Source organism: Erpetoichthys calabaricus, chromosome 2 (assembly GCF_900747795.2).
Source record: "Erpetoichthys calabaricus chromosome 2, fErpCal1.3, whole genome shotgun sequence".
NCBI classification, from domain to species: domain Eukaryota; kingdom Metazoa; phylum Chordata; class Cladistia; order Polypteriformes; family Polypteridae; genus Erpetoichthys; species Erpetoichthys calabaricus.
In genome coordinates, this window is record NC_041395.2 from 153196972 (window position 1) to 153318867 (window position 121896).

At 38.4% G+C, this 121896-nt stretch overlaps 2 protein-coding genes across 11 annotated transcripts; both read left to right on the forward strand.

Moving 5' to 3' along the window:
• The first annotated feature begins 71074 nt into the window (after positions 1-71074).
• On the forward strand, positions 71075-72581 carry LOC127526711 (probable G-protein coupled receptor 148). Its single transcript, XM_051923033.1, has one exon. The coding sequence runs from the start codon at positions 71470-71472 to the stop codon at positions 72328-72330; it is 861 nt and encodes a 286-aa protein (XP_051778993.1). The 5' UTR covers positions 71075-71469; the 3' UTR covers positions 72331-72581.
• A 9790-nt stretch (positions 72582-82371) lies between these two features.
• Positions 82372-120268, forward strand: zbtb38 (zinc finger and BTB domain containing 38). 10 transcript variants are annotated; one of them, XM_051923017.1, is made up of 2 exons: positions 82372-82575; positions 115753-120268. In XM_051923017.1, exon 2 carries the CDS (start codon positions 115753-115755, stop codon positions 119785-119787), a length of 4035 nt encoding a protein of 1344 aa, XP_051778977.1. In that variant the 5' UTR covers positions 82372-82575; the 3' UTR covers positions 119788-120268. The 10 variants fall into 10 exon arrangements, with proteins under 10 accessions (XP_051778977.1, XP_028650499.2, XP_051778975.1 ...); XM_028794666.2 differs by having other exon boundaries at positions 82372-82556; XM_051923015.1 differs by lacking the exon at positions 82372-82575 and adding an exon at positions 83906-83994.
• The last annotated feature ends 1628 nt before the right edge of the window (positions 120269-121896 follow it).

Sequence of the window (121896 nt, forward strand, 5' to 3'; positions counted from 1 at the left end):
ACAATCTTCTTCCGTAGCGCTACATAGCATTATGTCATCTACATACTGTATCAATGTACTACCTCTGTCCGGCCAAAAGCCTTCTAAATTTTGGGCAAGAGCTTGTCCATATACACAAGGGGCTTCAGTGTATCCCTGAGGCATGACGGTCCATGTCCAACGGCGGTTTTGGAAAGTAAAAGCAAACCAAAATTGAGAATCAGGGTGTACAGGGATAGAAAAGAAAGCATTAGCTAGGTCAATAACGGAGAAGTACCGAGCGGAAGGAGGGATAGTAGAGAGGATAGTGGAAGGATTAGGGACGATAGGGGCCCTAGGGAAGATGGCAGAATTTACTTGTTGCAAGTCTTGTATGAAACGCCATGAACCGTCAGCCTTTTTTACAGGTAGAATGGGGGAATTGACTGAAGAGTATTCAATTGGAATAATGGCACCGCGTTTGACGAGATCGGAATGTACGGCGGAGATGCCAGCCTCTGCTTCCGGAGACAGAGGATATTGGGCACGGTGCGGGCGGAAGGAGGATTTCGGGTGGATCACCAGAGGCTCACAATGGGCTATCCTTCCATAATCATTCTTTCCCTGGGACCATAGTGAATCAGGGAGCATAGAGAGCCAAGAAGGGAAAGTGGTTTGCAATGAACAAGCAAAAGAGGAAGGACGGCACAAAGCGCGATGTACTAAAAAATCAGTTTGAAGCACCACTTTAGTTATTAAACGGTCAGGAGTATCAAAAATACCTGGAGCAACTTGTAACCAGTCTGTTCTTTTAAGGCATTTTTCTACCCATGGTCCTATTTCCCCCCATTTAACAGTGCGTGATTTAGCTAAGGAAATATGAGGCACTGAGCCGCCAAGATAAAATATATGTTGTTAGCATGTAAGATGAACAGAAGCAGCTGCCTTTGTGGATGAAATAAAAACACAGGAGATGTGAAGGGTTTCGGGGCGAGTACCAGAAGTAAGGAAAGATTCTAGCCAGGGGGTGTCTACTTCTATAGGGAAGTATTGGGCAGTACAGTGTAAAATGTCAGGGGCCTGTAAATTGGGAAAGAGACAAGGGGAAAAAGAGTGTAGGGCTTTGAGGAGAATGGTGTGTGGGGAAATATTTAAAGTCCAAGCTGCAAAAGAGGGTTTGGGGTAAGGGGCAATTTGACACAACAACTTGGGGGTAGAACAGAAAAAACCTTTGTCAGTCATAGAAATAGAAAGAGAAAGTTTTGTCATGAGATCTCTTCCTAAAAGGTTAACTGGACAGAGCTGATTTAAAAGAAAACGATGCAGTAAGGTATGTCCGCCAGGACGTGACTGGACTTGAAGAGGTTTTGATACTTGGAGAAGGTGAGGTTGTCCAGAAGCAGTAAGCACAGTAACAGTCTCGTTCGAGGCAGGGACCTTTGCCAGCAAGAGGGTACCAGTGTCGATTAAGAAAATAGTCTCAGTGCCATCAACGAACAATGTCAGTAAAGGATCAGTCTCTGAATTATGGGTGAGCAAAGGTAGTTGAAAAGAGTGGCTGGAGGTCCCTGCGTTTTCCTATGGCCAGTATTGTTGGTCAGGGGTGTCAGAAAAAACAGGTGGAATAGGGGGAGGCGGGGGCTGTTGCTGTCTGTGAGGGCACTCCCGACGAAAATGTCCAGTTTCACCACAGGCGTAGCAAGAGTAGGAATTAACATTGGGATTAAAGGGAGAGGGAATAAAAGGATTAGTATTGTGGTCAACAGGAGGAGCTCCAAAACCACCTCGTCCTCTTCTTCGTCCTCGTCCCCTTCCTCTAAGGCCATATCCTCGGCCTCGGTCAGGAGTATTCCTGGTATAATAGTTCATCTGTGCTGCCAATAATTTGGCATGAGAGTCCGATTCCTTCTGCTTAGTTTGTTTTTCGGCATGTTCAGCATGTCGTTTGACTTCATCAAACGCGGCACTTTCCCACCCAATACAGGAAGTGCGGACCTTGTTTTGTATATCAAGGCGCAAACCGGAAACAAAAGGTGGAACTGCAGCTCGGGTGCGGTCATCAACATTTTCCAAGCCCGAGTGATTAGCCATAAGGTCTTGAATCCTATGTGCCCATTCATCAACCGTCTCGTCTCTCTTTTGTTTTGCAGCAGAAATAAGGGACCAGTCCGTTCCTTTTTTATATTTTTCTGCAATATTTTGTCTCAACGCCTCCCATTGTGGGTTAAATTCGCCTTCTCCACCAATCCCCTGTCCTCGAGTTAAAGCTGGGTTCCATACCCATGGAACATCATTGCGGACACCCTTGCAAACAGTGGCCCATGTGGTCCCAAGCTTTCGACGAAGTACCTGGGTCCATTCAGCAGCGTTAGGCTTATACATGCTATCTAACTGATCAAGTTGTTCAACAAATTTTAGTCCTCCTACTTCCTTTGGATCTGGAAGTGCATTCACGACATCCTTTAGTTCTTGGATGTCCCAATTCCGATTTATCATAACTGTTGTGGGATTTTGGGGTCTGGCTGGATGGGCAGGGTTATAATGGGGATTGGGAACTTCTATTAAAGGGCAAGTAAGTAAAGGTGAAGGATTTGGAGAGAAAAAAGTTGGAGCTGGTTTGTGAGTGGAGGTTTGACTTCAAGTGCGTTGGGAGACGGGGGTTTGTCTAGTACGGGGTGGGTCATCACGATGGGTAGAGGGGTCATAGTGATCTGTGCCTGGGGGATCATCGGGGGAAGCTTCTGCCAGTTGTAGTGCAGGGGGGGCAGTCGGAATGGGGGATAGAGGAGGGGATAATGGAGGTGCCTGAGGTTTCTACTGAGGAGAGGAACAAATAATAGGATAATGGGGGTCTTTATTTGGATTATTCTTCCTTTTCCTCCCGTCTGCCTGTGGTTCAGTGCCTGTCTGAACTTTCTGTAATGTAATTAGTAATTCCTCTTTCTCCTTTTTAGCCTTTCCCTCATTTGCCCGCAACAATTCATTCAGTTTCTGTACTGCTTCTAAATTTCTGTCTTTTATTACTAATTCCCATCTATCGAACATATCCATTCGATACGGTCCACTATTATAACAACCCTGCTTATTCCTACACAGGATCTTCCTAGCTTCCTGTATTTCACTTGCATCTCCTGTCCCCTCTATTGGCCAACGCCCACCACTCTGTCTATTCCATTTCCTACATGCCTTCTTGAAATCTAAACCTGTCTTCTTTTCTATAAATTTCCTAGGAGACCCATTTTTACGGGGCGTCTGTAGATCCTTCCAAAAATAATTCTTCCAGCATTAATGATTTTGATCCCCCTGTGCGGCGATTAACAGGCTTACTGTTATAAGTTCCCATTATGTCCCCTTGCTCTTCCCGGGTCCTGTATTGAATTTTCCAACTATATACTGATTCGTCTAATCCCTTGTACGTATGAATCAGCGAGGTATTAAGTGTGCCACTCACTATTCCCTTACTGTTCCCTTCTTTAGTCCCAAGGGGAGACACCCAACTATCGGTCCTGTCCCAGTTCCCAGGAGAACACGGTATTCCTATTAGTATGTAGATTTATTTATTCCGTCCTAACAGCAATCCTGCAATCTGTGCTCTTTTTCTGTTTATGTTTCCATATATATATATATACCACCCCGTTACTCGTCCCGTTAGCCTGTCCGCTCACATCCCCGGATTCCAGCTCAGGTGACTTCGTGTCCGATTCGGTTCAGCAGAATACTACATCAATACGTCCAGCCGAGTCTAGGATATGGGTGAGGCCAGTATCCTTTCGTATGCGTCAAACTGCTTGGGTCAAGTCTCCATCACCTTAAGCAACCCGCTGAGATATGAATATGACTAGACGGTCAACAGGAAACTCGCCCTCCCGTAATTTAGAAAATAAAAAAATGTTCGGAAATTCCCCGGTGCTTACCCCAGCCTGGAAGTGTGCAAGCTCTGTCTGGAAATCCGTTCAGTCACCGTGGATGTAGCAAAGAGGAGACCAGGGGCTCCTCACGCAAGAACTCTTTCAGGACAGGGCAGTCCTAACTTTTGCCGGAGCTGCATGCTCTGCTGCCGGAGTACTCAAGTTGATGGCAGTCCGCTGGTAAGACAGATCACTGAAATGGTCTCGCTGGAGGAGTCGACCAGCTGTCTCTTGCCCCACGTCCGGGCGCCAAAAAACTGTGGACACTTTTTGTGACTGAAGACAGAGAAGAAAATTAAAATTAGTAAAAACCTTTTATTGATACATACCAGGCAAAGGTAAAATGACAGAGAAATACAGTCCTAGGACACCGCACTTCATCTGCCTCGAGCGCAGATATCCTTGCTCTTTTATAGCTTTCTAGTCTCCTGATCGTAGACCACGTAAGCAATAAAAATAGCGTCCTGACTCATTTTGTATTATTCCAATTGGTAAAGTCTTTACCCTAAAGGTACATTTTCTTGTCACACACATCATTGAAAGAAAACTTCCAGAAAGTATATATGCTTTTTGTCACGTACGCAAAACACAAACAAGTTTGATCATTCTGTCCTATTTTCTGTACTTACACACATACATTTTGTTCAATTACATCATTTTATGTTTTTACATGGTCTACTCATCGAGTCCTATGATCCACATATGCAGCTGAATGCAGTTTGGTTGATCAGAAGCTGGTTAGGGGTTGCCCCGTGATGCAGTTTCCTCTCCGTTTGTTTTTGTTCTCACACTGTTCTTCAGCTGCAATGGACTGGCACCCTGCCCAGAGTTTGTTCCTGCCTTGTGCTCTATGCTAGCTGGGATAGGCTCCAGCACCCCCATGACCTTGGTCTGGTTTAGGCAGGTTAGAAAATGACATTACATCAGTCTCCTCCATTTGCTGGCTGACAGTTGGACTACTGGCCCCTTCTGTATTTTTTTATTTTAAACATCAACATTTACCGTTGTCTGCGATGGAATAGTGGGTGTATGGTTGACATCTTGAAGGAGGGTATTTCAATGGCTTTTCTTTTTCTGTTGATATTAACAAGCCATGATATTTAATGTTTATGTCAAGATTGATTTGGGAGTCCAACTTGTTCTAATGTGAATAAGGCTGAGTGTAAGCATATGTGTACACTGAAACTCAAAACAAGTTTTGTTGGGGCTATTAAGATGATCCATTAAGGGCCCTAGTTTGGAAAAAAATGGATATAAAAACAGATCTGGGTTTCTTCTTTCTGGTTATTCCTTAGTCACTCAGTGATCTTTATCCTAACTGAGGATGGGTTGGTTGTATGAGCTTAAGTATCAGTGTTGCTATAGGCACAGAGTCTAGGCCCCTGCCAAAATTAAAACCGGGCTCAGAAAATTAATTAAAGAGTCATCACCAGATAATTTTTTATCAGTTTTTTATTGAACATTAATATAATAAATTATACAAGATACACAGCGCCAAAGATAAATTAGGCCTATACCTTCACATTTCCCACCACATTCCCCAAACTCATCCTCAATTCAAGTGTAAGACCTTGCTTGTTGACTTTTGCTTCAATCCATTTCTAAATGAAAGATCAAGTCTTGCTTTAGGTTAAGATATATGTTTTATTACCAACATTATACAGTATCTGAATCAGGTGGGCATAACCAGATATTGTTTGTCTTAATCAGTTCTTGAGTTTTGATTTTGCACTGTGGAAAGCAGTAGCAGTAGCAGACAGGTTAGATTTCTTTTCAGTCCTTTAAATTCGGTTTGTAGTTTGAATGTTATACATTTGAGAAAACAAAGAACTTGAACTGCGTGGGAAACAACTGATAGAAGGCTAACATGGAGCAATATGTGAATACTTGAAGCACTTGTGATTCAGTGTCCATTAATGCTATCACATGTATAGAGTACACTGAAATTCTGAGCTGCTGCCTGACCAACATTCAGCCAATGTAATGTCTTACTCACTAAAAATCAACCTTCATAAAAGTTGGTTAATTGAAAGTCCACCTTTCACACTATTTGGACCGGAACAAGCAACCTTTAACATGTGTTCTGTTTGCTGTATGGCAGTAGCACAAGGAATGAATAGGTAGCATTATGATAAAATATTCAAGGCATTAGCCCTGAACTTGAAAAGACATAGAAGAGCTACAAAATCACAAACAGCATGGTCTAACATCAGATTTATTGGGTTAGAGAAAAAACACAACACAAGCCAGAGTTAAACCTTCCAGCACTCCTTGCATAAAGTCACTTCAGTAGACATTGGTCAATAGACAGACAGAAAGAACTTTACAAAAGCTCAGCCCCAACCCCTCTCTCCGGGGGCGCGCTTCACGCTTGCCACTTCGCGTCTCTGCCGCTCGCGTTGTGAAAGGAGATGCGGACGAATCAGCTGCTGGCTTGCCGCCGCTGCTACTGAGCTGCGTGATCTGCATGTCACGCTGTGCGTCATTCACTTAAAAGCCTGTACAGCAGCTGCTGCTACCGCACTGCATGTTCTGCATGTTGCGCTGTGCAACGATCATTTAAAAGCCTGTACAGCAGCTGCTTGTGACGTGCTGCATAATCTGCATGTCGTGCTGTGCAACGATCATTTAAAAGCCTGTACAGCAGTTGTCCTTTTGTCTCACTTCCTTGTCTCCCGGGACGTTAAAGTGTCTCCGAGAAATTGTTTGTAAGTAGGGCATAATGTGCAACTAGTCTCGTGGGACTTCAAAGTGCCTCCCCGAGATGATCACGTCTTGACCCAAAATTTTTTCATATAATATATATATATATATATATATATATATATATACACACACACACACACTATTGTCTGAACACACACCAAAATGACCAAAAAGAACTAAAATTTAAAAAGAAAGAAAACTTCTGACAGTCACAGTGAGGCATTATACAGGCATATTGCTGTTAGTATAAAGGAGCCCCCTGTAGCATTATTTGACTAGCTTCTGCATTTCATGCTTTACAATGAAGACAGGCCTACAAAAGTGAGTTGTGTTTTCAGAAATAGCACAGACAGTTTTTTGGGATAAAATATGTCAAGAAGCTATTGAGAGGGGAAAATGTAAGGTATGATGAGCTTGTGGCTAATATTAGAAGTATATGGTGGAAACTGTGGTCATTTAAAGTTGAAGTAGGATGTCAGTTAAGACACTCTGGAGAACATTAGGGAAGCTGAGGTGTTTCATTCAAGAGATAATAGTAGCCACAGAAAAGCCTTACTCTGGTTCAAATATAGATGGGATTAACCAGTATGGTTGCCAGATGTAAGCAGTGAATGATCACCACTGCTGTCCTGCTATCCTGAAGAGATGATGGGTTATGGGATGGAAATTGTGATGGAGAGGGCAAACAGATTGTCCTTATTTCTTGGTAATGTCTTTCATTTGCAGAAAAATTTTCCCAGTCTTCTCAAATACTCTCCCTTTTACACTCTAGAGTATGCACCTGATTTACTTTCTTATATGACAGAATAATGCCAGATTTTAGTTAAACACAAGCCAGCTGCCTGTTTTTATGCAGTAAAATCAATAAATACTTTTTGATGCTCCTCCAGTACTGTGTTTACTATAAGCTTTAGCTTGAGAAACAATAAGTTAATTTAATTTTCTGCCAATGAAAATGTAATTATTTTCTTCCTTTAGTACAAATAGCAGCAATTACCCTTTATGTCCATTCATTCCTCAGGCTTTTCCATAATCCTAGTGTATCTTCCATATTGAAATGAATGCAGAGATGCATCAGTTGTTTCATTGTTAAAGTTCATCACAATTTATGTTTTTTTGAAACCCATTCGTTTTACAGCTTACCAATGGATGGAATATCTTTCCACTAATGTTTCTTCCTATAATAACTAGTTACGAGTAAGGCTTTGTGAAGGCTACATCCTACTAATCAGGACTGTATTAAAAATTAAAAGATTTATAGCAGATGGCATGAGAACACACTGCCTCAAGGATCATACTCCTTGAATTCAAAGCCTGTGCCAAGTTATTGTCTGTGTGGAGGCTGAATGTTTGTCTTGTGCTTGCATGGGTTTTCTGCTGGGTACTCTGTTTTTTTTCCCATATTGCCAAGGACACGCAAGTTAAGATAGTTGGTGACTCTAAAAGTGGGCCCAGTGTGGGTGTGTGCCCTGTGATGCTGGGTTGTTGTCTACTTTGTTTTCAATGCTGCCAAGATAGACTCGGGTTTTCCATAATCCTAAATTAGACTAAGTGGTGTTATGAATGTAAATATATTTGATGCATTGCATACATTATGTCTTTAACTGTTCCTTTAAGTCAAAGAAATACAAAATCTAAAAGTGAATTAAATCTCCCTTTCTTTCTTTTTTCCATTTTCAGGACTTCACCATGTTGGCAAGTCAGTATCTAACACGGGGTAGGAAGCCAGTCCAGTCCAGTCCAGTCTACTAAGAGTAAGTATTGATTATATTGTAATTTTCATAATCATTTCTTGCATTGGTCTTAGAAGTGCAATAAAATACACTTAATGTGTATTTTTAGGTTAAAAATCACTTTATGTAATCATCAATGTACATAATTAAAGAAGTGATGCTGTTTGCTAAAATTAAAGGCTAACTGCATCTTAGAAAACATTTTTACATTCAATTGTTCTGGTTGAGAAATCCTTGTTTAGAGTTAACTATGCAATTATTTTCATTTTTAAATATTTGCCAACATTCTTTTACAGTCACTAAAACATGAAGGTTTATAAGATAAACTTTTAAAGGGATACAAAACTTTTAAAGGGATACAAAGAAGAGTTGTTTGATTGATAGTATAAAACAAAACAGACAAAATTAGTGTATTAAAACTTTAACACATTAAAGAACACCAATAACATTAAAATAACAAAAATAAAATACTTTTGTAAATTGGTTTGTGAAAGCATCAGAGCAAGGCTTTCAGAAGTGTATTTGATAACTTTTCCCTGGACTGCCATGCTTGTTTTCAAAACAAAACAGTTTCCGATTTATAGGTTGGAAACTCAAGTGTCCATCTTGCAGAAAAAGAAAAAGAAAAAGAAAATACTATACTTGCAAATAAATAAATAAAAGTCAATTTTGTTGCAAAACTTGCCTGGACAACCTGGAAGGTCAAACTAAGGAAAGGACTCTTACCCAGTTCATCCACAGAAAGAGCCTTCAGGGCCAAGTTCTCTATGGCGTGTCTCCTGTTTTTACTTTCTTTTTCATGGTTTGTGGCAAAGACTGCAATTGATGTCTCATGAAAAAAATTAGCACAATTAAATGAATGGAAAAACCAGAATAGCTAAATCCAACTAACCAGAGCTTGACTCATTACTGTTATGTGCTAACAGACCTCTGACATCTTTGCATAAATATAGTTGATGCGCAGCCCATTGTGGTGGTGATGCTATTTATACTTCTATTCATACATTAGTGCCATGCTAGAAGAACAAGATTCATTTACTTTATTTAGTAAATGGAATTTCTTGAAATGTAAACATGCAGCAAAATTAATTTGTTTTTATCCTTTTAATAGACACTTTGATCCAAATTTGGCTTGCAATTCACTAGTGTCTAAAGATTTTAAGCGTGCAAAACATATACGCCAGTCATGAAGGGGCAGCACAAATTAGGTAGAACAACAAAGATAAAACAAACATTAAATCTCAACATCTAATACATTTGCATACCAAGTAGTATTACCAGTTAAAGATCTATGGACAAGTACTATAGTGTACATTAGAGATGTCGTGTTGTTAGGCCTATTGAGTCTAATAACAGTTCAAGAACTGAGTTTCCATTCCTTTTTGAATGCTAGAGATGAATTCAGCACTTCCCATTGTAAAAGGGAGGCCAGTCTATCAATGTATGGCTGAGAATTGAGGAGAAGTAGATTTTGCTAATTTGAAGTTAGAGCCAGTAGAGACTAACCCAACAAAACTGATTTGTACAAAAGGCTGGATAGTGGCATGGAACTTCACAAAGACCAATTTCCTGGAAACCTACAAAACAAAATTAGAATTTAGCTAAAAAAAGATCCAAAAAAGTGTAACTTGACAAATGAACTGAATTGAATACAGAAAACCAAGTGGACTGCTACACTGTGGATGAGTAGAAGTAGTAAGATGGCACAACCTGGAAGTCTTTCACAAAAGGGGTCACAGCAGTCTGACTAAGGATGATCAGCTCTAAGACTAAGACTTCTGTTGAAGAGGAGGTCAAGATTTTACAGCTAAAGAACCTGGAAGAATAGCTCACTGACACTGTCTGTTTGGTAATGAGGGGATTCCTTGTAGGTTTGGCATCAGCTACCAGATATTTTTAACTCTCTGTTACCCTTCCTATGCTCCTGCATATCCTGTTTGCAGACCCTGCTATCTGTACTGTATATGTATTGAAGAAGAGTTACTGAAAATTGTCTGCTTTTCCCCTGAAGCCTTACTGCTGCTACATATGTGGTCTCCCCCGAAATTATGGGACCACACCCAAAACAGTGTGAATATTTGACTAGAAATGTTTAAAATAACAGAATATGTTAGCATAACTCAGTACTACTGACTACATAACAAAATGAGCATATATATTAAAGTGTAATGAACTGAAGTTTCAGTTGTCCATGGCCAAAAACATAAAAGATTCATTCCATTCCAAATATGATAAATGACTGAAGCACTGTCTTCTGTCCTGTGCAGCTTTTATGCTGCTCTTTGCCCTTCAAACCAGCTCACACATGCTGCTTTTACACTATGCAAATACCTTAGGGAGTGGCGTTAGAACGTACATTAAAAGATTTTACATAAAAGTAGAAAATGACATGTTAGAAATTAAACAAGACAGACTTAACCTTTACCATGTAACTCTATATCATTTGAAATCTAAGTGACACTTGTTGCAGAACCAGTCTGTATTTTATGTTCTTGTTCAAAGTATTGTCACAACAAAAGTTCATATTTGAATACTTGCACTCATTGATCATGAACCTTAATACGATCATGGCATGTCTCCCAAGCTGTGTTTTTACATATTTTTATGGAGAGAGTTAATCAGATCTACAGTCTCCAAAAGATATTCTGGGTAATAAACAGGGTTATAAACCAGGAATTAGGCCACAGCAATGTTAAGCTGTAAACTGTTCTTGCTGATGTTGGCATTAGCCCTCTTATATTCCAGTAAAATGAAACTATTGCCTAGGACCATCTGAGTATGTTCTGAAATTTGGGAACTTTATTGAGGGATTGGCATGAATTTGAAAGGTTAAGATGCTTTCTGTTTTATCCCATGGGTGCTTAACTGAAATACTGGTACCTTGCACATTTGATTTCCAGTTCATTACCTTTAATAATAATAATAATAATAATAAATTACATTTACATAGTGCTTTTCTAACCTACTCAAAGCTTTTTACATAGACCACTTTTGCACCAGTATGCTCATCACACTTTAGCTATTAGGCCATGAAAGGGTGAGAGAGACAATTAGGCAGTTTGAGACAAGGGATGATTAGAGGCCAGAATGACCAGGCCATGGTGGTCAGTTTAGTCAAGGCATCTTGAAATACCCTAGCCATTTGAAAGATGCCCAGTAACAATTCTCATGAAAATAAAAATCTGTTTAAATTGTACATCCACATCCCCATACACAAGCAGCAGAACCACAAAGCGGCTAGCGCGTAGCGCTGACTGGGGGGTTGGCAAGCGAAGTGAGCAGGGGGCTCTGCCCCCTAGTTTCATTTAAAAAAAATAAATACATTCATTGTTTTGTTTATTGGTGCCTTATTGACGCTGTGCCATGTTTCACTTTGCTTTTCATATTAATGTATTTATCCTGATTGCAGTTTGTCTCTGAGTGAGTATCAGTGGATGATGTGGCCACCTGAAGAGCCAGAGTTGCAGTACAGGTTCTGTCAGTACCTTACCTTAACACAAACTGTACCCTTTCTTCAAAAATAATTGTTTAAAAACTAAAGGTTTCCAAGTATTATAAACTCTGATTTCAGTTTTGCTATCTTTAACAAAAGTTAATTTGATTATTTGACCCACGATTGTCCCAAATGTATCATTTCTAGTTATAAAATTTCCTAATCTTTGCCTCCTGAGAAACTAATAGCTAGAAACTCACTCTTTTTCACATGGAGAAATGCTACCTTGGGTCACAAATGGCAGCATCTATCCTATATGCATGTACTTGATTCACTGTCAATCTCACATCTTCCAGTGAGCCAAGGACATCTTCTTGTGAAAGGTGATTGCAGCTTCCCGGTACTGCAGACAATGGAGGGCAAGTAAGGCAAATGGGCAAACACTGGCTTACGGCTAAGGTACTGAAAATAGTTCATTCGTACTAATTGAAGACACCAAAAAGAGAAGAGGGATCTATCAAGCTGGAATACTGGAAGGCAAAGGGAGATTCTGCTAAATGCAGAAACTGAAAGCGAAACAACACTTATAATGCTAAATTAATAAAAAAAAAGTGACAAAAGAGGTTAACATTTGTCCTGGAATGAAGGGAAAAGGAACTGTGCTAAGTACATGATGAATACTTTTTATGTGCATTTACAATAGAGAAGATAATACAGATAATAAGTCTGAGGTTAGAAAGGTATTAAGGTGTGGTGGTAACATTAATTGCGCTGCCAAAGGTAATCATTTTCTAGCCCAGACAGTATCCTGGCAAAAGATAAAGGCTGACATTTATACACCACTCACTGATTATCTATTATAAAAAAAAAATCCAGGAAAGCAAAAGCAAAGCGACGATACGTGATCTTCTCAGAAGTTCTTGGAAGACATTTAAAAGACCCGCAAGACAACAGAGACTTGCCACGGAGCGTCTCGCGGGGACCGTAAACATGAGATTGGTGCTAAGAGATTGTCCCTGGGCCGTCTTGCGGGGACGTGGAACATGAGATTCTTGCAAGACACACCCTACTTACAAAAGATATTATATAAGAGCACACCCATCAAAAAACACTCAGTAGTGTAAAAGCACATAGTACACACATATCCTGAGCTCTCAGCACATATAAAGCGTATAAGGACAATATGGAGAATAGAGACCCAAAGGCGTTGGGGAGAAAAAAAGGCAGATAAGAGATTATGAAAGCAGTGGAATTCGAAAGGCTCAAACAAACGATGGCGCGATACACATGCAGAGAAAGGTACAGAATATGAAAGCAATAAAATTCGAAAGTATTGTAGCGTCCCAGCCAGGTTGAGACCTTTTTGGTTTTAAGTGACTGTTCGGTCTGATTGAGGGAGGGCAGACTACAGCACGGAAGACTGATAGCGGGGTATTGATTGATGCGGTTAACGGGAGCGAGACCCGGGGGAGAAGGGGTTGGAGAGGGTGCTAGAAAGTTGTGTTTGGGGTTAGGATTGTTCAAGTAAAACGTTTGTGACAATTTATCATGTCAGTCGCCACAGTATCAAAGAATATAGAAAAGATCACATTACCGCAAACAAAAGGTGATTAATCATCAGAACCAGGCGAAACTGAAAAAATCGATGTCAGAAATAAAAACAAAGAGTAGACAACAAAGTCTTTTCGCATTCGCATCATTCAATGCACAAAACGTGGATTTACACAATAATGGACCATATGCTATGAGAATCTGTGGTTCCGGAACAGTTAAAGCAACGACAAGTTAAATTTCAAAGAATACACAATTTGATCAGGTATAGTATTGATGATCACGGAGAAGCGATGCAAATTTTAACAGGCAAAAAGAAAGGTAATGTATATATTCCGCGAATAACATTAAACACCAAAGGAGATTGTGATATGCCATTCGTATTAAAATGTTTACAGTTTACCGTGAGAATAGCTTTTGCTGTAACAATCAATAAATCACAAGGACAAACATTAGAAAAAGTCGGATTATTTATTAGAGAAACAGAAACAATATTCACTCACGGCAGTTATATGTTGTTTTGTCACAATGTGTCTCCAAAAAATATTGTTTTTAATGAAGCTTTAAAGTAAAAGTGCAAATAATGAAATTAAAACAATTCCAAAGAAAAAAAAATAAAAAATTGTATATCCGATTAACCAAACACAGGGGCTGGTGAGCGAAGCGAGCAGCCCTAGTCTTCAAAAAATTACTCATGTTGGAAATATGCATTAAGCCATTCATTAACTGAACCTGCTAAATCCAGTTTTAGATTTGGGGTAGCTTAACCTTATCTTGGCAAAACTGGGCACAAGACAGAAAGCAGGCCTGAATGGGATACCAGTCCATTATGGGATACAATCACTGATTACCTCACCGAAGGTCAGCCACATTAGGCCAGGCAAAGCTTTCATTTAATCTAAAATAAATGTGTTTGAAATGTGGAAAACTGAATACTGAAAGAAAAATTCACTTGGACATGGGGAGACTATGCAAACTCCACAAAGCTCCAGACCAGATCTAGTTCATTCACAAAGAAAAACAGCAGAACACAGACCAATACCTAACTGGTTCATATCAATCAATTCTTTAACAGTGCTGAATTGTTTTAGGAATTATTCAAACAAAAGCAACATTCTAACAGATAGGCAGTATTGATTTTGGAAAGGCAGAATATATTTAACAATTTTGGAGTTTTCTTTTAACATGCTACATGAGTACAAATTACACAGTTTCACTACTGTCAGAATAAACTTGGCAAGGATTCACTTAAGAGACAGATGTTTAAGTTGGAAGCAACAGTCAATATTCCAGGGGATTATGAGTTTATGGATACAAGACTTGGTGGAGGTTAGGAAGGAGAAAGTGCATGGGAGAGACAAGAGCTCACAAAGGAGGTACATTTGCGTTCAAGTTGAGGTTTCATTATTGCTTTTCAAAATCTGTAGCAATCAGAGTGATCAACTGTGGCCAAGTCACTTCCATTCTCCTTCTCTTTTTGGCGTCCTCGGGATGGTGTTCTTTGAGATCCTTGTAGACTGGAGTTTTGTTTTCTTCTCCTCCAGATGGCCTTGGCTTAATATATTTAGTTTGGAACTTGATTTTCCTAAGACTGCCATCCAGAATGTACTGCAGAAGGGCCTAAAAAAACAGAGAGAGCAAGAGAACAAAACAGAATAACATGGCGCCAGTGAATTTGCAGTGCTCTGACTAAAAGGTTTCCATATTATTGAAATCAAAGACGTGCCAATCAAATACTTAAGAATTTTGCCATGTAGGGGGTACGCTAAATACCTTGGATGTCCTTAAAAAACATAACTTGAACCTTCTATGACCCATAAACAATCAGTACAGAAATTAACTCACTTTGGTTTCACTGTACCTGTACATAAATTGAACAAAGCTTACATACATGCCTAGAAAGCCAGAAAATTTCCAATATTTTCTTAAAAAAGATAATGAAGTTTTGTGTGACTTAAGAGGCCAAACTAAGGGAAGCTTTTTCAAACACCTGGTATTGTAAAACATACGGTATTCTGGGTAAGTCATGCAGTATTCATGCCAAAATATAGGTGAGGCCTTGTCTAGTATACTGTGTGCAGTTTTTAAATGTTCTTCTCTGATAGACTAAGAAAATGTAATATATTTTGGACAAAAAAGGCAGCAGAGCTTTTATTTTCATAATTCTATAGAATTTTCAAAAAAAAAAAAAGAATCCCCCAAGCATATTAAAATTGAGACACAAGGTACCAGTAAAGACTGAGTGATGGTCTTTAAAAGACAGTGACTATAAAAACATAGAAAGAATTAGAAAGGCATGTTGTTATTTACTTCAAAAACTGGATAAGATTCTGAGATCTGCTGGCCTTGTCCATTTTACATTGCACTCTCACACTGTCTGTACATAAACTTTAAGAGCCTTATTTTACACAGGTTCATAGTCTCAGATCATTATTTGTGCCAGGGTGGTCTTAACGCATGGGCACAATGAGCACTGGCCAGCGGCCCAAGGAACATAGGGCCCCATGATGTTTCTCATGCCGATGTATGTTTCTGTTTTGCTAAAAAAACAGGGGCCCTGGGGTACTACTTTGCCTGGGAGCCTATGATGCTCTTAAGATGACCCTGCTTGTAACAAAGAAGTTGACCAGCAATGGTGTTGAAAAAGTCCACAAGGAAAAACATTAGTGTTAGCACCTGTTAGCACCAAGTAAATTTCATGGGAAACAAAAATGAATAACACATAGACCAATTAGATAATGGTAAATGCAGAACAACACAAGACACAAGGAGTAAAAAGATCTGGCATGAACAGCCCGGCCTTACTAGACACTGAGCTGAATGAACAAATTAAAGACATGAGGCAAAAGAAATTAATGTTATCTGGACAAACTCATAATGGTGAAAGGGAGAATCGACCTGGAAAGACTATGAATAGAAATGCTCCAAAATGTGGCATGATCGGCTCAGATCTGCAAGTCAGTAACAGTGAGGCTTGAGAAAAAAAAGGCAAATGGGATGGAATGATCAGGAAGTTTTGAATTTAATTTCTAAAATGAAAACTGACTGCCTTTTCCCTAGGCCCATTCCCAAGAAAACTAGTAAAAAAGCTCAAAGGATATACTGGCAGCACCCATTCTTGCATTATCGAGAGCTCATTATTGAAGGGTGCAGTTCCTGATGTACTAAAAGTGTTGATCATTAAACCAGTAAAACCTACAGATAGACCTACATACACTTAATAATTATAGACCCATTTCAAATTTATCATGCCTTCACTGGGGACTATCATTAGAAAACATAACATTAATTTTCACTCGTACATAAAGGACACCCAGTCATACCTTTCTTTTAGACCAAATGCCACTTCTGATGCTTTTCTTAATTAATTGTGTCCATGAATTAAATTAATGGATGGATAAAATCTACTTGTCTCTGAATATAGAAAAAACTGAAATATTAATTATTGGAGGGAATGGTGCTGACCACATCATAATACTGTCACTCTTCAACTCAGATGGAATCACTATTAGTTTTACTAAATCAGACAGCAATCTAGGCATTATCTTTGACACTAGCATGTCATTTAAAACACCCATTACAAAACTATCCAAAACATGCTTGTTCCATCTTAGAAATCTTGGAAGATGAAGATGTTTTCTAAGAATGCAGGATACTGAGAAATGACTTCATGCATTTATTTCTAGTAGGATTGACTACTGGATTGTGTTATTTACTGGCTGTTCTAATTGTTCTTCATGCAGCTTTCAGTTAATTAAAAATGGTACTGCCAGAATTATTACACAAACCAGAAAATACAAACACATAACTCCAGTTCTTATAGTCCTTACACTGGCTCCCAGTTAAGTTTAGGACAGATTTTAAAATACTCCTTTTAACATATAAAGTCTTAAATGGACAAGGCCCTGCTGACTTATCTGAACTTATAACTACTTACAAACCAGAGAACACATTGTGATCTCAAGATGCCAACCTGCTTATGATTCCAAGGATTAATAAAATAACATTGGGAGGTCGAGCTTTTAGTTACAGGGCCCTGAAGCTGTGGAATGGCCTGCCTGCTACTATAAGATGTGCCCCTTTAGTTTCAGCTTTTAAATCCAGGCTGAAGACTCATAACTGCTAAACTGGAGTGGCTGATTAGCTGTGCATACTGCATTTCTATGTGTTAGTCATTTGAACAGAAATATAAGTTCAGTAATCCCCCACTCTACCGCGGTTCAGCTATCGTGGAAAAATTCAATAAGTACATCCTACCTGTAGTGTATTTTGCAGCCAATTCATAACAAGGCATATGGTTTTCAGCAGCCACTACGGTAGACAAAGAGTTTCACGTTACAGTACCCAGATGATTTCTTACAAGGCCCGTTATTGGCTGAAAGAGGAGAGTCAACCAATCAGAGCGGAATTTTCATTCTCTTAGGCTCTGACTGGCTGCTGCTAACATGGTGTAATCTCGCAAGAACAGCGAGCGTGGGTCCCCGACGAATTGTGTACCTTGCTTGTGGTCAGATTGTTGTGAGCAAACTTTTTGTGAGCTAACTTTTTTTGAGTTTTTTGTTTTGTGAGCTTTTCGTTTTGTTTCAAGCCCTACGATGGCTCCCAAGCGTCCTGCATCTTGTAAGCCTTCTGGTAGTAGTGAGCCCTAGTGCCAGAGGAAGACCTTGACCATACAGGAGAAGGTAAAACTCCTGGATGTACTTCATGAAGGAAAGCTCTACGTGGAAGTTGCTCGCCATTACAGCTTGAATGAATCGACGATGTGCTACATCAAGAAGGATGAAAAGAATATAACAACCACCGCATCACTTTCCTTTAGTCAAACAGGAAAGAGGGTGGAAACGCCTTGGAATAAAGCCATCATTAAAATGGAATCTTCGTTGGCTCTTTGGATCAATAGCTGCAGAAAGACGAAAAAAATTCCTTTGGACACAAACATCATTAGAGAGAAGGCCAGACAGCTCTATGCCACGTTCGCTGAAGGAGGTGACGACCATGCTGATGACCCCGATGCTTCCAAAGAACCTCAAGAAGAACCATCGACGATGAAATCTGCCAGCAAGGGGTGGTTCGACAGATTCCAGAAACGCTTTAATCTGAAGAATGTTTCCTTGTATGGCGAGGCTGCATCTGCGAATAAAGCAGCCACCGAGGAGTACAGGAAGGTGACATTCAAGGCAATCATCGAGGAGGGAGGTTACAAGCCAAAACAAGTGTTTAGCATGAATGAAACTGGCGTGTTTTGGAAGAGGATGCCTTCTCGTACCTTCATCATGCATGACGAAGCCTGAGCCCCTTGATTCAAAGCACACAAAGACAGATTGACTGTGATAATGTGTGGCAATGCTGCTGACCACATGATAAAGCCAGGGGTAATTTATAAGGCTAAGAACCCCAAGGCCCTGAAGAACAAGAACAAGCACCTGCTGCCAGTTTATTGGATGCATAACTCTAAGGCTTGGATTTCAAAATCCCTCACTTCTGACTGGTTCCACCAGTGTTTCATTCCAGGGAAGGAAGAAGACGAAGGCCTATCACTTGAACGTCTGGCAGTAGTTGTGAGAACAGCCAAACAACCGCAGGCAATGACAGACGATTGGGATACCGAAATGCTTCGGGCATTGCAGTTTCACAACGCCATTGAAGTCTATAAAAAACTCCTCGCCCAAAAGAAGAAGCAATGCCAGCAACTGCCTATAACGATGTTCCTTACCCCAAGAAACAAAGAAGACATGCGTATGCCTTCAGCGGAAGTTGCCATCCAGCAGCAGAAAGATACCCCTCCTAAACCACCTGAAGGTGAGCCTTCAGAAGAGCTGTAAATAATCTGCTTTGCTGTGCTATATGTACTCATCACCTACATAGGTACTTCATTGTGTACTGCACAGCTAATTCATCATCATCATTCAAGTTATGGAGTGTATCTTTACTGGTGAGTACCCATACTGAGCTTAAAATGTTTTTATTTTTACATATTCCATTACGTATACAGAGAAAGAGAGAGGTGTATATATACATTACATATTATTATTATTATGATTGTTATGTTACTCATATCTTTAGCCCGACATCCACATATCATATGTGTTTACAAAGTGTGTTTTAATAAGTTTACATGTGTTTAAAGCATGTGGGAGGGGTATTTTAAGGCTTAAACTATAAAAAAACGTGGTCTTTCTACATCGTGGATTTTCATCTATCGCTGATGGGTCTGGAATGTAACTTCTGCGATAGGCAGGGGATCACTGTAATACAATATTTATAAACTATTACAATTCTGTTTTTATTCTCAGTATTGCTCTTCAGCCAAGTTGTTCTCCTGCCTATGTAAAAGTCCTCTCAAATAAAGGAGCACTGGAATGATCAAGTAGAAGGTTTCATCAGAGTGGATGTTTTACCTTAAAATCCAGTGTAAGTACTGTTAAAATCATTTTGAAAATTCAAGTTCGTAGGACCCAGGAACAGATTAACCCAGTTTCTATTATTTTAAAGGGGAAAAATTGTCTTGGAACTCGAACAGGGTTCTGGAATGGATTAAGGTTGGATTCCAAGGTACAGTGCATTTGGAAAGTATTCACAGCACATCACTTTTTCCACATTTTGTTATGTTACAGCCTTATTCCAAAATGGATTAAATTCATTTTTTTCCTCAGAATTCTACACACAACACCCCATAATGACAACGTGAAAAAAAGTTTGAGATTTTTGCAAATTTATTAAAAATAAACAAAAATTGAGAAAGCACATGTACATAAGTATTCACAGTCTTTGCCATGAAACTCAAAATTGAGCTCAGGTGCATCCTGTTTCCCCTGATCATCCTTGAGATGTTTCTGCAGCTTAATTGGAGTCCACCTGTGGTAAATTCAGTTGATTGGACATGATTTGGAAAGGCACACACCTGTCTATATAAGGTCCCACAGTTGACAGTTCATGTCAGAGCACAAACCAAGCATGAAGTCAAAGGAATTGTCTGTAGACCTCCGAGACAGGATTGTCTCGAGGCACAAATCTCGGAAAGGTTACAGAAAAATTTCTACTGCTTTGAAGGTCCCAATGAGCACAGTGGCCTCCATCATCCGTAAGTGGAAGAAGTTTGAAACCACCAGGACTCTTCCTAGAGCTGGCAGGCCATCTAAACTGAGCGATCGGGGGAGAAGGGCCTTAGTTAGGGAGGTGACCAAGAACCCGATGGTCACTCTGTCAGAGCTCCAGAGGACCTCTGTGGAGAGAGGAGAACCTTCCAGAAGGACAACCATGTCTGCAGCAATCCACCAATCAGGCCTGTATGGTAGAGTGGCCAGACGGAAGCCACTTCTTAGTAAAAGGTACATGGCAGCCCACCTGGAGTTTGCCAAAAGGCACCTGAAGGACTTTCAGACCATGAGAAAGAAAATTTTCTGGTCTGATGAGACAAAGATTGAACTCTTTGGTGTGAATGCCAGGTGTCACGTTTGGAGGAAACCAGGCACCGCTCATCACCAGGTCAATACCATCCCTACAGTGAAGCATGGTGGTGGCAGCATCATGCTGTGGGGATGTTTTTCAGTGGCAGGGACTGGGAGACTAGTCAGGATAAAGGGAAAGATGACTGCAGCAATGTACAGAGACATCCTGGATGAAAACCTGCTCCAGAGCGCTCTTGACCTCAGACTGGGGCGACGGTTCATCTTTCAGCAGGACAACGACCCTAAGTACACAGCCAAGATATCAAAGGAGTGGCTTCAGGACAACTCTGTGAATGTCCTTGAGTGGCCCAGCCAGAGCCCAGACTTGAATCCGATTGAACATCTTTGGAGAGATCTTAAAATGGCTGTGCACCGACGCTTCCCATCCAACCTGATGGAGCTTGAGAGGTGCTCCAAAGAGGAATGGGTGAAACTGGCCAAGGATAGGTGTGCCAAGCTTGTGGCATCATATTCAAAAAGACTTGAGGCTGTAATTGCTGCCAAAGGTGCATCGACAAAGTATTGAGCAAAGGCTGTGAATACTTATGTACATGTGCTTTCTCAATTTTTTTATTTTTAATAAATTTGCAAAAATCTCAAACTTTTTTTCACGTTGTCATTATGGGGTGTTGTGTGTAGAATTCTGAGGAAAAAAATGAATTTAATCCATTTTGGAATAAGGCTGTAACATAACAAAATGTGGAAAAAGTGATGCACTGTGAATACTTTCCAGATGCACTGTACTGTATGACTGACTGACTGACTGTATAACTGTATAGTGATAATGCAATTGTTATTAAACTAGTCCATTAGATGGCAGTATTCCATTAGGATATACACAGTATATATCACTCACAAACATACAGTGGATTCAGAAAGTATTCAGAACCCTTTACTTTCTGCACACTTTATTGTGATGTAGATTGAATTTTAAATGAATAAATTTGCCACTTTTGCCCATTAATCTCCACTCAATAACCCATAATGACAAAGAGAAAACATGTTTTCAGAAAGGTTTGCAAATGTATTAAAAATCGAAAACTGAAACCTCTTGTTCATGTAAGTATTTACACCCATAATTCAGTACTTTATTAAAGCCCATTTTCCAACAACTACAGTTTATAGTCTTTCTGGCTAAGTCTCTGCAAGCTCTGCACACCTGGACGTGGGCAGTTTACCCCATTCTTCCTGGCAGAGCCACTCAAGCTCCATTAGATTGGATGGGAAGCATCTGTAAACTGCTATGCCATCTTCAGGTCTGTCCATAAATGTTCTATGGGGTGTAAGTCTGGGCTTTGGCTGGATCATTAAAGGACAGTCAGACACTGGTCCCAAAGCTGCTACAGTGTTGTCTTGGCTGATTGTTTCGGGTCACTGAAATACTGAAAGGCAAACCATAAACTCCTATCTGTATCTCACTATATTCATCCTTCCCACATTTTTGACCAATCTCCCTGTCCTTGCCACTGAGAAACACCCCCATAGCATGATGCTGCCACTGCCATGCTTCACCATAGTGTTGATATTAGGCGAGTGATGAACAGTACCTGGTGTTCACCAGGCATAGTGCTTTTAGTTCTGCCCAAAGACTTCAATTTTTGTCTCATCAGGCCAAAAAAAATTTTTCCTCATGCTCTCCAAGTCCTTTAAATGCCAAAATATACCTTTTACTCAAGAGTGACTTCCATCTAGCCACTCAACCTCATAGGCCTGATTGATGGGTGTCCTTCTGACAGGTTCTCCAGTCTCAGCAGAGGAATTCTGGAGCTTTGTAAGACTGCCCATTGAGTTCTTGGCCATTTCCCTAACCAAGGCCCTTCTTGCCCAGTTACTCAGTTTTGCTAGATGGCCAACTCTAGGAAAAGTCCTGGTGGTTCCAGACTTCTTCTACTTCACAATTATCGAGGCCACTGTGCTCCTGGGAACACTTGAAGCTTTAGGAACAGTTTTATCCACTTGCCTTGAACTCATCACAATTTTATCATTGTGATTATGAATGCATCAAAGACAACGCTACTGCTCTAAAGGTTTGAGAGGAAGATGATGCTTCTCAATAGGAAAACAAAACTGAGATTTAGGAGGTGTTATGGAGTTCTATCTGAGAAGAGACTAGAGTTTGAAATGAAGAGACCCCCCTATGTTTAATGAGTTAAAAGAAACTTTATACAGAAATGAATGAACAAGACCATGAAGTGCTGAAGTAGTCATAAATGGACTACAGAAAGTGAGCAATCATTAAAAAATATACTCTATAACTGACAACAGTGGTTAGGACAGAAGAACCACAGTCCAGTTATGCTTGATTCTCCAGCGTAAGACAAAGAAACTTCCTTTAATCTTTATTTCTTTTAGGTTTCAGTTTGTTATTGTCACATGTAGAGTTTAATTCTTACTTGCATGTGCTAATCAACACCCAACATGCCAAAGGCTTCCTGTTTTGCCATCTCCTACTTGATGGTGTCTACCAGATTTTGAATTTTGTCTCAGTCCTGCTTCCACCTTGTGATAAAGAGGACAAGCTGTTAATCAGGGCATTTAATGACAGTGATGTGCAATGTACATACTGGTTTTAGGCCTTGTTAATTGGTTTCCTTTATTTTCATCATCTACATGCTACACCGATCCCTCTCCCACTTGGACAGAGGCAGTGGTGCTGTAAGAATTATGTTTCTGGACGTCTCTAGCGCCTTCAACACCATCCAACCTCTGCTCCTCAGGGACAAGCTGGCAGAGATGGGAGTAGATTCATACCTGGTAGCATGGATTGTGAACTATCTTAAAGACAGACCTCAGCATGTGCATCTCAGGAACTGCAGGTCTGACATTGTGGTCAGCAACACAGGAGCGCCCCAGGGGACTGTACTTTCTCCGGTCCTGTTCAGCCTATATACATCAGACTTCCAATACAACTCGGAGTCCTGCCACGTGCAAAAGTTCGCTGACGACACTGCTATCGTGGGCTGCATCAGGAGTGGGCAGGAGGAGGAGTATAGGGCCCTAATCAAGGACTTTGTTAAATGGTGCAACTCAAACCACCTACAACTAAACACCAGCAAAACCGAGGAGTTGGTGGTGGATTTTAGGAGGACCAGGCCCCTCAAGGACCCTGTGACCATCAGAAGTGACTGTGTGCAGAGGGTGCAGACCTATAAATACCAGGGAGTGCAGCTGGATGATAAATTGGCATGGACTGCCAATAATGATGCTCTGTGTAAGAAAGAACAGAGCTGACTATACTTTCTTAGAAGGCTGGCGTCCTTCAACATCTGCAATAAGATGCTGCAGATGTTCTATCAGATGGTTGTGACCAGCACCCTCTTCTACGCAGTGGTGTGCTGGGGAGGCAGCATAAAGAAGAAAGACGCCTCACGACTGGACAAACAGGTGAGTAAGGCAGGCTCTATTGTAGGCATGGAGCTGGACAGTTTGACATCCGTGGCAGAGCGACGGGCACTGAGCAGGCTCCTGTCAATAATGGAGAACCCACTGCATCCACTGAACAGTATCATCTCCAGACAGAGGAGCAGCTTCAGCGACAGACTGCTGTCACTTTCCTGCTCCACTGACAGACTGAGGAGATCATTCCTCCCCCACACTATGCGACTCTTCAGTTCCACCCGGGGGGTAAACGTTAACATTATTCAAAGTTATTGTCTGTCTGTATACCTGCATTGTTATCACTAATTTAATATTGTTTTTTTTTTATCAGTATGCTGCTGCTGGAGTATGTGAATTTCCCCTTGGGATTAATAAAGTATCTATCTATCTATCTATCTATCTATCTATCTATCTATCTATCTATCTATCTATCTATCTATCTATCTATCTATCTATCTTACCCATGGTGGGTTAATCTGCTTGGATTTTGTCTCTTGCAAGCAAGCAACCACATCTTTTTGGTCTTTAATGATTTCTACTCCAAATATTGGAGGTATGAACTTCTTTAAAAATTTAATTTTTATTCTTCTTCTTCCCCTCACTCACAAGCATGCTTGAATTGGAGGTAAAACAAATAGCGGTACTGTGGTGGGACTGTGAAAACATGTGACATGAGCTCTTGATATAATCAGAAATGAAAATGACAGAAGTATGGAGGTCATCTTCTGAAATGCAGGGATAGAAAGAGTGCCAAGTGCTCTAAGATATGCAGTTTAATGAAAGCAGACAACAGGCTTGTGAGTTTGTAGACATTAGCAAAGGAGGAGAGGAAGTGAGTTAAAGAACACTGTAGATTGGGATAGAGTTAACATGATAAAACAGTTTGTCACTAGGCTACTGCCATCTGTAACCCAGGTGCTTAGCAAGTGATGAGGGCTTTGAGTAAATATAAACTAAGTATATGAACAGAGAACAGAGGAAGAACACCACCAAATAAGAAACATGGAAGAAAATAAAGGAAACCAATTAACAAGGCCACAACCAGTATGTACGTTGCACATAAAGTAAGAAATGCAAAAATGTTTTGAAGAACATTCCAAGGCTAAAAAAGAAATAACTTGGACACACTCCAAAATGACAAAGTTCTGAGTAAACCACTTGAGGATAGATTACAAGGAATGTGACCAACATGGTGAACAAGAGCCAATATTTATCTGACATGGGGAGGGAAACTAATCAAGATATGGTGTTAAACATTATGAATGTTTTTACGGCAATGTCACTAAATGAAGGTAAAGTAAAAAGTTTAATTACTGTAGTTGATTCATACCAGCTGCTGTGGCTTCTCAAATTCTACTAAAAGAAACATGGATTCCAATCATTTTAATGTATTAGCCCTAAACATATTCAAGGAAAGTAACTTGATTCCATGGAGTACAACTTAAGACAACATTCAGAATCGATACATTCTTTGGTCATGTTTTGCTTTAGGACAGCAACTGAGAACAGACTTCTTAACTGATATAACACAACAGAACTGCAGAACATGAATGTTACAGATACGAACCACTGACACTTTCAGAATCACTAGACACTATAAACTCACTTCAAAGTGGGAAAGCAACCAGCCCTGATGGCTATCAGTGGAATTTTATAAAAAAATTTAAATAAGTTAATTCCACTATTAATAGCAACAGCTATAGAAGCTGAAGACAACAAAATTCTACCTCAAACGTTTTGGCAAGCATTCATTTCCATCTTTCCTAAGAGATATAAGCACTTACTACAATGTACATCATACTGTACAGACCAATCTCACTCCTGAATAATGACGTTAAGATACTCTCCACAGTTCTAGCTAGAATGACTGAGAAAGTGCTTCCTTCTGTAATATCACAGAAGAAGACCAAACTGGATTTATTAAAGGCAGACACTTGACATCTAATCTTACACATTTGTTTAATACAGTATATTCACCCATTAAATCTAACACCCCAGAGACTGTCTTGGATGCAGAAAAAGCATTTAATATGGTTGAATGTGACTACCTATTCACCACATTGCACACATTTGGGTTTGGCCCAAACATATATGTGCATGGATCAAACTAATCTACAGTATACTAGTCTAGACACCTCAGTTCATATTAACAACATTATTTCTGACAACTTCAAACTAGAACGCAGTACTCAACAAGTAAGTCCCCTATCACCATTGCTCTTTTCAATCGCCATTGAGCCATTGGCTGTTTACTTTCAAAATGCATCAGAGAAAAAGGGGATTATCAGAGAAGAACGTGAACAGAAAATAACACTATACAGTATGCAGAATATATGGTGCAGTACTTATCTAGCCTACAAAATCCTGTGCCAGCAGTCCTAAAAGCAATAGAAGATTTTCAAAAGATATCTGGACTCAAAATAATTTTGAATAAAAGTTTGCTTTTTCCTGTGAACTCTCTACCACACATTATTAGACTAGACACTCTCCCATTTATCTTAGCAGATCAGTTTAAATAGCTGGGAGTAAATATCACAAGTACATACAAAGTTCTTTTTCAACAAAATTTTGCTGTTCACCCTCCATCTCATGTTAGCAGGGAGAATCAATACAGTTAAGATGAATATCCTTATTATTGCTTATTTCAAACCATCCCCGTATACATTAACCAATGTTTATTAAGAAATTAGATTCAATCATAACCTCATTTATTCAGAACTAGCAAAATACCCGCGCTTCGCAGCGGAGAAGTACTGTGTTAAAGAGGTTATGAAAAAAAAAGGAAACATTTTAAAAATAACGTAACATGATTGTCAATGAAAGCCCGTTTCAGTCAGTAAGTCTTATGTGTGTGTTTATGTATGTGTGTATATATATGTAGATGTGTATATGTAGATATGTATATATATGTATATGTATATAAATGTTTATGTGTGTGTGTATATTATATATATAATATATATATATAAAAGACAGCAACAGTTATAACAATGACAACACAATTACATTGACAATCATGTTACGTTATTTTTAAAATGTTTCCTTTTTTTTTCATAACCTCTTTAACACAGTACTTCTCCGCTGCGAAGCGCGGGTATTTTGCTAGTGTATATATATATATATATATATATATATATACATATATACATATACCTCGTGTCTTCTCATTAAAGTTTTATCTCGCGAATATGTTATTGCAATCCGCAGCGGGAGCGTTTCTATAAACTTAATTTAAACTTACGTTTTACACCGTGCTTTGTTTCCCTTATGAACATGCTTGTATGCTTAACTCGCTCCGTTCTCAATTGTTTAATTAATTTTTTGCTCTTCGCTGTTTGCGGGTCTTCCTCCATTTCCCCCTACTTCGTTGTTTTATCTCGCGAATATGTTATTGCAATCCTTAACGGGAGCGTTTCAATAAACTGATTGAAAATAGTTTTGCATTTACCTTTTTAGTAAAAGGCGAGCTTTTAAGCCTGAGAAATCACCCCGTAAATGCACACGTTTAATTGCACATGTGTTAATATGTATGGTTACACAGTATTAAAAGACAGTGAACAATGTCAGTTACCTTTGTTCCCGCGTTTGATAAAAGGTGAGCTTTTAAGCCTGAGAAATCACCCCGTAAATGCACACGTTTAATTGCACATGTGTTAATATGTATGCTTACACAGTATTAAAAGACAGTCAAAAATTAACGTCATTTACCTTCGTTCCCGCGTGTGACTCGTGCTGTAAATCTCTTCCTTGTTTTTAGTTCACGTGATTACGTAGGAGGCGTGATGACGCGATACGTGACTCCGCCTCCTCCATTACAGTGTATGGACAAAAAATATGTTCCAGTTATGACCATTACGCTTTGAATTTCGAAATGAAACCTGCCTAACTTTTGTAAGTAAGCTGTAAGGAATGAGCCTACCAAATTTCAGCCTTCCACCTACACGGGAAGTTGGAGAATTAGTGATGAGTCAGTCAGTGAGTGAGTCAGTCAGTCAGTCAGTGAGGGCTTTGCCTTTTATTATTATAGATTTGAAACATCCACACATCCAAAGGGCGACTCTGCAATGACCTGAGGCACAAGGGGCACGGCACTACCTTTCAATTTTATTACTGGGCGGCAAATATACAGGCTATAAAGTCTTGGGCATCGACACAAATTGATGAACATAAACAAGCCTGGTTTGCAAAAGAATTAAAATCGTGCAGTACTTCCTTATATTCCCTGATCTGTGCTCCAGTAAATACAAACTACCATCAATACACTAATATCATATTGCCCTTCATTCACTCAGAATATGGAACCAATTTAGGAAGCATTTTAAGACAGAGACGCTCTTATCTGTTGTAACACAACATCCGCTTTTTTCCACCCTCTCAAGCATGCACAGTATTTAAAGTTTGGAAAATTTCTGGGATTAAAACATTTAGAGATTTGTACATTGATAATGTTTTTGCATCCTAAGAGCAATTAAGCTTCAAAATTAACATCTCACAGCACAATTTTTCCACTACTTTCAAGCTACAAACTTTGCTAAATGGAACCTGCCCAATTTTCCTCACTTTCCACTTATATCTACTCCAGAAGAAATATTGATCAATCTTGAAGGTTCAGATAGCATCTCTACAATTTACAAAAACATTTTAAAGTTGCTTCCTTTCAAAGATCCCAGGGTACAATGGGGAAAGGATCTTTCACTTAATATTTCAGAAAAGGAATGGAAGGCAGCCATGCACAGAATATATTCTAGCTCCATATGCTCAAAACACTCAATCATTCAACTTAAAATCTTTTATCAAGTACATTTATCTCATGTAAAATTGTTCAAAATGTATCCGGGATAAGATTCAACCTGTGAATGTTGTCGTGTGGCTCCAGCCTCACTGGGTGACACGTTTTGGAAGTGTACCACATTAACAACATTCTGAACAAAAATCTTTGCATGTCTATCAGATAGCCTTGGTGTCACAATCACTCCTAATCCATTAACAGCTGTGTTTGGTGTACTTCCAAATGGGCTTAAAGTGGAGAAGGACAAATTAATCGTAATTGCCTTTACCTCACTACTAGCATGTAGACTTATCTTGCTCTACTGGAAGAATACCACCCAAGTCAGTGGATAACTGATATTCTATACTATTTGAAATTGGAAAAAATCTAATTCTCTTTCAGAGGATCTGTTCAAAACGTTTTTTAAAATATGGCAGGATCTAACCCATAACATTTTAGAATACGCTTCTATATCGGGGTAAATGGATACTGTACTCTTCTTTCCTTACTTGCTGCTTTTAAAGATTTGCTTTGTTGGGTGGCTCTCCTCTCTTTCTTTTGGGTGGCAGTTGAATTTTGTTTTGTTAAATTTGATTGACTGTATGGATTGTTATTTGCTTTTAATTAAAATCAATAACATAAAAAAAAAAAAACAAAGATGGGAGAAGTGAAAGGTGCCTCAAAATTAACGAGTCTGAGTGAAGAGAGGTTCAGACACTTGCGGATAATAAGGAAAGCACATGTAGGGAAGAGATAAATATATTGAAATTATTCTGTTACTTGTCTTTCTTTGACAGGCAGCATGGCTATGTGGCGTAGCGGGTCCGCGGTTACGAAAGATTGGTGGCTTTTAAATAATCCATTCGCTGTGTCAGTCTTCGTGGCCGCGATCATGTAGCCACGGGGAGTTGATAGAGTAATTGAGGTGAATCTTACCTGCACGTGAGGGTGCGATCGTTCTCAATTGCTTAATCGGCTTCCTGCGGTTCATGATTGAGGTGCTGTGCCCACGTAGCCGTATAAGAATGGCACGGCGCAAAGAGGAGGGGGACAGAAAGGAAAGAAGACAGAGAAACGAGAGAGAAAGAAAGGCTTGGGGAGCGACAGCAGCATTGGCGACAAAAGGAAGAGGATAAGCCAGCCAGCCAGCATAAAGAGAGAGGTCAGCGCGGTCAGGGGTCCCGGATGGAGCGAAGGATCGGTGCTCAAGGGACGGATTGTGCCCACTGAATGGAAGAGTGGGTACTATCGTGGAAGAGTCCACCCTAGGGATCTGAGGGACGACTACGAGTGCGAGAGAGAAGAGACTGGGAGACACCAATGGAGGCAGCCAAGACAGGGGTCGGTAGTGTGAGGACAGAGGCGGCTGAAGTCTCTCCCGCTGAACATGCCTTGGGTGAGCTGGACAGACTGGGAAGGAGCTGTGTTTGGCTGGTGTGATCCCAATGTCTGCAACAGGATTTTAGTCTCGTTTTAGCCTTCTTTTAAACATTTGGATTTTACGGATTATTTATTTATTGACATTTTGATACACTGCACTTTTATTTGGGCACTGTTTTGATTTGGTTTTGTTCGTTTTTGTAATAAAAGCACTTCTGCACTTTGCACCTTTCCCCTGCTTCATTGGTGTCCTCATTGTCCAGCTCATCCGGTTACATTACCAACGGTGTCAGGTTCAAGGGCTCCCAAAAGGGAAGTGGGAGCGTGAAGCAGAACTTGCATCGTCACAGGTTACTATATACATATTGCTCATAATCACAGATGCAGTTTCTGTTGTTTTGCAGCTATCCATATGCCTATTGCCTTGTTGTTTTTGTGTAGCGGCTATTTGAGTCTCAGCTATTCTTATGTTTTCACATTCCATGCTAGTTTTTTTGTGGTTCCCTCAGTACAGCTAGGTGGGGCCCATGAAAAAGTTCAAGCCGAGGCATCTCCACCCTCCAAATTCCCTGGGTTTTTGTGATGATATATGTAAGAACACTTGGGAATCTATTTTTTAATAACTATCCAGACCTGCAGTGGCACAATAATATTTTATATATACAGTAATCCCTCACTATATCGCACTTCGCCTTTCGCGGCTTCACTCCATCACGGATTTTATATGTAAGCATATTTAAATATATATCGCGGATTTTTTGCTGGTTCGCGGATTTCTGCGGACAATGGGTCTTTTAATTTCTGGTACATGCTTCCTCAGTTGGTTTGTTCAGTTGATTTCATACAAGGGACGCTATTGGCAGATGGCTGAGAAGCTACCCAACTTACTTCTCTCTCCCTCTCTCTTGCGCTGACTTTCTCTGATCCTGACGTAGGGGGATTGACCAGGGGTCTGTTCGCACACCTAGACGATATGGACGCTCGTTTAAAAATGCTGAAAGATTATCTTCACGTTGCTACCTTCTGTGCAGCTGCTTCCTGAAGCGACATGCTGCAGGGTGCTTCGCATACTTAGAAGCTCGAAGGGCACGTATTGATTTTTGATTGAAAAACAAACTCTGTCTCTCTCTCTCTCTTTCTCTGCTCCTGACGGAGGGGGTGTGAGCTGCCGCCTTCAACAGCTTTGTGCCGCGGTGCTTTGCATACTTAAAAGCCAAACAGCCCTATTGATTTGTTTGCTTTTCTCTATCTCTCTGACAGTCACTGCTCCTGACGCACACTCCTTTGAAGAGGAAGATATGTTTGCATTCTTTTAATTGTGAGACGGAACTGTCATCTCTGTCTTGTCATGGAGCACAGTTTAAACTTTTGAAAAAGAGACAAATGTTTGTTTGCAGTGTTTGAATAACGTTCCTGTCTCTCTACAACCTCCTGTGTTTCTGTGCAAATCTGTGACCCAAGCATGACAATATAAAAATAACCATATAAACATATGGTTTCTACTTCGCAGATTTTCTTATTTCGTGGGTGGCTCTGGAACGCAACCCCCGCGATGGAGGAGGGATTACTGTATTATATATATATATATATATATATAAAAACTTTCTTTCATTGAAACAGCATTAAAGATCAAAATGGCTGACAGAAATTGACAAAGCCCAGGTTTGGGAGATTTTTTTGTACACAACATTGAATGGAACAACAGTAGATGCATTGTATTGGAGCAGGATACACTGGGTGCTGCAAATGTTCAGAATAAAAAACCCACAAATCAAAGTTCTCCTACAGAGTCATCATAAACTGGTCTATGACCAATTTCTGGGTAAAGAAAAAGAAGGGTTTAACAATCAGAGTGCACATTCAAGTCCATTGTCATGTTAACAAAGGGCAGCAGCTTAAGGAATAAACTTTGTCGAACACTCGCACAAAAAATGAAGCCTAAGTTAATCTGCTCATTGAAACTGTCATGTCTACAAGAGTATGATACACAGTTCTCAGAATTTGGTGCTTCTTAACATTTTTAGGCTACTTCAGCCATTTATTTTTTGCTTTATTCTGGCTAAATCTGAAAGTGCACTTAAAGTGCAGTTTGTTCAGCACAGATGATCAAAAAATATAAACATCTTACAAAATTGCTCATAGTCAGGATCTGCTTTTGTTTTTGCTGGTTTTCAATGCAACAAACCTTCAGGCTTCTACTAATATTAAACAAATATTTCCAAACCCACCAAGTCCAAAACTCTTTCCATTTGTGATACAAATTAAATTCAATAACATCTCCTTAATCATACCAGATTCACTAAAACTGATTATATATAATAGTATATACAGTATATAACTAAAACATTATATTTATAATATAACTAAAAGTGTCCTGTGCAATTAAAATTAAAATTAAACTAAAAAAATGCAGAATGACTGTAACCAGAGTTGAAAAATAATTGTGACATTGTGATTTGTGAACATGATTTTGGTTTTAAACACTTACGTTTAGCTGCATACAATTTTTAACTAAAGAAAGCAGAAAAAAATCTTCTCAGAGAGCTGTAACAAAGTAAGGGCTGTAAATGAAGGTCAGTAAGCAGACAGGCACACTGTTCCAGTCTGACAGGAGAAGGAAGACTGGTCCTAAAGAATGTAATCCTATAGAACCTGAAAACAGCTCACTGAATGTGCTAAATTAGACCCTAATTCATACATAGTACAGGTCAAGTGGAAATTAGGGCTAAAAAAAAAAGCTTGTCAAGCAGTTCCAAGGCTAGAATCCCCTATTGGCACAGATGTGACATCGACTCTGTGCCAAGAAGAAGGCCTCCACGCTCTGCCAAAAGACAGAAATGTAATTCTCAAGGACCCCACAGAAAAAGTGTAAGACAATTGTACTGTTGCAATGGCTTCTCTTTTACTGCAATGTTTATTAGGAATGAAAGCTGCATTTTAAAACAAGTTAAATATATACTTTCTTGTGTACCATATTTCTCTTGTCTTAATATTTTCTCCACAGTTGCTGAAAGTGTTGTGTACAGGTTCAGGTATGAGATGCAATTCTAAAAAGAACACATTCCTAGGTAGAATTTGCCCCCTGTTGGACACAATGGTGACTAATTAAAATTAAACTGAATTTCCAAAAAGATATGAAATAATATGGAATAATGTGTTTGCAGTCTTGTTGTTTCACTTACATTAGTGACATGGATTAATGGCTGTGTTAAATAATGAACTAGGACTGAAGTGTGCTCCATTAGAGTGTGGTATAGCGGGTCCACGGCTTTAAAAAAAAAGGCCGGGTTTTAAATCCGTATAGCTGTGTTGCTCTCCGTGGGCGTGACTGCGGGGAGTTAATGAGGTAGTTGGAGCGAGTCGCACCTGCACTTGTGGGTGCGTTCGTTCTCAATTGCTTCATTGACTTCCTGTGGCGTGTGATTAAGGCGCTGCGGCCATGGAGGTGTGGGGAGACGGGGCTATATATACGGGTCGACATCAGAAAAGGGTGGATGGATAGATGGATCGAGGAGAAGAGGAAGAGAGAGAAAGGAGGTTAAAGGATGGGAAAAAGCAGTCCTACCAAAAGGATCTGGCCGCCTGTAAGTAGGAGACAGCACGAGCTGGGGCCCCGCGAAGGAGCATTAGGTTGTGGAGCTCTAGGGGCTAGTTCGCCCCACTGAATGTTCTATTGGAGAGGGGTAAGCAAGACAGGTGTTCTCCCGAGGGATCTGAGGAGCGACTGTGTGAGCGCGAAGGCTCATTTGTCAGCTCATCTTGGTGACATTACCGACAGTGTTAGGGTTCAGGGCTCCCAAATGCAAGATGGGAGCATGGAGCGGACCTGCATTGTCACATAGAGAACAAACAACTTCTGTTTCATAACTGCAGGCAACAGAAAAAATTGAAGTACTTGTAGTATATTGTTAAATTACTAGCTGTGTAAGCCCATGCTGTAAAAAGCCCAGTGTCCTAGAAACTATTGAAATCGTCAGAAAAAAACTGAAATGTAGATATGTCAGGTAATTGAAAGGAACAACTCTGGGCATCTCTCTCCTAGGAGGTTTCATTTTGCCGATGTGCTTGCCTCACTTCTGTATCTGCTGCTAAGTGAGTGACTCTTTCTTCGAAGGTTTTGCTTTGTTGACATGCTGGCCTCGCTTGTGTATCCTCAGAGGTGGAGCCCTTACCCCGACTCCACCTCTCACTTCCGGGCTGGACAGACACACACACTTCCACGTGTAGATATTTATATATAAGAAGTATGCTTTCTGTCCCCTGTAAATGTGTAATATTTCTACAAGATGGCTTTGTAGGTATGTACATGTTTCTCTTCTGTAGGGAGACCTATTCACAAAGCCTAACTTGATAATCAAACTGATGAAGGAATCTGTAGGAGAAGCTAAGTTTACTGAATACATGTAGCCTTCAATTAAAGACATCACTTTCATCTATCCTGAGAAACTACACAAAATAACTCAGAGTAATGACAGCCAGACTGAACTTACAACTACGACAAGAAAAGATGGAGGAGTCCACCCAGTCATCCATGGAGCTGAGCACCATCTTAAAACTGCTTTCTTCTGCTTTGAAATATAACATAAAAATAGATAAGGCTTATTAAGTGATACTGAACAAAACTGGCTACTGCAATGCTTTACAGACTGTTTGATATGGAGATTATTCGTGCCAAAATGTAATGCAACTGAACATGGTAATTACATAGTAATGTAATGCATATGTATGTAAGTGGTCCATTTAATTTTGGCACGGTTTTAGTGTGTCATAATTAAAAACATATAAACTAAATCAATGATTGTTTTTAACCTCAGCACACAATTTTTCATGTCAGTTCACAATGTAATACATTTAGTTCATGTTCATAGTTTGCATGTTACAACTAAAAGTAATGCAAACATACTGCATTTTGCTTAGCAGCCGGTCCAGGTGCATTGTACTTCAATTGAGGACTATACAATAATTATACCAAAACTGGATGTAATCAAATGACCAATCAGTATCAAAAGGTGGGGCGAAGACCATACAAAATTGGGGTTAGATGTGTTCCACTTCTAAACATTTCCCTATTCTGGCGGCAAGCATGAATTTTGTCAATACAGAGTAATTAACCGAATGGTGAGAAGTGTGTTTCAGATCTTGGTGAAAAAGCTTTACTCCTTTGTTTTCTAAATAACGTACAGGTAAAATTCCGTTACAACAAATATCTTTACAATGAAATTTTCATTACAACGAATTATTTTTATGGTCCCGACAGTTTCCCCATATGACACGAGTCTATAGAAATCTCGTTACTATGAAGTACATTCAGCAGATACTTTCATTACAATGAAGTGCCCAAAAGACCTTGAAATGCCCAAATGAATCATCCACAGAGCAGTAAGTTCTGTGGTCGCAGCTCAGTTGTGCACAACGATCCCCAAACAGAAACACTGTAGTTTTTTTTCTTTCATCAAACTTTCCTCGTACTGTTTTTTTTTTCTTGCTGTTTTTGTTTTCTGTGGTTTTCAGTGATACCTTTTGCTTATTGCTTGTCAACATTTGAAAAACATCCATTGGAATTTAACTCAATGTCACCCTCCCATAGAAACGACAGACACGAAAAAACGATAACAGTTCATATTAGAGAAAAAAAAACTGTACATTTTTGCAGCTCTCGATTGTGGCAAAAAGAAAAAAGACGTTGCTAGTGCATTCGTAATTTCACCATCCACACTGTCAACTTTCTTGAAAGACTGAGCAAAAAAAGAAGAAAAATCTTGGGTTGCAAACGTATGCAAACTGCTGCATTTGAAGACATCAAAAAGGCCGTTTTTACAGTATGTGGTTCAGTGATACTCGTTCAAGAAACATTCCTATTAATGCGGCACTCATTCAAGAAAATATGAGGTTTCTAAACTCTCTTGGGACCTCCCCCAACTGGACAACATGCCGAAGAGCGTCCTGAAGTGCGATCACCGCATCTGTGGAAGACTGTTTATATGTTGCCAGGGCAGCAACAGGCTCACAGCTCTGCTGTGGCTCTTCACCGAAGAAAACAGAAAAGATCTCGATGGGTGATGCAAGGAACATTGTAAATGCAGGGCACAGGATTACTTGGCCACTAACCTTGCCACGACCCTGCCTGACTGCTGTGTCTGTTTATAGGAGAGTGGCAGATCACGCTACAATAAATAATCCTGCTGTTCCTGTTTCAAGCTGAATAAAGCTGGTTTTGCTAAAGTATTGAGACTCAGCCTCGTGTTTTGGGATGCAAGACAGGGACTTATAGGGCAACCATGATCTTTTAGGATTTGCTTCTGTGGCGCTTCACTGAAACGCTGTGAGCATGCTGTTGCCCTGCCCCGCCAACAGACAAACAATCTTCCACAGACGCGGCAATCGCGCTTTAGGATGCACTTCAGTGTGTCGCCCCATTCACAATATGAAGAAGAAGAAAAGGATGATTCGGCTTCTGATTGATAACTGTGCTGCCCACAACATGCTTCCACATTTAGATAAGGTTCGCATTGAATTCTTCCCACCCAATTGCACAGCAGTGCTTCAGCCACTAGATTTGGGCATCATTCGCACCCTGTAAGTGTATTATCGCAAGGAAATGCTGAGAAAAAATTCTCATCAGCATAACTTGCAGACAGGAGGAGATTAGAATTAACGCGAAAGAGCTATTGAAATGATTGCAAATGCCTGGATGCAAGTTAAAGAAAGCACTATAGTCACAAATACAGAATCTCATTATTACGAAATTTTCATTACAACGAAATATTTTTTAGGGCCCTGGCAGTTTGTTGTAACAGAATTTTACCTGTATTACACTTGCCTAATATCATATTGTTCCATTCTTCTTCTTATTTTCCTGACTGCTATGTCAAGATGTTTAGTAACAGCCGGTACTGACACCCCCATCTGCAAGTATTTACAAACCATATTTAGAGGAATACAGGTGTACGGACAGCCTGGTTGATGATCTACAGGGGTCCTCAATCACAGACCTGGAGGGCCACAGTGGCTGCAGGTTTTTGTTTTAATCCGGTTGCTTAATTAAAAAGCAATTCTTGCCAGTAATTGAATTTCATGGCTTGCTAGTGCTTTAACTCTGCCATGTCAAGTCATTCTCATATCCTAGATTTTTTTTTCCATTCTAAGGATATTATCCAAATGATTTGAAGTCTAAAACAGACGAGTTATTCTCAGTCCTTCACTTTTTTCTCTTCACTTTCCTTCCAAGTATTTAATTAAACCCAATAGTGCATGATAAATACACACAGGTGCAAGCTAAATGGAGAAATGCTGGTCTCTTTTGTCATTTGCATCTTATTGCTAATTAGGAGCAATTAAACACCAAGACTACAGCTGTTTAAGACTAAAATAAGCAATAAGGGTTCAAAATCGTAACAAGAGAGACAACTATATAAATGTAATGAATTATTATTATTATTATTAAAGTGAAGCAGAAGTGTTACTTGAGCAATAAGCACTTCTTATTAAGCAATTGGGTTGGAGCAAAAACCTGCAGCCACTGTGGCCCTCCAGGACCGTGATTGAGGACCCCTGATCTACATAATCATAGGCTGCAGCTCTTTAAGACATTAGCTCTTGAATGCATTTTAAGAATGTTACTGTAGCAATTCGAAATTCTTCTCCTGTTGGTGCTTCTGTTACACTGGCCCTTTCCAGCAACCAATCGACACATAAGATCTGGGCTGGTAACTCGAAGGTTGTTGATTCGGATCCTAGCACTGACAGAATGATTGCTACTCTGTTGGGCCCTTGAGCAAAGCCCTTAACCAGAAAGCGCTCCAGGGCTGCTGTACAAAGAGCTGACCCTGTGCTCTGAAACCAAAATTCTCTGGAGAGAAAGTTGGGGTAAGTGAAAAATGACAATTTCCTAACACAAGAAACTGTATGTGGCAAATAAAGGATTAAATTAAAAAGAGAATGAAATAATCATTTACAGTACATCGATAGCTTCTACCTGTTTAATGAGACTGTGGATCTCCTATCTTCCTACTTCAGCACTGGGTGAACACACTAGTGATAGGAACGCCTCTTGCCCCAACTTTTGACGTGGATTGGTTATTTGATTATATTCAGTTTTGGTATGATTAATGTGTGATCATGCCTGCAATACATTTAAAGTAGTCGTAGAGCAAAATGCAATCAATACGTTTCATTTGCTTTTAGTTATGACACGTGACCTACAGACTTGAATTAAAATGTAATGCACTTTGAAAAGCAATCAATTGTTTGGTTTATACGGTTTTAATTATGACACTAAAAAAAGTGCCAAAGTTAAAACATGCTATGTGCACTGCATTGCAATGTAGTCAACACATTGGATTGCATTTTATTTTGGATGAATAATCCTGCATAGTTTGTATCATTGGATAACAACTCTACTGATAAATCAACTTGATTTATTCTTATTAATTAAACCTCCTCTAAAGGTCCAGAGCACTATACAATAATTACAAAAACACTGTGGGGAAAAAAACTGAAACCTAAGCACAAAACAATGATGTTGAAACAAGAAGAAACATTGTGCAATATATATATATATAAAGATTACATACAATACACAGAGTGCATTTTAACTCCAGATTCTAACAGGCCTTTGCCAACCTCTTTCTGAATGTATTCATTCTGTAGATTTGCATACATTTAATTTAAAACATACCAGAAATGATCACATCCTGGACACTAACTCATATAATTGTATATATGTATGCTCCAGCCTACATGTCCCTGAATTGGATTAAGTGGGCTTCAGAATGTACGTACAATATCTATGTACAGTAGCTTACTTGTTTTCTGCACTAACTTCTTCCCCTACCAATATCACCCTGTGTATTCATTCACTTTTGATTTGCACAATTAGAATGTAAGTGTCAACTAAATAAATAAATAATCAAATCAGCATACAGGACATATTGTGTTATATTTGTGGGAGACATTTAATCCTCTAAGTTTTTAAAAGTAACCCTCTCCTTAGATTCAGTTTCTCAAGCACTGTTTTTTCTGTAACATTTGCAATCAGCAAAATGTAGTAATACTGACCGTCTGACTGAAGATTGCACACACAATGAACATAGTCAAGCCGAACACAGGAAGAATTGCACCATATATTGTTTCTGTATAACAAAGCAGAAGTTTTTAAATGGAGGTTGCCCCAATCAGGGCTCTCTGGATAGACAAATATTTCAAAATGATCTGGAAGAAAACAGACACAGCTCACTTTATTACACTGGGAAGTACAAAAAGCTATACAATATAATACAAAACAGCATTGGTTGACACTTTATATGTAGGGCAAGCTCCTTTTTTTTTAAAATTTTTTTTTATTTTAAAGTACTTTAGTTCTGCCGTCTCACACATGGTTTCGCTGGATTTCCCTACTTGATCAAGACACTCACCAAGATATCCTATTATGTACAGTATATGCAAATATATATTCCAAAATCTGACATAATTCTGGTCCCAGGCATTTTGGATTAGGGATATTCAACCTGTATCATTAAGGCAAGAAATGGAGGCCAAAGCCTCATTCTATTAAAGTAAAATTGCCACCTGCCTAAAAATCAAGCAACCAGCAAGATCTAAAATCCAATTATCCAATGTGTGCACCCAGGATTGGGAATTGTAATTCAAAACTGGTATCGACTCCATGGAAAAATGTAGAACGTTTATCATGGCCCTTGCAGTGTTTTGTCAAGATTGCCACTGAGTGGCAGTGTGAGCTTAACTAAAGGAAAGCAAAAAGTAAGGATAAGGAGATGTAATCAGAATATAGGTTTAATAAGTCACTGTTCTCTGTTCAAATATTTTAAAATCTACTTTTCTTTTCTTCTCACATGTACAGCTAACACAAAGCCAGATTTAGTACAAGCCAGGCGAGCATTTTAAGACAAGACAAGGACAACTGCGAAATGGGCAACGTGCACTATTTTTTCATCTGTCAGAGTCAGTATGAAATTGTAGCCTCTTTGCCTTGTTTTTAATTGTATTATTCACCGAAGTGGGGGGGCCTGCACATGGAGAGAGTATAAAGCCGCCTTGGAACATTGCCCGGCACACCTTTGAAGCCAACGAACAGATGGGAGATAATGTCATCCGATCCTGAAAATCCTTCCATCGCGGAGATGAAAATGGCAGACTCTACACATCGGGCTCCCACTACCCAAAAGGTCTTGTCGTGGCTTCCTCATCTGTTATGCCGCATAAACCGTCATTAAAGAAAGCTAAGTTATTTGATTTCTTACCGCCGTATCACTAAGGGAGGGGTATCACCTATTTATATTATATTTATATAGTTTCGGGTTATGTAACATGCCGCAATTACAAAAGAACTTATTCCAACAAGGGAGGTCGTGCCCCCTGCTGGATACGGGAGGACACTAAGGAAATGTGCCGGTGTGGAGAAATGTATGAAATCAAAATTAGTTAGAGATGAAATTAATGCGGCCAGGGTTTAGAAAACAAAAAAAAAAGGTCAGCAGAGGGCTTTTTCTAATTGGAAATAAAAATAACAATGTGAGGGAGATTTAGTTAGATAGACATTAGCATTGCTGGCTTACAGCTTCAGGAAACTGGGTTCAAATCTTAGCATAACCACGATGTATGGCATTTGCACGTTCTTCATTTCACATTCCCAGGGTACTTCATCTTCTTTCCTCATGTCAAAGACCGCTGATTAGATCAACTGGTGGAATTAAATTGGCATAATTTGAGCGTGAATGTGCCTGTCGATCAACTTGTACCATTCTAGAACTGGTTCCTGCCTTGTGTCAGATATGAATCTCATAGGCTTTGGCTCCCTGCAACCTGAACAATGGATTAACATGGTTCTGTAAAGGGATGGAAACATGCTCTTAAGTTCTTTATGTGAAGCAGCATTTAACAGTTATACAGTAAGTGGCAAGAAGCAATACACATGCTGGGGATGTAACCTGGGCTCTGTGTTTATTATTTAGTTGCCAGCAATAAGGGATGTGAAAAAAAAAGCCTTGTCCATCCTTCACACCAGTGGCTGGTCTCTTATGATAAAACTATATTGTATTGTATCTTCTGGGCTATGAAGCTTGGAAACCAGAAATGGTGGAAGCTGAGGTGGGTGCAGTGTTCCTGACTGTCAAGGAAAAGGCATGTCACGATGCAACTTCAAAACTTGTCCTTGGTAACCCTGGTAAATCAGTCCATCCAAAGCGTATAACACCTTAACACTGTTGATTATATGTCAAACTGTTCTTCTGTACACTGTTATTTCGAAACCCAGGTAAACCCTGCTTCATAATCCAAGTGAATGACAGAAGAGCACATGCAGCCAGTGGCGTTACATTGTTTACTTTTACCACTGGTCCAGTGATTTCTTTGAATGCTAAAGTACAGTATGGTTTTATAGAATGCCTTTTCCTTTTCAACAGTTATGTTTATTTTTAATATATGCATTGTGTTCTCCTTGCACAGAACAAACACTTATATGTTTTTGGAGACTTTTCAGCCATAGACGGTTTATCCATGGTAATGACAAGCTTGCTGTTTATTACGGGTCAGACAACTTTGCTCTTTGCTTTTTTTAAATCACCACCCCTACTTTGAGCTCTGATTTCATGAGGCATTGGATTAGTTTATCAAAGTCACATTCAGTGAACTGTTAAGTCAAATTCATTCATGGTTATCTTCAGACGTTTAGCATATACAGTACGTCTGGCCCTGTGAGACTAATACTGCATAGACTGTGCCAACATCAAACAGTGAATTCAAACAAGATGGTTTTATTAACCAAAATCTCATCAGATTGGGAAAATTAAAGGTTGAACACTAAGTATTAAACAGAAACAATACAATCCTTGCTAACCCATTGGCTATGACAGGTGTACCAACTTCCTAACATCCTAGAGCTCTCGTCAGTTCTGTCTCTACCCACCAGCTAAGTCTCTACCATATCTCACCTCCAAATTCACTGGGTCACTGGCTGAGAGGTGCTGCTTTAATTAAACCTCACCCCTGCCCTACTCTCAGGTCAATTTCTCAGAATCACCTGTACCAAAGATCTCTAAATAAAGAGCCAGGTACTCTTATAAGATCCCATATGCCTGTCCTCCATAATATGCTTTCCTTTACCACGTGATTTTGAAGGATTCTCTCCTAGACCTCTGATAATCCCTTGTGACCCTTCTGACTTCAGCAGCCACCTCATAATTACATCAAGGGTACTCTACAGCAGAAGGCTATTTTACATTTACATTTATTTACTTGGCGGACACCTTTATCCAAGGCAACTTACAACATTTATGATACAATTGTTTTAATTTATTTTGGTTTTCCAATTGGTGCACAGGGAGGTCAACTGACCTGCTTATGGTCACACAGTGTCAGTAGTGGGTGGGATCTGAAGCCACAATCTCAGGATTTGAAGTCCAAAAGCCTTAACTACTATACCACACTGCCTGCCGGTTGTTTAGTAGTTGTTAGCCCTCACTAAGCACTAGGAGGACCTCTTCAGCTACCAGTGGGCTTTACTTGATGGGCTGTCCAGTATCTGCCTTATTTGGCTTCTGCCTCAGCAACCCTATGCCAGTTAAACAATTAGTCACTGCATATTGTGTACAAGAAGTGGGCAAAAACCTGAAACTATTAAATTAACATAATGCATCCTACAGATTTGCAACAGTGGATGTCACAATATTCCAAGAGTTACTATCTCATGAGCAACTTCTGAGCAAGCTCAAATTGGACTAACAACTTGCTTTTTAGTAGTGCCATTGTCACTTGATTTTTCTTCAGCAAGAGCAGAGAGTATCTTGGATTTTACAAGAGGAGGGGTTTTGTGACATAGTAAACTGCTCAGATCCTGCCTAGAACACAGATTCTCTCTTATCAGCAAACATTTGAAAAGAGAAATACGACGAAGCATTTTAAACCCTCAGTATGAAACAGAAGTGACGTTCTTGCTGGGAGACTACCACTGAAGTCCAAGCGGGAGACTAACGCTGTAAGGTAGGACAGATCTTAAATGACCGATTTCTCAGACTAAGAAACACATCCTGTTTGTTAAAATGTTGAAAAATTATTTGTGTGTGTTCTTTACTTTTACATGATTAAAATTGAGCAAGCAGGCCAGCTTGTGGTTTGGAGATTTAAGATTGCATATTTGTACTTCTGTTACTGCTTCCACAAGCTTTTACAAGATAAGTGCAGAGCTTTATTAATTCATGGTATGTCTTTCTTGAGAATGCACAGGGCAGGGCACTATACAACGTAATGGGAAAAAAGTAAACCTGTACTTCTACACAATTAAATATTTTTTCAATTTATATACAGCATTAGCTGGAGTAAGAATTGGACCACACGCTTCTTCTATTCAAATTCAGTTTTAGAAGGCCACAGGCAGCTACAGTGTTTCTATGTATCCACTATCAAATATATTTAATTCAGTTTAGGGTTTTGGGGCTGGACCCAATCCTGTCAGTATCAGAAAGAGGTACGGTGGGACTAGGATGAAAAAACTGTATGGCCTGAATGGGGTGCTCCAGCTTCTCAAACCCGATAGACAGACAGACACAGGCACAAGTCGATGCCACAAAGGCTTTTTATTTTGCTGTGGGAAACTCTTCCCTATGCTTTTTCCACCTGCACACAGCCCAGTACAAACAAAACAGCACAGCAAAGCCCCTTTTTTATTCAATCTTCTTGTTTTCTCTCTCTCTCTCTCTCTATGCCTTTGCCTCGACTCCTCCCAGTAAGCTTTGTTCTCCGTCCTCCCAACTCTGGCTCCTGGAACTGCGATAGCGGGTTTCTTTTATGTGACACCCAGGAGTATTTCCGGTGGCCCATTAATGTGGCCCGGAAGCAGTTCCAGGTGAGGTAGGGATCCCCAGTCCCTGCAACACCCCCTGGAGGGATCCACGGAATTAGCAAATCTGAGTAGCAGAACTCAATCTCCCATGAAACCCTAAGGGAATCTATGGCACTGCAGCAGCCCGGGAGGCTGCCATCTAGCGACCCAATGGAGACAGTACCCTGTGCACACTCTCTCTCCCAACTCTTTCATTACAGAGGCGTCCTGGCCGGCCGCCACAACTTGTCCTGGAGTTTTGTTCAGACTGGTTCATCACAACCAGCTGAACTGTGATGTGTGGTCTGTGGTGCTGCGGTAGTTTTAAATAAATAATCACGCCGCATGTAGGTGCAGGCTCTCAGCAGTTGTGATGGTGTGTAAGTGTGTTTCGCTCCACGTTTAGTGGGCTGGCCGTGCTGCATACACGTGCAGAGACAGGTGGGTCATTCAGGTGCCCCAATGATGCTGTGGGGGGAGTGGCCCCTTGCACCTGCACCCAGTTAGGCAGCAGATTTAGAAAGAAAGAGTGTGCACAGGTCAGGAGGAGGAAGAAAAAAAGCAGAGACGAATCAAGCAGAGGTTAATGAACAGGAGATGAAGCAGGTAGGAAAGAGAAAGACAGTGAAAGAAAGCAAGCTGGTATGGAGAACAGAAGCAGGTGGAGGAGGAGTGTGTGGTCACCACTCAGGAGGGGCTGCGAGTTACTCCTGTTGAGCGACTTTGAAGCAGGAGTGACCATTACGCTCTGGAGGTGCTTTAAACAGGAGTACGGAGTACAGGTGGGAGTACTGAGCACCCACACCGGGTGGTGCCAGGATCGGCAGTCGTTTGGATGGAGCAGGGCTTGGAGGTTAATGCATATGCTCTACAGATGCTGTGCTGGCCCCTGATTTCTCTGATACTTCCACTCCTGCTTTATCTTCTTGCCTCTCTCCTACTTATACCATGCTGTTCCGCAGATACTGTATTTGGGTTAACTTGGACAGAATATGTATAAGGATGAGGGACTAACACATGTACTCCAGAGCTGGGGTAGTTACTCAAAGAAAGTAATCTTTTACAAATTACTAATTAATCCTCTCAAATTGCAACAGGACCACTTTACTCATTACTTCCTGGAAAAAGTAAACACATTACTAATTACTTTATTATATGTTACTAAACCATTGCAAATATGTACCAGCTGGAAAATACAAGGATGATAACCCAATGACCTTTTAGTATTTGAACGTAAATTCAGCAGTTAAAGCAAGTAAATTCATGACCTAAGTTAGCACTGTGCCATTTCAAACATATCAACCATCACGTTGAAGCCTTTAGTTCACAAAACAAATTCTTAATAAGGAACTAAAACTTAATAATTTAGTTGTAATGTGCAACACAATCAATACATCCATGTCTCTGTGCCCCCCACCATTTCACTGCTACTTACTCTGCCAAAATGAAAGCATTTACATTTTGTAATGAATTAACTTACAGTTACTGACAATTATGGTGAAGATTTAGTTGCATAACTTGTATACAGACTTCGCTTCCATTTTCACAACAACATTAAAGAGATATGACAAAAAAAATCAAACTCTGATTATAGCATTTTCATTTCATTAGATACGGAAGATTTTTTTGCCGGGCAGCATGGTGGCGCAGTGGTAGCGCTGCTGCCTCGCAGTTGGGAGATCTGGAGACCCGGGTTCGCTTCCTGGGTCCTCCCTGCGTGGAGTTTGCATGTTCTCCCCGTGTCTGCGTGGGTTTCCTCCGGGCGCTCCGGTTTCCTCCCACAGTCCAAAGACATGCTGGTTAGGTGGATTGGCGATTCTAAATTGGCCCTAGTGTGTGCTTAGTGTGTTTGTGTGTGTCCTGCGGTGGGCTGGCACCCTGCCCGGGATTGGTTCCTGCCTTGCGCCCTGTGTTGGCTGGGATTGGCTCCGGCAGACCCCCGTGACCCTGTGTTCGGATTCAGCGGGTTGGAAAATGGATGGATGGCTGGATTTTTTTGCCTCTATAAATCATGATTTCTTACGAGCTCATTGATCAAGAGGCCTATGCATCACAATAAACAAAAATATCAAAGCAGCTAACATTTAAAGACAAAAGGTCCCAGATACACAAAGAAGTTCAATTTTCTAGAATTAAGTTTTCTCCATTATTTCAACATATTTCAGTATGTTGTAAAACTAAAAGGTTGTTATTTTTCATAGTAAAACTCTAAATCCTTATTTCTTAATAAAGAAAAAGATTACCTGAATTCAGTCCTGAAGTAAACCAAACTCCTATGCAATATTGTAAGATAACACATACTTCATATCTTGTATAGATCTGACAGCATCATAAAACATGTATATGCTGTACAATTCAAGCAGGGGACGCAGGTCATCTTCTTATAGTATATGATACGCTACTGTGGCTGTCTGTTTGTCTGTCCAGGATTTAAATCACTTGTAGCTCGCAAACCGTTTGAACTATTGAGCTGAAATTTGGTACACATATACTACGTGAAGTCTACTATCCACTTACAGGGTGATGATTGACCTACAAGGTTATTCCTCTTTTTATTTTTATTTTACTGTAAAATCAACTCTCGGCAGCGGCCAGCACAGCAGCCATGTGGCACATGCGTACGGGTGCCGTTCTCATCCCTACCACCTTTGCCGTCACTTCTCCTATCTCTTCAAATCTTAAATCATTCTTGAGGCAGATTGAAGACTTAAGTGCCAGCGTAAGTGAAAAATTAAGGAAAACGTACTAAATAATTGCAACACAGACACTGATATAATCACTTTTAACGCGAAAAGCTGCTGATGAAAGAAGAGAAGGAGCATGCCGCTAGGATGGAGAAAAGAACAGCTGCTCATGAAACAGCAAGTGCATCAACCTCTGAGCAAACGAATGCTAAACGTACAGTGAAAGAGTATGAAAACTAGGAATGCTCAAGTCAAGTGTATTCAGTGCACGTTATCCTGTAGTGATCCATTACTGGTGTACCAATATTTGTAACGTCAAGTGTTATATGAGATGGAGTACCTGCCCTCAAAGACATTTACAGTACTATTACCTGTTTAGAAACATGTAATACAACTGATGAAACAGTAACTCTAATGTGATCAAAATTATTTAAACTGTAAAGTATTATGCTATGAAATACATAAAAGTATTAATACTAAAAAGTATTTCAGACAGTGGGCGGCACGGTGGCGCAGTGGTAGCGCTGCTACCTCGCAGTTAGGAGACCCGGTTTCGCTTCCCGGGTCCTCCCTGCGTGGAGTTTGCATATTCTTCCCTGCGTGGGTTTCCTCCGGGTGCTCCAGTTTCCTCCCACAGTCCAAAGACATGCAGGTTAGGTGCATTGGCGATCTGAAATTGTCCCTAGTGTGTGCTTGGTGTGTGTGTGTATGTGCACCCTGTAGTGGGCTGGCGTCCTGCCCGGGGTTTGTTTCCTGTCTTGCGCCCTGTATTGGCTGGGATTGGCTCCAGCAGAACCCTGTGACCCTGTAGTTAGGATATAGCGGGTTGGACAATGGAAGAATGGATGGATTTCAGACAGTTTTAATCACTCATACGGCAGAGGTGAGATTTCAGCGCAACAACAAAGCCTTTTCCATGGATTTTTTTTGTTCTTTTCATCCTCAGGAACAATATATATGGACATTTACTTCAGTAATATGCACATTATGTTTGTAATGCATGTGCAGCGTATTTCAATGAAAGCATTTTATTGTCAAGCGTCTTACTGTCAACCACATTTAGTGTCTCTATTAATCTCCCACTACACCGCTACCAAATTTGATCTTGCATAATAATAACAACAACAACTTATATTTATTAAAAACCTTTCTCACTACTCAAAGTGTTTAAAAAAATTCACTATTACCTTTTTATTACAAACTGTCAGAAATAAATAATTTCAAAAAGATTTTTAAAAAAACACTTTGGGGCAAAAAGTTTAAACCAATCAAAAATTATACCCATTTTTTTGTTAGACTGGCAAAAAAATATAGCACAGAGCTTTTGGGTTGAAAATCACTGATTTCAATATACTGTACATACACCAGTTCAGATATACTGTATACTATACATATATTATATATATATATACTGTATATATTATATACTGTATATATTTTATATATATATATATATATATATATATATATATATATATATATATATATATATATATATACACATATACACACACACACACACACTGATTCGGATATACAGTATATAAATCAGTTCAAAATAACAGAAATCACTGTACTGCTTTCAATAAGTGATGAACTAATGTTTTATGTGGCGAAAAAATGATCACCCCTGACAAATACACAAAGTGGTGTATATGACCAACAATGTGCAAGTTTGAGTGTGTGTGTGTGTGGTTTTGTCAATTTTACTATCAAAAGAGTTAAACATCAGTTATATGTGAAGCAGGAATACTCTGATCATTCTGATCCTTGATTACTGATCAAACATCGAACAACTCCAGTATTTTCCTCCATAAAGATGATCGTCCTTTCAGCAAACAGGACTCTTATCCTTCCTGATGTAGATTGCCCTTCAATGAAACGCTGCCAACACACAATACCAGAAATCACCATGCAGGTTTCGGTCAATAATAAAAAAGTTGCAGGAGGTTAAAAAATGAGATGTACTGCAGTTGTAATTAGATCTATATCTGTCTGAACCAATTTATATATTTATGAACCCAATTTTTTTTTCCTGAACGACCCCTCATAATAAACACTAAACTAACACACATGTGTGTGTCTTTTTAAAATGAAAATTATACATTAACTAAAAATAAATGAAAACTAAACTGAACTTCCAAGTAACATCATTAATAATACAGGAAAAACACAAAACTATAATAGCCTTGGAGAAAAAAAATAGAGCAAAACCAAAACCAAACAAAACAAAAAACAAATCCAATAATTACTAAACACACCTTCTATTTAACATGAAGAATCGCAACCCACCTTCTATAGCTCAGTGGGTCTAAGTAACGTTCTGTATTATCTCAGATTAGAAAAAAACAAATTCTCTCCAAATATATCCAAAATGTTTTTTAAACATGGCAAGTATTCATCAATGCCATTTTAGAATAAGAATGCTGGGCCATTGATTGACTCTCTTATGCTGTCAATGGTTCTTTTGAGAAAAGTTAGATAGGGTTTTTCTGTTCATGTCTTTCTTCTTTTTCTTGGGTGAGGGATTGAATTTTGTGTTTTTTTCCTTTGTATTTCTATTTTTCTTTGTTTTCATTGGATTGATTTAGAAGAAAATTTATTATTATTTGATTGAGGATTATGCCATTGTAATGTTCTGCTTTTCAATAAATACATCCATCCATCCATCCATTTTCCAACCCGCTGAATCCGAACACAGGGTCACGGGGGTCTGCTGGAGCCAATCCCAGCCAACACAGGGCACAAGGCAGGAAACAATCCCGGGCAGGGTGCCAACCCACCGCAGGACACACACAAACACACCCACACACCAAGCACACACTAGGGCCAATGTAGAATCGCCAATCCACCTAACCAGCATGTCTTTGGACTGTGGGAGGAAACCGGAGCGCTCGGAGGAAACCCACGCAGACACGGGGAGAACATGCAAACTCCACGCAGGGAGGACCCGGGAAGCGAACCCAGGTCCCCAGGTCTCCCAACTGCGAGGCAGCAGCGCTACCCACTGCGCCACCGTGCCGCCCTCAATAAATACATATATAAAATAAAAGTATCTTAAAAAAAAAAACTGGGTCATATTCAGGAGACATAAATTCAACAAAAAGCACCATCAAAGCTCTAGGGTACAGTCCTCAGTGCTGATACAATTGGCACATCCTAAAGCTTCAGCCCCATCAGCACAATAATCTGCATAATAATCTCAAAACACCTCAAAAAAAGAGCTAACAACATAATATACAAAATGATTTATAAACAGCAACAGCAAGACCACGTAAACAAAAAATAAACAGTGGAATAACCCTGGCTAAAACATAACAATGAAGCACAGCCTAAATAGTGTTACAGTTTAAACAGTGCTCACTCTATAACTGACTTTTTAGATGATATCTGGTCAATTTAATTTAATTTCAGAAAGTACACTTCTACTTCTACAAACTCAGTCCTGAGGTCCTCTGTTGTGGCTGTAGGTTTTTGTACCAACCAGTGTCACAATCAGTAAGCCATTTTATCTCTCATTAATCTCATTTTATTAGTTGGTCTTCATTCTTCTCTCATTCTGCACTAGCTGTGTTACCTGGTTTTGCCTGGGAAATGTCCTATGAGAATGTGCTTTGGTAATATTGTTGATGGTTAAGTACTATGTGACTGAGGACTTTTCTGTACACAATATATATTTTCTTTAGTTACTTTTTTATTAGTTCGCTAGAGCTCCTTACTCTTGCATATGCTACATACTGTATAATTCACAAGAGTAAAACATTTCTACCCTAGACAAATTCTTGTTTTCCTAACGACTTTGGCTTATGCTGATGGTCATTGGAAAACTCAATTTACACAGGAAACTGTATTATTTTGAATTGAAACAGATAATTGGTAGGACTAATGGAAATTTTGGGTAAAAATAAAATTCCACCCTGTAGCACATTTTGTAAAAATCATAAGATTCAATCAGATTTGACAGTACTGGTTTGATCTGTACTCTTGTACCATTACAAAGTTATGGAGGGATTAGACAAAAAGCAATATATACTGAATCATGGTTTTCTTTGCAACTTATTACAAACATTAGCATTTACAGGCTGCACATTTATGTGGCTCATGAAATGAACTGAGCGTTATAAGCATTGTACAGTAAAGAACAGGTGAAAAGAAGTAATATCATGAATTATGTACAATGTCGACCTCCTCTATGTTCTGGTCGTAGGTATCCCTTTAGTGAGTTGCTCAACTACATAAGCGTACTCAAACATGCCGTTGCTCCCCGATTGTGTTTTACCAAGGGCTTGAAATAGGCCGATACACTTTACCAGAATTTCCCTGCTTCTGCTTTGCAAACCAGAGCATTGCAGCATATTGTGGTCGAACCTTCAAGTTACCTGTAATACTGCATGTATTTCTTCACTAAGGGCCAATTGTCCTCCAACCTGATGTTCAAAGCATATATGTATATAAGCATGCTCAACAATCCACGGGAGACAACCCTCCACTTTTTAATGTGTGTATATCACATTACCAGGTGTAAGAAGCCTATAGAACAGGGAGTATTGCATGTACCCAATGACAGAACTTGCTAAGCACATCTTTGAGCTTTCCCAAACTTTCTTCTTTCCACTTTGCTTGTGGTAGCTGCCTTAATTTGCAAAAAGCAACAGCACCTATTTCTCTGTGCAATTATAAACTGAACCTTTTCAATGGCCCTGTTACATTTGCAGCATCTATCTTAAAGCCCCATTTCTATGAGATGAAAAAAGAGGTGATCCTCATGAACAGCCCACTAGTTACAACATTATTATCAACAAATAATAATAAATAAAAAAAAAAAGGTTGGCTCATTTTATCTATAACATCACCAAGTTTCAATTAAATCAAAGTGTTTTTGAAATTTCGGTCTTCTATTGTGGTGAGGTGCTTACCAGTAAATATGTCCTTTCTTAGCAGATCACTTACTGTCCCAGATGTATAATCCTGCCAAATTTCAGCTTTTTAACTAAATAGGAAATAATGTTTTTGTTGATACACACACATATTATATATATATATATATACACATATATATATATCTCTATTATATGAAAAAATCCTGCAACGAAATGAGACTTTTTTGAAGATTTTTTCAAGTCCCGCGAGATGAGACTTTGGCCATGAGATTTTTTCAAGTCACGCCCTCCTCTCAACCATATTCAACCACGCACACGGTAATCTCACCTTTCATTCGTGTGAATGCTTTTGTCAGACACAGTTTCTGCTCTCTCAGCTCTTATAAATTTTAATGTTTTCCTCATTTTAAGTTCCCAATTAAGGAAGATATTGAAGAATTTCATCACAAAGGGTTATCAACAGAAACAATGAGTACACGGGCAATCCTAGCACCAAGAAACGATGAAGTCAAATGAATTAATGCCAAAAATGTTTATCGTTTACACGGCAAATTGGTTAAATGCGTATCAATAGACTATGCTGAAACAGTTGTTGGTGATCATGCGGAAGTTGAAAACATCAACTTACAATATTCTGAAGAATATCTACAACCATTAACACCATCCGGTCTTCCACCACACAAATTACTGTAGAAAGAAGGCTGTAGTACTGTAATGTAGTACATCTTCTGCGGATAACATTACACAACAACGGAGATCTTGGATATGCCATTCGTATTAAAACGTTAACAGTTTCCCGTTAGAATAGCTTTTGGAAAGACAATTAACAAATCTCACAGCCAAACATTTGAAAAAGTTGTTTTATTTAATAGAGAGAAAGAAATGAAATTCAATCACAGGCAGTTATACGTGGCATTGTCATGATGAAAGTCCAAATGCAGAATCAAAATTCAATGTGATATTGACGAAAATTTAATTCAAAAACTTGTTTTTACAGAAGTTTTGCAGTAAAAGTGTAACTTTAAAAAGTATTTGCACGTTAATTTCAAAGCCAAACAGAACAAAATCGTATTATGCAATGACTAACTCTAACGCAGCATGAAACATAATTTACTTTCAAATTATTACGTTTTACTCTTTTTTAATATGGTTAATTACTCGCTGTACTGTAAAATAGTTCTATTATGCATATATAAACATTCCACTGAAAATTAAAATCTGTTTAACTTGTACATCCACATCCCCATACGTGAGTAACAGAACCACAAAGAGGCTAGCGCGTAACACAGGCATGGGGGTTGGCAAGCATAACGAGCAGGGGGCAAAGCCCCTTAGTATACAGTATATATATATACTAGTCATTTAGCCCGTTACAATAACGGGCACTAGAACAGTAGTGCATAAACATCAGTAGGAACAGTCTATATTAAATGGCAAGGGACTTTGTTGGTCGTATTTTTCTTTCTTTCAGCCTTTCTTTTGTTGATGTTTACTTGCTGAGCTGACCGTTCTTCGTGGGCTGCTGCCATGTATTGTGTGTCTTTAATTTTCTGTGACAGTAATACTGTCTTGTACGGCTCTATTCAATAAGGGCGCGTAGATAATTTAGTTCAAATGGCTCTGGAATATGTGAAGAGCAACAGGTGCAGATCTTTATTTACGCGCGCCTTTATTCGCTGCGCCCAATTGAGGTCGTCCTTTTGAGGCTCGCCTTTTTGTGCGCGTCATTATTGAAGGATGTCTGTGCGCGCCCTTATTGAAGGATACCGTCTTGTACGTCCGCTGGCTTGTATGTCCGTAATATACGTCCGTACATCCGTAATATACCTTTAATTTTCTCTGGCAGTAATACTGGTTTGTATTTCCGTAAAACACCTCTAACTTTTCTGACAGTAATATCGCGCATCGCACCGTGCCCCGCGCATGCGCACTTCACCAGAAGACACCCACACACGGACACCTGGACGCACATAGGGATTTTATATATATATAGATATATATATAGTGGAAGATCAGCCCCACTACAGACAGATACCAGGAGACACAAGTCCAAAAGCACACACTTTTAATTTCTTTTCTTTAGCACACACAATACAGTGTCCAAATCCCACAATTACTCAGTCCTTTTCTTTCTTCTGCCCCATCCACTCCTCTCCTCAGAAGGGCATCCCAACCAGTCTGCCATTATATTATATATATACTAGGGGGCTCCGCCCCCTGCTCACTTCGCTCGCCAACCGCCGTGTTTGGTTTACCGGATATACAATACAATACAATTTATTTTTTGTATAGCCCAAAATCACACAAGAAGTGCCGCAATGCGCTTTAACAGGCCCTGCCTCTTGACAGCCCCCCAGCCTTGACCCTCTAAGAAGACAAGAAAAAACTCCCAAAAAAAAAGGAAGAAACCTAGGGAAAGGCAGTTCAAAGAGAGACCCCTTTCCAGGTAGGTTGGGCGTGCAGTGGGTGTCAAAAAGAAGGGGGTCAATACAATACAGTACAATACATAGAACAGAATAAATTCTCAATACAGTATAAAAATAAAATTTCTAGAAGTACGGAATAGAATTTCACATTAGATGATATCACATAATATGATTTAGATTTGTTTTAAGTCGTGGAGACCTCATTCATCAAGCTGCCTTCCCCATTTTGCCATTCCACATCTGAAATAGCGCTAATCTGATGAAAGGACCCCTCATTCCCACGTCCCCATTCATCAGGGATGACTTTACCTTAGGGAGGAAATCTACAATTTAAAGAGATTGTTATTTTCTTGGGAATTGTTACATATGCATTATTTTCACTTTTACTTTAAAAACTTTTGTAAAAACAATACTTGTCCTTTATTTCCGGCCACGTGCCTGGTTACATCTCTTTCTTGCCAAACGTATAATGCTGCTTGTGTTGTGAAGGGGCGGGGGCGTCTGAATACACGCTAAGGATATGTCTTTGGATCATTTGCTGTCTTTCTGCTGCTTGCAAGCTGCCTCTTCTGCCTGTCGCATGTCGTTGTTTTAAGAGCTCCGAGCACATGATGCTTGTCTGCCAAAAGAAATCCAACAACTGCTTGGTTAGAGGTCTGTGGACTCACTCCTTTTAAATGATGGCTCACTGCCTGGTCTCACGTGACGTTGTAAATACAATACTTGTCCTTTATTTCTGGCCCCAGAAAGGTTAAATTCTTTCTTGCAGGATGTACAACGCTGCTCCCGTTGTCGGGGTGGGGTTGGGGGGTCGTCTGCTGTTGCGCTGCCCTTCAATCTTTTTAAAGCCTGTACAGCTGCTGTCCTTTTTTGCTACGGCCCTGGGACAATCTCTTGGCACCAAGTCTCATGTTTAAGGTCCCCGTGAGACGCACCGTGGCAAGTCTCTTTGGTCTCGCGGGTCTTTTAAATGTCTTCCGAGAAGATCATGTATCGTCGCATTGCTTTTGCTTTCCAGGACAGGATTTCTTTATATATATATATATATATATATATGTATATATATGGTTGAAATAGTTTACTGTCAAATAAATGCAAAGAGTACGCGACACGTGTTTCGCCCTCATTCTGGGCTCATCAGGCGTACACACTCCACTGCACTCCCTCTCGGGAATCGAACCTCGGACGTCAGCGCCAGAGGCGATGCCCCTAACGTTGCGCCACGGCGTGTGGTTCGTTTATTTGACAGCATGTAGATCGGGGTAATTACATTCATGGCATTCGTAGTCTGTGTCACAATCTGATTGTATGGGTGGTTACCTACCAGGTAACGCTTGTGGTTGGCCAGCAATCTGCTAACATCCGCCACAGTGCCCTCAGTTTGTGAGGAGCAGATCATAGAATGGTTGAAATAGTTTACTGTCAAATAAATGCAAAGAGTACACGACACGTGTTTCGCCCTCATTCTGGGCTCATCAGGCGTACACACTCCACTGCACTCCCTCTCGGGAATCAAACCTCGGACGTCAAGCGCCAGAGGCGATGCCCCTAATGTTGCGCCACGGCGTGTGGTTCGTTTATTTGACAGCATGTAGATCGGGGTAATTATATACATACAATGCCCTCCATAAATTTGGAAAGACAAAGACACATTTTTCCTTGATTTATCCTTCTGCTCCACAGTTTAAAAATACAGTACAAATCAAATAATTCAGACATTTTGGACACACCATGTAGAAACTATAACACTTTTTCTACATATTGAATTACATACAGTACAGGTGTTTGTGACTACACAGTTGCGTTTTATTGCTTCATTAGCGCAGGCATAAGATACCTAGGCTTGCTTCTACCCTTTGGAGTCTATAGTTGCCATTGTTCAACATGAGGACAAGAGTTGTGCCAATGAAAGTCAATAAAGCCATTATGATGCTTCAAAACACGAATAAAACCATTAGAGACATCAGTAAAATATTAGGATTACCTAAATCAACTGTATGGAATATCACTAAGAACAAAGAACACACTGGTGAGCTCAGCAATTGCAAAGGGACTGGTAGACCAAAGAAGACCTTCTCTGCTGATAACAGTATCCTCAATATTAGAAAGTAAAGAAAAAGCCCCAAATGCCTGTCCGACAGATCGGAAACAGTCCTCAGGAGGCAGGTGTGTATGAGTCACATACTACTATCCACAGATGTCTTCACAAACAGAAATACAGAGCCCACACTGCAAGATGCAAACCACGAGTTAAGTAAAAAAAAAAAAAAACAAAACAAAAAAAAAAACAGATGGCTGCATTACAGTTTTGAAAAAGTACTTAAAGGAGCCTACAGAATTCTGGAAAAGGTCCTGTGGACAGATGAGACAAAGATGAACTTATATCAGAGTGACAGCAACAGCAAACTGTGGAGCCGAAAAGGAACTGCCCAAGATCCAAAGCATATAACCTCATCTGTTAAACATGGAGGTTGGGAATGTTATAGGTAGGGAATGTATGGCTGCTACAGGTACTGGCACACTTATGTTCACTGATGATGTAACAGCTCATGGCAGCTGCACAATGAATTCAGAGGTGTATAGAAACATCTTATCTGTTCATGTGTCATTAAATGCTTCATCCTATAACAAGATAATGATCTCAAGCATACTGCTAAGGCAACACAGGAGTTTTTCAAAGCTAGAAAATGGAACACCCTTGTATGGCTGAGCCAGTCACTCAATTAAAACCCAACTGAGTATGCCTTCCATATGCAAAAGAGAAAACATAAGAGGATAAGCCCAAACTCGGTCCTGGGGTCGCACTGTGGCTGCAGGTTTTTGTTCCAACCAGCTTCATAATCAGTGACAACACCTCATAACACTCATATCATTTAATTAGCTGGTACTTTTTTCTCTTATTCTACATTCAGAAAAGTATAGCAGCATGATTTTTACATTTATAAAACATTTAGAAACATTTCTTTTTTTGCTATAGATTTAAATGCTTAACTCTCTTTTGTTGATTTCATTATATTTTGCCCTTTCTCTGTGCAGTTTTTCCCCTTCATTGTATCTTATTAATGACAATCAAAAATGAGCAGAGCAGACACGCTGGCAAACAACACTGAATAATCAAAGACTGCAACTACATTAGCATCAGACCAACTAATTAGTAAATAATGGATTAATTAAACAATTAGAACCTCTGGAAAAGTAGAATGAAAATCAAGATGAAAATATTGTTAAAAAGAAAAAATACATTATTCCTATATAACTGATTGGTACATTTTTTTTTTTTACCAAACTTAGTTTTCTAATTTCTATATTGTTCCCAAAACACAGAACTTGGGAAATAACACATCACTTAATTAGCCCAGGAGTCCAAATAAAAACAGACGCTGGTTGGAACAAAAACCTGCAGCCACAGTGTGCCCACAGGACCGTGTTTGGGAAGCACTGCATTAGGGGCTTGGCAGAGCATCACCAGAGAAGATACTCACTGCCTGGTGATGTCTATGAATTGCAGACTTTAAGAAGTCATTACATGCAAGGAATACGCAACAAATACTAAATACAATAATATACCTACCATTGCTATATCCTAAACATTATATAAACTGAGAGAGATTTCTGCTACTCCTTTAAGTACTTAACTCTGTTTTGTTGTTGTCCTGTTAACCTGTTTTATTATGTGTAATTTAATCCCTTATTTGTACACTAATACTGAAATTAACAACAACCAGAGAAGACACCCAGGAAAATGACACTGAATGGTTGAAACAAGTTCAGTGTCAGACCCACTACTTGGACTCTTTAGTAAGCAATGAATTAAATATTGGAACACCTGGAAAAGCAAAGTGGAAGATGATGAGAAATTCAAAAAACTATTAAAAATAATACTAAATTATTCACTTGCAACATACATACTGTAAATGCTTGGTATATTCTATAAACACTTAAGAATATTTACTTAAGTTATTAAATATGAGGAAGGGATGAACAGAAGTAAACCAAGGATAAAGCAAACAATGTAATAAATGTAACAGGTGCAGCAAATAAACTGCAGTCTCTCTGGGTTTAACTATACAGGGTATATTCCTCTACCTAACAGATAGGAAGCTCACCCCTGTGCCACCATATCAACAGCAGTTCTCTCAAGCTCAGCTCCACTGACATTCTTTATCTCACTCCCTGCCACCAGTTTAGTATTTGCTGAAAATGCAGCAGAAGAGTAAGGGTGTTGTCAACTCTAGGACTTCCTTCCTGACTCTACTTTATTAGTTAACACAGCACATCTGCAAGGAATATCAACCACTGGGAGGTCCTGTCTTCTCAACCTGTCAGCATGTCATCCCTGCTAAGGTCTGCCTCAGTTTGATTGGTTCCATCCTTGTCTCCTGACAATCCTGCACGCCTACAATCCCAGCTCTTGCCATTTCAGTCATCACAATGTATAATATATACAGTTTTTCTTTTTTCCTATTAAATGCAAATAAAAGTTATTAAAGCATTTATAAGTGTTTACTCACATGATCAAAATCCAACAAAAACATTATGAAGGTCCAATAATTGGTTTGCCAGTCACAATAATAGATACACTCCAAGGTACACGAATGACATAAGGAAAAAAAAAAATAATAATACATTTTATTTATTTGTAGGCATCTTTCTAAACAATCAAGGACACCGAACAATAGACAAAACATAGATCATAAACAAAAGCAAAATACAAAAGTTAAAATCAGACAGAGCAATTGTAATCAAACAGAAAAACCAGTCTGAAACAAATGAGTTTTAAGTTTAGATTTGAAAAGTGAGAATGATTCAATATTTCTAAGCTCAGGTGGTAGTGAGTTCCAAAGCTGGGGAGCAGAGCAACTGAATGCTCTGCTCCTAATGGTGGTAAGACGGACGAAGGGGACAGTCAAGTGGATGGAGGAAGAGGATCTAAGGGTATGGGAGGGAATGGCAACATGGAGGAGGTCAGACAGATATGGAGGGGCAAGGTTGTGGATAGCCTTAAAAATCAGTAGGAGAATTTTGAATTGAATTCGGAACTGAACTGGAAGCCAATGAAGCTGCTGCAAAACGGGAGTGATATGGTGAATAGAGGGGCTTTTAGCATTGATGTGGGCAGCTGAATTCTGGACCAGTTGAAGCTTATAAAGAGATATGCGAAAAAGACCAAAGAAAAGGGAACTGCAATAATCCAGACGAGAAGTGACCAGGCTATGAACAAGGATAGCAGTGGTGTGGGGCGTGAGGGAGGGGCAAATACGATTAATGTTACGCAAGTGGAAATATGTAGACCGGGAGATGTTATTGATGTGGGAATGAAGGATGACACCCAGACTCTTAACATGCGGGGAAGGGGAAACAGAGGAATTATCAATAACAAATGAAAAATGATCAATTTTGGATAATGTTGATTTTGTACCAATGAGGAGAACCTCGGTTTTGTCACTAATTAATTTAAGAAAATTTGACGAAAACCAGGATTTGATTTCTGCTATGCAATTAATAAGTGAGGAGGGTGGAAAGAAAGCAGTAGGTTTGCTAGTGAGATAGAACTTGGTGTCATCAGCATAACAGTGGAAGCTAATGTTATATTTACAAAAGATATTGCCAAGGGGAAGGAGGTAAATAATAAAAAGGAGGGGCCCCAGGACAGAGCCCTGGGGCACACCTGAAGTAACAGCAGTGGGTTGAGATGTGAAAGCTTTAAGCTGAACAAACTGAGTGCAGCCTGAGAGGTAGGATCTGAACAAATCTAGTGGAGTGTGGGTAATGCCAATCGAAGATACTCTATTGAGAAGAGTAGTCTGACAAATAGTGCCAAAGGCTGCACTCAGATCAAGGAGGATGAGAATAGTAATTAAACCAGAATCAGCTGCCATAAGGAGGTTGTTAGTAATTTTAATAAGTGCCGTTTCTGTACTGAGGAGGGGACGAAAACCAGACTGGAACTGTTCATACAGATTATTTTGAGATAAATGAGAATGAAGTTGAATAGCCACTATACTTCTAAACAAACCACCTACTACACTTAGCAATATGTTATCTGCCTCTTGCTTCCTGATATCTATGTAAAATGTAATGATGAACTTGTAGATGTTTCCAGACACACAGTCAGAGGTTAACAAGAAATAGATTAGGGGGCTCAGCACATTACCCTTTGGAGTGCTTGTGTTGAGGGTCAACATGGAGGATTTGAAGTTGCCAGTCTGCACATCCTAGGCTGTGTCAGTTAGTAAGTCTAAAATTCAGTTAGATTAAGTCCCCAGTCTAAGAATTTAGTGATCAGGTTTCATGGTACAATGTTATTAAATGCTGAGCCATACTGTATAGACAGTACAATCATGTTTAGTTACATTCGCATATAATGTGAAAAGCACATATTGTGGTCGTTATGTGTGTCTGTCTGTCTAACTGTCTGTCCACATGAAACAATTTGGCTCCTAGTGGACCTATTTGATGAAATTAGCACAATTATTCTTCAAGGAATTTTTCGGGACAGTTCAATTTTTTCTGAGGTTTCTTGAAAAGGTCACACCATACAATGTTTTGAAATTTCAAAACATGCCATTGAAAAGCACCAGAGAAACATTTTGTGCAACTTCAATTATGGATTAGTTAACAATTTTAAATTTACTTTGACAGGGTTACATCAACTTGTATATTTTCACCCATTTGAGAAATTCTTTTGACAGCAAAAATACAGTACAAGTTAGTCTATACAAATTACATCACCAATACAGGTTAGTCAAATGCTGGGGGAGGCATACTGTAGGTGTGCAAGACTCTGGTACAGCCACTCACTTCTCCTGCCACTTGTGATAAGTTAACTGTAAAAGAAAAAGAAAAAAAAAGCAATAAGTAAACAAATATGTACTCAGTATTAACATTACTTTAAAAACGATAATGATTTCAGTATTTCTCTCACAGAATAATTTATCTGCAAAGCTCCAGATGTGCTCTCCATCAAGGTCTAAAGCAGCCAACATTTTACCTTAAGAATTCAGTGATTTTAACTTACATTGGGTGCTAAGTACTAGGGTGTTGTACCCTGTTAGCCATCTTGCCTGAAGAAGGGACCCGAGTTGCCTCGAAAGCTTGCATATTGTAATCTTTTTAGTTAGCCAATAAAAGGTGTCATTTTGCTTGGCTTTTCTCTACATTGGGTGCTAAGAATAATGTTTAAGAAAAATACTACTTTTATTCACAGAGCTTCCACAACCAATAACTAACAATAAAGCATTCATCAATGTGACATTTTTTATCACTTGAATGGAAATCTGCTGTCTGGGAAAGCTATTGAGCCACTACAAGCTTATCTGAACTATGTTTTGTCCTACATGGTAATGCAAAGTACAGCTGAAAAGCATGTATATGAGAGTTGGTCTTGTCTGCTATGGGAGGTGGATGTCTAAAGCGGAACACCATTAGCAGCAGTGTTATTTTTCTTTTATATAATTCCGAGGTATCCTGTATTTACTCAACCCGGAGGGGTTTAATTACAGTATATACCAGCATATATAAGCATGAGTGGCAGAAAAAAGACTGAAAGAAATGGAAAAGACAGCTAAAGCTCCATCCAAATCTAAACAGACAAGTTCAAGCTCAGGGTATGGCCTGGCAGAGACTGACCTGGAACAGATAGGCAAAAGCACAGATTTCCATATCATCCCCAGCCAAGAGCGAAAGTGGGAGTGAATGTGCAAGTGATTCAGACCGGAATAATTCCCCAATTCTAGAAGGCTTAGTGAAACTGAAAATGGCCTTACCTTCTGCGTTGTCATCTAACCCTCAAGAGCCAATAACATCGACTGTAATTGGGCTTGCTGCTTCACCCACAGAGTTCGGGGAAGACCGAAATGATCTGTTTGAGCTGAAGGCTCACCGCAATGGCCACCGCTGAAGACATAAAGGAGCTCAAGGATAATACAAAGAAGGATATAAGTGATAGAAGGAAAAAATGACAAAAATGATATAAGGAAAGAAATAAAAGACATATAAAAGACAAACGAGAAGCTGCTTCAGGATATTAAAGACCAGAAAATTCGTTTAAATAATCGCTTTGAGGAAGGGTTTAAAGGTATGACAGAAAAAATTGAGGAAAAAATACAGGAAAATTGTGTCTAAATTTGAGAATAAATTTAGAGCACTTGGCGCTCAGGTTGAAGACGTTAAGCAAACATTCATGACTCATATTGAAATAGTGGAACAACTGGCATCTACCGCTGACAAAAAAGCCACGGTTGCCAATTCTGAATGCAAAGTGTTTGGAGACAGACTAGCTGCACAGGAAGACGGATGCTGAAGGAATAATATCAGAATCAAAGGTCTCCCACAAAATCGTGAAAGTCCAAATCCAGTGAAAATCGTAGCTGAACTATTCAGTAAAATAACTGGAGACGATTTCAAATCAGACACAGCAATAGCAGCAGCTTACCACATACATGGATTGAATACCTCAAAGCCAATGTTACTTCTCAGACAGAAACAAGAAATTATATTTTAAAATAACCATTCGTATTTTCCCTGATTTCTCACCCTCAACAGCTGACAAATGTACCGCATTTTACAGAATGAAACAGTGCTTACAGAAACCCGAGATCAAATACAGCCACTAGTATCCTGCCAAACTGAAAGTAGACATTCAAAGCAAGTTCCACATTTTTACATCTACGGAGGAAGTAGGAACAGAGCTAAGAAAACTGATCCCGACACTTTTTGAAAGACGATCGTGAGTTGCATTGTGTCCTGGCATGGCAACGAAGATCTTACCTGCTGTAGGATCAAATCTCAATGAATCTCATTCCGTAATTATATATTCCATTTCCTTATTTGCCATGTTTATATTCTAATGACAATTATATGAGTATGTATGTATGTGGAATTTTTTTCTTCTTCATAGTGGACTGTTTAACATCATACCCTTGGTTTACTGTATTAGGGCTTACTATCAAATGTTATCTGCTTATCCAGGTCTACTGTTTAACATCATTCCCTGGGTTACTCTCTCTAAACTGTTTAAGATTACATTTTATGTTTATAGTATTTGGACTGTACTGTCAATAGATATCTTTATTTTAAACGTCATGCACCACTGCTTGTTTTGGGCGTGCTCTGTCTCTAGGTATGTCAGAGGACTGGGACTTAGTGAAGTGTGGTTTAGCCTCACTTGGGGAGGCAAAATGAGGGGGGCAGGGAGACTGGGAATCCTTATAACTGTAAGACCAAACATAACAATAGGCTTCATGGCAATAACCCCTGGAAAAATTGGAAATTAAGATCAAAGCTGTCTTATGTAATAATGTACTATCTTAAATTAAGATTACAGAATGTCAACAAAAGATCACTAAACAGTTAACTTTGTGAGCTGGAATGTTAAAGGTATCAATCATGAATGAAAGAGAAAGAAAGTATTCTCCCACCTAACAGGTCTCATTTGTAGTATCAGATGTAGTATCTGATCCTGAAGGGCGATATATTATCGTCATGGGTAATTTATTTAACTGTAAAGTAATTTTGATAAATATCTACGCACCCAATGTGGATGATAGGGCCTTCATCCAAAACGTATTTGCATCCATTCCTAATATGAACACTCATCCATATTACTAACCGAGAATGCTAAACCGGATGATGGACGCAGGCACATCCGGCCATGGGCCGTAGCTGCAAAGAGACGTACTGCGCAGGCGCAAAAAGAGTCCGCGAGAGGCGGATGAGGAGCCGCGAGAGGGGGACAAAAGAGGCCGCGAGAGGCGGATGAGGGGCCGCGAAAGGCGGACAAGACCATAGAAAAAAGGAGTGAGCACAGAAAAAAGACAAAAAAGGAGAAATGAGGCGCAACGAGCACCGAAAAAAGGAAAAGGCACATAAAAAAGTAGTCAAGCGCAGGCAAGGCACGAAACACATTGCACACGAAACTAGACCCAAAAAAAAAAAAAAAAGAGGCTCGCGCACAACAGCAAGGCAACCCCCCCCCCCCCCTACAGGCACCAGACGGGACACACACCAAGAGGGGGATTCAACAAGCCCATGGAACACAAAAAAAAGAACACAAAACCACCCCACAGACCCTACAAGCAAGGGACGGGACACACACAAAGAGGGGGATTCAACAAGACACATGAACACAAAAAGAAAGAAGACGCTCGCGCAACAACAATCCTCCCCCCCCCACCCACACACACATCCATAAGAAGTGACACCCAAAGCCACATATTCTAAAGTGAACGTCAACACCATCACACTAGACAGCATAGGTGTCAGCATAGGTGGATCTCCTTACAATAAAGCACTATTAACCGTTCAACTGCAGAAAAGGAAACATATTAACAGTGAGTGCGATCCTCCTTATTACTTATCCATATTTCGCATGCTGAGAAAGAAACAAGTCATGAATACATGGTCACGGGTACAAAACGAAAAGGAAAGGATAACAGGAACAAACACACGAACACGAAAGAAACAACAAAATAGACGGCTATGCAGCATAGGTGGATCTCATTACAATAAGGCACTATTAACCGTTCAACCGCAGAAAAAGCTCCATATTAACAGTGAGTGCAATACTCCCTTATTACTTATCCATATTTCTAAAAGAAAAAATGTCTCGACTCCAAAAACGCAAAGCTCAACTAAAGCTTCTAACTAACGATGTACCTAAAAGTAAAAACTTTATGAACTGCATTAGATCCTACAATAGTTCATTTGCTTTTGCATCTACCGGAGTAAATATCAGGCCACCAAAAGGCAATGGCCCATACTGCTTTCCCATATGTGCACAAATACTGCATCGCATTGGAACAGTGCACCCTGAAACAAATCAACAACGCAAATATGCACAAATCTACATCCTAGATCCACATGACGCAATCTATCAATCAAAGTGCTGCATCGCAACAGGCACGGATTCAAAACGAAACACCTCCCGTCTCAGACATACGTTAACGGCAAGGAAGGCTACAACAGTCTTCTCACACAGCACAGGCAAATCGATTACAGCTCCAAAACAACACGTCCCAAATACTACACATGCAACAACGCGCCTCTCAAACGGCACAAGCAAAACATACACCAGGAAAATTCATTCGGATTAATGAATGTCATTTGCAATCATTGTCATTCAGTTCATTTCCCTGAAGAAACAACTGGCAATACAAGTAATACATTTACACGTTGTTGTCAAAAGGGTCAAATTAGACTGCCTTCTTTACATTCATATACTGAATATCTACAAAAGCTTCTAACTAACGATGTACCTGAAAGTGAAATCTTTATCAACTGCATTAGATCCTACAAATCGGTATCCACTATGAACATTAACGGTGGCACTGCACGTGACATCCGTCTTGAAAAAATGTTAATTATTGATGAATGTACAATGGCATAAAGTCACTTACTCAACACCATTCATAAACTTCTACAAACGTTTATGAATAATAATATTCGATTTGGATGAAAGGTACTTTTATGAGGAGGAGATTTTAGACAGTGATTAGCTATTCTTCCAGATGCCATGCGCTCAGCTATTGTTCAGTGCACCTTAAAATACGCAGACAATTGGCATTGCTTTCAAAAGATACAGTTAGTAAAAAAGATACGATGTCCACAACCAGATCATAACAATTGCTTATTACAACTGAGAGATGGTACACTCACCAATACAGATGGACTTCAGCCACATATTATTACAATTCCTCAAGCCTTTATCTGCGACCACTTAGTTACAGAGAGATTTGGAACAGCAATCTCATTAGACCAAATGCCCCCTTTTAACACAACGCACTATATTATGTCCAAAAAATATTAATGTGCAAAACATAAATACCCAAGTCATTCCATTACTTCCTGGAGAGACACAACTCTTTCTAAGCTCTGACAAACTTGACTCTGATCACAACAATAACCATCTTCATTGACCTTACAAGTTCTAAGCTGAAATTACCTTTTACACTTAAACGGCGTGTACAAAGAAATTTTCAAATAAACCTTTACACTGTGCCACACACTTTATTGTTTGCTTTCTATTTGCATCATCTACACCGTCACACTATTCTATATCTCATTCATTCATCACGCTCTTTGTCATTCCCAACACCAGGGGTTGGCGAGCGAAGCGAGCAGGGGGCGGAGCCCCCTAGTAAAATGATAATGGCTGGTGACTTTAATTGTGTTTTAAATCCAGACCTCTATAGGTCTCCTGCCACAGGGGTGATGACATCTAACACTGCAAAAACAATTACACAGTTTGTAACTGATCATAACTTATCAGACCCCTGGAGATTCCTAAACCCAAACTCATAAGCATATTCCTTCTACTCACCTGTGCATCACTGTTTCTCAAGAACTTATTATCTCTTCACAGATAACAATTTCTTGCCCACGATTAAATCTTGTAAGTACGACGCTATTGTTATCTCCGACCACGCCTCTTTGATCATGGAGCTTAAATCATCGTGCCCCATATATTCACCTTACAGATGGCTCTCTTAACCCATCTGAACTGTATGGAGTTTATATCCAAGCAAATTGATTTTTTTAGAGACAAATACATCCTCAGATCTCTGCAGGAATCCTCTGGGAAACTCTGAAGGCTTTCTTAAGAGGCAGATTATTCCAGAACATCCCACTAGCTAAAAGAATTAGCATTTCATAGGAAAAGAATGGCTTTGCATTCAGAACTCAACCTTTTGACAACAAAAGAAACTGAACAACTCATTTTTAAATCAAGACATCATTACTATGAACACGGAGAGAAAGCTAACAAGATCTTAGCTCAACAAATACACAAGCAGGAAGTTCGCAATGCAATACCAGCAATTACCAACACAGACAGAGACAAAATCATTGACCATAAAAATATAATGCACACATTTAGAGACTACTATAAGACCTTATATTCTACTCAGATTAAAGAAGACAAGACACAACCTAATGCATTTTTGGATGCATTACAGATATCACAACTAGATACTCTCTGTGCAGAAAAGTTCTTCCTTCAATAATATCACAAGGCCAAACTGGATTTATTAAAGGCAGACACTAATCTTCCAATCTTCGTCGTCTATTTAATGTAATATATTCACCCACAAAGTCTAATAGGTTTGTCTGGAGATATTATCGTTGGATGCAGAAAAAGCATTTGATATGGTTGAATGGAACTACCTTTTCACCACAATGGAAAAATTTGGGTTTGGCCCGAACATATGTGCATGGATTAAACTGCTGTATACGGGTCCAGAAGTTTCAGTTTGTATTAACAACATTATTTCAGACTACAGTACTTCAAACTAGAATGTGGTACTAGAGAAGGATGCTCCTTGTCACCACTGCTTTTTGCAATCGCCACAGAGCCACTGGCAGTTCACTGTCGAAATGCTTATGAGATAAAGGGGATTATCAGAGGATTTGAACAAAAACGTTCATGATATGCAGATGATATGGCACTATATATATATCAGATCCACAAAATACTGTGCCTACAGTCCTAGCAGCACTAACAGAATTTCAAAAGATTTCCGGTCCCAGAATTAATTTGAATAAAAGTGTGCTCTTTCCAGTGAACTCTCAAGCACACAATATTAGATTGGACACCTTCCCTTTTATTATTGCAGATCAGTTTAAATACCTAGGGGTAAACATCACAAGTAAACATAAAGCTCTTTATCAACAAAATGTTGCTGTCTGCTTTGAAACACTTAAGCAAGACTTGCATAGATCAGGGGTCGCCAGCTCCGGTCCTGGAGGACCACCATGGCTCCAGGTTTTCATTCCAACCCTTTTCTTAATGAGTGACCTGTTTTTGCTGCTAATTAAATTCTTTTGAACTAATTTTAATTGACTTGTTCTTCAAGACTCAGATCCCTTATTTGTTTCTTTTTCCTTAATTAGCAGCCAAACAATAATGAGATACAAAATGAGCCAAAACAACTAATGTCCATCATACAATATCTGAAAATAAAAAGGGTGGAGGTCTCAGGAATGCTGATCTGCTCAAGTCCCCAAAACATTTTAACAGTGCTCTTAGAAAGAGAAAATCAACAATTTTGGAAATGTCGTCTAATGCACCACAAGAGCAGCAACAAAGCCATGAAATTAAAGATTTAATTAACGACAAGAATTGGCACCTAATTAAGCAGCTGGTTGGAGTGAAATTGGTTGGAGTTTGAGGCCCTGACATAGTTTGTCTTCTGTTGGCTCCCTCACTTCACATTTCATTTCTCTTTGGGTGCCATTTAAGGAAAGAAATGAAGCAATTCAGAGGAACAACGAAAAAATTCAAGGGAACAAATCTTAAAAAAGCAATTAAATTAAAATGAATTCACAAGAAGTTAATTAGCACCACAAACAGGGCACTCATTAAAAAAGGGATAGAATGAAAACCTGCAGCCACGGAGGTCCTCCAGGACTGGACTTGGCGCCCCTGGCATAGATGGTCCACCTTCATCTCACTTTAGCTGGAAGAATTAACATTGTCAAGATGAATATCCTTCCTAAGCTTCTTTTTCTATTTCAAAGCATTCCAATATACATCAACAAATTATTTTTTAAGAAATTAGGTTCAATCATAACCTCATTTATTTGTAATTCAAAACACCCACACATCTAAAGGGTGACTCTACAAACACCTAAAGCAGAAGGTTGCATGGCTCTACCTAACTTTCAGTTTTATTACTGGGCGGAAAATATACAAGCTATAAAAACCTGGACATTGACACAAACGGATGAACATACACAGGCCTGGTCCACAATAGAAATAAAATCCTGCAGCATGTCTTTATAATTCTTGCTTTGTACCCCAGTAAATACAAGTAATCGCCAATATACTAATAACTCAATTGTACTTCATTCACTCAGACTATGGAACCAATGCAGGAAGTACTTTAAGATAGAAAAGCTTTTATCTGTGGCACCACTGCATTATAACCACCTTTTTCCTCCATCTCAAACATACACAGCTTTTAATGTCTGGAAAACATTCAGGATTTAATAACTTAGAGATCTGTACATAGACAACGTCTTTGCATCCTATGAACACTCCAAATTTAACCTTCCAGCAACACATTTCTTTCACTACCTCCAAATTAGAAACTTTGTTAAACAAAACCCGCCCAACTTTCCTCACATCCCACCTACTTGTACTCTGGAAAAAATATTGCTCAGTCTTGATGACTCAGACAGAATTTCTGTAATATATAAAAACATTTTAAAGTCCCTCCCTTTCAATGATTCCAGAGTACATTGGGAAAAGGATCTCTCACTCAACATTTCGGAACAGGAATGGAAAGCAGCAATGCACAGAATTCACTCTAGCTCCATATGTGCAAAACATACAATCATTCAACTTAAAATCATATATCGAGGACATCTCTCTCATTTAAAATTGTCCAAAATGTTTCCAGGGCAAGATTCAACCTGCGAACATTGCAATCAAGTTCTAGCCTCATTTGGTCATATGTTTTCGGGGTGTACCAAGCCTGGGTGTCATTATCACTCCTAATCCATTAACAGATGTGTTTAGTGTACTCCCAGATGGGCTTAAAGTGGAAAAGAACAAACTGTGATCGCCTTTACTACACTATTGGCACGTAGACTTATCTTGCTCAACTGGAATCCTAACTCACCTCTTTTCAGTCAGTGGGTAACCGATGTTATATACTATTTGAAATTGGAAAAAATTATTCACTTAGAGAATCTGTGCAAAACTTTTTTAAAAACTGGCAGGATCTAATTAATAACATGTTGTAAGCACTCTGCTAATTCAGTAATAGTACAAGGTTTGTATCGCTTCATTAGTCAAAAGTCTGAAGACCCGGTGAATCTCTGGAAGAAACTTTTTCCACTTGGGACTTTCATTTCGTAAGGTAAAGGTTTTGTTGAATTGCACATATTTCACCTTAAGGGTTTTGAGTTACAATTTGATATATAAGAAATGCAAAGAAATCCCAAGATTGTGGCCACAAATATTGCATCAACACCCACCTTCCGTAATTAGCCACATTTCACTGTAGACAAAATAACGGGGATGTCAGAGAGTGTGTGTGCTGCTGTCGATGAGTATCACAGACATAACAAGAAAGGCTTAAAGAGCAGTCGGTAGGCAAGATTAGCAGCTGTAACATGTCTTTAAAAAATTAAAGAAAATTTTTATTCATACAGTCTGATTAAACTTCAGAGCCGCCGCAACTCCGGTTTCCTCCCACAGTCCAAAGACATGCAGGTTAGGTGCACTGGCGATCCTAAATTGTCCCTAGTGTGTGCTTGGTGTGTGGGTGTATGCAGGGCCGGATTTATATGAAAAGAGGCCCTAGGCTATTCCACTTATGAGGCCCTTTCACCTTCCATTTTTAAGTTTGTAAATTACATGAGAGATAATAAAATTTTGCTAACAATTTGAATGTAGGCCCCTCTTGATCTTGAGGCCCTAGGCTGAAGCCTAGTTAGCCTATAGGAAAATCCGGCCCTGGGTGTATGTGTGCGTGTGCCCTACGGTGAGCAGGTGCCCTGCCCAGGGATTTGTCTCCTGCCTTGCACCCTGTGTTGGTTGGGATTGACTCCAGCAGACCCCCGTGACCCTGTAGTTAAGATATAGCGGGTTGGATGATGACTGACAGTTGGGATAAGAACTAAAAGCTGTTATTATAAATTTTATTTTAATTCAGTTAGTCTTTTCTGGTATTTTACTAGTTTCATATAGCATTAGAGGGTCAGCTCAAGTTGGATGGTTAGGAGACAAAGTCAGAGGCGAGATTGCGTTGGTTTGGACATGTGCAGAGGAGAGATGCCGAGTATATTGGAAGAAGGATGCTAAGGATAGAGCTGCCAAGGAAGAGGAAAAGAGGAAGGCCTAAGCAAAGGTTTATGGATATGATTAGAGAGGACATGCAGGTGATGGGTGTAACAGAACAAGATGCAGAGGACAGGAAGATATGGAAGAAGATGATCTGCTGTGACGACCCCTAACGGGAGCAGCCGAAAGAAGAAGATATAGCTCTAGGTTTTTGCATCAGTCTTACTAATTATTTTATTTCACTTTATCAAAACTTTTTTTATTAATAATATTCATATTCATTTTACATTGATCTGAACTTACCAGCTGGTAATGCTAAGATTACTTCTGTCAAGTGAGCTTTGATGTTTATAAAGTATGGAGAAACTTGTGTGATATTATTGGTCAAATTTTAAAACCTGGAGATAAACAAGCCAGTGGATATCTTTAAAAGTAATATTCAAAACAAGAAGCCATGCTTCAAGATAAATCAATCAATTTGTATTACACAGAGAGCAATATCACAGAGTACATAGTACAGCAGCGTGTACATTTTATCCATTGCATGCAACTCTAATATATATTTTTTTCTTTTCTACTTAAGGTAAAGACTCAACATGAATGTCTCCAATGGGACAGACAATGGTGACAACACTGAAAATATTGTGAAGACCTGGGTTCAGCTTGTAGACTTTCTGAGCACTTCATTTTTCAGCTGTCTTATCATAAAAACGATACAAGCAGAAGCCGAATTGAAGCAGCAAGTCAGATACATTCTTCTAAACCACCACCTTATCTCTGTCACATTCTATTTTGGCACTGGGTTTATATTTCATTGCTTTCGGATTTTCAGAGCTGATGTCCCCAGAATTGTATGTTGGATGACCTTCTCCATTCATATAACATTTGCAAGAGGAATTCTGCTGACTCTGACACTTATGGCTGCTAACACATATCTGGCAGTTTGCTGGCCTTTAAGATACAAGTCTTTTGTACACACAATAAAAAGGAAAGCATTAATTATGATGTGGATACTTGCCTTACTACATCCACTGTGCTCCATGATTCAATCATGTACTGAGGTTCCAGTGAGCTACTTCACAGAGAGAGATCTGACTTGCCCAAGTGTCCTTGATTCCACTCTCTCCAAATCCATTGCCATGCTCTTCATTTTCCTGCTCTTAATAGTAATAGCACTCAGCTACTTCCTGATCTACAGGGAGGGGAGACGATCAGGACACTTTACCACAATGAATGTCAAAGGTAGAAGGACAATCCTTATTCATGGGCTGCAAATAATCCTACATATTGTCCCTACTTTTATCATTTTGGCCGTCCCAAAAACGCTTCAAGCATTCAGGGTATTTAATTTTATTATCTTTGCTGTTGCTCAGGGCAGTAGTCCTATCATTTATGGCCTGAGATGCAGGGATATTAAGAGCAGATTGCCAAAGATTCCTATCAAATGCTGTTCCTAGGAGAACTTAGAAATACCATATTCAAAACAGTGGTGTGTACCTTCAGGAATACTGATGACTCTACTATAGAAAAGTTTTAAATGCAGAATTATACCAATAATGACAACTGAAAATAGCCAAGAAAAAATGTAAACTTTCATGCTTATGTTTTAATGATGAAGTGCAAGCAATACAAAAAAATTATACTCTCAATTTAAAAAGAATGTTCCTTAAAAGATTCAGATTTCTGTAGTGGAGGTGCTTATTTCTGGAAAGAAAGAAAGAAAGAAAGAAAGAAAGAAAGAAAGAAAGAAAGAAAGAAAGAAAGAAAGAAAGAAAGAAAGAAAGAAAGAAAGAAAGAAAGAAAGCTTTGAATAATTAAAACTGGGTCAAGCTCTTCCTGTATCCATTAGCCTACTATCAAAAACACTAGTCTTTAGAAGGCTCACATACAAATATGGATGGAAGAGATGGAAAAATAAAGGGCAGGAAAAATGGAAGCAAGTTCAGTTCAATAAAATAATTCAAAACAACTCTATACTTTGTGGTATCATAATTGTAATCTGACTACAGGAACAGATAAGTATTCATAAAAATGATATTTATTAATGCATTTATTATTGACCAAAGTGGGTTATAAAGTCTAGTAAAGTCAAACTGAACATTAATGATAATTTTGATATTTTTCACAATAACATTTTGATCACTAGCCCAGGATAAAAGATGGCCATGATTTCACTGTTAAATGCAGAAATAAATGTAAGTCACATTCATATTAAAATATGTTAAAAGTAACCAATAGTTTCATTCTCATCTCTCAAGCAAGGTGAGGGTCTCAGTGATGAGCATTAGCCAAGTGATGGTATTCGCATTTTGGGGCTGACCATCTTTGAGATGGCATCCATTCCAAGGAAAGCCAAGTATGCAGATGAGGAGTTTAAGAATGCCTCAGCTTTTATTGCTACTAATTGTGTTCATATCAAGGCTTATTAAGGAACGAAATGAAATTCCCTAAGGTGTACAATCTCCACCACCATGGCAAAGTGATGGCATCCCAGAATGGGGGTGTGATTAGGAGAAAGGGCCTGCCGGGTCTGAAACATAACAGTGGGTCGTTATTAAATATCTGTGCTAGTCATGGATTGTTCATAACAACCACCATGTTCAAACGCAAGGAATCTGATAAGTGTACCTGGTAGTTCTGTCATCTAACCTGAGGCTGTATGTTTTGGACACTTGGGAGAAGAAAGGAAGAGAGTTGTCAACTGATCACTACATGGTAGTGAATGACCAGGGAAGCACAAATAAGAAGTTAAGGTGTCCTGGGAACATTTGGACGAGGCTTCTGCTTGTGATGAGTTCAACTCTAACTTCTAAGGAAATTTCTCTTAAGAGATATTGAGTCCAAATCGATACTGTTCAAGACCTCAGTCATAGACATGGCTGCTAAAAGCTGTGATATTAAGGAAGTTAGAGGTAAGGAAAACTGAAGACTGTTTGTGGAAGCATAAGGTCAAGCATGGCAAAGGTTTGGAGAGGCCATGGATAAATACTGTCAGATGGCCTTGAGGCTGTTCTGGCAAACACCTCAGAAGGGGAAAGTGTGACCCTACACAGACCATGTTAAGTGGGGATGAAAATGTGATGACCTCTTCTGGGTAAACTGTCAAGCAATGACACTTTAAGGAACTCCTCAACCTGGTGGACATGCCCTTCTATCATGAAGAAGCATTGGATACATCTAGTTATGAGTGTTTGGGAATCCCATTACTGTTGCTGCTGTCACTATGGTGGTAAGGCTTCTGGGGTGGATGAGATCTAACCAGAGATATTGAAAGCACTGGACACTGTTTGGATTGCATGGTTAAGGCGTCTAATCTGTGGTGGTTCCCATATTTAAGAAAGGCGACCACACAATATATTCTAACTAAAGAGGGATTACATTTCTCAGGCTTCCATGTAAGGCCTATGCCAGGGTGGTGAAGGGGAGAATCCATATAATACAATACAATGGACACAGGAGAAACAATATGGATTCCATCCTGGCTGTGGAACAACTGATTAGCTGTTCTCCCTGCTGTAGTTGCTGGAATGTGTGTGGGAGTATAACAACTCAGTCTACATGTGACCATGTCCCTCAGCATATATTGTGAGAAACGCTGTAGAAATATGGGGTAACAGGGCCTCTGTTGAATGCAATTCATTCCCTATATAAAACAGTGAGAGAAATATCTTCATAACTGGCATTAAGTGAAATTTGTTCACTGTGGATGTTGGACTCTGTCTTGTCACTGTTCCTGTTTATGGATTTCAAGACAAGATATCGAAGCACAGCTGAGGATGTCAGAATATCCAGTTAGGAAGGCTATGGTGTAGCACCACTGCTTTATACAGAGGATATTGTTCTCTTTGTCTCTCCTGACTGTGACCGTCAGCATGCATTTGACTGATTTGCTGCAGAGTATAAAGCATGAAGTCTGAGGTCATGGGTAATGATTCTCCCTCTGAAAAGAGTGGATTGCTCACTCCAGGTCTGTGTGAGAGGGGGGTGGGGGGCAACTGTTCTTAGTGGTGGTGTTAATATCTCAGGATCTTGTTCATGAGTGATGGGAGAAACAATATGGGTTCGGAGTGGCAGCAGCTGTTCTGCAGGCACTGTACTGGTCCAAAGAGGAAAAGAGGGAGCTGAGATAAAGAATAGAACTCTCAATTTACCAGTTGATCGACACTCCTGCTCTCACATGTGGTCTTGAGCTGTGGTTAATAACCAAAAGAAGGACTGTGAGTACAAGGGACATAAATTAAGCTTATTTTTAGGGCCATAGGGTTGATACTTTATGTTAGGGTGAGAAGCTCAGCAATATGGGACAGCCGCAGAGTAAAAATGCTGCTTCTTTGGATCGCCAGCAGACAGTTGTGGTGGTTTGGGCATGTCACAAGGATCCCCCCAGGTGGCTCCCCTAAAGCTTCTCTTGGGAAATCCCACTGAATGAATACCCTATGGCAAACCCAGGACATGATGGTGGGATCATATGAATACGTCGGCTTAGGAATGACTGAGCATTCTCCAGCAAGAACTGGAATCTATAGTCTGGTCTGACCTACTCAGCCTGCTACCCCTATGACCCTCACCAAGAAATGTAGTTTGTAGTTCAAGTTTACATAATCTACAGTATATCTATTGTTTCACATATTACATATGTGAAAAAAATCAGGCAGCAGAACGAAAAAGGTCTGGGGATGGCCACCCTGTATACTGAAAAAACAGAGCAAAGAAAGCACATTTTACAAAGCAGAGTTCACAATTGAACTGGCTAACAGATTGAGACTGCTCTATAAATATGCTGGGTAGTAGGAAGCTCCGATTGCATGGGAAGTGAGGTACGTTGAACATTTACTGAAACAACTGCATTTCTGGCAAACTTCAGGGAATCGTCATTCCATCGATCTCATTTAAAGAAGGCCAGCGTTTGCCTAAATTGAAATTGTAGAGTACACAAAGGATCCAGGTTGATCTCAGCGGGCGGAGTGTCCTTCAACGACGCTGATGGTCCAGGCATTGGGGCACCCGTGGTCATCGCCACGACTTCTGCTGCATCACACTCTGTCGCCATGTGACCCTTTGATGCCACCAATATACACACCATGGGAACAGTTTGGGATAGTTTATCTCCGTCCATTGCCAAACCCAAGAGTTAGGTAGAAGAGGTGGGAGTGATACCGCCTTTTATTCTTTAACAAGTCTCTCCCCAGAATCACGGGAAAGAGTGGATTTTGCGAATCTTCACTACTTGTAAAGGTTGTACGGAATTGTCAAAACTGATGGAGGAACGATACCATCGTGTCTCCCCGTGAATACAGGTTAGACTAGTCTTCCCTTTAAGAAACTGTCATGGTAACACATAATGGTGAGCTACAATATGTTGCTGCCGGTGTCTATGAGTGCAGAGACCTTTTGTCCGTTTACAACAACCTCTCCTGTCCAATGGAAGGTTAAAGGTTTAGCGATTGCACAATGCCTCATGTCTGTGATCCCCCTGCATACCGGATCTTTGCCGAGCAGAGAGCCCCATCGCTTGTCCGGAGGCTTCAGTATTTGCTCCATATTCCTCTGGTGGGGCTCATTTTAGGGACACTTCCTGTCCAGGTTTGACGAAGGGACCGTTTTGTCCTCCCAGATTGCGAAACTGCCCTATAGTGCTCAACAACCTCTATGAGGTCGCTCATAATTTTAAAAGCTTGTCCCCAAACCGGCTGGGGAAGATAGTCAAGTAAGGTGTTTAACCTTCTTATATAATACATTACCGTGGCTGTCCGTTTGTCTGTCCAGGATTTTAAATCATCTGTAGCTTGCAAACCGTTTGACCTATTGACCTGAAATTTGGTACACATATACTACGTGACGACTACTATCAGCCTTCTGGGTGATGACTGACCTCCAAGGTTATTCCTCTTTTTATTTTATTGTAGAATCAACTCTCGGCAGTGCGCAGCAGGGTGGCCATGTGGCGTATACGTACGGGCGCCGTTCTCATCCCTACCACTTTCGCTATCACTTCCTCTACCTCTTCATATCTTAAATCAATCTTGAGGCAGATTGATGACTTAAGTGCCAGCTTAAGTGAAAAATGAAGAATAACGTACTAAGTAATTGCAACACAAACACTGACTTAATCAGTTTTAACACAAAAAGATGCCGATGGAAGAAGAGAAGAAGCGGGCTGCTAGGGTGGAGAAAAGAAGAGCTGCTCAGGAAGCAGCAAGCGCATCAACCTCTGAGCAAACGAATGCTAAACATACAGAGAAAATTAAGTTAAGTGTGTACGTAAAGAATTACAGTCCTATCCAGCTCCATATTTATAAACTACCTTTAAAGTATTAAAAGGTTTAAAATTTCGTATTATGTCATTCACAATGATACGCCACATGTCAATACATAGCACTGGTGTTCACTTTCTTGATGTATGCATATGGACATAGATAGGGGAGGCGAGAGGGTTTACGGCAGTCCTGGCACAATGCTAAAGAAAATTTGCAAAGGTAAAAATTACACTTTTTTTTTTTCATTTTATGTTTCTGTACGAAGATCAAATCAATGTCATATCACATAAGTGCTAAATAAGATTTCTTTGAGTGGCACTAAAACCAAAACAAGTCTCTAGTATCGCTGCATTTAACTCGCCAGTCTGCCAGGTAGCTTACAATGTTGCCTGCTCTAATATAATGACAAAATTCTAGTGTAATAGAATAGAAGTGTAACGATCATCCCTACCCATTATTCCAGTTTGCAGTATCTTTGCTAATGTATGCAAAGAAAGCAACATAATCATCCAAGTAATGAACAGTGTCCATTTTAAGTGAAACAACAGCTATGGAGATCTTTTATAGAGTGCCAGGAGCAAAGGTGTAGGTAAGGCAGCATTTTACAACCTTTTGTTGTAGTTTATGTTGTTTGTAGTTTATAAAATTATTCACCTGTTATTTGTTTTCTGCATAATGTTTTAAATGTTGAGCTTATTACATGGGCTACATAAATGCCAGGTAACACAGTTAGTATCTTTATAATCTCAAAAAAAAAACTTTGAATGGGTTTACAGTCTTTCAAGCATGGTTGTATATGTGCTCATTAATTGTATAGGGGCCTGGAAATTGTGTGTGTTGATTTCAAATAAAAACAGTTTTATTAAAATGACAGGTAAAAACCATGTGGATGCTAACACATGGGATTCATATGCAGAGATTACTCTTGTTATTGTTCATTTACTAACCTAGATGTCTGCTTTTCAAATTTGATTGTCAGTCTTTGTTTGCATTTACTCATTTTTCATCTTATTTCTAGATACATGTGCCCTGTTGCTGGTACTGTACTTATTTGAAACCCAAATATAATCTTACTGCAGATCTACTGTCTATCCAGCAGGGGGAGTATGAATACCATAAACTACAGACTGCAGTTTTGCTGTATTATTACTGAACAACCATAAACCCATCATTAACAATCAAAAATGTTACACCAATTCTTCATTCATATCAAAATAATAACATGTTAAAAGTGAGATCAATGTACCATTAGGAAGCACAACTAAGTAAACACGGTAATCAGTACTTTACAATCAAAACAGAACACTTCCTTCAGAATCAGTTGTCATGATCATTCATTTTTGTCCATTCTCCTTTGCTTGTCATACTTCTCTGACATGAGAAGGTAAGAAACTAGGTGAGGACAGGAAGTAGGCAGAGAGTTTTGTGCATGACTTCAAAAATGATAAGTTGCCTCTCCCCAGTGTGGATTCACACCATTAAGAGCGGTTTTGGACATTCACACCCCCTCCATTCTCTTATTACTCTCCTTCCGGTTGGTAAATGGCTCAGATTAAAAAAAGACCAAGACTACCAGATTTCACAAAAGCACGTACTCACAAAAGCCCTAAGAGTTATTATCTACAATAACTTAATGAATTTGTGTAATTATGTTTTGGTCAAACTGGCTACTGATCAGATGTCAAAGAGTGAAGAATACTGATTTCCATAGGTTTTATGTTTACATTGATTTTTATTGGAGAGGGCTTCAACAATGTCTGAGTGTCTGGGCTTACGAATGTCCTGGATAAAAACCAAGATCCAGGCCTTTAATGACCTCTTGGGCACAGCCATCAGCAGTGTTTCTTTCTGTGAGAGACAGTGTCGACCTTGTCAAGAGGTTTACTTACCTCGGCAGTGACATTCATGTCTAAAGTGACTCTTCCTATGAAGTCAATAGACAGATTGGGAGAGCATGGGGGGTCATGAGGTCGCTGGAAAGGGGTGTGTGGTGCTCCCGATATCTATGCAAAAGGACGAAGGTCCAAGTCTTTAGAGTCCTGGTGCTTCCTATCTTGCTATATGGTTGCGAGACATGGACACTATCCAGTGACCTGAGACGAAGACTGGACTCCTTTGATACTGTCTCTCTTTGGAGAATCCTTGGGTACCACTGGTTTGACTTTGTATCGAATGAGTGGTTGCTCATTGAGTCCCGAATGAGGCACATTACCTGCATTATGAGGGAGCGTCAGTTACGGCACTACGGTCATGTGGTGCGATTCCCAGAGGGTGATCCGGCTCGTAAGATCCTCATTGTTGGGGACCCAAGTGGCTGGACCAGGCCAAGGGGTCACCCACATAACACCTGGCTGTGGCAGATAGAGGGTCATTTCCGGAGGGTGGGACTGGACTGTGTGTCTGCCTGGGGGTCTGCCAACCAGGATCCCGAGTTGTTTCGTCGTGTAGTGGGTGTGGCAACACACTGTACCAGAGCATGTTCCCCAACTTGACTTGACATGCTTCAACAAAGAAAATTCAAAGCATCGGACATTGTTATGGCAATAAAGAATGTGTTAGTTCATCTTATATTTTGATGTTGATGAGGAATGTATCTAATATAAAATAGGCTTTAAGAAATATGCAAAGGCTACTTCCAGAGAAACATGTAGAATCGCCTCACTATCTGAGACAGCAATGTCCTTTGAAAGTCTCCAGAGCTCCTCCTAGTGACTCCTGATATTCCTGAGCCACAGTTCCTATCCTATTGTGCCCATTCACAGTACCTGGACTTTCCTTTTATTTTTACATTTACATGAATTTGCTTAGCAGACACTTCAATCCTAAACAACTTGCCATGGAGATCAATATAATCAAGTAAACATCAGTCTAGGACACTGTCTGGGAACAAGGGTACAAAACTGATCATCACAAGTGAAGAACAAAATAAAAGCTACTTACAATTCCTGCGTTGAAAAACCTAACATACCAGGTAGACAGAAATTCAGTTTTTCTAAGGCTTGTCTGTTATAACCAGCAGGATTTGCGCAGTCTCACAAATTCTGTCTTGTGTAGGACGTAACAACAATAATAATTGTACTCGGGGAGCTCAGAGCTCACATTCTTGCAAGTGTTCTGGTAGAAAACACCATTTAAAAAATCAAAAAAACAAAAAAAAACACCTTGCCTCGGGTAAAAAGGTAAATCCCTCTGAACAGTATTAGTATCTATTCTCTCTCTAGCTCTAGCTCTGACTTTGAAAGTCTCTTACAAAATTAACCCCCCCAGCCATATTTCTTCACCCAAACTAAATGAAACTGATCTAGCATAATTGAATATTAATTTTAGGACCTTCCCTACAAAGAATTCGCTTTGCAAAATCCTGGGATGTTTAGCAAGCATGCAAGTAAGCTATGATAACTTGTGGCAAATTCTTTTCAGCTAAAAACTCAGATTTTATGGCGCATCCACACAAAGCACTCTATCATTACACTGTAATGTTTAAAAGCGTAACTGTAAATCTGAGAAGAAGGCAGGAGACTGCATTGGGAGCTCGCTCTGAGACACTCAACCTAGAAACAGATATGAAAAATACAAGCTCAGCCTCACTAAAGGGTACAGTTTGTAAAAAATTTGTTTGATGTTTTATATATTGTGAGATATGGCCGGCTATTTATCCCGGCCAATATCCCCCAAGCCGCCAGATGGAGCCCTCCTTGCAGCATGGAGGTACCCCGAATGCCAGCAGTGAATTATTGACACTGGACTTTTAATGCACAGCCCTGCTGGATACCACGGGGGCCGCCAGGAGTCACTGCAGGGAGGCCCAGGGATTGTTATTTGCACCATAACCCGGAAGTGCATCTTAATCACAGTAACACAAGGAATGACGTGCTTCCGGGGTGAAGAAAAAGGATTTTTTTGTCCCATGTCATGTGGACCGAGAAGGTGAAACACTTCCGGGTCAAGGACTATAAAGGACTATGGGAAATCCCAGACGGATGAGCTGAGTTGGGAGGCAGGGTGGCTAAGCGTTTGGGAGTGGAGGATTGTTTATTATTGTAGTGTTTATTGGAGTAGTGGTGCTTTGTGCACTTTATTATTGTAATAAATAATTATTGAACTTTTTATCTGGTGTCTGACATTTGGTCTGAGGGTTCAAGGGGTTGACAGCGTCTCTATTTGTCACAATATATATATGTTGTAACAGAAGCCCGGACCACAGACAGACATCATGTCTTTGCCACACAACACACCTTTATTTTCCTACTTCTTTTCAGTACACACAGTGCACCAATCACCACAGTACTCAATCCCTTCTTCCTAGCTGCCTCCCCTCCTCTCCCAGCAAGCTCAGTCTTCTCCCCACTCTGGCCGCTGAGTTGTGGCAGCTGTCTCCTTTTATAGAAGTGCTCTAGCTGCTCCATGATCACCTTCCGGCTGCAATTCTGGGTGTGACGGCAGCCCTGCACAGGAGGGCTCAGCCGTTCTCCACGCGCCCCCTGGCGGTGTCTATGGGCCACAGCAGGGTTGAGTTTCCCGGCTCCGTGGCAGTGTATCAAGCCAGGAGGGCTGCCCACTGTCGTCCCGGGGGAAGTATTGCCCTATGCAAGCTCCTTCCCCCGGTCCATCTCTTACGGAGGTGTCCCGGCTGGGTAAGCAACCATTACAATATATATATATATATATATATATATATATATATATTTTTTAAGCAGCTTCTCATTAAACCGCCACCGTAAAAACTTGCTGAGTCATACTGTGTTCTTTCCTCTACTGTAGTCTTGGTCTGTGTTCACAGCTTTTATGTGTTGCTCATGAAGACATTATTAATAGAACATCTGCCTCTTCACCTCCTCCCCCACACATTTGCAGCACAGTGTATAATGTGGACACTCCCTCAGGTGGAAACAGTTTTAAAAAAAATTGCAATTGTGACAAAAATAAATACTTCTTAACATTATGAGGTGAATATGTGCAGCATTCTAAAACATGAAAATAAGCCTTTAATGTTGCAAATTATGCAAAGTATTTCTTTAAGATATAACCAATGGTTGCATTAGAAAGTCAAATGTCATTTAAAAGTACTTCCAGGAGAGAGTGGGAGGTGCTGATGGGGCCTTGGAATCATATGGGAATAGGAAAAATAACCTCCTAGTTTAAAATCTGTGCATAGAAGTCTCAAGGCTGGGAGTGAGCCTTGCCACTAAACTATGCACTGTGAACTTGGCTTTGTCTGTCTGATGACACAGCCTGTTTGTGGGTCACTCCGCACTGCTGGCGGATTCCATGCTCTTCTGTGTTCTGAGCCAGGTCTTGTGACGCAGCACTGACAGCAGGCATTGTGTCAGTTGCAGGCCTCACTGCACTGGCTGAGCAACAAGGAAGCAACAGTGAAAGGACTATACAGCAGCCCCTGGCCAGAAAAGCTTCAAGATAACAGGAAGGTAAATGTTTTAATCAAAGGTTAGCGTGAAGAAAGGCTACATCGTGTAAAATACAATATAAGGTTATGCATCCAGTAACTGGAAATATTTCTAATGTGGTAGAATCTGGCACAATGTATTCATTTATGGTGGTGGGGCAGGGAAAACATGTAGCTGAAGCTGAAAGGAAAAAAGACGGCCTGCATATATGTTTGTTTATTATATAGACCACATACATAGATACAACTACACAATATTAACATCTTATTTTTTTTGTGCTCTCTTCTTCACTCCAACTCTAGATAACATATAAGTAAAACGAGGAGAGAATTTTGTTTACTTTCTTTACTCAAAAGTAGTTATTGTGTGTAGTGATTAAATAAAAAGACTGTACGCCTGCAGATTGTTTTCACTTTGCACAGACTGTTGCTGTCATGCAATGGCAGTTCACTGAAAAGGCCTTTGCAAAAGCACACTGTTCAAAGTATTTGTTCGCAGCATACTGTAGGCACCCAAGTGGCCTGTGTTGTGCCTTAACCGATACATCATTAATTCTGTTGAAGAACATGTTGCAAAAGTTCAGATTACCAATAGTACTGTATTGAAATATTTGGCAGAAGTACAGTCGATCTTCATGCATACATTTTGCAGTCTACTCCACAAACTTATCTTTATAAATTTGCAATCCAGATATAATGATCTAGCCAAACAAACCATTATTCTTCCCCAAACACATGCGTATCAGGTTAAGTGGGAACTTTTAAATTATTCCTGTGGCAGTGAAGTGGGTAAGCCCAGCAATGGCCTAATACCCAATCCATGGCATCTCCCTACCTGGTGACAGATAAGGCCGAGACAGACTCTGGTCCACGAAAAACGAACTGGATTAAATAAATTTAACAACAGACAGATGGTATCACATGATGAAAACTTTAAGAATGTGTCTTTTTTGTGTATCTGCAGCACAGGCAATTCATGTTGCTTTATCAGAATTCTGGTCTTCTTTCAAAAAGAAAAAGCTTCACTTACTATTTATGAATTTACATATGGAAAATATTACACAAAATCTTAATAGTAATGCCTTTTTAAAACTTAAAAAAGTTACGTAAATTAACAACATGCTTAATTCAGTTCAGGGAAATTGGGGTGCTGTGCTTATCCTAGCAGCGTCAGGAGGAAGGCAAACAATAACCCATAGAAAGAATGTTAGCCCATAGCGAAGAGAAAGAAATGCATGTACTGTATTGACTTTCTTATATCTTCTGTATCATAAAACTTATTTTGTGAGAAACAACCATATAGGTATAGCAGTAAGTATAAAAGTTTAATTCCATCCATCCGTTCAGCTTACAAACTTGCTTTATCCTGAGCTGGATCGTGTGGAAACTGAAGCTAATCTCAGCAAGCAGAGGTTGCAAGGCAGGAACAATCCATGGAAAGGGTGCCAGTCTATCAAAAGGTGGGGTTTCATTCCAATGTGCCTTAATATTTATGTCTTATTGTTTTGAGGCTCAATGTGATGTCATCGCATTGCCATTGTATTATTGTTCTTGTCCCCCTTATGGGTGCTACACTTTGTGTCAGCAGATGTGGCATGTTGATGTCAATGCAATGCACATGAAAGTGGCACGTAATGTCACAGCAGCTGCTTTATAAAAAAAATGGGGACATGCACAGAATATGTATGAACTTTGATCAAACAAAGGGAAGACTTTCGTGAGAAACCTGGCACTTGAAAAACAAACAGAAACATTTTCAAATAGCAAAATAATTACTGGCTTTCACTCCTGTTTCACTTTGTGGTTTAGAATATGATCTTGTCTTAGTAATGTGACGAAAGATTGCTAATGCTTTCCTTGTGTCAACACTGTTAATTGACCTGCCGATTTCTAAGCCCTATAAGTTAAGTGTTTACAGTATTGTGTTACCGTCTGCATGAATTTCGAGTTAATACAAGAATTTGTTTCTTTTCTGTAATAAGACTTACTGACACAACTGATAAAAACAGCTGAACATCATTCATATCTCACTGAAAGTGAAGGCATGTGATAGAAAGACAGCAGACCGAATACTGAACTGACATGACCACAACAACTGCTACTACTACTGTAGAACTCTAAGGGTCTTCGGAATGCAATGCTGTAAATACTTTAGTGAAATAACTGTAAATGACATCCAGTAAAGTCATTTATTACCTTTAAGTGAATTATTCAGCATTTTAATGGCTGCATCTCACCTCTCCAACCTTACTGGTCTTCTTGTGATCTGTACAAGTTGAGCCATGCCAAAACTGTGCCTAAAAGTCTTGTTTGATTTTCTGACTTGTTTAGTAGAATGGCGGGTTACTGTGTCAAAAGCAGCACTTAATGCACAACAACTGTAGCATTTCCTCCATCCGAAGGTATTAGAATGTTGTTTGTGATTTGAGATAAGGCTCTCTCTGTGACATTTGCAAAAGCCAGAGTGCAACCTTTCACACAGGTTGAAGTTTCGAAGGTGAGTCTAAAGCTGTGAGCTCCCCCTACCTCCCCCCTCCAACTAGAAGGAAAAAAAGTACACTTCAATTTCCTCTATACATATTAAGTAGAGTATATCTGAGTCTTACAGAGGACGGCACAGTGTGCTAGCAGAATGTATTATTTTGTGTGAAATCTAAATGGCACTATCAACCTTAAGTGAACAGATACGAAACAATGAAATGTGTAATGTAATGAAATACTGTATGTGAAAAGGAGGTTTGTTCCCTAGTAAAAAGGTTTTTAAGCTATACAGCATTCATTTTTTCTTCTTCCAACCATATCAGACACAAGTAAACAGAGGCAACAAAAAGTTCTTGACATGGATAGAGTGTTAAAAAGGAGTGAAAATAGTCAGCATTAAGAGAAATAGCACTTATTAAAAAGAAGTTCCAAGATTGCCAAGCCATGAAGAGGCCTATCCAAAAAGAGGGTAAACAGCTGCAAGAGGGTCTGTTAATTTCATTGCTTCATCCCATAGGTGGTCAGCAACACAAAAACCTTTATTTGAATTGTCAGGAGCAAATCTAAAGCTATCAGCAAGAGTGAAAATGAAGGTCTACAGGATGGTAGTGAGACCAGCTATGTTATATGGGTTGGAGACGGTGGCACTGACCAAGAAACAGGAGACAGAGCTGGAGGTAACAGAGTTAAAGATGCTAAGATTTGCATTGGGTGTGACGAGGATGGACAGGATTAGAAATGAGTACATTAGAGGGTCAGCTCAAGTTAGACAGTTGGGAGACAAAGTCAGAGAGGCGAGATTGCGTTGGTTTGGACATGTGCAGAGGAGAGATGCTGGGTATATTGGGAGAAGGATGCTAAGGATAGAGATGCCAGGGAAGAGGAAAAGAGGAAGGCCTAAGCAAAGGTTTATGGGTGTGGTGAGAGAGGACATGCAGGTGATGGGTGTAATGGAGCAAGATGCAGAAGACAGAAAGATATGGAAAAAGATGATCTGCTGTGGCAACCCCTAACGGGAGAAACCGAAAGAAGAAGAAAAATAAATCTAAAGCTCTCAGATCCTATAACAGCACAAGTGTCCTAGAAGTGCAGCAAGCAGAAAACCAAGAGCCATTATATTTTGCAAGGTTAAAGTCCTGCTACCATTTTCGAAGTCAACCTTTCCAAAAGTTGTGCAGTTGGCCACTCTTTCTAAAGAAGGAACCTGCAGCCTCATGAATGGCATGTTGTATTCCATACCAAAGAAAGAAGCTAGAAAAGGACATGTTCAGTTTTTGACATAGTGTGCCACCTCCTGATGTGTACAGCTGGCTCTTAAAGGTATGACAGATATAGCAGAACATACCCAGATAACCCATTCATGTTAAAACATATATCCCAGCTGATAAATGAGATAGCCGAGATTAAGAGTAGGGGTGGGCGGTATGACCAAAATTCTATATCACGGTATTTTTCTAAATTATCCCGGTTTCACGGTATTCAACGGTATTTTTTTCCCATGCATGAGTGGATGTTAACCACATTTTCCACTGCAGTTACTGGCTAAGAATAACCTATTCCACTGTCAAGAGCATTGTACATTTTACAATGGGTGGGAGGCATTAATGAAAAGAAGGAATCACATTGCATGACAGATGCAGTCAAAATATAGAACCTTTTTATTGAACAAATTTTGCAAAAACTTAAACTATAATTTTGACAACATATTTTCAACCATCCAAAGAGGCATTTAGACTTAGTAAAATATCCAGAAGTGCTTGTCAAAAGTTGTATTGCACTGAACATGTCTTAGAAAAGGAATAAATAGTAAATATTTTTTGTAAACCAACTACACTTTCTGCTAATGTTATCAATCTCTGTCCACTGACACGTTAAAGTGACTTTTTAAACAACTTTACCATCATTAAGCTGCATAATATTTAAACTAATAAATAATAACAATAAAATAATTAATAGTATTATTACTGATAGTTGCACTATTACTTCAAGGCTTCAAGCCCAGGTGCATTACACAATATTCACCAAATTAAAATAAAATAAAAAGTGCAATCTTGGTGATGACATCTTTACCAACTGAACCATCATTTAGGCAAACTGCATTAATATGGACCTTGCTTGAAGCTAAGCTATATGCATAAATAATAAAACTAAAACTTGAATTTATAATGCTATTTGTGGTATAGCCCTATGGAATTGTATTAGGCCCACGGTGAAGAAAAAAAATACGGACACGGAAGAAAAAAACAAACTATATGTCGAGAATAAAGTCGACATTTCCACTTTATTCTCGCCGTTTATGTTGAGATTAAAGTCGACATTTCCACTTTAATCTCAACATAAACTATGAGAATAAAGTGGAAATGTCGACTTTAATCTCAACATAAACAGCAAGAATAAAGTCGACATTTCCACTTTATTCTCATAGTTTACTTTATTATTAAACTAGAATGTCGTAAACTAAACTTCATCCTAAAATCATTGTTTAATTTACTAGACTTTCTCAAACCCCGTCATAAGTTAATGTAGCACATTAAATGCTTTGTGTTAAGTGTTCCCCCGACCCAGTTGTTAATCACTACGCTTCTTAAACTGACTTCTCACGCACTAAGAGGAGACAGCGATCACCGCACAGAATCCATTCACATCATGATATTCCTGCTCTCTGACAATTTAGAATGCTAAGATAAATACTTGATATCATTTTCAAGATGAAATGCATTAAAGCAGGTATTAAACATGCACAGTAGTGAAGCGGTAGTGCTGCTCCTTCGCCGTAAGGGGTCCCCAGGTGTATGTTCAGTGTAGAGAACTTTATGGCAGGTGTGACGAGGCTCCAAAAAACTGGATGTATGAATGGGTATCGCACAGGTTTAACTTAAATATTGTGTAAATGTTGGGTTTGTGATCTGGTGGTCGGAGACACTAACACAGAATTCAATGGATGTTCTTCTGAGGGGGCTTTCTTTATTCCACGCATGCTGTCTCTATCTGACGTACCAAAACCCCAATTCCTATCTTTCCTTTTTCTTTCTCCACATAACCAATCACCACACGATAAACGTCTTTGTGAAATTAAAACTAGTTATAAACTTAGCCCACGGAGTGTTCAGAACTTTAAAAATATCTTCGTTATACATGTTTAATACCATCCATTCAGGGTTGCGCCCATCCCTGAACGAGTCGCCAGCACATCGCAGGGTGAATATGAGTAAAACATACACTAGCAGGGTCAATATAGCAGAACAAAACCCCACATCCTACATGACTTTGAAAGGAAACTGAAGCACGCCGAGTAAACCCACCAGAAAAACATGCAAATGCAAGGCAGGGTACACCCGAGACACCCTTGCTGCAAGGCAGCAGTGCGACCTCCACGCCGTCGTGCCCCCACATGATTAATACCTGCTTTAATGCATTTCACCATGAAAATTATATCAAGTATTTATCTTAGCATTCTAAATGTTCAGAGAGCAGGAATATCATGAAGTGAATGTATTCTGTGCGGCGATCGCTGCCGGCGCCTCCTCTTAGTGCAGAGGAAGTCAGGTTAAGAAGCTCGGGGAACACTTAACACAAAGCATTTAATGTGCTATATAACTTATGACGGGGTTTGAGAAAATCTAGTAAATTAAATATTCATTTTACGATGAAATTTAGTTTACGATGTTCTACTTTAATGACAAGTACGAGAATAAAGTCAACATGTTGACTTTAATCTTGACATAAATGGCGAGAATAAAGTAGAAATGTTGAGAATAAAGTCAACATGTCGACTTTATTCTCGTCATAAGTGTCGAGATTAAAGTCAACATGTCGTCACACTATTACACAGTACCCAGGTACATTACACTGTATTGAAAACAAATAAAACAAGTACAACTTGACTTACAGTATTATTCAGCAGTATAGAAACAGTATTCACACATTTGAACATAATGGTCCACATCTGACCTTTTTAAAACCAAAGTATCTCCAGACAACGGACGTGACTCCTTTTTTTTCTGCAAACGTTCTTCTGTGTCATCATGTTCACCTTTATCGTCTGCTTCAGTTTCGGAATGTTCTCTGTCCATTTTCACCGCGCAATACCTACACTACCACACCTATTTAGCGGTGTAGAAGTGAAAAAGAGCCCCCGTGCAACACTGCTGTGTTTAGCGGTGTAGCAGTGAAAAAGGTCCCCACTTGAACAGTTTCCGGCTGCGCCACGTTCCGAATGTCGTTTAGACAATGTAAACCGGTGTTGTGGTATAAGAAAAATCCATATCATAACAAAAATAAAAAACGGTTTTCGGTATGAACCGGTATACCGCCCAGCACTAATTAAGAGGTTAATATACTACAGAATACTTACTAAAGTCATAGCCTGGTTGCAAAGTTTATGGTTAATGTTCTGACTTCCATCATTACAAGCAGTAAAACAGCATTCATTCTCTGGGCTGAAATTAAACTGGCTAAGGCTGTAAAACCAAAGGGGGATAACAACTCCATGAACTTTCAAAATGGTATACTATTTTTGTTCTCTAAGAAGTTCATATATCTAAAGCCTGCTTCAGAGACACACTACAATCATAAGCAAGATGATCTGCAATTCTACCAAGAGTAAGGGTAGAACAACTCAAAATGTCAATGAATTTTATTGCAGCAGTAGACGTTATGATTTCCTGGTTTTAAACTGAATTTTAGGCAAAGGAAGAGGCAGCTCAAATATAATTAAGTGCTGAATAATTTTAAAAGATGGTGAAATAAGTAAAAGAGCTATACAAAATATTCAAAGTAACCTGAAGAAGAGGTAACAATAATGCATCTGCAATAGAAAATGAATACTCGGCAAAGGAATTACATTTTTGACATAATTTGGAGTGTACTGTTTTTCAAAAAGTGCAGGTCCCTAGAAGGCTTAAAAAGACAAAATACCAATGAATTAAAAAAAATTCTTTAGGTAATACATGCCCATACATTGTTAAGTTCTACTCTTAGAACTGTGATAGCCGAGTTTGACATGTACTGCACCATAAAAAATGACAGTAAAACTGTAGCAAATGTGGATTATTTTGTCAGCCACCTTCTAAGACTGTAAAGAATGTAGTCATGCAATTGTCCTCAAACATAATCTTTTAGATGACAGTAAGACAATGTCAAATATTTCCTACACATTAAGTACAGCCTAAATCAAACGGTGCACTTGTATGTTGCAGAATTGGCATCCAGAAGTGCTATCTATTAAAGATATTTATTGCTGGTCAAAGTATTGGAAATTGATTGCTCTGACACAGACAACAAGTGCAAGACAAAAATTATGCTTGTATGGCACAGTAGTCCAACAATCTTTCCAACATTAGGGAAACTTTTAAAGTGATCACATATATTAGAGTATTTATCTAAGGACTAAAAGAAAACCACAGCAAATGTAGAAAACACCATCATATATAAGAATGTGCATACTTCTTTGATTTTCTCTTGGCATAGTCCAAAGAGGCGGCACAGTGGCGCAGTGGGTAGTGCTGCTGCCTCGCAGTTGAGTGACCTGGGGACCTGGGTTCGCTTTCCGGGCCCTCCCTGCATGGAGTTTGCATGTTCTCCCCGTGTCTGCGTGGGTTTCCTCCGGGTGCTCCGGTTTCCTCCCACAGTCCAAAGACATGCAGGTTAGGTGGATTCGCGATTCTAAATTGGGCTTGGTGTGTGGGTGTGTTTGTGTGTGTCCTGTGGTGGGTTGGCACCCTGCCCGGGATTGGTTCCTGCCTTGTGCCCTGTGTTGGCTGGGATTGGCTTCAGCAGATCCCCGTGACCCTGTGTTCGGATTCAGCGGGTTGGAAAATGGATGGATAGTCCAAAGACATGCTGTTCACTGAACCAGTGTGGGAGTATGCTTGGATGTGCCCTACAACATAATGGCGTTTGGTCCAAAGCTTGTTTGTGCCTACACACTTTGCTATGGAGTACACTCTAGCTCTTTAACAGCCTCTATCAAGAAAATGGGGATCAACAACATAAATGAGTATAAGTATGGGTGTAATTTAGCATAAACAGTTGATGATGATTGGAACTTCACTGTTACAGTAGGTGTGTCTTTAATCTACGCACAAATTTAACTGGTCTCCTACAGTATTATCATTAAATGACACATCACTAAAATATGTGCTTCTTAAAAACCTTTTTGTAAAAGATTAGCTATTGTCAGTGTTTTTTTTTTTGTTTCTTGTTTTTTGTTTTTTTTTGTTGGCTGTCCTTTCATTCTAGCAGCAATGCTGAATTTGTTTACTTCTATTTTGGCATTTTAGCTCTAACAGCAAGGTCATATGAGACCTAGTAGTAATTGAGACCTCAAGGCCTGGCCTACCACAGTATCTCTCCTTGCAGTATATCAAGAGCAGCCCTCTTAAGTAAAGTTACCGCTTCTTGGTAGAGTCAACTATAAAGCATAAGAAGGAAGACAGACATCAGCCTTGATTGTTTCATTGTTGGGCACACTCACTCAAATATATTAATATACTGTTGCACCAGTTTTGATCTTTAAAAATTAAACAACTAGAAATCTATATTGCTTTTGATGGGATAGGCAAACATTGTTTTTATAATTGAAAACAATAAAGGTTTGTTAAATGTTCAATGATCAGAGTTGAATACACTGAACTGACCAAAACAAAAGAGCATCAAAAACTAACTTATTAAGCAGTTAAAAAAACCTAAAACTAAAATGAAAATTGAAGCTAGTTGTTAGTTCTGTGATACTTATCTTTAAAAAAAACAACTGAAAATGCTTCTAAGCACACAGCTTCATCTTTTAACAATGGTAGCCATGCTTGGGCATCCTCAAAGCTTGGGCACTATAATTAAATTGTGCTTTAAACATTCTTGCGGTCTTACTAATGTTTCAAGCACTGTATGATCATACACTAGTTGTGTTGCTGACTTTTACTTCTAGTCTGAAACCACACTACACTCATTTGAGTTGGAAAGCAGGTCATTTGCTTGTTGTCTTGGAGGGTTTCTATATAAGAAAATGGATCATATGGGACGATGGACTACCTTAATGACATTTCAGCGCAGTTGCAAAATAGACCTTTATCAGAATGCTGTTGGCAGCAGGCAGTCATCATTGACTGCCTCTACTGCAAAGAATCTTGGTGTCATTTTTGATTCCTCCCTTTCTTATTCTGCCCACATAAATCACATTAAGAAACTTTCTTACTTTCACCTCCGTAACATATCCCGTGTTCGCTCCTTCCTCTCCTTTTCTAATGCTGAGAAACTTGTCCATGCTTTTATCACATCCCGCATCAATTATTGTAATTCTCTACTGGCAGGTGCCCCTTCTAATCTTATATCACATCTCCAGCTTATTCAAAACTCAGCTGCAAGAGTCCTTACTCGAACCAGTAGCAGCGAGCACATCACACCCATCCTGCTTCATCTTCACTGGCTCCCTGTGTCTTACAGAATTGAATATAATATTCTACTAATAACCTACAAAGCCTTAAACGACCTTGAGCCAAACTACATCAGTGACTTTCTCCATCACTATGTGCCTGTCCACCCACTAATTCTGGCAATCTTGTTGTGCCCAACACTAATCTACACTCTATGGGTGACAGGGCCTTCAGCTGTATAGTGCCCAGACTCTGGAATGACCTACCAAAATTAATCAGGTCAGCTGACTCCATGAATTCTTTTAAAAAAACAATTCAAAACTCATCTGTTCAGGAAGGCTTTTAACTCTACCTGACTTTATTACCCTTCTCTCAGTTTACCTGTATGTTTACCTCTATGTCAAGTTGCTCATGTAACCTGTGTGTGTGTGCTAGACCATCAATTATGTTGTCCGTTAGGCTTTTCTCTGAATTTACTATCTTACTCTTCTTTATTTATTTATCTGGTTTAGTACAATACTATATACTGTATACCCTGCCGTTCTACCTTAAACTCTGAAGTGCCTTGAGCATGGGAAAAGCGCTATATAAATAAAATGTATCATTATTTTTATTATTATTGACGCAGTGTATCTTGTCTCAGCTATACTGTAGATTCCCAATGCAGTGGCATATCATGGAATTCTCTACATTCCTTAACTTTTGCCAAGATAATGTGGTCAAAATGGAGGAGCAGCATTCTAAATTAATGTAGTTCACATTTTTCTTTAAACAATTGATTTTATTTCTATGAATGAAGATATCAAAAACAGGTAAAGAAACAGTAAAAAATTAAAATAACAAAGAAAATTTTTTTTTCCCTTCATTGATATATAAACCATTTATTATATAGTATACAAACTCCCTGAAAAAAAAAACGATGAAACAAGATACAGTATGTATTTATTTTAATGACTTAAGGAAAGCAGCTGCTGTTGGATTACAGGTAGGCAATCAATTTCATAAGGTGACCATTCATGTTTAGTTGTGGCAGGAACACATGCTTGCGTATATTATGCAGTAAATATACAAATGCATACTTTACTTATATAAATAATTGTTCATTGTACCTTACTTTAAAAAAGTACCACTACTAAATTTACAATTAAAAGTCTTTTCTTACAAGTAAATGTGTCTTTAAATCTGCCCTATAAATTACATGAGAATTTAAAATCTAACTGTAACTCATTACAGCAACAAAAATCTACACTTCAGCAAGGTGGCAAGGGTCACTAACACTTAGGGAGCCATGCATCATAATTAATGGATCAAGTGTGCTAACAGAGAGATTTTTATTATTTGGTTAAGTTTTTATTATTATTATTTTGCCATCTTTAATTAGTAACTGTCAAAATGGAAAGATGGTTATATTTGATAAAAAAATAAATAAATGTGTGCAGTGTGGTATCGATTACCTTTCTAAATTTTCCTACACAGAACATTTACATGCAAATTCTGCTTGGATAACCAATGCCTTACTAACATGCTACAGATAAGCCTGACTTTTTCATAAACTAAACAATTAATCCATGGTACCCCTTCTAAATATCTATTTTAAAAATGTAAGATTGTACTCTGCCTCTGCAATGTATACTAGGCAGTTAATATCACTTGATATTTGGTATGTGTTCATCCACCATTATGCTAGTTTATGCTCAATCATTAAAAAAAAAAAAAAAAAAAGAAGAAGATATCTACCTACGTGTGGTATCCTTTCAACCACATTCCCTTTGTAATACTCTACTGGCGAGTATTCTGAAACGAGCTGCCTTTGTGCTTGTCACCCACCAAGTCTGTTTTCAAGGGAAAATGTAGATCAGGATCTCAATCCTATTTACATGTCAATAAGCTAAAAAAAAAAAAAAAAAAAATCACAAAATCACCTTCAGTTTATCAATTCACAGCTTGTAAATGACATCAACAAATCATTCACTAACAGTCACCTTTGCACACATGTTCATTCCATTATATAAACAGCAAAGCTCAAAAAAAAACAGGAGACTCTAACATGACATGCTGTATTCATGCGAAATGTAATGGCAGAGCACATACAATGCTGTTTGACTTACTGACACTAAAGTTCATAAGGTTTAATGTGTCTAACTAGTCATGAATGGTGTGTCAGCAAAAGCATCTTAGGTTAAAGCAGACAGCTTTACTTATTTCGCAAACACAAAGAAATATAAAACATGATATATTTATTTGGTGTTTACTGTCAAAGGTAACATTTATTTCCCTTTAGGGCAAAGCAGGTGGTGTTTTCCACAGACAGAAAAAAAATCAACTGATGGACAAAGATAATATTGCATAGTATGGACAGATTAAAATACAATAGATTTCAAGAAGCAGATATTATTTGTTTAGCTTAAATGCGATGAAAACAACATGATTACAGGCAAAAGTATCAAAATAAACAACTACACTTTAAAATACAGAACTAGATAAGAATTCTATGACAACACTAAAAAATACAAAATGGCTCCATCAAGGAAAGTGGCAATTACAACAGCTAAAATAACTGGGTCTTAAGCAACAAACAACAGTTATAATGGCAGCCTTCACTTTGCCTAATAGAACACTAGGGTCCTTCTAAAGGCCATTGGTCTCCCTGCCCTTCCAGCTTTCAATAGCCCTTTAAAGGCAAAATCTTTATTTAAATTCCTTTAAATCAAGGGGAAAGTACTACCCCACTTATCTCTACTAGACAAACTGAGCCCTCCAGAAAGCCAAGACCTAGTTCCAGATCTTCACGGAATTGTCCTGTACTATAAAGAGACAGTGCTTTCCTTTGTAAGCAGGAAACCGTGGCTGACATCTAACAGCAAGAGATCTTCTAACCTCTTTTCAGCTCTTCACTGCCCCTGTTTCAGTCTATTAATAGAGAATCGGGCATCAGTAGCACCAGCTGGGTCACCTCCCCTCCAGTATCCAGAGTAAACATTACGTGCATCTCTCTCTCCCTCCTGCACTGGAGTTTCTGCCCTTCTGCAGCACAATGCTAGACAGTATTCACTACCCTCCAGCAGGCCACATTTCCAGATACAGGACTATTGCTTTAGTCACGATGTACTATTCCTGTGCCTAAAAACCAGACAATTTCCCTGGCCCATACCATACTTGGGGTGCTTTTGCTTACTTGCCAGCTGGGCTCCTCCTCACAAATAAAATTTTTCATATTATATTTATACAGTCTTAAAACTGTTTCAATTCAGGGACATATGCAAAACTCACAAACTGATAATAATTAAATTATACCATATAGGAAAATAAAAAATACAAAAAATAAACAATTTAATAAATCTGACATTTACAGACAACAGTATAAAAATATAGCTTAATAATACTTACAATACTTTACAAGCATATTCAGATTCTGCAATTCAATTTGTAATTTCATTAATTTTTAAAAAAAATTTTAAATTATTTCCTGTTCTTTTAAAGACTACTTTATATATTTTAATAACATTAAAATTTAGTGTAGTCTTAAGCCATGTACTACACTAACAATAAATTATTCATTGTGCATTCATATAACACAGATTATTGTAGAGCTATTTCATTCTCCTCTATAAATATCAATATAGCTGATGATTATATTTTCCATTCATTTTTGTCTTACAAACACACTCAAGTAATTAATTATACCTCTCCAAATTAACAACCGATGCTTACTGTCATTATAAAAAATTATAAAAAATATCTTTTACTATTTTTATTTTAATTTGCATTATGTTTCAAATGACATTTGTATACACTTTAAATTACTTATATATGCTGTAAATGCATTTGTGATAAATCTGCTTTACTTTTTACATTTTTGGTATAAACATGCTGCATATATGGCAACAACAGATTAAAATATCATTCATTTTTGAAGCTGTGATGTGACCATCCTTTCTGTTATCTCTCTTGAGAAGTTAAGCTGCCATGCCAAACAGTAACAGAGACAACTGCTGCTCTATAAAATGAGCTACGATTTCTAGTGACAGACTAGTTGTTCCTAATCGTCAAAGAAAATAATCTATGGCAACCTTTTTCCACTATAAAATACATTTGATATATTCAACTATTACAAACATTTAAAAAAAAATTAAATATGATACATACTAATACATTAAATGATTACATACTGAATAGTGGTTATAGTGGTGTCGGGTATATTCTGTAATTTCTGTGAGATTCATTTCTATTCTCAGGTTTACTTTCACATTTCAAATCCATGCAGATATGTTTATAGACAGAAACTGTTTCTTTTAAAGTACTTTTATTCATAATTAGTGTTAATTCCACTATAGTCAAGTCTATTTTTGATTTTAAAAAACTTTGCCTATTGCTTGTTCTGTATATCTGATGTACACAGTCTCAAAAGCTGCACTGTTTTCAAACTTTTCCATTTTATCTATAGAATACTATGAACAATAACAAATTTGGATCAATTCCACATTGCCCGCTTTAAGTAAATAAACACATATAATTTCTTTATTCATTTTTGAAAACCAAAAACAAGAGGATAGAAAGTTATAAGTGATTTAAAAAAGGCTGTGCTGATGAGCAAAACAAAAAAAACAGATTATCATTACAGTATAGCTCACAACATGAAAAATAGAAATAGAATTTAAAAAACAAGTATCTTTTCAACTATTCTACATTGCGGTAGTATCCATTACTGTATACTCAACTCTACTCTGCTATGGAATCAATAATAAATGTTCAAAACAACAATTTTGTGAAAGTTCTTAATTAACCAAGTACAAGTTTACTTAAACACAAGCATTTAAATAATACCAATAAACAAAAACAGTTCCCCTTATTTGTACATTAATGCACTGCTCTCATTGTAGCAGTGGTGGAGGTAGAAGTGGCAGTCATCTTTAAAATACTTAAACAAGCTAAGAAACCATAATGGCCCCATAGAAAGCAATGCTTAATTCCACAGTGTAGATATTTATATAGCAACATGTAACAAACATGGCCAAATAAAACTGAGCATGTATATAAAAATTAGGCCTAAGGACAAAGACAATTCTAAGAACACCTCAGGGCCTAACATCTGAGGTTTCTGTCTAGAGTTTTAGCCACATCTGTCACTTGTTTTTGATGAGTCATAATGTTAGCGATGATAAAAGAATAGTTTTATATTCCTCATCGTCTTCACCAAAATACTGTGTTGTTTTAGAACTTTACATTTTATTTACAGGTAAATTAGAACACCAATGCATTTTGATCAATTTCTGTGCTAACAATAGTTTTACATGTACATCTCACTGGTCTGTTTTGTGTTAATGAACAATTCCTAATAGTCTTTCATCCATGCCCCTCAACAACATTTCACTCCTAAGAACATAAAAACATATCTCGTACTCTAAGCAAAGCTTCTTTTGACACTATGCTGGTACTCTGTACCTGCAAACATTATTCACCCTTGATGGAATAATTCCTCTTTTTAAAATTGGCTGCATGCTACCACTCTTCTTCTAAAAATAAACAGCACCAGCTTCTGCTAAAGATTAACTGAATAAGGAATGTACTAGGACTTCCTCATTCAACCGCCAATACTCTTCTCACAGGGCCATTTGAACATGCAATTGTTTTCTAATGGGAGATTAAAATAGATGTTGCATAACGGGACTACAGCTACCTCATCCAGTGAAACCAGAGAAAGCCAGCTTGGCTGAGGGCTGTCTGCTGAAATATGTCTCTGCCTTTAAAAAACTGCCATGGCTGTGCAAAGCTATCACTGCGTGCAAGGGAAAGGGAAAGGAGAGAAAGGAAAAAAAAGCTCCACACAACTGAAGCCAATGATGTCAGAGAGCTGACAGCGGGCGTGTATATCTCAAGGAAGATGGCAGAACAGAGTGAAGATACGATGAGTTGGAATTTGTTTCACTTCAGCTATCTACATACAGAAGTTTGGTTTTATTTTACTATACTCACGAAAATCCTCCTGGTTCTGCTTTTCTCTCCTGTCAAGTACAAATGTTAACAGTTTCCTGGCTGAAGTGCTGAATATGACATTTAAATCAGCTGCTTGCTTCCTTTGAGCTATTTAGGTCAGTACAATTTAATATGTATATATGTATTCTTACTTCCTGTTTCTTTTCCTAAGCTGCTGTTTTACTCTCGGGATTCTTTTCACAAGATTATTGCTAAGGACAGTCATGCAGATTGCTCTGTGAGACCAAGAATACATCAGTGTAATAAGTAAGGCTTATTAAAAAGCAATGACACGCCACCTGCCAGAAATAGTTCGAGTAGCTGAGCTTGTGGTTAATATGTTTGCTGCGCCAACACCAGCGGCCGCTCATGTGACCAAGGTTGAGTCTCTGTGCAGGGTGTTTGCTATGCTCAGTGCACTTTAGGTAATGCTGAGTGGAAAATAACATACTGTGTTCTTGCCTCCCTGCATTGTTTAGACTATGAAAGTTGTGTTTTGTTTCTTCTGCATAACATAACATTTTCTAAGCAACTTAATCCAACCTCACTGAAATAAAGCTAGTATACCGACATACGGAGACAGAGAGTCCCTGTTCACCAATGGAAAATTAAATACTAAACACAAAAAAAAGGAAACATAATATCTAGTCTATAAATGTGATTATTTATGAACCAGCCAAAGCCAATACATACAGGGGACGTTTAGGCAGCATGTACAAAATACTTGTTGCCCCCCCCCACCCTACAAACTCCAAATTATGGCTGAATTTGGGTTAGTGATCCTCCCTTTCACACTAAGCTTGTTTGTAAAGATCACAGCCTGATGACAGCTCTGTTCACTGTTACCTTCTAACCAAGTGCAGCCAGTGCAAGCCAAATGATAATGCAATATTAATGTGTAACAGTAAACAAGTTCTACATTTAAGGTGAGCACATTCTCTGTCTCTCTCGCTGTCTCGATCCTTTAGTCCTTTTTAATTACTAAGCTCTCTACTGCAGTGCACAACGTTTCCTTGTTGTTTTGGCTTTTTTTTTATTTATTTTTTTTGCAAATAAAATGTAGAACTGCAAGCTTAAAACTGCATGCAGACAGGATTAGCACTGCTTTTTGTTTCTGCATGGTTTGAATTCATTTGCCTGTGCCGCTAATGGTGTGCTAGATGGGAGTTTGTAAAGGCTGCGCTTGTGTCATATTTTCCTCTGCTGCAGTTTCACTAACTGCTGCTACATTGTGCTGTGAGACACAGCCGGTTGCTTCCAGGAGCTCAAACCTAAACATACGACGTGCTTTGCAGTCAGATATTGGCTGCTATGCCTTCATTCGATGCATGACAGGACTCTCAAATTTGAAGCCCTTTTCATTTTTTTTTCTTGATGCATACTGAACATGCTGTTAATAAGTCAATATATCACCATGGTAAATAAAGTTAATACCTTCTCTTTAGCTGCTCTGAGTTTGAGATGTAAGCTGCAAGCCCAACCAGGCTATTTTTAACTTTAATGCGGTGCTGGCGCTGAATCGGTTGTGCATGGCTTTGGTATTTGTATTTTCAGCATCAATATCCACGGCTTAATTTTCAGCAAGTGTGACAAGCACCCTGCACTGTGGTCAGCAGTAGTCCTTCAGCCCTTGGAGGGTGGAAAAGAGAAATGCAGACCAACAAAACGAGAAAGACTGTACGGTGAAAACTGCAACATAGATTGGAGATGGATAACGTTCATTTTGCATTTTGTTTACCAATATGATGAATTTTTTGGGGATGCAGCAAAAAATGTTTTTCACTTTTTTTGGCAACCACTTCTGAAATTACAAATCACACAGACTGAAATTTACACAGGACTTTTAAACCTTTTGGTCATCTATTGCGTTAAAAGTCCAACGACTTCATTTTCACCGATGTTACAAGGTATGTTATGCATGTTACTAAAGTTTACTGGGGGAGATTATTGTAGTTTAACTTTTCAGTACTTACTATTTTAGTCAACAAAATTTTATGACAAATGTTAATAGTTTTGACTATTTTTAAATAGATCTCAATATTAAACACAAAAATCAAAAAACAGGTTAAAGAAATGGTTATTCCCACGCTGAATAAAAATAGAAAAGAAGGTATGTTATTACAGGCTGAAGTATCGCTCATTTTGTTCCCTTATGGGATAGCTCAACTGTGAGCAAGAAGCAAATGGCTTATTTTTCAAATGTGAACCTGTACGGTTTAATTCGTGATAGACTGCTTTTACATTTTACTAAGAAATAGTGTAAAACCAGAAAAACATTTTAGACTTCATGCAGAAAAATAAAATGCCTCACATTAAGGTTTGGCCAAACAGTCAATAACAACCAGTAATGAGCTCTTTTAATCTGAGTAGTCATTTTCACCTTGCCTCTCACAGCTAACAGTGAAGCCCAGCATTATTTATTATACCATTGTAACCAAGATAAAGATGTCATAGAAGCTGGTAGGTTTAAAATCTCTTTTATAGAAATGATCTGATAGTATAACTAAAAATGATCATTAAGTACTGCACATCTGTTTAATTCCCTGGGCAATTAGTGCAGTTGTTCAGAATTCAGCTGGATCTCAATAAATGCTGCGCCACAGCATGTTTCCGTGGCAACCACATCCTGCAAGAAGTGTACGCTTGATGGTGGTGGGGGTGTCATGACAGAGGCAGGCTCATCTGAATAAACATGACTGTCCATATATATATTCATTGTCATTTAACCACCCAGGTATAAACCTAGCCTGGAAATTAAAATTATGGCGTTTTAAAATCAAACATATAAAAAGTAACATAAACACAGAGTAGAAATGTGTATGAAACAAGCAACCCCTAAAAATAAAAAGGAAAGAAAACAAGGATTGATTTTAGGCCGCTGACTGCACCTATCATTTCGCACTATGAATGTTACTTTTAATCAAATTCAATACATATTTTAACTAGAACTCTATCAGAAAACTCCACACAATTTTCCCCAGGGTTTTTTTTAAAGCATTATTAATTTTTATGCGGATTTCTTTTCTTTTTTTTTTTTTTTTGTTAAAAGAAATCTGAATAAAATCCATTCTGTATTAGTGCATTTGACTGCCAATTTAAGAGTATCATTTTATAAATAAAGAAATTAATAGCAGAAAATAAAAAGGATATCAGAAATGTAAAAATAACTGTTCAGCCACAAGTTGCAATAGTGCTTAAAAATTTGGGGAGAAAATGAATAGTTCTTGCTGAAAGAAGTAATTCTGTAGCCATAATGGACTTGCTAGATTACTTTAATTATGGTGCATTCTCATAAATTGTAGATTAAATAATAAAACACATGTCAAATATTAATACTTTTTTAACCATTATTGTCTTTTTAATTTGGAAGCCATTTTGCTTTCTCAATGTGACCACAGCTGCTTATAAAATGGCTGCTATGTAAGCGACAGCAGATAAAAGCAGAGCTTTGAGCTGTCAGAATGAGTCATCAGAAAAGGACGCAAGAGCAAAAAAACAAGAAGTGCAATATTGTCACACACAAGTAGGTTTCTTTTTTTATTAATATATTTTTTATTCTGACTGTCATCCAGTATTACACACTTGATCAGGAGGACTGAATACCACTGAAACGTATGACACCAAACTGGAATAAGCTTTCTAACTGACAACTTTTATACATACTGTAGTTCAAAATGTTAAAATGATGTTAGTGAAGAAAAATGTTTGATGATTACATAAAAATAGAAATGACTAAAAGCAAACTAAAATATCGCAAAAAGGTGTCAAACTGTGGTCTGTGAAGCGTTAGCTAGAAATTGCCATGACATACAAAAGAGCTGTGCCAGTAGTCAAACACTAGGGAAGGAATGTAAAAATAACATTTATGTAAATTGCAAAAATTTACATAAATCTAATCGAATCTTATGATCTAATATCACAAAGCTAAATGTACCAAAGGCTAACAAGGTCTTACAGAATGCTTGCAGGCACATTTTTATTTTGCAACTTTAGTTTTATTTCTAATGATGTCAAAACACTGAAAAAGGCAGCACTTGGGTGGCACTTCTTTGCTAAAATGTAAATGCAGTTCTAAGTAAGTTATATACCACCTTTCATACATAATGTTCTTGGCAGAAAGAAAATACAATGAGCTAGTAATAAAGCTGTAACAAAAAAAAAGTAACACAAAATGCGAAAATTAAACTGTAAAAGGTTATAAGAAGCATCCTTAAGTTGATTGTCTTTGAAAATGTCTTTGCTGATGCTAGACAAACACGCATTGGCAAAATGTTCCAAAGCTTTAGTGCATAAAAACAAAACAACTACAAACATGCATACCAACAGCCATTTAGCTGATTTCTGGAAACAGCAGCTTGCTACACAACTGGTTTTATTATGTGATCGCTATATTTTCAACAATAGATTCCTTATACACTATTTATAAAGATATTGTGGGAAATACGGTGTATTGTAATTAAAATGAAAAATCTTGAAAGAAAATAGCAGAAACTTAATTAAATTAATCTTCTTCTGAAATGCATACATCAGAGTGTGTGGCTGTAAGTGAAGAGTGCAAATGCTGATTTTTCCATGCCGTCATCCAGCAGAATATTACATTACATAAACACTGAAGAGAAGACGTTAGACCTATTTTGCAAGTTAAAACACAATGCGGGCTGTAGAAATATAAATATACATTATACCTTGTTGAGTTTATTGCTTTCTGTAGGTAGGATAATACTTTTTGCCGCTGCCAGTGACCTATATTTAATACAGTTTTCATCGGGAATACAGAATTCTAACACAAATGACCAATTGTTTAATGCTGCCAAACTTACCATATCAGTAGTTCATTCTATCAAGTAAATTATTAAATTAACATGTTACTATAACAAAGCAAATGCACGCATGTCTAAAAGCTGAAATGTTTACTACAATTAACTTTGTATTACTTTAATACAAAGTTATTTACATTTCAGGTGATTGGGCAGGAAAGCACTATTTCTTGCTTATCAGCATATGATTCTAAATATATGTTTCATTTAGCATGTATTAAATGCAATGTTCCTCAACAAAGTGTCCCCCGGGTTATGAGGTCAAAATAAAAAAACACAACTGAACAAGCAAATACAATTACATTTCATATATACATATAAAGTCCATAAAGTCCACTTATTCCAGTTTATCTTCATAGTGACCACTGCCTACCTGTGCAGCACTGTGTCCAAGGCAGGAAGCAACTCTGGACGGACCACCAGGGCCCACATGTGCACAGCCATACTAAAGCACACTTGGGCTAGTTTTTGAATCACCAATCCACCTAATGTACCACACATGTCTTTAGTTATCTTAATTTGCATTAATGAATTAATTTTTGTGAAGAATATAAGTAATTTTACCTTATTGGGCAGCTACTGTTAACCTTTGTACTGTATTCATAATTACAGCAAAATCAACTAATAAACATTTTACAAATGAAACAGCACTCATAAAATTTTGATTACTATTCTTAAATTGGTTTACAGTATACAAGCCATGTTTCCTTAACTTAAATTTGAGAAAATAATTAGTTTGGCATTGGTAATAGTCACAAAAACATGAAGACACTTTACTTTTACATGTGCAAAATACTATTCTGTGGAAAAAACAGATAAAACATTTATTATTTAGTTGATCAGGGCTTATAAATACGAAGATTAAGCGTTGCAGTAAAACCAACATTCAAACAAATTTAAAGGCTTGTACAGTAAACTGAGTTTGATTCCAAAATGGAGTAAAGCTGATGTCTGCCAAAACCATACATTCTCTTTTTCGGATTAGCTGGAGTGTTTTGTACCAATAAGAAACCTTTTTTTTTCTAGATAAACTGAGGCTTTTAAAGATCAGGATGTACCACACCATTGGCACCATTACTTTATTCAGTTTTAAGATTTAATGTAAATTTATATATGTGGAATTTAAGTAGTCCAACATGTAACTCTACACTAACTTCAAGTAATGTAGCCTAATCACTAAGCAGCTGGACAATAACCCACAAGGCTGCTGGTTCAGTCCCCAATCCTGACTCACTTTGTGATCTCTGACTGAGTCACTTCACCTGCCAAAATCTGTTTATAGAAACAATTCTATCGCCATCATTTTACATATTCCTTTTAAAAGAAACTGCAAAGGTCCCATGTAAAATAAACTATACTTACCTTTTGTGCAAATAAACATACAGAACATGAAAAAACATTTTTTACTGAAGCAAAAATACATTGGTATTTTACATTTACATCTCCACATCAATGAGATAACGAATTCAATATTAAAAAATGGAAAATTAAACAAATGGTCAAAGTTTTGCAGTTGTGCTACTTTTGAACATTTTCGTTAATTTTAAATACTACTCATTGTATGCTTTTAGCATGACTGATATCAGAGAAATGTTTTTAAGAACGGCAGAGCCGACATTTTTTTTTTTTAAAGATGCTGCACAGATTAATAATGAAGTAAGGATTGCTCCGAGGGCCATATCAGTAACTGCAATAAGGAACACAGAGGGATTCAACTTTTGTGTATTACAGCAGGACTGATATTTCAGAAATACAGGATGTTTGTAATTTTCACTTTTAACAGCCTTGTTGTATTTTCTGGCTTTTATAAACCTCTGTCTAATAACAAAACAGTAACACAAGCACATGAAACAAAACAAAGCAATTTTACTTTTTGCAGAAAATGGAACAAAGAAAGGTTTAAGAAAAGAGGAAGTAAAGAGGTGATTATTTTTAGGAAATGGAGCTATGGAGGTAGGTGTTTTAGGATTAAAGACAAAAAAAAGAGAAAAAATGTTGACAACTGAAAAAGGAAATAGATTCACGAGAGACAACTGTTTTTGATAAAGCTGTTTTCACACCCTGTTTTGCATTATGTCTGTTCACAGCAACATTTGAGGACTTTGCTACTTCATATGTAAAGAGCAGTTACAGCCAAATATTCAAAGTACTAACTTAACTAATAGCATGCACAACAGATGGAGCAACCAAATATTTTTCATCAGCCTGTTACAACAATGTGAAAAAAATTATGTTCCACTATGATTTATACATTTTAGTTAATTTTTCATAGCTGTCTTGGGAATTGCATTACTTGTGTATGCTTTCATTTGATTTGGCTACTGTAACACTGTGATATTTAGTCAGAAATTTGTGCTGACACTAATGGTACAATTGGAAATAGGCCACTGTTCAATTATCTTTTAAAATTACCCAACATAATATTCTCCAATAATTTTAATCCAATTCATGCAACAGGACCTGGACCCTGTGCCTATCCAGGCAACATCAATCACAAGGCAGAGGCCAGCCCTGGATGGTGTGCTAGTCCATCACAGACAACCATCACACATGGTAACTCAGGGTTAACCCACCAATTAACCTAACACAGATGTCTTTAGAATGTACGAGAAGGAGAACCAGAGTACCTGGTGGTTTTGTTTATTTGGTTTTTTTTCAGTATTTGATATATGTAAGGTGTAACTGCCAAGAAATGTATACTTCTTTTTCAAACTAAAACTTTATATAGGGAAGCTCAATACATAAGTTGGTGGGTTGTCACACAGGTTTGCTATAGTGTACAATAAACCTGATAATTACCCATGAACAATATATTAGAATATTGTCAGCATTCTCAGGTTTGGCTAAGATTTCTTCCACTTGTTGTATCTTCCCAAAATAAAAACAAAACAACAATGCCTGCCCTTTTATCTATAATTAGCTGGAACACAAGGCATTTCCTGGGTGCATTTAAAATAATAAATAAAACAGTCAAATTTTGTAATAGCATACGTTTTAAAAAATAAACACTGAAACACTGTAAGCATATTGCCCATTCAAATCCAATATAATATTCTCAAACCTATTAATGTCATTAAGGGCCAGTCCCTATCCTGGCATTACTGGGTATGAGGCAGGAGATAGGGCATCAGTCTATTGCTGGGCCCACTCATGCTCATAATCATACCTGTACTGACACTGGACCCCAACTAGCTGAACTTGCCTGTCTTTATGGATATGGGATTAAAACCCAAACTCTAAGAAAATGTGAAAACTCCTGACACTGTCTGGGCACAGGATTCAACCCAGGATACTGGGCCCATGAGAAGGAAGTCACTGCTTCACCATGCAGCCCTAGTTGTATTCGAATAGTTTGGTTAATGAAGTGCTCTAACAAGTCCATTGTAGGGTACATTTACACAAACACCCACAATAACTTACGACCCAGTTTTCAGTTGTAGGGAAAAAAAAGCCCTGGGCTGGGCAATTCCTCTTTAGAGCAATGTTACCCATTTCATGACACAGTCACTCATATATGGAAATTCTGAGTCACCAATTAATTTATCTAGCAGATCCATGAAATGTGGAATCCTGGAATGTGGGGTAAAAAAAACACTATCGAGAGAAAAAAAGGAGAATGTATAAACTCCACATGGGTACAGCCTCAATTGACATTAGAATCCAATCCCTTGAAGCAGTGTATAAAAAGGCTTAAAAATGCACACAGGTTCCTCCAGTTATTAGGAAGCCTGGTTAACCATTAAACACTATTCTAGCCACTTCATTATTTAAAAAATAGGTTTTGATGTAGTTATTAATTTACCATCCATTACCCTAAATGTCTGATCACACCGATTGTAGACATTGTGCCAAAAAAACTCTCCTGCTTTCACTTAAATCATTTGCCTCTATTAAAGACTCATTCAAAATTCAGGAAAACATGTGTGCAATCCCCGGAGTAATCATTCAAATCAATATTTAACCAGTAATTAAGTGTGTCACAAAGAATTAGCAATAATTCCACTTAAATACACCATTTCAGTACTAAATGAGTATTAAAAATGAATCAACAGATGTATATATCATCTATCATGCAAATGCAGAGCCAATGAGAAAACCAAAGTTAAAATGTATGTGAGATGGGGTGATGTGGGGGGTAAGCAATTTAAACATTTATGGAAAGAGGGTGAAATCTGGAGAATCAAAAGGAAACTGAGGCAGACTAAGTTGAGAATATAAACAATCCAATTAGATTGTCTTCTCAGACAATGTCCAGGCAGGTCTGTGGATACAGGAGTAGTGAGATTTGAGGCAGCAATACACCATGTCACCCTAAAATAATTCCATCATCAAGTCAAGTCAAGTGGCTTTATTGTCATACCATCCACAGTACTGCGGCATTACAGTGACAAGAAGTAACACTCCCCAGGTCTGCAATTCAACACAGGAGAAAGGAAAGCATCATGGTTTTGTATATGGCAGTGCAGAATCAAAGTCAAGGAGACTGGGTTCTAACCCTAGCTTAGACCATATCACGGACAAGGCACAATTAATTCTGGATCACAGAATAAAAGCACTCACTCAAATCGGGCTACTTTGATCAATACATACAGTACATCTTTAAAATGTTGGAGAAAACCAGAGTACACAGTTATAGTAATAAAATGACAAATGAACAAGATGCTCGTGTCTATAGATAGATAGATACTTTATTAATCCCAAGGGGAAATTCACGTACTTTATTAATCCCAAGGGGAAATTCACATGAATAGCCCACATAATAAATGAATCTGTCTTTTAAAGACAGCATCAGACATTTTCAGGGTGAACTACATAAGGCTCTGGAATTATGTACAGTATTAGAATCATCTGCTGAAGATTTGCCAATTCCAATGTTTTTACATTGGTTGTGGTCCATATACAGCCTGGTCTCCTACCATATATATATATAGTACAGTGTACACAGAAATAACAGTTTTAATCATATGCTAAAAATTAGTTAAATCAACATACTACAAGAAGATCCTACTGTTTTCATAGATTAGTCCAGTTTAAGGTACGTGCTTAATTTGGTCTAAATGTTCCTTCATGATGATACTTCTTAACTTTAAGATACTGTTATTTGAATTTGGGCCTGGACACTGGCTGTATGGATTTTTCATGACACATTCAAAAATGTTCATGTTAAGTTGATTAAAGACATTAAATGGGTCCTCAAATGAGAGTGGTTGTGTGTATGACTGTGCCGTGCACTAGACTAGAGCCCTAGCCAGGGATGTTTCTTGCCTGCTAAACTGTAATAGGATCCAGCTTCTTTTTAGAAAATGGGTATTTGAATGTCTTTATGCACAATAGGCTTAACACATGCAAATAGCACTTACAAGCTTTCACAATTTTACTACATAGTAGTCCAAAACTGGTTACACTTGTTTCTTTTACTATATACAAGTATACATATGATACCTTTGCCACAATCAGCGGTGTCAAACTCCAGGCCTGGACGGTCGCAGTTGCTGCAGGTTTTCATTCTAACCCTTTTCATAATAAGTGACCAGTTTTCACTGCTAATTAACTTCTTTTCTTTAGCCCTGTTTTTAAGGATTCAGTCCCCTGAATTGATTCTTGTCTTCATTAAATGACAGCCAAACAGAAATGAGACATGAAACGAGCTAACAGATGACCAATTAAACTGCGGATTCAAACTCCAACCAATTTCACTCCAACCAGTTTCTTAATGAGATGCTGATTATTGCTGTTATTTAAACTGTCATTTAATTCCATGGCTTGTTGCTACTTTCATTCTGCCACAGCAGACACTTCCAAAACTGTTGATTTTCTGTTTAACTGAGACTTTCACCTTTCTTTATTTTCAGCTATTGTGTGATGGGCACAGGTTAGCTGGTTATGTGGCGGCTTATTTCGTGTCTCATTATTGTTTGGCTACTAATTAAGGAAAAAGAAACAACAAAGGGGTCTGAGTCACGTCAATTAAAACAAAGGCAAAACAAGTTAATTAGCAGCAAAAACTGATCACCAATTAAGGAGATGGTTAGAATGAAAACTTGTACCCACTGCGGCCCTTGAGGACTGGAGTTCGACACCCCTGGTTTATTACATAACAGTAACCATGCTGAAATAAACTGCTGACATTTAAGTTGACCTAAGGCTGAATGCAGTAGCTGTCCAATGAAAAGTAGAATAGGTTACAGGCTTGTCATGATTTTCTGGTATTTTTTTTCAAGTTAGGGTGTGACCTTAAGATAAGGATTTGCTTTTTTTCAATTTTGTTTCTACAATCAGTTTTCAACTCAAACCAGTCTCAGTGCTGTATGAACATCTCTGTGATGCAGGTAAAAAAAAAAAACTTCCTATTTCAGTTAAGTGAAATTCAGATCTAGACCCCTCTTCAGCCTTGAACTAGGATTCAATTTTGAAGTCAAAATTTGCTATAAAATTCTAATCACGAATCTATTCAATATAAAATTGTGCACAGGACTTATACAACTTCCCTAAACAATGTTTAATGGGTTTAACCCCTCACCCAGTTTGTAATTTATGCTTTACTACAGAGACTTGTTCCTATCTTCATATTTTATACATTCATTCTGGTCCTGCCCTTCTGCCACATCTTTGTCGTACAAGGTCAGTACTTATCAATTTAAGGTGTAAATAAATAGTTTAATTAGTTTAACATTTTAATTCACGGAGATGGTATGAGAAGAAAGATACACGAGAAACCCTTTCTTACTGTGGTAATTTCAGGTTTCAAATTAAATGCATGCCCACATGACTAAAAATGCTACACTCTTTGTTCCAGCATGGCTGAAGGAATGAGACATGTATACTCCATTGAGACAATCACAAACTAAAATTAGAAACTGCACAACTCATAGTTTATGTAGTACATAATGTTATAAAAATTACTCACTGAAAAAACAGAAGGAACAAAGAAGGATGTCATATATAACTTGTAACCTCTATCATATGTCCAAAATTGTTAAACAAACATCTATATGTGTATGTATATATATACACCGCATATAAAAGTAGAAACAAAGGAAATTTAATAGGACTTGGGTGGGAAAATATTTTTCTTGCAAGTTTGCTTTCAAGTCTAGATCATGAGACAATTGTTGAAGAATCTGTGCTAATTTTAAACACTTCTAATGTAAGATAGATTTGAGGTTGCATTGTGAAATAGTAAATGACGAAGAATTAGCACAACAAAATATGAATATTCTACTACTGGTACAATAAATAAAAAGAAAATCAACAACATGGGTAGAAATCTCATTATATTGGTACAGTGATTAGCATTAATGGTATACAACTGCAGAGAATTCAGAAAATTAATGGAATAGACTGAGGTATATTTCCATTTGACAAGCTAAGAAATTAACAAAAATGCTTATATGAAAAATGTGATGTATTATTATGGAGATGACTAAAGGTCACAGCATAAAATTCTTTGAATATTTAATAAGATAAAAACAGTAACACTGCAAGCCTTAATTATACTCAATAAAACAATAAAAATATAAAATTTTACTCTCATCCTAAGTTTTAATTTTCCATGAAATGAATATGTCTTTCATTTGGTATTTTTATTTAATATGTGTAATGAAACAGTTTTATTCTACACAAAAGATAACATTAGTTGTTGATGTATTACCCCCTCTTGTGGTGGCATTGGAAATCTCCTTTACAAAAATATTCTTCTTGTGGACATAGAAACAAAAAACATCGTTTTTTTAGTATATCATTCTCCTACAGAGCTTTAAAAAAACGGATCCCAGAGTGGCTCAACATTAATACATATATGCTACTCTTAGAAACAAAACAGACGTTTAGACTGCATTCCCATACCTCTTGGAGTCAAATGTGTTCCCTTAAGATGTGCCGTGGACCATTATATTTACTGTATATAAAATTAAAATGCGAAAAACTGTCAAGTCACCCTCTACTGCCACTCCATATTGATGAGGCCACAAAAAACACTCAAATATCACTTTTTTTTTCTACTTTAAACAATAAAATATCTGAAGCATGCTTAAGGTGATCTCAGAGCAAGAAGGTTCAAACACTGGGCTATAAAACAGACACCAGAACAGACAGAGACCTTGAGGTAATTGAGATATACTCCTACAGATTTCCTAATATCTGCTTAAATACTGTGTGTTATACTATGACACATACACATCATGTAATGAATGTTTAATAATCAAGTATTAGAATTATTCACGGATTTACTCACAGATTTAGTATATTTTCATTTATCCATAGAAATGTAATGCTAAAATATTTCTTTATAGATATAAAAAAACTAAAATAAAAATATTTTACATTTACAAACATTTAGTTAACTGTGTTTTTGAGTTACATCACTGTGGCATTAAAAATTCTCAAGTTGACCTATTCATATACAATTGACAAATCCCTCAACAAAATACATGTTGGTTAACCACAAACATTCCAATAGTAAAAAAAATGTATATAGAGTGATTATTATCAATATATAAAGTATATCTATTTAAAAAGTCAATACAATAGTGGTATATGAAATGAATTACATTTTGGGTTTTCCATGCAGCAGTTTCACTTCCTAGGTCTCCACATCAGCAGGTCAGGGGAAGACTACTTCACACAGTATACCACATGCTATAGATAACAAATGTGTGTGGGTAGATTTTAAGAATTAACTACAGTTGTTAGCCTACTGTATCACAAATAAAATATGAGAACACCAACTGTTTTAAATGCATTTTCTACCAGTATGATGTTACTTTGTGCCATAATAATATACCCAATATGTGTATCTCAAATGCTTCAAGTACTATGGCTTATTTCTATTATGGTGAACCTTGGCACACTGACACTACTATTATTGCTGCTTCCTTACAGCTTCTGGAGAGTGGCTTTGAATCCCAGTCTGTATCTATTTGGGGTCTGCATGTTGTACCCATATCTGTGTGGGTCCTCTCCAGGTAATCTGATTTTCCTCCCATATCCCGAAAATTGCAGGCTGGTTAACTGGCAACTCTAACATGGTTTGTGTGCAAATGTGACCCGAGATGGATTAAGATCCTGTCCAGGGTTAGTTTTGTTGTGTGTCTAGTGCTGCCATGATAGGTCCTATACCATAAGCAAAAACATCTTTAAAAAGTTATGGAGTAGTATAATGGCAAAGCGTTTAACAATTGTGCCTCAAAGATGCAGTGTCCTGTATTTGAATGTAACGACTTGTCAAAGTCTTTATGGAGTCTGCACATTTTCATCATGGCTGTGTGGACTTTTCTAAGGTTTACAGTTTTCCTCCCACATTTCAAAGTAGTGCATGTGTAGTTAACTGACACCTCTAAATTGTCTCCATGCGAGTGTGTGTGTATGACTTGGACTTGTGATGAACTGGTGTCCTGTACAGGATGGCTTCCTATTTTACGCCTGATGTTGCTGGGATAAACTCCATGGCATCAAAACACCCAACTGGATTGAGTGTGGCATGTTAAAGTGCAATAGTGTCTCTTATTTTGAAAGTGCTACTGCCATCTAGTGGATTATCTGAATATTACATGTATTGCACAGCAATATCCTTGATTTCAAAATTGACATAGCTTGCATTTAATAAAACATCACAAAAGTACCTACATGTTTTATAACATGTTAAAAACAGGTGTAAAGTTGATATACCACGCTGAACTTTCCTTTAATTCAAATGAATGAAAGTTCAATAATATATTCACAATAGGGCCTGGATATGTGCCTGTTTAAAGTAACTATAATGTCAGCTGTAAATAAAATGCCTACTCACATTAGTATTCTGAAAAGCACTAAATTCCAAATATTACTTACCAAAGTATTTAATTGTATCCTGAACTGATTTCATTCTTCAGGTAAGTAAGAGAGAGGTTTCTGGGTAAGGGAGTTAGTGTCACTTATCTTGGTGCTTGCTGATCATGCAAGTAAGAATTTCAAATTTGGCTAGAACTTCTGCAATGGATGAGAATCTCATCCAAGGTTTGGTTCTGCCTCATGTGAAAGGATTCCAGCATAAGCTGAAATTCTAAAACCCTGTAAAGAAAAAAGTACTTCTGAAAATGAACGGAGTAATTTTTATGAGTGAATGACCGTAATTAAAAAAATTCAATGACACAGGGACTCATACTGCTGACAGAGATTTTAAAGAATTTTGTGTCAGACTGCCAACTTTTAGTGATGGTGTGAATTATAAGATTGACATAATTCATATCCGAATATTACAGTCTGAATATTTAGATTAGATTAGGTTGTACTAGATTTGCCTCTTATTTGAAGCCTGATTAACAATTTTAAATCTCACTCAACTTTCCAGTACTTTACATAAGGCTGTGGAACATTGTGGGAATTTCCACAATGCTATCTGACTTGTCCATATTTTTACCTGATAGAAGCTTTTCATATAATCAACTGAATCATCAATGTTAAAGATTCCAGCTTTTGATCAATTGAAAAGTGTTTTATTTTTAATTTAATTTGATGTGGTTGTGTAGGTTTGCTTCCAAAGCTAACAGTAAGAGCAACACCAGGCCACAAAGATATTATTAAATAAATAATAAGAAATAATAACATCATTCATTAAAAAATTAAAAGGGAAAAGGATATGAAACAAGCATATGTTATAAATGTATCCAATTAATAATACATGTGGTTTTAATGATATTTTAAAATTGTTACGGTCTCGAAACACGTAAGACAGTGTCTAAGACAAAGGACATGTGAATAAGTAACCTTAACTTCAAAAAGATGTCCTTTAACACAAAAGTTTTGTTGATACAAGAGACTGAACGCTGTTCAACATATTTTGGATATTTAACAGAATTTACCATGAAAAAACATATATACTGTATACTAAACACTTTATTTTAAAACAAAAAGTAAATTGTCTTGCTTTTTGTCACCAACCTCACAAAAAATCTGATTATGTGACCATCAGAACTTTAAGCTACAGTATATTCTAATATACAGTATTTAGAAGACTACAGAATTCTAATTTGAAAAATTAAGAGTGTCAGAGTTATTAGTTCTGATAAAGTTCTACAAAACAAGGTTAAAGGAATTCTGAATTATCATGGCTTAGTCGATCCATCCATTATCCAACCCGCTATATCCTAACTACAGGGTCACGGGGGTCGGCTGGAGCCAATCCCAGCCAACACAGGGTGCAAGGCAGGAAACAAACCCTGGGCAGGGCACCACCCACCACAGGGCGCACACACACACACACACACACACACACACCCACACACACACACACCCACACACACACACACACACACACACACACCCACACACACCAAGCACACACTGGGGACAATTTAGAATCGCCAATGCACCTAACCTGCATGTCTTTGGACTGTGGGAGGAAACCGGAACACCAGACGAAACCCACGCAGGGGAGAACACGGGGAGAACATGGGGAGAACATGCAAACTCCACAGGGAGGACCCGAGGAGCGAACCCAGGTCTCCTAACTGCGAGGCAGCAGTGCTACCCACTGCGCCACCGTGCCGCCCCCATGGCTTAGTGTTTTGGTATTTGTAATCATGACATTTGAATATGATTTTATAAAAAGTTTCTAAGTCTTATTACCCCTAGGTAAGTTAGTGCTAAGACTGATTATTGTTATACTTTTAGGTACTGTCCGTTAATGAAGAGAACTGTTGCCTTAAAAATGGTCATGAAATCACATGCACATCATACTGTATATATAAGCAAATCTACTACCTTCATGAAAACAGCACAGTGAGTGGTATCCTTTAGCTTTAAGCAGTGTTGTTACAATTTTACCATTACTTATAGAAAATAATGCAAATGACACTCCCATAAAGACCTAATGTACAACATCAGATTTTGAGATTTTCTACATTTCAAGGAAATGTAATTTTGTTTTTGTTCAGTAACTAAAAGGACAATACAATAAAAATCCCATAGATATTTTCTGATTGCATATATTTAAATGGCCTTTCTCAATCTTTTCAACTTTCATACCCTAGAACTACTTCCAGAATATGGTTAAATACACAATACTGTGCACCGTACTTCTAAAGTGTGGTCATACACATTATTTGCCAAAATAATCAAAATATATATATTGTTCACAATATGTATATACTTGGACAACAATTTTCTGAAGAATCTGGAAATAACAATGGTCTAGTATGCCAGTTTTTACAAAACTGGAAGAAACTAAAGCAACAGCAGGAAACCCATAAGAGCCATGAGAAAAAATACAAAGCCCACATAGATGATAATATGATCTGGAGAGACACAGGTCTCTAGAACTAGAAGGTTGGAGTACTAATCTGTGAATTCACAGAAGCTACTACATTATAGCTGTAAAACTGAAATATATAAATGCTGTCTTAAATATACCATCTATTATCTTAAATCTTTCTTGCATTACCCTAAATGTACTTATTAGCATCTGGACATGCAAGCAAAAAGTACCCCATACCATATAAATCTTATGTTTCAGTAGCTTAAAATGAATGATAAAGACAACTGTGATAATGGTGAATTCAAGTGCAAGCCTAATTTAAATACTTTTCTTTTTGTTTTTCAGATGACAATCATGTTTCAAGACACTGACAGTATCACGGATAACTCTCACTTCCAGTCGGTTCTTGGCCATTTAAATGATCAGCGCACACAAGGAGTGCTATGTGATGTAACAGTTGTAGTCGAAGATACCAAATTCAAGGCACATAAAAATGTATTAGCTGCTTCTAGCATGTATTTCAAAGATGTGTTTTTCACTCAAGAGCGCAGGATTTCAGGTCAGCTTTTAGAGCTGTCAGATTTTAAGTCAGATGTATTTGCTGAAATCCTAAATTTTATATACTGCGCCAAAGTGATGGCCACAGAGGTAGAGGAAATTAAAGCTCTTACTGCAGCTGGAAAGAAATTAGGAATTCCATTTTTGGAAAACCTTGGGCATTTGCTTGATCAAGAAAAGCAATGCACAGATGACTCTCAGGGCAACACACTGCCTGATTCAGTCCAAGGTGGAAATTCCAGTATTTCCCTCTTTTCAACTAACTCACATACAATGAAGAAGGAAACAGTTAATAGTAACCAAGAACAACGAACAGATGATTTAGCTTGTCTCAGTGGCCCAAGAATCACCAACGCATTTTCAATTTTTGAAACAGGAACCAATGATGACCTGTTTTCACCATTGGACTTGAGAGCAAATGCCAAAAGACCATCAGAAAATGATCATATCCCAGTGTTGTGCCCCTCTCAAAATAAAACAGTGACAGAGATTGAGCAAACACATGCTTTATCTGAACATTCATATGCTGCGTCAACCATATTAAATCAGGTGAGAAGGGTGTCCGAGTCTCAAGGCACAACTGCCATTGATTTAAGACAACAAAATACCTTTGCATCCAAAGTGGTTTCCAAGCAATTCCTGAATCACAGCCGTAGTCCTCTGAAGAAACGTTATAAAATGTGTACCAACCTTCTAAATGATGATGTGGGGTTACAGCACAGTCACACAGAGTTTAACGTAATCCCTACTACAGCACCAGTTTCAACATCAACCAGCTTTAACAACAAGGCAAACGAAAACAGTACTATGGAAACCATCTCATCAATTGCAGATAATAACTATGAAGTTAAAATGCCTTCTTCCGTTCTAACAGAACCTGTAGAACTGCATCCTAATCCTTATGGCTGTGAATATTGCTCAGCAAGGTTTAGCAATGAAGCACTTCTAAATATCCATGTGCAAAGCCATAAAAAACGTTTCGTCAGTCATTTGGCTTGCAAGTATTGCCACAAAAAGTTCACTCACCTGAAAAGACTGCGTAATCATGAACAAACACGCTGTAAAGCAAAGGTTTCAGCTAAGGCAGAAGATGCAACAGACTTGCCCGAAGAACATATTGATATTGAGAAAATATCCAGTCCTAAAGAAACACTGCCAGAAGATCTGCAAGAAAACAGTGCAGAAAATGAGAAAGGAATTACAGATGATCTGAAAGATCTGGATGACAAGGAGAAAACTATTAACATGCCGAGACTTTATGTGTGTAGTGTATGTAAACGGTCTTATGTGACTCTGTCTAGCCTTAAGAGGCATGAAAATGTCCATTCCTGGCAAAGAGCCTACCCATGTCATTACTGCAATAAGGTGTTTGCTTTGGCTGAATACCGCACCAAGCATGAAATATGGCACACAGGAGAGAGACGGTATCAGTGTATCTTTTGCTTGGAAACATTTATGACTTACTATATTCTAAAAAACCATCAGAAATCTTTCCATGGAATTGACCCCAGGGTGGCTGTGAAGAAAAAATCAGCCAATGGTGGATTCAAAAGTGGTCTTTATCCTTTTAAACTTTATCGGCTTTTGCCTATGAAATTTAGAAAAAGACAATACAAAACATACAGCGAGACATTCTCAGAAAACTCAGACTGTACAGATCAGTCTTTCACAGTGTCTATGGCAACAGATATTCAGCATCCACTTGGTTCAACATCATCAGGAGTGAACTTTGAGGATAATAAACTGGCCACACCAAATGGAACAGATGCAGTTTCATTAAGGCAGTTATTTACAATGCCGGTTACTTTCATGGCAACTCCAAAAGTAGTAGCTTCAGTAACACCATGTGCTAATTTTTTGCAGCCAAGTACTATAAGTCAGCCACCATCCACTGAAACTGAAGTAAACCTTAGAAAAACTTTGAAGAAAACCTCTAACAGTGAATCAATTTCAACCAAGTCTTCCCTTGATTATAAAAATCAAGAGTCATCTTTGACAAGTCTGGGGCAAACTCCATCTTCAGCTGTTGCGGCCACAAACAGAATATGTTCAGTAATTGTTAGTAATAACAATGGTCATGTTCTTACAGATAAAATGAATGCAGAGAAAGAAAAACAATCTAGTATGTTATTAGATATGAATAATCTGAAGTGTTTAGATGATGGCAGTGAAAACCACTTGAATGGTCAGTTAAGACAAGTGCATTCAGCAGGCGTGCAGATCTCAGAGGAAGCACCTAAGGAACCTTTACAAGAGCCAGAGGGTGATCCTTCAAATGTGAATGACAACATGCATAATGAAGTCAGCAAAACTGAAACATACATTGCAAAACCAGCATGCCCAGGTCCTGCTTTTGATAGCCAGGTTCCTCCTCTATGCCAAATTACTGTAAAAATAGGCGATGAAGCTATCGTTAGAAGGCGAATAAAAGGATCAAACTTGTTTCAAACTAAACAAGAGAAATTTTGCTGGAACAGCTTTTCACAAGAAGACCAGAAATGTACAGAAAAAATGGAGCAGGATAACAGAAGGAGTCATATTAGTCTGCGCTCAAGAACAGATAGTGGGCCACTGATTGAGCCAGAATTGTATGATGACATGACTGACCAAGACACAGCCGACAAACTGTGGCGTCCTTATTATTCTTATAAGCCAAAAAAAAAGACCAAAGGAGGAAAGAAACTGAAGTCCAAACGCAGAAGAAAAAGCAATTGTGGGGCTTCTGGAAAACACATGAGGGTAAATATTAAGAAAAAAGATTGTGCACATGTTGATTATGTGGATAGAAACCTAAGGGCTCACCACCAAGTCTTTGTAAATACAGATGCTGAAACAAAACATTTAAAGAGGAAATTGTACAAGCAGCCATATACCTGTGACCACTGTCAGGCTCTCTTTTCTAACAGATCTGCTTTAAAAATGCACATAGCTGAAAGCCACACTGACAATCAGAGTTACACATGTAAAACCTGTGGGAGGCAATTATCATCTGAAGAAATGCATGACAGTGCTCTGTATCCTGGAGAGCATAAAGACTATGCTTGTAAGAACTGTGTTGAAGATGGCTCCTGTTTCAAAGACGGCTTTAAAAATTATAACACAGAGAAACGGTATCGCTGCTCTTTCTGTCCTCAGCGTTTCTTATATCTGGCTACTAAGAAAAGTCATGAGAAAAAGCACCTTGAAAAACATGGTAAATGCTACCCTTGCTGCTACTGCTCCAAGGTTTGTAAGTCCTCAGCTGCCTTAGGAATGCATCAGAAAAAACATTTTATTAAAACAGAAGAAGAAGAACAACAACACTCAGCCGCAGCCGAGGTCCATTGTCAAATCAAACCAAGCAAATCACCAAATGATAAGGAACACAAAATGGACTTAGAGCCCAAGCTGGAAAATGACACAGAAGTAATCAGAAATGGTTGCTTTCAAGAATGTAATAAATCAGATGACAAAAAACTTAAATTACCATGTGAGAATGAAGTGTTACCTTATCACGGAACTCACGTGCAATTACTCCCAAACAGTGGATGGGTGAAATTACCAAATGCTTTAACAGAACAGCATCCCAACAGACACTCAGATATATTATGTGAGCAGACCCAATGCAACATAGAAATGGTCACACAAACACAAGAGGATGCTTATATGCCATCCATTATGTGTAAAGAATATCAGACTTATAATAACTCACAGGGTGCTTGCCATGTAGATAGATGGGGTGAGCAAAAAAGATGGAATGTATGTAGAGATTTTCCAAAGGCAGAGTACAAATTCCCTTGTAAAGAAGAAACGACTTTTCATACAGATTATTACAGCAAATGAGCATATAAGAAAGTGAAAAACGGAATCTTATTCAGACTGAAATTACACTTGGAAAGAAGTGTACAGTAACATTTTAAATTGCAGGGATGCATGATGTATAAGGTCAGGCTCAAGAGTGCTTATCTGTATTTTACAATATAGCAATAGCAAGCAAAAGGACAAAAACCAGAGCTCTTGAAATGTCATGTAAATGTTTAGTAAAGGTATTTTCTTCACGGTTCAAATCAACATTTACTATTTTTTTCATATTAAAAAAGTTGTTTTTTTTATTTTTCTAAATTTTGATTTTGCTTTATTGGAGAACTTGTAATTGTATCCTGCTTTTTAGATGTTTTCTATTACAATCCGTGTGTGAATAACACATACCTTACAAAGGGCATTGTTCACTACTTATGGGTAACAGTGGTTAGTTACAAAGTAATGCATTAAACTGTACTTGTGTCAGTGATGTACTATAATGTTAGTAAAATAATATCAAGTATCTAAGAGTATTTCTGTACAGTAACAAAAGCGTTTACACAGGGGTTAATTTGTTGAAAATAGAAAAACTATAAATAAAATACATTCAGTGCATTATAAATACACAAGCACAATATACAGAATTAAATTCACAGGCGTTAACTATAATATATGATGATCCAGATGAACATGTTCTTCATATTTTTTATAAAAATCTATCACAGCAAATCTCTGTATTCATATATAACACATTAGCCCCTGTAATTTCAAATACATATCACTATAAATTAGACTTTTATTTCCAAGTTTAATTAGAATTAAATCATGCACTTTTAAAGTAGAACCAATGGCCAGCTTCAACTTCTTGCTCAGTAAAACCTTTCAGACCTGACTCCTAGGTTTAAGCGTTAAACAACTTTCCCTAAACTTGAATGAACCTCCTATAACTTGTAATTCCTTGCTTCTCTGAATCAATTGACAGGAGAAAGAATATAACTCAATGTTATCAGACCAGGATGAAAGAATTCATCTTTATGGATTTGAATTCAAACTAGGTAGACATTTTGGGCAGACTGTTCCTCTACAACCAAAAAATACTCTTATCCTACCATGTCATTTTACTTAATGTTACTGGACATATTGATACATTCAGTAGCATAATCCAAAGATGCAGAAATCTGAAGGAGACAACCTAGAATGTGCAAAGCTTTGGCTTCAGTGTTTCCCAGAGTGTAGTAATTATCTTTATAGTTGTATGGAGACACTTTGCTCTCATAAATAATAAGTCACAGTTAGTTTTGATGGAAATTTGTCACTAAAGACTACATCTGCCTTTGTTGCCAGAAGACTTGTTTTCCATATTTACAATATATGTTCCACCATATCTGATCCACCCTATTTACTCTAGTTTAATAATGCACTGTGACGTAAATTTATAGTATCTTTCAGGATGAATGTTTCTGAAAACACATACCATACCAAAAGACACAACATTCTACAATTATAGGACATTTCTAAAATTAAGATTGTCACTCAAATTATATAATACAATTATTGTTTCTTTAAAGTTTCATAAACATCATAAAGTCATTATCAGAAAATCTCACCATCATCTTGTAAATCAAAATCATATTAGCAGAATCTGACTGACTTATTTTAGTAGAAAACTCTGAAATCATGAAGCAGTAGCACTAGCCAATTTGCCACCATACCTAAAATGGATAATATATGTTTCTATATTCTGTTTGTCTGCTAAAAGGTTTATAGGTTAATTATTGATAGGTAGATTACAGATAAGGAAAACAGAAATTTACAGGTAAGGTAGGTATACTCACTAATCATGAAACGATGAGTAGTGATATGCATAAGGAATAGCACACGCAAGTAGGAATTTCATTGTACTCTACACACAAGAACCATATAAAACTGTATGTACCCAAACATTGATATTTCCATGCAAGATAAATATGAAAATATTACACAACCATATTACTATTTATTGAAATTGATGGCAATTCTGGGTCAAATCCGGATCACACTCACTAGATAAATGAAAAAACATGAAGTCGCTTTGTTCAGGTTTCTGAGTTTAGAAATACTAGTGTCAGTGTTTTTGATGACCCATCTCCTATTAATAAAAGATAATATATA

Coding starts and splice junctions, on each gene's coding strand:
- LOC127526711 (XM_051923033.1), top strand. CDS start 71,470: ATGAATGTCTCCAATGGGACAGACAATGGTGACAACACTGAAAATATT.
- zbtb38 (XM_028794664.2), top strand. CDS start 105,624: ATGCAACAGGACCTGGACCCTGTGCCTATCCAGGCAACATCAATCACA. Junction 105,729..115,752: donor ACAGACAACCATCACACATG/GTAACTCAGGGT, acceptor TTTGTTTTTCAG/ATGACAATCATGTTTCAAGA.